We start from the raw sequence: 144179 nt of genomic DNA on the forward strand, positions 1-144179 counted from the left end.
GTCAGAAAGTGCAGCAGGTGAGGCAGAAAGGATTGTCCAGCAAGAACATCCAGGAGGCAGCAGAGGAATGATACAGAAATATTCTGATAAGTATTCCTTCTTATTCTTTTACTTAATTCCATATTCGGCACCCTGCTACCCTGCTGCAATCTGCTGTTACAAACTCCCAATGTCTCTGTAATTTTATGAATTCAATCTTTAATGCAGATAGAATTTTATCACATGTTTTATATTATGCTGAGCAACTTTCCCCTAAGGAATAAAAGCACCTAATAGAGTCTTACACCTATAACCTAACAGTACAGTTGGGATTCAGTGCAGAAGTTATTTAAATGCACACTTCTAGTTTAAGGCCAAAAAATGAGTACTTAGGGATTTATTATTATACTCTAGTCGCTGCAGCCTTCAGGAAAACAGCATAGAATTAGGCCCAATTCAGGCAAGTTAGAAACAAGTCCCATCCCCCCTCCCCCTAATTATATTACTGAGGGCTTGTTTACATGGCATATACAATACCTTTACCTACCCCTCCCACCAGGCAGGGCATACAATGGAGTCAGCAGGCTGCCTAGCAATGATAAACAAATGCAGAATTCGGGCAATAATATGAAATGTGTGATTATAGATGAGCATTGGTAGAGCTGAGTTGTTTCTTATCATATGTACTAGGGGAATTACATACAGTTTTCGGTAACATAATACAATATTGCATAAAGTGTTATTAGGATATGACAAAGCATATGTTTAGATAGGCAGAATGCAAATATGGGAATGCATGTTTTTTTTTTTATTATTATTTATTTTTATTTAAAGTTAATATAATGCAGGAAAATTCATTATATAGTGCAATTTTCAGCGTGTAAGGCATCATAGGGGTATTAATAGACAGTATTATAAGTATGTTGCTGAATGGGGGAATGATATATTGTATCAGGTTAGATTAAGCTGCAGTCAGTAATATAATATGGTGTCACATACAAATTAGTATGTACAATAATAATAGTATACAGGATATCAATAATTGAATTTATTACGTTTGTGCATGATAAGCATTTTACTGCATATTAGACTGTTATACTTTGGCTAGGCCAGAGCAACCTTACGTTACTTCCTGAAAAGCGCTGGGTTAATCTGCTGCTTTATACAAAATCCTGTGATGTTAGAATTCTGTTAAGTCAATTCATGCAATTGTATAAGAAGTAATGAATATAATTAGGGCACAGGGGCTAGAATGTGCTGGAAATTTGGAAATGGAATAAACAAAGCAGAATAATCACAGCAAAATCTAAGGCATTTTGTGTAACATGGGTGGAAAACAGTCATAGGCGCAATAGCATGAGCAGGGTGTAGATCACATTATGTATAGGAATCAGAAGGGTGCAAGGAGAACTATGTGCAGTGCACCTGCCAGCAATGTGGTGGCAACATATTATAACCTTTATGCTAATACAAGGGATAACAGCCCCTTCTTTGGAAGCTTAGTACAAGTTCTCTGTCATGGTCATTTAGAACAAAGGTAATGCACTATTTACTGAACAAGCTTAGTGAAAATTCTAATGCCAACGGGGCTTAATGGAACACTACAAATTTCCATGGGGGTAGCTATTCAGGCACTTGTATATGGATAGAGGCAGGGTAGGAAATATAAAAAAAAAAAAAAAAAAAAGGAGAATGCAGGGAGGTGGCATTATAGGATTATTGCTCATGTTTTGGGAGGCTGCATGGTGCAACGTATTTACACACAGTACAAACTAACATGCTTTATGTCACCTCGCAGTGCAACCCTTCCTCTTCCACCTGCAGATGCCTAAGGATCGGGGGGTATGGCCAGGCTCATGACCTGGACGGACGCTGAGCTACGGCAATGCCGAAAGCGTAGTATGCAAATGTACTCTTTATTGACAAGAATGAGTTCTACGTTGTGTTAGTATGCGCATAAAGTAGCAAGAGCCTTACAGTCGCCATAGTGAAGAAAGCATTAGTGACAGCGGCACGGAGAAGCTGCAGGTCAGCCGGAGATGTGTTAGTGCAGAGAGTGCAAAGCGCATGCCAAACGGCCAGGTCACGGGAAATTCAGGCTCAGGCTCAGCCATCACATGTCTTACCCAGCAGGAAAATCAGTGAATGACGCCTTAGAAAAGCAACAGTGCAGCGTCGCTTACCAGTCTTTTAAAGATGCGCTCAGAATAGTGCGCAGCTGCGGGGTAGGGGCCCAATTGGGGAAGATAGATATCGAATCAGCATTTAGGCTCCTCCCCCTTCACCTACATAGTCACGGATTCATGGGACTAAAGTTCAAAGCAAGTTACTATGTGGCTCTATGCTTACCCATGGGTTGCGCCATTTCATGTGCATTCTTAAAAAAAAAATATATATATATATATATATTTCAGCACGTTCCTGCACTGGTGCGTTGAGGCAGGGACGGGCTGCAGGACAATTGCGCACTATGTGGATGGCTTTCTAATGGTCAGCCAGGTGAACACTGATACATGCGAGCGGCTGTTAAAATCCACGCAGGCGCTGTTCCACAATTTTGGTGTTCCCATAGCAATGGAAAAAACAGAGGGGCCTATGAACAAACTGACGTATCTGGGAATTGAAATAGATACCACCAGCAGGCTGCGTAGATTACCAGAGGACAAGGTTGCTGGCATTATGAGGCAGATTGGGGAGCATGCCAGAGCAGACAAGATTACACTAAAACAGCTCCAATCGTTGTGGGGGACACTGAATTTCACATGCAGGGTTATCCCTATGGGCTGGAAAGGGCCACAGCAGGGGTAAGTAAGCCGCATCATCTGATTAAGCTGACAACAGAAATCAGAGAAGACATGTTGATGTGGGAGACAATTCTAAGGGAATTCAAGGGTATTCGCATCTTGCCGGCACCGCCTGTGTCGAGCAAGAGGCTGCAGCTGTACACCGACACAGCAAGGTTTTTGGGGATTCGGGGCATATCTCGAGGGAGAATGGTGCGCATCGCAGTGGCCGCAGAGCTGGGTCGGAGCAGGGCTGACAAGGAACATGCTGCTGCTAGAGCTGTTCCCGATCACAGTAGCGGTGGAGTTGTGGAGTAGCTGGTTAGCCAACAAGGAAATATCCTTCTGGTGTGACAACCTGGGGGTGGTCCAGGCGGTCAACAGGAAGAGTGCCTCCTCCCCACCAGCGATCAATCTGATCAGGTATTTGGTATTGGTTTGCCTGCGGCACAACATTAACTTTCGCGCCAAGCACGTCCCAGGGGTAGATAACATTATAGCGGATGCCCTCTCAAGGGGAAAATGGGAAGCGGCACCTCATGCGCAGCTGCAAGGTTTAACATGTCCACCTCATTTATGGCAGGTTGTCAAGATGGCGTGAACAAGCTGGTGAAAGACTTGATAGCGCCTGTGACATGGAGAAGCTACAGGGTAGCTTGGGAGGAATGGGGGAAACATAAGAAAATAGCAGCGAAGGAGGGTAAGTGGGAAAGCGAAGTGCAAAAAGAATTCCTGTGGGGAAGGTACAAAGACGAGAAGTCTAGGGCGCAAGCGAGCGTAGCGCTGGCAGCCATTGCTTTCTTTACAAAAGTAGCAGGGGAGGAGGACATTACAAAGAGCTTTACCATCAGCTGAATGATGAAAGGTTGGGGCAGGCGGAGCCCAACGGAACCTGATTCTAGCCGGCCCATTACAGAGACAATGCTGGGGCAGCTCATGGCGGCAGCAAAAGACATGTGCAAAGGTGGTGTTTGAAACAGCATTGCTCATGGCAGCATTCGCAATGGCATTCCATGGGGCATTTAGGGTTAGCAAGCTGGTGGCTGCATCAAAAGCTTGCAAGGGGTCAGGCATGTTGGCGGACAATGTATCAGTGAGTGGAACGGTGGTGGCCTGCAAGATACACAGGTCTAAGACAGACCAACAAGGCAAAGGAAAATGGGTGGCATTGCGGGAAGGAAGCAACCCAGAGACCTGCCCCGTTAAGTTGGTAAAATAATACTTGGCGCTCAGAGCCAACGAGGGTAACGGAGGGTCTGAGGCCTTCTTGGCGCACACGGATGAGTCCCCACTCACGGTATACCAATTTAAAATCCTGCTTAAGTGATGTGTGAAGGCTAACGGTTGGCAGGAAAAGGAGTATGGTACGCACTCGTTTAGAATTGGTGCAGCCACCACAGCGTTCAAAGCAGGGTGTTCGGATAAAGAGATAAATGCATCGGGAGGTGGTGCTCAGCTAGCTACAAGAAGCACATCAGGTTTGGGAGAAAGGAATTGATGCATAGCTAACACCCTGCCTGAGCGGAGGGTCTCCTGTGGTTGGTAATTTTATGTAATTTGTGTGCAGAGGGTCGTTATGAAGGTTTAAGTCATAGGGTGAGGGAAGGTCATGGTAAGGTGGCAGGCTACGGTTCTGAGAACCTAGCGTTGGCGAAAGTACCTGCGGGCCAGCCAAAGTGTGGCGCCAGGAAGCGGAGGCACCCAATAAAGGGGGTGCAGATCTCCAAAGGCCTGGCGTCGGGGTGGGGGCAAGTTGGGGACCCAGGTCGGTTACCGGTTTTAGTTGCGAGAAAGGGTCCATGGGCCCCCCCCCCACGGTCGGCTTGATTCAGTTACATTCGAGGGCTGGTGGACCGCAGTGCTTTCTTTGCCACCTAAGTGATTAAGATTATATTGGTAATCACTTGGCGCTCAGAGCCAACGAGGGTAAGGGAGGGTCTGAGGCCTTCTTGGCGCACGCGGACGAGTCCCCACTCACGGTATACCAATTTAAAACCCTGTTTAAGCGATGTGTAGGAATTGATGCATAGCTAACGCCCTACCCGAGCAGAGGGTCTCCTGTGGTTTCAAAATTTTATGTGAATTGTGTGCAGTGGGTTGTTATTGAATATTTGAGTCATAGGGTGAGGGAAGGTCACGGTAAGGTGGCGGGCTGCGGTTCTTGGAACCTAGCGTTGGCGGAAGTACCTGCGGGCCAGCCAAAGTGTGGCGCCAGGAAGCGGAGGCACCCAAAAAGGGGGTGCAGATCTCCAAAGGCCTGGCGTCGGGGGGGGGCAAGTTGGGGACCCAGGTCGGTTACCGGTTTCAGTTGCGAGAAAGGGTCCATGGGCAACCCCCCACGGTCGGCTTGATTCAGTTACGTTCGAGGGCTGGTGGACCGCAGTGCTTTCTTTGCCACATAAGCGATTACGATTATATTGTAATCTGATTAATAAATGTGACCTTTAATTCGCCATAAACAAATGACTCTGTTTTGGTTATTTCAGGAGAAAGGGGAGCAGAGGGAAAGGGAAGGGGTGGGAGGGAGGATGTTTAAAGGGGTGGGGTTTCTTAGTCTCTTTAAGGGTAAAAGTATGGCGGGAGCATCAGACGCTCAGAGGTTTAATAGGAGCGAGAGGCGACTAGCCGGGAGAGACCGTAAACTATTAGGCTGTGCTCCCAAAGCCAGGAGGTGTGCCCTATCATATTGCTGGGGTTAGATAGGAGGCAAGTAGATAGTAAGGAAGAGATAGGAGGAGGAAAGAAGGGGGAAGGTAGGAGAGGGCTATAGGGTGCAGGCCCCTCCCCAGGGGGCGTATACCCATACTTAAGCACAGGACAGGTAAAGGGGGAGGGTCAGAAAGTGCAGCAGGTGAGGCAGAAAGGATTGTCCCACCCACCCACCCTTGGACGAAGAAGGAGGAACATCCAAGAAGGATCTGTTTACAGCAAACTTCGTTTTAACAGGGCGCGGAAGTACCTGCGGGCCAGCCAAAGTGTGGCGCCAGGAAGCGGAGGCACCCAAAAAGGGGGTGCAGATCTCCAAAGGCCTGGCGTCGGGGGGGGGCAAGTTGGGGACCCAGGTCGGTTACCGGTTTCAGTTGCGAGAAAGGGTCCATGGGCAACCCCCCACGGTCGGCTTGATTCAGTTACGTTCGAGGGCTGGTGGACCGCAGTGCTTTCTTTGCCACATAAGCGATTACGATTATATTGTAATCTGATTAATAAATGTGACCTTTAATTCGCCATAAACAAATGACTCTGTTTTGGTTATTTCAGGAGAAAGGGGAGCAGAGGGAAAGGGAAGGGGTGGGAGGGAGGATGTTTAAAGGGGTGGGGTTTCTTAGTCTCTTTAAGGGTAAAAGTATGGCGGGAGCATCAGACGCTCAGAGGTTTACAGGTTCAGCATGAGCTTTTATGCTGTCAGTGAGATGCTCATGCTGAGCCTGCTGCCAACACAGCACATGCTGTAAGTGTTTGCTGCTGCTGCTGCTGCATGGGGGGGACGGAGGGGGAAGGGGGGGTCAGACCAGGGCCCATCCAGCAAGACCAGGCCTGGGTATTTAGTAGCCACCCCACCTCTCTCGGCAACCCTTCAGCTGCTACCTCTGCTACTGGAGCAAAGACAAATGCCAGCCCCAGGCACGGATCCAGCACAATGGATCTGTCAATTGCCAGGACTGTTGCATGTGCAGTCACCGCGGTGCGACTGTGCATGCCCAAAACTCCAGCTTCAATGACTGCACCGACTGCTGCCCATAGAAGAGCGATAAGGCAGGGAGGACTTCCTACAACAGTCCGGCTCTCTACCCATCATGGCTCAGACTGGCAGTCCCAGGGTAAGGTAACACTTCTCCATGGGACTGCCCTGTGTGCCTGTGACTGACAAGTAGGACTTCCAATAGGAAGCCACTGCCAGAAACAGTGAAACTGGACAAGCACTGCATCTGGCTTCTCCAGTACTGATCTGAGTGGCAGATTTGTAAGATAATGTCAAGGATTTCAATGGTTATAATAAACTAAGCACTACTATTTGTTATCCTTAGTTCCCATATGACAATAAACAACGTATAGTAAGACCTATAATAAGTAATAATTCCTCAAATGTTGAACAATATAATGGCCCTAAAACTAATGGACATACATTTTGCCCTGGTGGCAAGGTTTTCTGGCATTGCCCTGCATGAGATTAGCACATGCACAATGATGCCCACTTTGCTCACTGCTGGCGATGCTCCTCGGCACCCTTCTGCTGTCCTTACCAGGCTCAGCCAGTCCTGGTGATACACATGTTCAGTGATACTATTCTTACATAGCAGAAGGGTCCCAGTGAACAATCAACACACATTAAACAAAGGCATGGCTTCCTAAGCATATAGATGCATGTAAATTGTGCACTACATGAAATGGGATTCATTAACTGTTCACAAACAGGGAGTCTTAATTATTCCGCTTCAGGGCAGACTGAAAATGTGGTCATACTGGCCAAACAGGATCACATGGTGCTCATTTAGAGTGTTACATTACCTTGGTCTCCATCTCCAAGCTGCTCTGCAATCTTAGAGTAATCGGAGCCACCCACCACTCCAATCTTTACCCTCTGCCGCAGCTCCTGTAAAAACATGTCCACTTCTGGGTCCACTTTCTGTGAGAGAGAAAAGACAGGGAGATTTGAAAAATTGCACAATTGTACCTCTCATGCCTACCAATTGGTAAAATCAGTCTCACATATCCAATATTCTGAAATATGGAATTTTTTGAGCTAGACTGAGATAGTGACATTTGTTTTCTGATTGTGCAATGTACACAAACCTTGCTTAATTCACAAGCTTGTTTACAATGACCTTCAGGCTGTGTACATATGGTGTATATGAAACATGAATGCATTATTGCTTATATCTTTGTCCCATCCCCAACCTATCCCATTATAAGAGGCAAATGAACCAAAATATCTGATATCCCAAAAAACTCTGGTCCAAGGCATTGTGGATACGTGACACTCATCCTGTATACCCAGTTAATGACAATATGATTTACCAAGGACAGCAAATAACAATTCTGTTGTCTTCCAGGAGAAGATATTATATCCTGTTATTAAATCTATCTACCCACATATTGTTTCCATTTTAACCTACATTCCACAAAAAAAAAAGAATAGTTGCCAAACTTCAAATAAATATTACCATTCATTCTACAAAACACACACATTCTACCATCCCACAATGCATTTATTTTATTACCAGTTATTTATATAGAGCATACATATTCCGCAGCTCTTTACAGATAATATTTGAGCATTCACATCAGTTCCTGCCCCAGTGGAGCTTACAATCTATATTCCCTACCACATGTACACGCACACACATTCATTCTAGGGTTAATTTGTTGGGAGCCAATTAGCCTACCTGTATATTTACCTGTATACCTGTATATTTTTGGATTGTGGGAGGAAACCAATGCAATGCCCCATGTAATGCACCATCCAGGCATTCCATCACTACTGTAGTCCTCAAGCCACACACAAGTCTACAAACCATCCAAACCATATTATCCTATAACATACCATTAGCACCCGCACAATCACATTTCTGACAAGTATTACTGTTGCTTATGAAGATGTCGGTCGGTGCGGGAGATTTAAAGCAGTCTCATTTTCTGTTCTTAGCAATTTCTTCATAGCAAATTATTGTAATTTAATAGTACTGAGTATGTCAATTATGTGGTTTAGTAATTTCTGCCTTTCTACATAAAGGGCCTGAGTCTGAGATCAGAGAAAAGAAAAACAATTCCCCTGATGTTATGTGTGAGGAAAAAAAGACTATTTAATTGTGTAGCAGTCATTATTGGGATAACCTGCCCCAAGCCTTGCTATAAGCCAATGAAGTGCAACGTGGATCCTGCAAGGTCTTCTTATGTATAATGCATTTTAGACCACCAGCAAAAATAAATTGGCCAAAATGCTGCAGGCCCCAAAGTGATTCTGGCAATTTAGCCCAATAGCAAAATTTAAAGCGGCAATATATAAAACCAGATGATTGGCATTTGAAATGATTAGTTTACTGTTTTAAATATAGTGGCTAAATTGCATAAACTGGCCCATTGTGTTTGTGATGAGCCTTTCATGCTCAATGTTGGTCTCTGCAATGTTTTACTAATGATAAATGCAATAAAATAGAATAATTTAACTATGAAAACTGCAATGCGACCAGAATGTGAATACACGTCATATTTGGTCATAGTGACCTGCCAGAATTAAAGGTTCCTGTAGTCAGATTTGTTATCTGTATTTTTCTTAGAGCTAGAAACTATTTGAACGATAATGTTGATGGAGTGAAAATAGTATTAGAGTAGGAAAGTTTTGGGTACTCTTTACCTAGAACAGCGCCCATCGCGACCATCGCATGCACTAAAAAACGGGTGCGATGCGATGCCCGCGATGGCCGCGATTTCCCATAGGGATCAATGTTAAAAGTGTGATTGGACGCGATTTTAGTGTTCAATGGCTCAATGGCCGCGATTTTTCCATAGGAAACAATGTTAAATGGGCCACAGAGCCCAAATAGTCACCCTAAAGTCAGAAATGGCCCCCACAATTGTTAACGCCACCCCACGATCAACGTCAACCCGAAGCGTGGCGAGCGAAGCGAGCCCGCGAGGGGCGGCGGTACGCGTCCTCCGACCTTTTCATACCCCCACTATCCACGTCGGCGTGGAGTTGAGAATAGAATAGTGTGGCGAGCGCAGCGAGCCACCGAGCCCGAAGCGTGGCGAGCGCAGCGAGCCCCGCGAGGGGACACGGATACCTTCACAGGTAAACGCGTCCCTTCGCGGGCTTCACAGGTATCCGCGTCCCCTCGCCACGCTTCGGGCTCGGTGGCTCGCTGCGCTCGCCACACTATTCTATTCTCAACTCCACGCCGACGTGGATAGTGGGGGTATGAAAAGGTCGGAGGACGCGTACCGCTGCGCTCGCCACGCTTCGGGTTCACGTTGATCGTGGGGTGGCGTTAAAAATTGTGGGGGCCATTTAAGACTTCAGGGGGACTATTAGGGCTCTGTGGCCCATTTAACATTGTTTCCTATGGAAAAATCGTGGGCAATGAGGCATTTAACACTAAAATCGCGTCCAATCACACTTTTAACATTGATCCCTATGGGAAAATCGCGGGCATCGCGTCGCACCCGTTTTTTTAATGCATGCGATTTTTTACCCCCGATGACCGCGATGGACATCGTGGGCGCCGTTCTAGGTAAAGAGTACCAAGTTTTGTACATACTGTATGTTACTAGAGTCATAAAAAAATAAGAAAATCAGTAGATAGCATAAAAAGAGAATGACAGTATAAAAACGGGAACAAAGGTTAACAGGACAAACATGGTATCATTTAGTTCAGTTATGTTTCCAGGGTTTGACTACACTAATCTTATGTACTCTTGTCAATTCTATGGTGCTGAACATGTTGTACTTCTACTTGTGTAAGTGTTGTGAACGTAATGAAAAACATTGGGTGAGATTTAATAGGATGAGAGATTCAGAAAGTGAGAGATTTGGTAAGAAACCTCCAGTTTTTTTTTTAAAGCGGCAATCATTTACACTGCTAAACCAGTTTGATTTTGCAGTGTAAATGATTGCCGTTATTAAAATACCCTGGAGATTTCTTACTAAATCTTTCACTTTCTGAATCTCCCATCCTATTAAATTTCACCAATAGTGTCTATTTCACGAAGGAATAAAGGCAATGGCACTGATGCAGAGTTGTCCACAATATAAGCAAAGCATTGGCAAGCACAAATAGGGCATTTCCACTTACCTACAGAGCTGGAGATTGGTAACATATGTGCACCACCTTTTTTCTTTAAATCAGTTATTTTATGAGCAACAAACACTTGTTATTAGCAATCAATAAAAAAGTGTATTTATCTGTAAAATAGCAGAGACAACTTGTGTACAAAGAAGAATAAAAGTTATAGTATCATCTATATATGCAAGTGAACCCACATCTAGTTCTCGCTCACACATTAGCTACCTTACTAGCTTTTGAAGCATTTGCTTCAAGCAGGCTCACTAGTAGTATATATTTTGAAAACACACACAAAAAGTATATTGCCATGAATAATAAGCAACAATAAATGTCAGCGGAATACTAACAGTCAATCACAGGCTGTTTCATAGCATCCAAATCATTCTAGTGTCTGTGAGTCTCCAAAACACTGCCATCTGCTGGCAGAGAGTGAAACTACATCTCATTCTCACACATGCACAAACACAGAACGTAGCAGACTAGCTTTCGGAGATTTTGCTTTGAGTGGGCTTGCTAGTATATATTTATATAAGAAAGATGCCTATATGTATCTCTTTGCATTTACTCTGTTCAGCTACTATTAGAATGCCCATGTACATCTCCCAAATGCGTAAGTGGCAGAATTATTATATATTATATAATAATGTTTGTACACAATGGCCAATGTTTATGCAATGGAATCAATATCAGCAAACTGGGGTGTGCTGTGATCGCAATGCGCATGTATGTGGGTGTGGCTGCAATCCAGCTTGCACTTAGCACTTGGTGCAGAGTGACAGGAAGTGGCCATTTGGAGGTGGTAACTAGGAGTTTAAGGGGAGTTATTGGAAAAACACAGACATGTAATGGGCATTTTCATAGGGTTTATATGTGTGATCATATGTGGAATTACACGTGTTGGAGTCGCTACTGCTGTGGCCAGTCTGCATAGCCATTGACCATCCATAGCTCCAATGTTCCTCATGTTCGAATTTAGGCAATTAATCTGTGCCCAATTGCGATTGACTGTGCTATCGCTCCAGTGGACAACTCATTCCATTCCTGGGCAGCAGCTACACTTGCTAACATTAACAGCTCCATAGCGGTTGTGCCGGGCCTCCGCACCACACCTCCGCCCTGGTTTAGGAATGAGGGGGCAAGCTGCCCCCCTCTGTTCCAAAACCCCTGATTGCCACTACCTTTCTGCACTACCTACCCAACCCCTAAATACTCACCACTACCTCTCTGCACTACCTGCCTATTACCTTCATACTCCACTATCTCTCCAAATCACTTTTCTCGCCTGTCACCCACTGCCTTCCCCCTTGTGTCACACTTTCTCCCCATCACCAATTCCCTAGCATCCCTGTCTTCCCTGTCATTCATTCACTGGTGTCACCACTACCTCTCACTGTCACCCACTGCCTCTCCCCTGTGTCACTATCTCCGCATCACCATCTCTCTTTTGTCACCCTCTGCCTCTTCAAGGCATCACAGTCTCCTCGCTATAATATGGCATTTACTTTGCGGCCATGCCACATGTTGTGAGACCACACCCACTATTCCCTGACATGGCACCCGACCCTGTTATTTTGCTCTGAATCCGCACCTGCATATTGTGGATCATTTTATTGTTTCAGATATTCAAATATAATAACCTGAGCAGGAAACACAAAATAAAGTTTAGAAATGATCATTTAGTTTATTGGAGGAAAAATTGCTATCGAATACATATATCACCCATGTAAAAAAATGTATTTCTCCCCTAATCTTAGTAACTGGTTGGGCCGCCTTTGGCAACAACAAACACTTCTGATAACTGGAGTACAGTCTTTCACATTGCTGTGAAACTCTTCTTTGCAGAATTGCTTTCATTCCACATTGGATGCTTTTCTAGTATCTACTCCACGTTTAACATCCTGCTAAAGCATCCCAACTGGATTCAAGTCAGAAATCCAATGAAGAAAATAAAACTTAAATTTGTTTCTTTTGAATCCAATTATTAATTTGATTTGGTTTATTAGTTGAATAAGTAACCTAGGGGTAACAACTATTGCATATATCCTTTAAAAATTTTAATTTGACTCATGTTGTTTTAATTTTAGATAAAAAAAAAAAATTCAGTGTTTATAAAAATTTTGAGATAATTAACAGATTTAGATTCAATTTTATTTGATGACCTGAACAATTAAGGGTGACATATATGGAAGTCGAGTTACACACACGCCATTTTAGGATAGTATGGCCGCCATTTTGGTTCGCAGAGTTGCGCAAATAAAGTTTCCATACCCGAGTATGCGTGGCAAAGTGGACCAGAAGAGTAGCCATACTATCACACATAAATTCATAAATACATACTGACACCAAGTAAAATATAGTTAAAGGTTTAGAACGCCACACATAGCCTAGTTAGCCCTGCATACATCTGCCTGTATCATGTTTAGTACCGTTCCGTTCCGTTTCTTATGCGTAGTATTCCGGTCATTGCGAATATTTCGCAATATACACGACTCAATAGTTATGGACATAATCCATAATCCAGGGACAGTTTCTGTTAAAAGAATGTAACAAAGAAATCCAGATGAAACCAGTTCTTATCACTGCTGACGCCGAAACCACCGAACAAAGGACTCTTAAAGTTCACTCCCCTGGACCTAGCCAAACCAGGTGTATCAGCTTACCCCCCAATCACAGCTGACCTGACATTCGACCCCTGACCAATGAGAACGGCCTTTGACCTCCCCTTTCTGACCCTATAAGATAGGCGACCCAGAGCAGCAAAGTCTCTTCGGCACATCTACCTTTCCCTGACCTGACCACCGGACTATAGTTCATCCCTGAACGATAGTGAGCTCTGACCGGACTACACTTCGCATATTTGATGAGAACGGTAACGGTTGCATTAACGGTATTTATCCTTATTGTATTGATTGGCTGATTGTGTCTTGTATCTGTTTTCTTTCCCCTTAGCAGAGTCTGTTAGTATTCATTGTTAGTATATTGTATTACTTGTTATACCTGTTTATTCTTATTTCTGTAACCCCCTTTTGTCCATTAGGGACTCAAATACAACCTTTTTACGGAGCTCTTATCTCCATATTTCTATACAGTGGTCGTTGTCTGTTTATTCGCATAATAGCGATAAGGTATATTCGCAGATTAGAGACAAAGTACTGCGAAGGAATCTCTGATTAAGGTATTGGTTCTTGGTATACATAATACAATTAAAGGTACGCTACGCTGCGCTACGCTTTGTTCGCACGTAGTTAGGTATAAAGGGTACGTTGGTTGCGGACTTATTACGTAACCAACGCTTTTCACTTATTGTCACTCTGGTTATATTTTAATCACCATTAACAATTGGGGGCATTGTCCGTCCGCTCCACATTCCAGAACTCAGTACCAGGCGTGCGACCCGACCTATACCAGCAAAAGGGTGGAAGTATTTATTTGTTTCCATTGCTGGATAGGCCGAGTCCGCGGCGGTGCGGGGTTCGGGAAGTGCTAGCGCTGAACCCGGAGTACAATAAGTGAAAGCCACGTGTTTTAAAGCATATCATACCTAAGTGTTTAGTAAACTGTACTTCTGCCTGCCACAAGTAGTTTAACGGGGTATAGTGTCTTGGGTTGCTTGTTTATTATAGTATATGTACCACGAGCGATAAGGTTCGCACACGTGGAGTCTGTGTTTATTATAGTACATAGAGGATCCCCTCTGTGCAAAACTATAACCTTTATTGTTAGTTACTGCAAAACCAGAGACTCCGCCACGTGGCGACAAGCCCTGGGCCTTTTTGCAGTAACGTAAAGCGTCTATTGTGTATTACGCAAGGTGCGCGCGCACGTGCCCATATCGGGAAATTTTCGCATCTTTGTACGTGATTTACGGATTAAGTGCGGGATTTATTTCGCATTTTGATACGTAACTTTCGGACGGAGTTAAGGGACTTATTCCACATTTAAGCGCAATTACTGCTTATAGCGAAACCCGAGTGCAACCTTGCAAATACACTATAGAACACGTGGGTGGCCGATTCACCGGCGGCCTGTGAACAGCGCATGTACACACGTAGCTGTTCATTGGTACTGCACATGCAGCACACATAGGAACTCAAAGGTGAACAGTATTGAACCACTAGCTTTATTTAAACAGTATAGCAATATACTGTGGATGGGGCGGTGATTTAATAAAGAGAAAATAAGCTTTTTTCTTTTGTTCATTTTTTTCTTTTTTCATAAGCAAGCAACTCAAGCATTATTTTAATAGATTCCTATAGCGTATTATAAGGGATTTATACCTGCATAAGTATCTAGTGAAAAGCTATCAGCCTGGGAAGATTTTCTGTACAGAAATATTTCAAATATATGCATAAGACCAAGGTGTAACCAGCGCCCAGTGTGAAACATAACTGAGGCGAACGGGTGTGTGACGACACGACTCAAGCGCAGTGTAGTCCAGTGTAGGACAGTCCAGGTAGGACAAGGTTAGGGTTCACGTGACGACGTGCCCATAGGAACTGCCCCTTCAGTGGAATTGATTCCGCTAGGAGGGTACAAGAAGATACATCGGAACACGCTTGTTTCCGATTAGCTACTTTAGAAATCCAATTTTTGGGGGTATAGGAAAACAAGTTTGTTATACCCTGGAAAAATTGTGCCGCATCAAGCAAGTTGGCTAGAAGTTCGCTGCTAGTTGAAAGACTTGGTGATTGAGTATCATACCTCGTATCCTTCGCACCTGCTTGACTGTGGGATGTTCTAGGAAGCTGTAGAAGTGAGTGTTTGGGGAGCTCTCAGATAAGTAATAACCCACCGATATCTATTAAGCTGTGAACGTTTATTCCTGTAACTATGGGTAATAACGGGTCACGCTGTGATAACGTGCATGTTAGGGAGGAAGCAAGCCGGCCAAAAGGATCGGCTGCTTTTATTATGTGCAGGAAGCACGGTGAACTCGCAGTTGTTTACCAAAATAAATGGAGAAAAATGACACAAGGCAGCAAGTTAGAATTTCCCAGTGTTGGTAGCTTCGATCCGGAAATCTTATCAGCAGTAAAAGATGAAATATGCCTACTCTCCAGTCGTAAGGAGAGAGTGAAGCATATCAATATTCTTAAATTGTGGCAGAAGGAAGGACAGGAACAATGGGGAAGCAGAGGTCTGGCAATACCTGACGCAATCAGCCACAATATAAATGCAACCGCTGCCACAATAGAATCAGCTCCCCCACCCCCATATGTGCCGAAGGGGATAATGACTCATAAGAAAAGTATAAGTAATAATGTATCCGTTGCTAACCTGTACCCTGTCTTATCCCCTTACAAGGAAACCCGAGAGGAAAACGAGCAGCTGTTGGCACTGGCCGTCTCTCATGCAATTAATATGATTGAGGGAAAAGCTCAACCCGCTGTTGAGGCCCCAGCACAGGAGGAGGAGACGGCTGATGCCAACAGCATAGTATTGGACTCAGGTAATGATGCACCACACAGCACAGACACAAATGACTCCCAAGCAGGTCCCAGTAATGCGAATGTGGTACAAACATACCCTGTACGCACACTGGAGGTTCCCTATGGTAAGGCAGACAGAGAGGGTGTGATACCTACCAGAAAGATGACCATGCTAAACCCATGGACACGGTTAGAGCTGCGGTCCATCATTACAGATTTCCCTGACCCAAGGAAAGATCTGGCATTGTGCCGGAAATTTGTAAGGGATCTAGGAAACTCTGATGAGCCCACCAACAAGGATTGGAGAATCATGTTGAGGGCCTGTCTCCCCACTCACATTGACATCCCGAAATTCATTCAGGATAGTGGATTGAAAGTGGACAAGGAGATAAATGATGAGATCAACCAGGAGAATATACGCCTGATTAACTTACAGTTGGGAGTATATTTTCCTGCGGCAGTAGAATATAGCAAGATTTTCACCATCAAACAGAAAGATGGCGAAACTGCTGCTGATTATTTTACAAAGGCCTTACTGGAGGTATCAAAGTACACTGGTGTCTCCGAGCCTAAGGACGACCCCCACCTGAGGGAGATGATTGTCTCTGTGCTGGTGGAAGGGCTTAGGGAAAACCTGAGAGCCAGAGTCCAAACCTCTTTTCCAAATTGGCGTGGAATGACAGTGGATGCCCTACGGGAATCTGCTGTGGACCACGACCGCAACATTAAGAAGCACAGGGAACTGCAAACTGACAAACTGATGATGGTTAGCATCCAAGCCCTTACTAATGCCCCAAACAAAGCTGCATACCAACAACCACGAAACACCAGGGACACAGGTAGAAAACCAATTATCTGTTACAACTGCAATAGGGAAGGTCATTACTCAGCTCATTGTAGGGCAGGAAACCCCAGGAGTTACCAAACACATAAGCGAGAATGGGAATCTCACAAAGGTGAGACACGGAGATACCCAGCCCCTAGACAATGGGAGGAGACAGACAGGTCACGCAACATGCCTCCTCCCCATCTGATGGCTGACACTGTGCTAAGGGCAACCCAGGTCAGACAATAGGAAACAGGTCATACCTGTATCCTACAGCCAGTTAGATTAACTCAACACCTTAGAGAGGAACCTCAGGTGAAGGTTGATATAGCTGGAGTAAGGCAAACCTTCTTGGTTGATACAGGGGCGGCCAGATCTGTTCTCAACACTCCTCTTCACTTGGGTTTCACTAACCAATCAGTAGCGGCAATTGGGGTAACAGGAAAAATACAACATTACCCACTGACGAAACCAGCGGAGGTTACAATCGGGCCTCTGCATACCAAACACTCTTTTCTGTTGGCTGCAGCGGCTCCGACTAACCTCCTGGGTAGAGATTTACTATGTAAAATGGGATGTGTCATCTATTGCACTCCCGATGGGGTATTCCTAGATACTCCTAAAAATCTTACACAAGAAGTGCAAGATATGCTGGACAGTCCTCAGAGGCTAATGTTGTATTCCACTGTGGTAGAATCAAATCCATCTAGGGTAGCTGAAATTACAGCACAAATACCGAGTTCCCTTTGGACTAAAGATGGACAGGACGCTGGGCTAATGGCAAATGTAGCTCCAGTAGAAATCCGCTTAAAAGAAGGCAGAATAGCCCCAAAAATACCGCAATACCCTTTAAAACCTGAAGTTGAGCTAGGAATATTCCCAGTGATCCAACGATTGCTCCAACAGGAAATCCTAGTTAGAACTTCCAGCACGGCCAATAGTCCCATCTTTCCTGTGAAAAAGAGCGGGGGGAGGGGCTACAGACTAGTGCAGGATTTAAGAGGGGTAAACAAAGTAGTTGAGAGCCAATTCCCCGTAGTGCCAAACCCAGCTGTCATCCTAATGCAAATCCCACCTCACTGTACTCATTTCACAGTCATTGATTTGTGTTCAGCGTTCTTCTCCGTCCCTTTGCACCCCGACAGCCAGTATCTGTTCGCCTTTACATACAGAGGAGTACAGTATACCTGGACACGACTCCCCCAGGGATTCATAGACAGCCCCAGCATCTTCTCCCAGGCCTTGCATGATTGTTTACAATCTTTTCAACCCATGAGTGGTTCGATACTGATACAATATGTTGATGACTTATTGTTGTGTTCTGAGTCACTGGAGTCATCAGTGGATGACACTAGACAGCTACTGATGCATCTCTCAGAGACAGGACATAAAGTATCAAAGGATAAGCTGCAATTATGCCAGACCAGGGTTAAGTATCTGGGACACTGCCTTACCCAAGGGCTGAGACACCTCACCGACGACAGAATCCAAGCGATTCAGAACATGGTACTGCCACAGACCCAGCATCAGATCCGTACGTTCCTAGGCATGTGTGGATACTGTCGCAATTGGATCCCAGGTTTCTCTATTCTGGCATTACCACTACAAGAGATGGTTTCCTCAACTAAGCCGGATCGGGTCTCTCATACTGAGGAATCTGAGCTGGCTTTTGAGGAACTAAAGGTGAGCCTAACAAAGGCCCCAGCACTGGGAATGCCAGATTATGGGAAACCCTTTGAACTGTACGGAACTGAATCAGGTGGGTGTGCGGCAGGAGTACTTGTACAAAAGCATGGTGATGCCAACCGACCAATAGCGTACTACAGTGGCCAGCTGGACACAGTAGCACGCTCACTCCCAACTTGCTTACGAAGTGTGGCTGCAATAGCACAACTAGTAAGTAAGAGTGAGGACGTAGTGTTGGGACACGATTTAACTGTTCATGCTCCCCATGCTGTCTCTGCCCTCCTAAATTCTGCCCAAACACGTCATGTGTCCTCAGCACGGTTCACTAAGTGGGAACTGGCGCTGATGGCCCCAGTAAATATTACCATCAAAAGATGCAACACACTAAACCCAGCCACATTCCTTCCTCATGTGCCCTCCAAGGCACAAAGGGTGGAGGGTGATGGGAATGTTGCTGAATATGGTAAAGCAGAGTTTAGTGAGGGTGAGGATAAACATGATTGCATGACCTACCTGAATCAGACCTTCACAGCACGTCCTGACATAAGCGACAGCCCATTAAGTGAGGTAGACATAACCTTATTCACAGATGGTAGCTGTCATAGACAGACGGACACGGGAGAGCTGTGCACAGGCTACGCAGTAGTAGATGGAGAAGGTATTGTGGAAGCTGAACCCTTAGGACCACCTCACTCAGCACAAGTAGCGGAACTGGTGGCACTGACCAGAGCATGTGAACTGGCCCAAGGAAAATCAGTCAACATATATACTGACTCCAGATATGCTTTCGGAGTAGTCCATGATTTTGGAGCCCTATGGCGCCTCCGAAATTTCATGACGGCGGCTGGCACACCAGTGGCGCATGCGACATATATTAGGAGACTTCTGGGAGCTATCCAGCTTCCAGACAGAGTGGCTGTTATCAAGTGCAAAGCTCACACATCAGAGAAGGACCCGGTGTCACTTGGTAACAGCCGCGCTGATGAGGCAGCGAAAAGGGCCGCATGCCCTGTAAATATTTTCACCCATCCCACCAACCTTTGTACACTGAACATGGTATCCACAGCCAAACTGATAGACATGCAGAATTTGTGTTCCCCACAGGAAAGAGCAGTATGGAAGTCGAAGGGATGTGGCCAAGAGTCCACCGGACTTTGGAGAGATGGACACGGGAAACCAGTGGCCCCCAGAGCATACCTTCCTAGTCTAGCCGAGGCGGCCCATGGGCTGACACATCTTGGGAAGGAAGGTATGTGCAAGCTGGTAAAAGCCTACTGGTGTGCACCAGGGTTCGCTTCTCAAGCAGGTAGAGTGGCAATGTCATGCCTCACCTGTTTGAGGAAGAACGTTGGAAAAGCCATCCCAACAGAGCCATCCCACATCCCTCCTACAGAAGGCCCTTTCCAGGTAATACAAATCGACTTCATACAGTTACCACCCTGTAGGAATTTGAAATATGTATTAGTTTGTGTTGACATGTTTTCCAGCTGGGTGGAGGCTTTCCCCGCTGCCTCCAACACTGCTACCTTTACAGCAAAGAAAATATGTCAGGAGTTTGTCTGTAGGTATGGTATCCCAAAGGTCATTGAGAGTGACAGAGGCACTCATTTCACAGGAGAGGTCTTCCAAATCATGTGTAAACTCCTGGGGATTAATAGTAAACTTCATACTCCATATCGTCCCCAGGCGAGCGCCAAAGTTGAGAGAATGAATGGGACTATTAAGAACAAATTGGGTAAAGTTATGGCTGAAACAGGGTTGTTATGGCCAGGGGCATTGCCTATTGTGCTGTATAGCATTAGGACCACTCCCAGGACTCCGCTCAACTTGTCCCCCTTCGAGATATTGTTTGGTCGGCAGCCACACATCATGATAGACCCACAGGATGATCTCAAATGTAACAATGAGCTAACTGTACAGTATATCCTAAAGCTAAACAAACAGCTAAGGGAGCAACAAAAGCAGCTGAAGTTACTGAACCCTGATATGCCTACCGAGAATTGTCATAATCTTAAACCAGGAGACTTTGTTATGATCCGAAATTTTTTACGCTCAGGTTGTTTGATAGACCGTTGGGAAGGACCGTACCAAGTTTTGTTGACCAGCACTACATCAATTAAAGTCGCAGAGAGAGAGACTTGGATACATTCGTCCCACTGCAAGAAAGCCAGTAACCCAGAGTCCCAGTGTGCAGAGAGCGAGAGAGAAGAAGTGTCGCTAGAAGCATTGTTTCGGGAACACTGAGAAGCAGCCAAGGTCGAGCAACCTGAGCGAACAAAGGTCTAAGAGCAGAGCAAAATAAAAGTCCCCTGGTAGAGATGATGGAAGGACTCCAAGCAAAAGGTTCACAGTTATGCATATATGTCTTTGTTTTCTTTCTGTGTTCTTTTATTCACCCAAAGATACTCGGTGGCTGCCACATTCTAGAGCAATCGGAGCGGAGTTCTGACAGTGTAATAATGGACCCAGATATGGGTGAGGTAGAATCCCTAAACCAGCTTGACACTTTGCCCATGACAGGAGAAGGTAAAAGGTATGAGGGAAACGTAGTTCAAGGGCTATGTGATGAGTTATTGTCTGGTGAGTACTGTGTCTGTAGATATTGTCAACCTAAAATGGAAGAAGAATGCATCCAGCGATGTCAGTCGACAAGTAAGGCAACTACAGGCCGACATCCTTTGAGTGATTACCACTCACTAGTGGGTAAGGTCTTAAACCAAACAGAATGCTGGGTGTGTTCACAAGTGTTACATAAAAGGAGTAGTGTAGGCCTAGTCCCATACCCGCTTAATATTTCAGAGATAAGCGTATTAAATAAGGGGAGGCCATTGGATAAGAGATACCTGTATACCAGGTCCCCTAGTCTTAGATTACACCCATACCAAGTGGATAAATCCCTGGTATGTATGAACTTCTCGAGTTCCAGAGCGATTGGTACTTGGGAAGTGACATGGCATAACCAGACAATAACTTACTCCCAGCGTCCAGATGGAGAGCCTATTGATAAAGAATTGTTGTTAAAAATCCGAACCAGTGGGAGACACTATAAATATGTCTACACGGTGAAGAGAAGTAAAATGATGGCCGGCAGAGTATCAGCCGGCTACTGTAATGTAACCCTACAGCCAGAAATCTGTGAGGAACAAGTCAGGGAACAGGGGACGGGGATGTTCTTATGGATAATGTGTGACAAGATCATGAAATACTCTGTCCCTTATTTTCTCCCTGACGATGTTTATTATATTTGTGGTAGGAGGGCGTACAAATGGCTCTCCATGAACTACGTTGGTATTTGTTATCTAGGCAGAGTATTACCGGAAGTGATGACCCTCACACATGATGAGATGATGAACATACACAGAGGTATTTCTCCTCCTTACACTCATACCCATTATGACCAAATCCATAAAAGGGATTTAACCATCAGGAAAGAACCCCTAGCTTCCGAAATGATACACGAGTCGTTCGGTATCCAACTCCTCATTGCTTTAGATATCACCCATACCGCCAGAGGAGTCATAAATTTTAAATATATACAAGCATTAGCCAGCTTGGTAGATAACATCACTGAGATTTATGATGACACCTTTAGATACACTGGGAAGGAGTTGCAAGCGTATAAAAGAGAGCTAGTCCAACATCGAATGGTGTTGAACTATCTGACAGCTATGACAGGAGGATATTGTGTCACCCTTTCTACACAGTTTGGGGTGAAATGTTGTACATATATCACCAACAATACTGAAGACCCAGAAGAAATCGTCGATCACCGGATGGATGAGATTCTTCAGCTTAAATGGGAATTTAGAAGGGAACATAATATCAGCCTGGCAGAAATAGGTAACAAAGTTAGTGAATGGACCTCCTGGTTGAATCCAATGCACTGGTTCTCTGGTTTAGGAGAATGGGCGCAGGGGATCATAGCTAACATAGGAAAACTCCTCCTCTGTATCGGTGGTGCCATCATAGTCTTTGTGCTATTGTTCAAATGTTTAAAGGTGGTGACCCGGGGAAAGACAAAACGTACCGAAATCATGAGTGTAAGAACGAGAGATACAGAGGAAGACCAGGGTTTGGTATATGACCCTAAAATCGAAACCACCTCCCTTTAAAGAAACCATATTTGTGAACGTGTATATGTTGTAACCACCCCTGTTTTTATTTTTATCCCAAAATTGTACATTATCCTTCGTGACCCTGAGTAGGTTGTTCGATAAATGCGGCCCATCGTTTATCCATGATCCTGGATCGGCCGAGAGCAGATGGTTTACTCCCCTTATATGTTTAATTCATGTATCCCAATTTCTCTGTTAGGATTATGAATTTCTGTATTGTCGTGTGAAATGTTTTGTATTGTAACAGTTTTATAATTACTGTTAAAGGGTGGACTATGGAAGTCGAGTTACACACACGCCATTTTAGGATAGTATGGCCGCCATTTTGGTTCGCAGAGTTGCGCAAATAAAGTTTCCATACCCGAGTATGCGTGGCAAAGTGGACCAGAAGAGTAGCCATACTATCACACATAAATTCATAAATACATACTGACACCAAGTAAAATATAGTTAAAGGTTTAGAACGCCACACATAGCCTAGTTAGCCCTGCATACATCTGCCTGTATCATGTTTAGTACCGTTCCGTTCCGTTTCTTATGCGTAGTATTCCGGTCATTGCGAATATTTCGCAATATACACGACTCAATAGTTATGGACATAATCCATAATCCAGGGACAGTTTCTGTTAAAAGAATGTAACAAAGAAATCCAGATGAAACCAGTTCTTATCACTGCTGACGCCGAAACCACCGAACAAAGGACTCTTAAAGTTCACTCCCCTGGACCTAGCCAAACCAGGTGTATCAGCTTACCCCCCAATCACAGCTGACCTGACATTCGACCCCTGACCAATGAGAACGGCCTTTGACCTCCCCTTTCTGACCCTATAAGATAGGCGACCCAGAGCAGCAAAGTCTCTTCGGCACATCTACCTTTCCCTGACCTGACCACCGGACTATAGTTCATCCCTGAACGATAGTGAGCTCTGACCGGACTACACTTCGCATATTTGATGAGAACGGTAACGGTTGCATTAACGGTATTTATCCTTATTGTATTGATTGGCTGATTGTGTCTTGTATCTGTTTTCTTTCCCCTTAGCAGAGTCTGTTAGTATTCATTGTTAGTATATTGTATTACTTGTTATACCTGTTTATTCTTATTTCTGTAACCCCCTTTTGTCCATTAGGGACTCAAATACAACCTTTTTACGGAGCTCTTATCTCCATATTTCTATACAGTGGTCGTTGTCTGTTTATTCGCATAATAGCGATAAGGTATATTCGCAGATTAGAGACAAAGTACTGCGAAGGAATCTCTGATTAAGGTATTGGTTCTTGGTATACATAATACAATTAAAGGTACGCTACGCTGCGCTACGCTTTGTTCGCACGTAGTTAGGTATAAAGGGTACGTTGGTTGCGGACTTATTACGTAACCAACGCTTTTCACTTATTGTCACTCTGGTTATATTTTAATCACCATTAACACATATGAGAAAAAAGAAGAAAACAGGAAGGGGTCAAATACTTGTACAACACGGTTAACATATTACTAAACATTAAACATGGGAAATTACTTAAGCAAAAGTTTTATTTTAAATTAGTAATTATATAAAACATGTTAAAGTATAAAACCAGATTCATGGTAATATTAATGGCCATACTTCCCTTTTATACTAAGGGGACATTTAATAAAATGGAAGTTCAATTTCAGATGAGATGTTGCTATGGAAAACCAATCAGATACAGGCCCTTATTCTGGTTCACTCACAAAGGCAAAATCCTTCTCAAATAGACAGAAATATGTGCACTGCTGGTGGGACAGATGTAACATGTGCAGAGAGAATTAGATTTGGGTGGGTTTTTATTTCAAAGTGAGATCTATATTGCAGTGTAAAAATAAAGCAGTCAGTATTTTCCCTGCACAGAAACAAAATAACTCACCCAAATCTAATTATCTCGGCACATGTTACATCTGCCCCACCTGCAGTGCACATGGATCTGTCCATTTGAGAAGGAATTTGCCTTTGTGAGTGAACCAGAATAAGGGCCACTATCTATTATCTTCTAGAAGATGCTAAATAAAAAAGTAGATTCCGATTGGTTGCTCCTAGCAACATCCCATGTGACATAGAACTCCCATCATAAATTTCCGCCTAAATGTAAAAATAGAGAAGTCAATTTGTTTAAGTGTATATATGCACATTAGCAGTAAAAAACATACTTTGTTGCCAGTGCTATTTTTCAGCAGGAACCAGCAGGAACTGAGTTCCTGAACCTCTAATTAAATATGACATCATCAGGAACTGAAAATGTACTTTCCATAAGATAAGTTTTATTTTAAAGTCATCTGTGAGTGCCTTTGTTTCTTAATACAATATATACATCTATCTCTCCCTCCCTCTCTCTGTTGTATGTATATTTTTTTATTTAATTATTCCACAGCCAGACCTGGAGTTCCTGGACCTATTTTTCCAGAAAAATAGTACTGTTTGTTGCAGAAAAGGTGGTTAGCTCTGTGTTTATTTATGTGTAGTGCCTAATTACCTGCAATAGGTATGTTAGCGTACATCGTCATAAGATAACTTGAAATAACAAAAACAAGGCAAAGGTTAGCTGTTCCTGTAGTAAACAAATCAGACCAGTCAGGTGAGTCAGCGATGTCCTGTGTCACGTGCAAATCAGGAGCAATAGTATTCAGTATGACATATAGAATATGCACTTCTTACTATATTGCTATCAATTCCAACCCATTTTAGAGGCATTCTTCAGCTAGAAGCCACAGCATGAGATTAATTAATGAAACACCAGACTACGAGTTGTAAAGGTGCCCATACACGGAGCGATAACTCAGTGCGTTTGAACTGGATTGCATTGCATCTAATTCAAAAAGCACAGGCAGCACATACTTTATGTGCTGTGCGATGGGATGTGCGTGGAAGAGAGCATCTCATCACACACGCCCTGTCACTCGGTGTGTGGGCACCTTATCTATGGCTCTGCATATATGCTAGCCTTATATCTATGTGAAATGGCTGATGTGCTGGCTGGTTCAGCGGCTTAATCTCAGCTGTCAATCAGCCCTCTGCACAGTCCAGGCCCGCATCCAATTATTAATACACACATGGGACTCAAAGCCATTGTAAATTGTGAAAATGTGTGGCTTTTGCTGGGCATTGGGGGTGGATGGCATGACAGACCTGCCCACAATCTTTAATACATCTAGACCAAGCCTAGCCAACCTGTAGTTCTCCAGCATGCCTTGCCACAGTTTTGTTAATAGGGAATGCTAAGACTGCTGCAGAGCATGTTGGTATGTGTAGTTTCATCAGTGGCTTTACTATAAATTTTGCTCCCCCAAGCCAAAAGTTTGTACAGCAATTGCCCAATGTTCTTTACACCTTGGTACATCTATACGTACACTGCACACACACACACACACACACACACACACACACACACACACACACACACACACACACACACTGCATAAATACATATACAGTATACATGTGCCATCAAGGACAATGCATGGATCTCCCTCCACATAATATACACAGGTCAGTGAGGTCCATCTCCCCTTGGGAAAATATACACAGTCACGCTGCCTGTGCAGCACTCTCACCCTCTCACTTTCACCCTCCCATGGAACTGCTACAGCCTGTTCAAGGATGCCAGACCCTTCCTCCAGTAATCGGGCTCCGCTATGCTGGGAGCTCTGCTGTGTTGCAGGAAGCTAGTGGCTTTGGGAGTGGGGATGACATCCTCCCGCACCTCAGCACTCAAGCTCCCCAAGCCACCACGGGACCTGCCACACCATAGTTACCCAACTGAGTTTTACGACAGCTGTAGAGCCGCAGGCTTGATCTAAACTCATGCTGCAAAACCCTGGATCAAACGGCTTCAGTAATTTTCACACTCCCCGAACCATTCGCTCTGCACAGGGCGGTTCGGGGGTGGGCATGGGAACGCCCGGCGTTTTATGGGTGTCCCTATAAAAACGCTTGCCATTCCCCTGGGAACACAGGTTTGTCGAAGGAGAGAGAAATCTGATATTTCTCCTGTTCGGCCACATGCTAGCAATGGGATTCAGGTGCCGGGGAGAGGTGGAGGATCGGCCGGGCAGCGTTTACTTATTTGCTAGGCTGCGAACATATGCGGCCTAGCGAATAGGTCTGGACCAGTCCCTAAATTACTAGAAACATAACATAACATAGCATCTTAGGAGGCATCAGAGGATCACCCAAGAATGCAGGAGGTGTCCATTTACACATGGAAGCCTCCTGATGCTTTTGTATATATTTTATATTTGTATATGACAGCTGCGTCCAAAAGAAGGCCCTAAGCTACACTGATTTGACAATGCTTATACCAAAATATTTTAGATCAAAAGTTATTTATCCAAGTAAGATTGATAGGGTTATTAAGTTTTATAGACATGAGAAATGTACTAGTGCATTCGTTGTCATCTACAGTATATCAGGCGTAAGCAACCTGTACCACTCCAGCTGCTGTAGAACTGCACATACCGGCATGCAATGCCATAGTTCTAATGTTAGGACATGCTAGAACTGTGTCAGGGCATGCTGGGACTTATCAAGAAAAAGAAAAGGGACTGGCACTCTCACCAATGGGAACAGCATGGACTTTCCAAATAGTAGTAACCACGGAGAGACGGACGGCACTCAGTTGCAAAATACTCACAAGATGACACAAGATCTGAGAGTCTCTCCGTGGTTATTATGGGTGTGGTATAGCTCACAGACAACGTCTAGTCAGACAGTCAATAGATCAACACCAAAAAAAGTAGCGACACAAGTAAAATGTTGACATGGAAAATCAATGTGTGTACATGGACACAGTATAAGTGTACAGTTTTCCCATCGAATGGCTCGCTGCGCTCGGCAAACTATTCTATTCTTCCTCTATGCCGAGTGGAATGGTAAAGTCGGTTTGAAAAAAATAGTCAGTTGTCGGGCTATTGAGTACATTGGTATGTCGAACTTATGCATGTTTAACTTTTGTTAATGTCTAATTAATGCATGTCTCATGGTGTGTACACACGGTGAGATTCCCTTGCTATTCGACTTAAGATTCGATTGCTATGCAATCTTTGCTCATTTACATACAATCTACATTTGATTTGCACTATATAGTCATTGCTGCCCTGTCTATCTGGGTTTCAATTTGTGCTGTCACGGGAGCTCGCATCGGGATCACAAGGTAAAAAACCTGTGCGATCTGCATGCGATTTTTAATATACTGTATAGTCAAAATCTAATGTCAAATCTCACTGGGTGTACACAGCATAACTTTTGTTGTAGACCTATTGACTGTCTGACTAGATCTTCAAAACATGTGTAAATTCTGATTCAGATGGATGTGGTTGGATTTGCTATCAGTTCTGCTTCTTTGGAATGCAGCAGGATGTGCCTATTGCAAGCAGACAGCTTGTGCTGTAGCAGTGATCTAAGGATCGCCAAAAACAAGCCATCCTCGCTGCTTAACCCCCTCACCGGCCGTTTGCTCTATGCTATGTTCCCGAGGAATCCTCGCCATCAGAGGAAGCAAGCCCGCTGCAAATAGCCACAAGCCTCGCCATTTTGGCGCCCGCACATGCTGTTTCCACCTCGCTTTTTCGAAATAGCGAGGTGGAAGCAGTGAGTGCAGGGGGTCAGTTGAATACTGAGGGCGGGCTATGACAGCGAGCAATAGGCACTGCTCACCATCATAGCTCACCTGATCAGCATTGAATATACCCCCCCCCCCCCCAGTGTTAACAAAACCCCAAAACATATTTTTATAGCACAGCTGTGCCCGAAGTGTCACAACAATCTGTTAATTTATAACGAGTTATGTATTTGTTTCTCTCATTATAATGCAGCAGCTTTAACTCTTTCAGTGATTGCCAGAGGTCCCTGCTATATGTCATAGAAGATCCCCTCCAAAGTAATGGTATTGGAAGAGGATGTATTTAGTTCAAGTGGAAAAGCCCATTTTATATTTCAAAAATATGCATTGATAGATCAGATTGTTTTCAACATATGTATACAAGAAAATAATAGTCATCGTCAGTTTTAAAAACAACAGTCATCGTCAGTTTTAAAAACAACACTCAGAATTATATTATAAAAGTCTACTGAACACATAAAATGCATGTCCGCTATTAAGACAGTCGAAACATGCAGCAGAGTGGTTTCATACCTTTCGTGCTGGGGTTAATGTCCCATCCACATCAAAAAGACAGAGTGTGTCTCTCTGTTTTTGGATCTCTGTCTCTGCCATTGCATCTCCATCTGCAGAGGCCGTTGCCTGTGCAATGAATGGAAGTAGGGTGGGTAGGGGGCTGGTTCAGGTCAATGGGAGGTGTGACAGCTTTGCTGGCCAATTAAGGAGCAGACACATAGTCAGCTGGTTGTGATAAACAAGAGACTGATCACGTACCACAGACTTCTTCCTGCAGCATGTTACAACAACACTAAAGCCAAGTGGGTTAAAGGTCGCCGAGGAGAAAGGACTTTGACCTTATACCTACTGCATGTAACCAGAGAGATCAGCAAGAGAAAGTTAATGCAAAGAGCAGTCCTAATTCAGAGTGCTGGTGCACAATAGTAAGCACTGAGAAAAATCTGTAAGATAAATGAAGAGCTACAAGATTTACAAAAATGATCACAATAAACTTTTTTCTTGTTGCAAGTAAAATCCTTATATTTACAAAATAGCTACTTAATGACTCATTACCCAACCAGACTGAAGAGTACAGACTAATCAGTTGTACTAAGAATCTGAACTGTAACATGATAAACCCACAATTTTTAACATTACCCCCCAAAATTAAAATACTTCAAAATAATTCATATTTCTGATCAGTGTTTAGAATAAGTAATACAAACAGAATTTGAAGGTATATGAGAACCACTTGGCCCATCTTGTCTGCCTTTTTTTGTAACTTAGCCCTTTTTGATCCAAAGTTGTGTGTAAGAATATCCGTATGCCTATGCATGTTTAAATTGTGGTACCTCCTTTGACCACTACCCTTTCTGTGAAGTATTTTTTTTATGATCTAATTTTTCCTTAAATTTCCTTTTAAACCAGCTCTGTCCAGTTTCAGCTCATATGCTTTGAAGTATGTCTACCTCCTGTACCATGTGAAAATGCTTGATATACAGTGCTGTGCAAAATTATTAGACAAGTTTAGACAGAGAATTTAGCATGGTAAACACTTATCAGCTTGCTGGGCGTGGGTGCTGGGTTCCAGCATGATGTTGCTCTGCCACTCTCTAAGATGTCGGTGATGTCTCTCTCGTGTGCTCCTGCCAGTCTTCTGCTCTAGCATTCACATGTGGGGATCCTGCCAGCTCTGGTCTCGGCTATCTTGGTCCCGGTCAGCAGAATGGACAAACCAATTGGACGGTGCTATCAGATAAGCTTAGCACGTCCAATGAGGGACAAGTTTGGGGAATATAAGGCAACTTTTGAGGTCCATAAGGTGCCATAGCAACATCCAGTCCCCCTGTGTACCAGCCTTGCTGCTTACCTATCATATTATGCTTGCACCAAGCGGTTATGCTAAGCTATTTTGGTTCCAGCTTGGATTTATCTGCTAAGCTATTCCAACTGCAGCCAGGATTCATGTGAAAAAGCTAAGCCATTCCGTTTCCAGTCCAGATTCCTGGAATTTGGAACCAACGCAAGTGGATTTACATTTTTCTGTTATGTGGATTCTCCCTTTTTACAGCTGATTGGATGTGCAAGTGGTCTCCAGGTTAGATTGTATTGCGCTCATGAAGATGGTTTTGTTGACACAATGAATGCACTTATTCTGTACCATTCCCAAATTACTTTCTCTTTTGTTGTTTTGAGAAGTTTTCTATGCTTTTTTTTCTTTTTTTTACCAAATATTGTTTGGAGGGCTAAAAGATCTACATTGTCTAGATTGAACAGGGGGTTGGCATTCAGAGTGCCAGATGCACTAAGCTTTCAAAGTGCCTGACATTTTTCCGTATAGGGAGCCTGCAGTTCTAAGACACCAGAGAGTGTCTTCTACTCCTTTCACATTGCAACTAATTACCGGGTACAAGCCAGATTCTTGCCCACTCGACCTGGTAATTAGTGCGATGTGAAAGGGGTTACTGGGTGCCGCAAATGGGTAGCAACATGGCAATAAGAACCAGTAAGAAAGCAGAGTTCTTACCGGTTCATTGCTTTGTTGCTGTGCGGTGTGAACGGGTTAAACAGGTCAAGTGACCCGTTTCCCATTCACATTATGGAGGATGAAGTGCTTGGAACAGCGCCAGCTCCAAGCGCTGCCTCCTCCTTTGCCCACAATGACGCACCGGCGCTCTGCCGCACCAACACATGACGTCAGTGAAACGGCAATATTGTCACAGAAGTGTGAACAGACCGCACATGCAGGGTCGCACTGGGACTGAACCGGTTAAAAGTCCCGGTGCGGCCCTTCAGTTGTGATCTGAAAGGAGTATTAGATTTGCGTGCACCTTAGAAATCATTCGCTGCTCGGTGACCATCGAATGATTTCCTCCCCACATGCAAGCTGCGAATTAATGTTTATGCTAAACATCCATTCGCACTCGTGCGGGGGATCTCAGTGTGCGAGGAGGGGTGGCATTTAAACCACACGCAAAGCTGACAATTTTGCGGCTCTGTGGTTGAACCTGAGTAACCTCCAGGATTCACCCTTTGCCACTTTCTGATTTATTGCGGTTACTGCTGTCCATTAAATCTGTACTACTCCCTCTCACCATGGCTATATTGGCATCTGTAATAGCGTGGAACAGGGAAGTTTGTTGGTTGGATGAACCTATAACAACATTCATTTCTGACACGCAGTTTAAAACCTGGTTGTTCTTGGGGACAATCACTCCCATTTGCTACTATACGGGAGCTATTTCAGGTATCCCCTAGACCACGGGTGTCAAACACAAGGCCCGCGGGCCAAATACGGCCCGCCAGACCTCGTCCTGTGGCCCGCGCGAGGAGATAGCATGCAGGGGCAGTGTGTCTAAAACAGGAGTGCTGCGGGCCGCGTCCACGTCCGTGGCCGCCTTACCTGTTCCTCCACTGTCGGCGGCCATGTTCCTGTAGGCACATATGTATGCGGCTACAGAAACATATGTGGAGGAGGGCCCGGCCGCCTGTTCCCTCTGATGCTCGGCAGTGACAGACACTGGGTGGGGACGTCATGACGATGACGCCGCCCGCCCATGCATCTGTAGAGAAGTAGGAGCAGGCAGGGAAGCTGGACCGGGAGTCAGGGACAGTGTGGCCGCAGCAAGCAGTGAAGAAAAGCTGGAAGCCGCAGCAGCTGCAGGACAAACGGAGAAACAGTAAGTGAGGATGAGGATCACACTCACAATAAAAAAATCTCTTATATATTTGGCTACATCTGTCACTCAAAGTGTGTCTGGAGATATAACGCCGGGTGGAGCCTCTGACTCACATGACTGACTCACATGACAGAGAACCAGCCCAGTGAGCCCACAGACAGTGCCAGACACCCTCTGCCTCTCCATGTTACACAGCAAAGACACAGCTACTCACCAGACACACCAGGTGAGCGCCCCACACCTCCATACCTCCCAACATGACCCTCTCCAGGAGGGACAGAATGCTCTGTTTGTGGACTTCCATCTTAATTTATGATTGTCATCACCTGTCATTTTAAACAGGGTAATTGATAAGAAAGGTGTTTAAGCACAGGTGATGGTAATCCATAAATTAAGAAGAAAGTCCAGAAACAGAGCAATGTGTCCCTCCTGGAGAGGGTCACGTTGGGTATGCACCTCCCTCCACCCCCCCCCCCCCCCCCATTCACGGCATCCCCACAATTAAATGGCACATGCAAAACACTGACATGGCTATGGTCGACAATGAAAAAGGTTGACAAGATTTATTTTTCACTTTTTCAATGTTTTCATATTCATTCTCATGTGTCGACATGGACACCAATGAAGTGCCACACTTATGTCAACATTTACCTTTCTGTGTTGATTTTTTTCTTGTGGCGATTAGCGGCACCCCCCGCGACCCCCCTCCCGCGATTTGCAGCACACCCCCCGCAATTCGCGGTACCCCCGGTGACTCCCGCGATTCGCGGCCCCACCCCGTGACACCCCCCCCTCCCACGATTCGCGCCAACCCCCCGGGCCCCCCCTCCCGTGGTTCACGGTGCCCCCCACGACCCCCCCTACCGCGATTCCCCACCCCTGACCCCCCCCTCCTGTCATTGCGGCAACCCCCCGCCCCCGCGACCCACCCTCCCGCAATTCACTGCAACCCCCCGCGCCCCCCCCATCCCACGATTCGCGGCACCCACACCCCCACCCCCGCGACCCCCCCTCCCGCAATTCACGGCATCCACCCACGACTCCTCCTCCCGTGATTCGCGGACACCCCTCACCTCCCCCCCACCCCCGCGCGTGATTCACGGCAACCCCAGGATTAAATGGCACATGCAAAACACTGGCACGGCTATGGTCGACAATGAAAAAGGTTGACATGAGTTTTTGAAGATTTATTTTTCTGTGTTGATTTTTTCTTGTAGCAATTTTTTTCCAGTGACAACTATGAACTATGTGCACGTCAACCTAGACATCATCAACCAATTCTTTGTATAATATATAACACCTGTTCTGTTTTACTGTAGGTGTTTTAAGTCAGACCTTTTACTGCTACTATTACTGTTTATGTAAATGCATTCTGAATGACAGCAACATCCTACCATCCTTCTACAAGAATATATAACCAACTAGGTGATTCATCGCGCCCTGTGCCCCCCCCCCCCCCGCAATTCACGGACCCCCCGTGCACCCCCCTCCCGCGATTCGCAACCCCCCCCTCGAGCAATTTACGCCCCCTCCCACGCTTTGCGGACCCCCGCCCTCTCCCGCGATTCGCCGACACCTGCGCCCCCTCCCTCCCTTGATTCACGGCACCCCCGCAATTCACGGCACCCCTAACCCCCTCTTTAGTCCCTTGTATACTCACACACCCCTATCACTACCCAGCTTCCTGCTCTCCTGAACCGTAACTTCCACCACTGGGGAGTCGCTGACGCTGTTTTGCCCACATGCCCCTATCATGCCTCATAGCCCAGCCTCCTGCTCTCATGCACCCGAACTCCCACCCAGTAGGAGGAGACACTAACTAAGGGCCACCATCCTGTACTGCCACGCTGGACCCTCACCCACTGGCAGAAGCAGCACAGTATCTCCCACCCTCCTCTTTAGTCCCCCTTATGCCCACACACCCCTATCACTACCCAGCCTCCTGTTTTCCTGTGTCGTGACCTCCACCAGTGGGGAGCCGCTGACTCAGAAACACCCTACTATACTATTGCACACACACACACCTAAACAACATGCACACACAGCCCCCCCCCCACACCCAGGGCAGCCGAGAGGAATGCCGGGCCCCGGTAAAATGTTGGGGGCGTGGCCTAAGTGTGTGTGTTGTGGGAACCTCCCACACTTAGGCCACGCCCCCAATATGTTTAGAGGAGGGTGAAAGAAAACTCTAAAAACTGTAATCTCAGAAGCAGCACACACCTACAGCATGTGCTGTGCTGACTGCAGGCTCAGCATGACCTCTCACACTGTCAGTGAGACACTCATGCTGAGCCTGCTGTCAGCACAGCACATGCTGTAGAAGTGTGTGCTACTGTTGCTACCCAGGAGGGATGAGGGGAAAGGGAGGGGTCAGACCAGGGCCCCTGCGGGGCCCCTTCAGCAAGCCTGGGCCCGGGTAATTAGTACCCTCTCCCCCCCTCTCTCGGCTCCCCTGCCCACACCCACAAATGTCACTGTATCATCCACACTATCAATGTACATCTTACTCTGTAACCGCTTTTTAATTAAACAAAACAATACACATCCCCTTCCACACCGCTCTCTATTTAACACATTTCACCTAAAACTCAAGTTGCAATACAGGCCATACATACAATTCTAACCATATTTCTCATATACAAATGTTCACAAATTAAGGGGGCGCAGCCCCTTACGACGGTGTGAAGAGCGCCCGTAGGGCGCGATGAATCACCTAGTATATATATATCTGCTGTTTCCTGAGGTGTCCCCGTGTATAATAATAATAATGCCATGACACCACAGGCTGCTCCTCCTGTATAATCATTTATGTGTCATGGCATTACTTTTATTATATTATACAGGGGGAGCAGCCTGTGGTGTCATGGCATTATAATTATACAGGGGGAGCAGCCTGTGGTGTCATGGCATTCATTTTATATTATACAGGGGGAGCAGCCTGTGGTGTCATGGCATTATAATTATACAGGGGGACCTACAGATACAACCGGCCCTTTGAGGGTGACCAAACTGCTGATGCGGCCCCCGATGAATTTGAGTTTGACACCCCTGCCCTAGACATTTCTAGTATACTTATAACTCTGGCACTGGCGCTTTATTTATGTCCTCAAATTTTCAATGCTCTTCCAAAGTATGATTTTATATAGGCTTTCCTTGTCTGGACCTAAGAAGGGTATTGCATGCTGGTAATATATTAATAGGTACATCCAAACCAGGTCAATATCAGCTCTCCAAAAATGGGAACTGGATTTGTTTAGGTCTTTTTTGGAGCAAAAGTTTCACTTTTTTATAAATGCTTTTTCTATACTGGACGGATGTCCAAACTTATTCACTGGTTGCATTTACCCTGACCAGCTACATAAAATATGTCCTTCTGTATCAAATCAATGTTGGTACAATTCTGGCCATCTTGGCGTCTGTCTTAAGATTTATCATCTGTGGCTCTAGGTTATTGGTTTGTTAATTTCCAAAAAAACAGGGATCATAGTATTGCCAGATCCCCATATAGCAATATATCATTATTTTTTTTTTAACAGGAATGTTGCCTCAGGGGATAGACATGTGATAGAACATATCCTAATAGCCACAAAGCCCTTATAGCTCACCACTGGCACTCATACATGGTGTTTTGAAATGGTATTAACTAAGGATCAGTCCCATTGTGACTTTGAAACAGCATGGATCCTTTACTCCTCTTCTTCCAACAATCCGTTGATGACGTGCAGTGATTACTGGACTTACATCATTTTAAAATTCTTTTCTTTTTTTATTTTTCTATTGAATATCACCACATGATTATTAAACCTACATATTTTATCTGAGCTCCCTGTCACAACAGGTTGTTGTGGATTCACCTTTGATGGCTGTTCCGGTATGGGTTGACTAGGCAGAGTAATTGTAGTGGGTCAAAGATATTGCCTTTGCATATGTGGGTACCTTAGGGATGTTGACTGGACTCCCGAATGGAGGTGCAGAGTCTAACTAGGCAGTGGTGTTTACCAGGGATTCCCAAAAGGGAATTTGGACTTGGCTGCGTTTTCCCAGCAAGTAGCGGCCCTCCGAAGTCAGTACCCCTGAGATCATGGACATCCGAAGATGGCAGGAGACAGCAACTAATCAGGACACTTTCTTGGCTTCTATAACGGATAAATCAAAGGATAACTGAAGAATAACTGAAGAATAACCTCACCAGCCACTTAGGAAGCCATCTTGGCTTGTATAGGGATAATCAAAGGATAACTGAAGAATTGCACCGGCAACTTGGGATGGGCCAAGAAAACAACATAACGGGATGTGCGCTAAAGGGTAGCGAGGAATCTGCAAGAAGCTGACTTTTTTTTTTAGGAGTATCAGGTATACTTGGAACTGTAGCAGGAGATGTAATACTGTGGACCGGTCCGGCGTTCTCAGGAGCAGACAATTTTTTTTGTGGTTAACACATTGATTCAGACAGTGTCCTCTGCAGATATAGGCAACATTGTAATATCACATCATTCACCTATCACATTATCTATTAGACTATTGGACCCCTACATAGTATTTAGCGGTTTCCTTATTTATTTCAATCTGATGATTTCAAACAATTTCTCAATCATCACTGGGCAAATTCTGTTGACAATAATATAGAACATTAGAATGACCCTTTCTTATTTTGGGAAACCTCTAGAACTGTGATGCGAGGTCACATTATGGAGGTTATTCTGGTTGGTGCGTACTTTCCCGAATTCTTACGGAGCGGTCCGCACGCCACGCTGTGCGGACATTGTCCGTAGAAACGCCCAGCGAGCCTCCGCATTTGGACGGACTCACTCTTTAATAACAGGGCGTGTGTACGGACGACATACAAACCTTGCGTGTGCGGTGGACACGCACAGATTCTGCACGGTCTTACAGCGTAAGCACGGTCTTACCGCTTTAGAACGGACGGGAACCTGGCCGTACGCACCGATGCGGTGTATTTACGCACAAATCACCACTCTTATCAGAACACCCAAGTCTGTAACATGACCCACTTATGCAATTAGGCAACCTCATTCAAAACATTAACCCTTTCATCTTGATAAGTTCACAACATTCTTTGTATGCATATTACATCATCAATTATTCTTCACCCGCAAACACACACATACAAATCAACACACTATGTACATCTTTACATTATCCTTCACTTGCAGCCACTTTTATGCACTAAACCCATCTATATATACTGTATCTCCCTTTTGCACCTTACATAAATAAACACCACTATTTATACTTATATACTTATGCTGTAAAATTATACAATAACACACAGACCACTTATAACTTTAACTGGAAAAATGTATTTACAGAGTACAAAATTTAAAAAAAAAGGCTTCACACCAGGAGGTCGCAGACATGCTTCACCTCTTCTGTCATAAGCACAAGGTGCTGGTGAAGTCTGAGGAGGGCCCCTCGCAACCCCTCGCCTTCTAGCCTCTGGTCATCTGTTAAAGGGGGATAAACATAAATTATGCTAATCAGGCAGACCTTGTACTGTCAATCCTAAATACCTACAGCATGCAAAATCATACATACAAACAATTACATAGCCAATACTGTTTGTAATGGTAAAAAAAAAAAATGGGCCCACATACACACACACTGGCTTACACTACTGAATATGTGACTGATAAAAATCTCCTGCCTTACCAATAACCAATCTACTAGAAAGCTACATCCAATACAACATGCCACATTTTGCCATACATATTTACCTGCATGTCACTGCTTAATAGCTAAACTGCATGATAGATAGATACATAGATGGATACATAGATGGATGGATGGATGGATGGATGGTTACATGGATGGATGGATACATGGATGGATGGATACCACATTTAAAGGCTAGCCTAGTCCCTCTACCCCTTACTTCCGGATTCATAGTCACATTGCCAGATAGGTGAAACTGCTGCACTAATCCGCTTCCTTACACCAAACAAATAGAAAGGCCCTTCATAAACAAAAACGCATCACCTACCTGAGGCTCCAGATTCTACGTTTGCAGCTTGTGCCTATAACCCCTAAGTGTGTCTGTTGTAAGCCACTTTTGTTTATTTATTAATAATAGAGTAAAACTCACTAGATTCACCAGTGGTACCTAACAAATAGTACTACCACCAATTATTAATGATGCCTTATGTTTACCTACCAATTCCTTCTTCCTCCAGCACCTCACATGCCTCCTCCTCTTCAACAACCTCCTCGGCCACCTCCTCGTGGCCCATAAACTCCTCGGCCACCTCCTCCTCAGCCACTTCTGTGGCCTCCTCCTCCACCACTTCTGTGGCCTCCTCCTCCGCCACGTCTTCAGGGGGGGCCTCCTCCTCCTGGCCCTGTTCACGGGCCCGTCTTGCACGGTCACGTGCTGTAAGGAAAATAAAAATGCAGAGTGTTAAATAAGTCACATGATTTGTTCATTCATCATGCATCCCAAAAAATGACATATTACACACACATTACAGCATGTCAAACATGAGGTACCACACAGATAGAGTATGTCATGGTTAACTCATGATGAACCAGGTTACCTTATTGGAAAAAAAAAGGTCATGGAAGCATTAATGTACAATTGCCCATTTAGGGCAGTATTCAATGAGAAAAATTCTCCGTGTTTTATGGAGAATTTTTGTTTTTTTCGCCCTGGACGGAGCATTTTGCTCTCCAAAAGTGAACCACCCTATTCAATGTGAAATATTCGCCGTCTTTCTAAGTGATTTTTGCCGTCTCTCTCCGTGTAGAAATTCTCCATCTTTTGATGGAGAGCTGTAATGTGAACTTTTAATCTAAAAGGTTTTTTTTTTTAATTTTGGTGTAAAAAAATCAGGGTTTTTTTTCTGTGAAGGGGCATGTTATTTTTATTCATGTGCTTATAGCACATGAATATATATTTAATAAAAAAAAAAAATATTTTTTTTAATTTTTTTTTTTTACACAGTGCAGCCAGCCGGAGCGCTCGAGCCGCTCATTAGATATTCATATATTCACTGCACCCCATGCACGTTCGGGTGCAGTGAATACTGGGTCCCCCGCTGGCTATAGGGGGGGGGGGCAGCCTGTGCTGCCTGGGTCCCGGGGGGGGCCCCCTACCCTCCACATATGTTCTGGGGCATCCAGGGAGACTTTAATCTCCCTGGATGCCACTGTCCCACGGCTCCCTGCCAGCTCCCTGCCGCGGACGCCCGTCCGCTGCAGGGGTTAAGACTCGCCGCGAGTGGCGGCGAGTCTTAAATACGTTGAATAGTGGGAGCAGGAGGCTCCGGAACACGGCGAGTGCATGGCGAGAGAAAAAAACTCTCACCATGCACAGAGAATTTTCTACATTGAATACTGCCCTTAATGTGTAAACACTTACATCGTGCAATGCTGGCCCTTATTTGCTGGAGCTTTTCGGGCTCCCGGCGCCTCAGATCAGACCATCGCCGCTCCAGCTGGGCGATGGTCCTGCGCACCTGGGTGCGCGCGAATATGCGCCTGCGGGCAGCGGCATACGCTTGGCGCTTCTGGTGGTTGGTAATGAAGGGCCCCGCACGCCCCAGCCTGGTCTCCATAACAGAGACCAGTGCCCTCAGCTCCGCGGCAGAGAAAGGTGCTGCTCTGCCATAGGCCGCCATCTTAGCAATGGCACAATTCAAGCAATCATGTCCTGTAATTGGTTGTTCAGAGTGATATTTGGTATTAACTTTATTGTTCATTTTGACATTAACAGCGTGTATGCGCCACAACAGACGGCTAACCCATTGCATCGCTAAACTGCACTTGCTGTACCTTTGCATAGTTGAGCAGACCATGCCATTACTTAGGATCTCCTAAACATACAGGGTGAAAGAAGATTGCAACCCAGTATATATATATAATCTATTACATTCACCAAACATGGGTGAAAACAACAGGTGAAATAGTCTGCATCACTGGCCAGTTACACCTAACTCTACAAGGTACTAAACAGCTTCATTATAGTGAAAGCTATACAGCAGAAACATAGCAAATAGTGCCAGACCTTTTCCCAATATTAGGCCATGGTGCCATGTGTACACTTACCTTCTACTGGCCCACACTAGAGATGTGGAATGCAATGTAGCTAGCATCAAGCTAGAATTTAGAGACCTTTCACATGTGATTTGGATGATAGCACTGATTACTATTGCCTAAGTGGTGGACTGGATTTACATATGGAATGGTTAGTGTCATTTTTACTACATACCAAACAAGTGCTCAGTACAGATGTACATTCACATATACATTTCATGGCTGAACACATTTTTAGTTGATCATTGCAGTACCAATCTGCAATTAGCTACTAAATCAGACTTACTTATTTTGGCAGGTTTTTTTTTTCCGCAGGTAGGGGCGTGGCCTATGCGCCGCACGGTCTACGCTGCCGTACGGAACGCAGGGTGTCGCTGATTTACGCCAATTACAGAAATAGGATAAAAAGGTGTGTTAGAAAACGGCAATGTTGTTGCAAACATGGCTGGATCTCTATCTGAGGAAGAGCAGGAGTGCCAGGACCTGTTTGCCCGCATGGACTCCAGCACCTCCTATGTCCCCCTCAACACAGACCAGCCAGTGGGAGAAGAGCAGCCAGATGGGCCATCCACATCAGGCCAATCGGCAGCTGGCCCATCTTCAGCCTCAGCAGAATCATTGGGAACACAACAGGTAGCTTCCCAACAGAGTAGCCAAGCCAGCACTTCAAGTACAGCGACAGCTGGCCGTGGCCGAAATAGGGCAACAGAGGAACCAAGCAGCAGAAACATGGCATTCGAAGCGCAGGAGCTTGCCATCCTGGTGCCCCGTGCACGGGATTGGATCGAGTGTCCACAGGACAGGTTGACACACACAAGGAGATGGAAGATCTGGGAGGACATAACGGCGGAGATTAATGCGGTGGCTCCACAAGTTCGTGAGACGGAGAACGTTAAGAAGAGGCAAGTTCATGTGTGTTACATTTGAGCAGTACAAGACCACTAATATTTTCATTAGATGTTAGATGGTGTTGGTCAATGGCCGGTCACGTTGCTTGGAGCCACAGACATGTTTGCCATGTCATTTAATCGATAGTTATTGTAGGGTGAGTGTGAATGTATCTTCTAAGGGTTGTTTTTATATTTTCAGTGAATGTAAGTTGTGTGTAATGAAGCACATGTTGTCATCTGTTGCAGATCGTAATGTGTGCTACAGCAAACATGAGGAGTGACATGTAGTAATATGTACACTTTGATTGCAGGTGGCACGACTTCAAAACCAACCTCAAGAAGAAATTGACCCAGCGGTGGGAACACAGCCACACCTCTGGGGCTGGCCCCATGCCATCAAAGCTGAAGCTCACCCCCCTGGAGGAGATGGCACAGTGCTGCATTGCAGTAGAGGAGGTCCGGGGGGTGAGCAACGTCGACAGCTAAGCCCCCGCGGAAGTCATGGCTTCTTTTCTTGAAGGTAATTATTTGCCATGCCATAAGTAGCTGCTCCTAATTTTGCATGGAATGTGTTGTAATTGTAATGTTCTCTTTCACCAGCATCCCCACCGCTTGGGCCAGAATCTCTTGAGGTTGAGGAGTCTGTGCCACCTGCCACCAGTACCAGGCCCGTGCAGCAGCCACTGTCCGAGGCTGAATTGGGCAGGTGGGTGCAGGTGCTTTCCCATATTCAGCAGCAGGGAGAGTCGGCATCAGAGCGGGTGCGTAGGACCGAGGAGGTCTTGCAGGGTTTGGTCAGCAGCCAGCAGACTATCGCTGGGAGCCTGCAGGCTATGGCTGCCACCCAGCAATCAATTGCTGCTAGCCTGCAGGTGCTGGCTGATCAAGCCCTGCGGCAAAATGACCTCCTCCTCCACCATAATGAGCTTATGGTGGAGCTAGTTGCCAGCAATAGGGTCCTACTGTCATCCGTTTCTGGTGCATTCCCACCATCAGCACTCCCTGCTGGCAGAGGGGGAACAGCATCCCCCCCCTCACCAGCATCTGCTCCACCTGGGCCATCATCTGACCGTGGCCGAAGAGCTGCTGCACGTGGCAAGGAGCCTGCCAGGGGCAAACGTGCCCGCAGATGAACTTGTGTCCGCATTAATCTCCACCCTTATGTCTTCCCAAATCTTTCATTGAGCTGTGTGTGTAAGCTTCCTGTGTCCAATTCCGTGCAGAGGGTACCCACATTTGCCCTCGTTTCGAATGTCATGTTTGGTTCCCCTGTTGGCCTCTTTCGGCTACCATTACGGTGTGCTGTACTTGAAGTGTTGGTGCTATACTTTTGTTGTGAAGCCACCTGATGTGTTCCTAATGATTCTGCTGTGGCTATGTATGTTAAGAATACATGTATTTATGAGATATTATTAAATTTTATTCCTGCAATGGTACCTTTTAATTTGTGACGGTTTCTATTTTATTTTATAAGTTCACGTAATAAATGTTTTTTTGTTTCACCCAAATGTGTGGTTTAATTGATACATGTAGAAGTGACATGTGTATTTGTATTATTAATATTAAGTTGTGTCCATTATTTGCAGTGTAAAAGTGTGTGTAAAGTGCAGCATATATGTGTGTGTTTAGTAATGTTCCATTTAAGCTGCAATGGTTCCAATTGAAGCAATGACAAGCGTGTAATTAATGTGTAATGAGTAAAGGAGTGGATTGTATTGTGTTCAGCTGACATTGGTTGTAGTGATTAGGCGTAGCGATTGCCTAGCGCATGAACAAGTGGTGTCCGCAAAGCAATACTTGCTTATGGACACCGCATATTTCTTGCCTTTTTGTTCGCGTGCATTCGGTGTGCTATCCGAATGCACGCCTACCAAAATAAGTGCACTCCCCCATGTCCGCCCATGTTTCCGCCCAGTTTAGCCCACTTTGAAAGTACGCCCCTGTGTATTTCTGAATGACGCCCATAATACGCCCATATTTCCCGAGTGATTGCGGTGCACATTTCTGTACGGGATTATTGCGAACAAGTACGTAGACCATGCGTGGCACATGCGCATAGCGTTCCCCACGCATGCGCAGACGGCTAAAAAACGCCATCCGAAAGTATTCGGAAATATACGCACCAACCAAAATAAGGCCCAATATCTCATGATGCCAATCGTAATAAGATCTTAAAAAACAATATACTTTTCTGTCTGAAGTGTTAAAATCTTGCTCTTCTGAATAGGTTTCTGATTCTACTGCAAATAATTGTATGCTTTATAAACAAGCTAAGGCATTACTTGAAGACTTTTTGCTTTCAAAAGCCCAGTTGTGTGTAGATTACACTATAATCCGCAATCGTACTGTCCGCTTATTGGCTTCACCAACAAATATTTGGCCCCGTAGCAACCACATAGTATCGGTCCGTGCAAGTGACGATCTCCTGATCATGGCAAAAACACCTGAAATCTCTTCGGCATTTCACACCTTTTTTTCTGAATTATATTTTTCCCCGCCCTCAGATCCATTATTAATTGATTCTTTACTTGAGAAAACAGACCTGTCATATTGTTCTTCTGAATGGGAGATCTTAGACTTGGACATTACAGAACATGAAATTAATGTGATGATTACCTCCCTTCGTACTTGTAAAACTCCTGGACCTGACGGTATTTCAGGTGAATATTTCAAAATACTACAAACCAATATCAGCCCCACATTATTGGACTATACTTACAAAATTCCCACAATTTCCGTCTTTTAAATGAAGCTTTTACTACAATAAATTCCAAAACCAGGATGTGGCCCAATAATTCTAGACTATTACCATCCAATGACCTTATTAAATGTAGATTTAAAAATTATAGGTACATTCTTACAATCTTTCTTCTCTTCTAGAATTACTACCCACCAGTTAGGTTTTATTAATGGTCGCCATTCTGTAAAAGGAATTTGCACTGCTATAGCATCAATAGTTGCCGCACACCTCTCCCCCAATAGTAGCATCAAGCTTAGATGCTCACAAAGCATTCAACACTGTATCATGGCCCTTTTACTATCAAAGCTCTTACTACTTATTCCTTTGGAACAGATTTTATTAATTTAATAACACTTTGATACACTTCCCCTGTAAACTAACTCTTAATTAATGGCACTAGAAGCGACCCAGGGAACCCATCAGGGTTGTCCTTATCTACCATCTTATTTAATTTTACACCAGTTCTCTTACTTTGAATGATTACCCCATGACCAATCATACAAAGTATTAACATAGGAAATAGAGATAAATAATCACTGCTTTTGCAGATGATGTCTTAATTTACATTTGTAATCCAAAATCATCTCTACGGCTTCTTATAGATTTGCTAAAAACTTTCAGTCCCGTTTCTGAATTTACCATAACATTTTTAAAATCTCCTGCTATTTATCTAATAAAAGGATTTACTCAACCAAAATGGGCAGCGCTTCTTCCTTTCATATGGGTCAATGGTGAAATTTCACAGATGGTGTAATGGTTAGCATTACTCCTTCACAGCACTTAGGTCATGGCCCAAACTGTGCAAAGTTTGTATATTCTCACCGTACTTGCATGGGTTTACTCCAGATTCTTCCCACAATATAAAAATATACTGGTAGGGCAATTGGCTCCCAACAAAATTAACTCTAGAAATAAATGTATGCGCGTGTACATGTGGTAGAGAACATAGATTATAAGCTCCACTGGGGCAGGGCCACATGTGAATGTTTAAAAATTCTTGGTACAGCTGTGCGGAATATGTGTGCACTATATAAATAACTAGTAATATATAAATAATAATAAATACTTGGGGATTACTCTACCCAAAAATAATCACTCATCTATATAAACGTAATATAAGCAACATAGTGTCCACACTGGCTGTGGACTTTGGGAAATCTTCAGCTTTCATACTTAGAAAGAGCAAATCTACTGTGAACAATCTATTTTCTTAAACTCTTGTACCCTTTTCAAATACTCCAGATTGACATATCCCAAAAAGACGTTCTAACAATCACTCAATTATTTAGGAATTTCATTTGGAATAATAATGGGGCCGGCATCCATTTGACACATATTCTAATGTATAATTATGCAGCACAACGTTAATACTTTATATGAGGACTGGTTGACTGCTCACCATGTCTATTCCAATACATTATTGGAACAGAATTGTATACGCCGAATATCACCAACAGCTTTCTTACATATGATCGGTAATGAGGATTCCACCCGAAGTCTTAGAAAATGTATGACTGACAAAAAACTTTGGCTCCTTCTACAATACAAATATAAAATTTAATTTATACTCATCCATTCATTTACCTTTTATTCATAATCCAAACTTTCAAAATAGAGAGGCAGCACAAATCTTTAAGAACTGGGCCACTGAGGAATTATCCAAGGTGGGCCAATTGATAGCCTCCTTTGGTCGAGTGACTGGGGCAATCTCTTGGACAACTTTTTAATAATACCCCCTTAACTAAAACAAACAAAAAAAAGGAATATCAGATAGGAATTCTAGAGAGTCATATTTGTCTTAAATGCTTCCACGAAAAAGCAGACCTATTCCATTGTTTTTCCGACTTGTCAACATATCAAACAATTCTGGAAACAAATTAACACATTTTCTGTGGCACATTTGGTTAATTTTGCCCCAATAGCTCTTGAATGGGCACTTTTTGGAATATTATACACAGATATTAGGAGTAAGGAAACTGGTATTAGCAGCCACAGGTAAGATTATTTTACAGCTGTGTACTAATTCTACAAAACCTTATTTTACTATATTCAGAGAAAAACAATTTTTCATGTTTTATAAAAGGAAGCCACCCATCAAAAGGAATCCTGCAATAAAAAAACTTTGATACATGGGAAAGTTATATTGAGATTCTACCACATACCATGAAAGACTCAGTTCGAAAATGCTTTCAAATTACTCTATGGTATGAGACACGTGTAGCCATAGCGGATACCCCGGTTATTATAACACCATGAATATTTATTTGATTCATAATTACCATTTTGTAATCATTGTGATGTAAACTTTTGAAAATGTGAATTATGCAATACTTCGTTATTAATGAAGATGATACTATCTTTGTAATTCATTGCACTTATAATTGTATTATTACATGTTAAAGAAGCTCCAATATATAAAGAAATTGCCCCCCCCCCCCCCCACACACACACACACACACATTTCATGTATCACCACCTACTTAAAATACACCTTTTTGTTTTCTTTTAGTGTAAAATGCCAACTGCTACTCCTGTGGGTACTGCACTGCTTCCAGGCCAACAGATTTTGTGGGTTGTGCACATTATATTATTGGCTAAAGTAGCATGCTTATAATGGTATATTGCATTATGATATGTAAGAATATAGAAACCAACGTCTGAAAACTCCAAAGCCTAGGAGTTGAATTACAGAAAGGCAGTACACCCAGGTAACAATACAGATCCAGCATCATTAGTAATTATTAAAAGTATAAATCTGTCTATTAATATGTGTTCAATATGATAATGAAATTCTAAATATATTAAAAAGGTACTAAGATGCAGAAATGCAGTGATTCCAGAGGCTAACTGGCTGCAAAACCTTAAGTGTACCGGCAATCATTGCAGTCACATTGTAAATTACTGGAAGTAAATAAGGTTGAGAGGTGGCTGAGATCTAGTACAGGTTGAATATCCCTTATCCAAAGATCGGTTATCCAAATTATTCCGAAAACCATAGTGTCTAGAATGTACTTTTTTTTTTGCTAAAACCCTACTGGGTACATCTGGAACTGCCACTACTGGGGAAATAATATGTAAATGGTACTAAATATGTGCCAGAAAATGATTTGCTTTAAAACGGAGGGGCAGATTTATTAAGCTTGGAGAAGAGATAAACTGGAGATAAAGCGGAGAAAAGGTAAAAGGAGATAAAGCACCAGCCAATCAACTCCCAACTGTCTTTTTCAAACACAGCTGATTGGCTGTGCTTTATCTCCTTTTATCTTTTCTCCATTTTATCTCCAGTTTATCTCTTCTCCAAGCTTAATAATACCCCTTTTAGACCAAAACGCCGGGTCGCACCCGGCTTTTTGGACCCTGGTTGAAGCCGGGTGCGACCCAGAGTTTAGCGTTCCCATTTACACCGCCCTCTACCCAGGTCCCAGCCGTGTTCTACCCAGGTCAGGACCTGTGTAGAAGTCCCGTGTAAAGGGACACGGCGTTAGGGATTTACACCGCCGAAGATCCGGGTCTGAACCGCCGCTGACCCGGATTTTTCGGCGGTGTAAAATGGGTATAAATCTGCCCCTGAGTGCCTGAGATAGTACACAAACTTTTTTTTTTTGAAAACCTTGTTTCATGCACAAATAAAATATATTTGTATGCATTTCTTGTGTTCGAAATCTAAAAAGATTCCAAAATACAGAATAATCCATTATACAAAATGCTTCTGGTCTCAAGCATTTTGGATAAGGAATACTCAACCTGTAATGTGCGAATCATTCAACTGGACCCCATAAGACATCAGCATCTGTCTAACAAACTAGCTGGAATATGTGAACTTCACATATGTATATACAGTAAATATATTTGTAATGGTATTAATAGGTCAAAAATACATTTTTCTTGGCATAGAGGTTTAATATAGGTTTGACAGTTTTGAATGTGTACCTAATAGATAACAAAATATCAGAATAATTTAACATATATATTTTATTATACATTCAATTCCTATATTTTTGATAGGAACAGGATACAGGGAAGGAATCAATAACACATACAAAAAGAAAAAAACAAATGATGTTAAAGTATGTACAAAACGATTACTACACCATGTAAGATGTATTAAATCAACAGTTATATTGCAAGACTACAATAAATAGAATTATTTTCTCATACATACATACCTTAAACTTTACGGCATGAATACTTAACATGTATGTAGAGCTACTGTATTAAAAAGAACACAGCTGTGTTCAGAAGCGATCATATGTCAGTTGGCCATGGAGTCGGCTGCATTTAGCCAATCCTAACTCTGCTTTGAACTTTATACTTAATATTAAACAGGTATATTTGGAAAGACAACACAATTGGAAAAAATATATATATATATATATTTCGATTTTACCTCCTGATCTGTAGAAACGTTACTTTTCCAATATAACAGCTCACACCTTAAGGGTGGATATATGATATTCTTGAAGTTTTCATGCATGTAGCATTCATGGGGGCAGATGTTTTAAGCCTGGTGAAGAGATAAAGTGGAGATGAACTATAAGGAGATAACAGAACAGCCAATCAGCTGTGTTTTAAATAGGACAGTTGGGAGTTAATTGGCTGGTGCCTTCCACTTTATCTCTAGTTTTTCTCCATTTCATCTCTTCGTCAGGCTCAATACATCTGCCCCATGGTCTGAAAAGTGTTTGGGAAATGGTCAGTATATACTTACAGTCCTAATCCCTATAAAGTTCAAAGTTATTTTAATCATCTGTGCTAAGCTGCAGGGCTATAAGTGAAACTGAACTGAACATTAGTAAATAAAGGACTGGGTGTATCCGCCATTAGAATAAAATCAAGGCTTTCCATGCTGAAACACTTATAATACAGTATACTGGAAGTACACTACAATTTCTATGGACAATTGAGATCTCAGAAAAACAGCTAAGGGCACTGTGAAAATGCATTTTACAACACTTCTATTATCTGATGAGGGGACTACAGCAAAGTGGTTTCACAGTGAAACTCCGGCAAGTGGTCTTTTCAATGTGAAATCGCTTTGCTTTGAAGGTAAATTAGCTTTTTCTTCGCACGTCTATATAAAGCTGAATGAGCACATTTATCTCTATACACCTCTAATAACAGTAAGTCAGAAGTAAAGAAAGAACATTGGTTAAAAATTAACTTGCAGAAAAACAAAGCCCATGTGGATTTGGAGAAAAACATGGTGAAGTACTATTCAGTGTACTTTGGCCCTTCTTTGTTGAATAAAGACAATGAGAGATCAAACACTCAATTCAGTTGAACGCAAGTGCATTTTGTGGACGGATCTTAAGAATCTCAGCACTGCGGATACTCCGAAGCCGAGCATTTACAGCTTTCACGAATATGGCATCTCATTGTGCGGTTTAAATGGTGTAACTGTTCTAAGGGATTTGGGTGCAATGCAAATAGACACCTATCTAGAGATCCATAAAATAATAATAATAATAATATTAGAATAAAAATAAAAATTAGATTTATACAGTTCAGTAGTTCTACTGCTGTCTATGACATGGATAGTCATTTTACAGAAAAAAACGGATATGTATTTACCCAGCAACCTCGTCATCAAGGTCTCGGTGGGGAGTCAAACACGAACACACTTGCCAAGTTCGGCAGAGATGAGCGTCAGTGTGCGTGGGAGGTGTTATTGGTGAGTGGGGCCATACTGCATCGCTAGTGACTTTCCCTGATTGAGCTGCATGTACAGATGATGGGTAAGGTTGCCAAAGACCCACAGGAAAGAGCATCAATAGCACACAATAGATGAAGACGATTTTAAGAATTTGTTGTGACGACATGTTCGCTTCAGTCTGCAAATGTAAAACCGTGCTTACAACAATTTCATCCGATTTAAATGCAGGTGAAATTAATGCTTAATAATGTGCAATAAGAATAAACCCCTTTATTTACCACTTCCTGAGCAGGTAAAAATGTTTGGTTCAGAAACACTGGGGCACTCTACCTAATGATTAACTAGCCACTTGGAATTGTAGAATTATATTAAGTTGGCCAATAAATGTCATTTTTGGGGTACAATGTGCAAATACAGGAAAATGGATGAAGTGAGGTGGGACAGGTAATAAGAGGGTGCTGTATCAATGGGACAGGAGTTTGTAGGATTGAAGATGGGTGTAAGAGGTATTTTTTTTAAAGATTACATAAAGGCATTTTTATGAAGCCCTAATTTGAGTAGAGCATTTATTTTGCAACAAAAAATTCCAGGACGGTGGACCAACCCTGGTAGAATATATATATATTAATTTCTTTGAATTTACATTTCTGTTATATTAGAATGATACATATATTTTTTTGGGTAGCGTACAAATGAAACCTGTACTTTCTGTTGAACCCACCAATGTGTCATAATATATATTGTGTGAAAGAAACACAGCTGATTAAATGTTGAAGATTAATGGAGTTGATCTTTCCTCTCAGAATTTTTTTTTGTCATTTGGTGCTGGCTTATTACACATGTAAAAAACAGTTAAATAGATATGCATTTTTCCAAACGATGATATTTAGCGGTGTGTTCTCCTTTAATGCAACACCACCAGTTATTGGTGGAAGTGCTGCTTGTTTGCAACACACCTGCACTAAAGCCACACTCCTGCACATTCAGGTGCATAAGACCATTCAGAGAATTGCATCTACAGTTGTAGAATTCGATTTATACAAAGTAGAAAATAAGATATAGGAGTACATCATTTTACCATTAGACCCATCAGGACATTAGTGGTTCCAGGAAATGGAGTGCAGCAGGTTAAGCGATTGGTTTTTGTAAAAACTTTGTACCCCACCCAAAAAGCAGCTTACATAGATTTTTATTGGTATGCGGTTATTAGGATGACAGTCAAAAGGTTGACCCCTATTGGTTAACGGGCAAAAGGTCGACACCTGAAAAACGACTTGTTCATACTTTACTATGCCAGTGGGTATAGAGGGATAATATAATAGTGTGCCAAGCGCTGCAAGCCAAGTGAGGGATGCGGTACACTAATACGATTACCTATGTCGGCTAAGACACCAAACAAATTGTAAAAAGTCATTTTGACCTTTAACTTGTCTCGACCCAATACAGGTCACCATTTTTTCATGTGTCAACCTTAGGCCTGTTGACCAATAGTGGTGGGGTGATTGACTAGCGATCTAGACACTGTTAACCTAATGATCCACACCCATATTTTATTTGGTGTCATGACAAAGACAAACCATCACAATATGTTATAAAGGTCTTGGTGTAAATGGAAAGAAACAAAGAACACTTATGGTCAGAAACAGATACTAAAAGTGTTAAGTTAAAAAGCGGAGGCACAGCCCACGCTGGAAACCAACACATCCTGGTTAACTTGGTCCACTCTGCCTGTTAAAACTGTTTCCCCCAGGAGGTTGAATTTGCACAGAGTCCAGGAAAGGACGGAGGGCTTGTCCAAAAGGTCTGAAAGAACAAACAAACATTTATGGTTAAGAAATGAGAAGTCCTTTGTGAATACTGAAATAAAGAGTCAAGAACAGCCTGGTGACACTGAAGGTTTGAGCACATTAACCCCACTGTAGTCACTATTAACCTGATCCTCCTGTGGCTTTAAATGGGCTGCTTGTGGGCAGGATACTCTGTATTACTGCATTCCATCGGGGACCTTTAGTTCCTGGGATTCCTCTCAGCCTTGTTCTACTTCGTGTGCACTGCGCCCCCTACTTTCATATAGCCAAGTGTCCGCACCATCGCTGGCCAGCACTCACAGATAAGGCTGCGGGAGTCAAGGGAGGTCCCGAAAAATGCAGTGTCACAATGCTCCCAAGAGAACATCTCCTCTGTTTCTCTCTCCATGCTCCCCCCCCCCTCCATCCCAGCTATACAGAGTAAAGCGCTGATTAATTGTATCTATTACCCACAATATACACATATATGTTGTTTGAAACACGTTAAATGTTGTATTAGATAGAGAATTCTAAAATAACATTGACTTTACTAATACTTTCTTTGATTTAAAAATATTTTAAATTGGAAACTATATTCTAAATAAACGCTTAGGAATTTTTATATGTCTAGCCATCATTCTTTGAAACACTTTTGATGTATATAGATATATGGATAGTGTTAACAAAAAGTAACTGAATTATTATTCTGTACATATGCCCTGGTAACAATCCACCCCCCCCCCCCCCCCCTTTTTCAGCACAAAAAACCTTTAATGGGTAGTAGGTAGTCTACCCCCCATTTACTTTTCTAGCTGCAACAGACAGAAAAGAACCCCTTAAGACCATTGAGTGCGGAGCTGACAACCTCCATCCACATACTACATACGCTGTTGCTCTTATTTACATATACATACACTGACATTCTTCATACATGCACTGCCGCTATCATTCATGCATTGACGCTCTCATTCATTCATACATACACTGACGCTCTTATTCATACATACACGGACGCTCTTATACATACATACATACATACATACATGCACTGATTCTCTTATACATGCAAACATACATGCATTGACGCTCTCATTCTTTCATACATACACTGACACTCTTATTCATACATACATGCACTGACACGCTTATTCATACATACATACACTGACACTCTTATTTATACATACATTCACTGACATTCTTATTCATAAATACATACATACATACACTGACACTCTTATTCATACATACATTCACTGACATTCTTATTCATACATACATACATACACACACTGACGCTCTCATTCACACACACATACATACATACATGCACTGATGCTCTTATACATACATACATACAAACATACATACATGCTCTCATTCATATATACATACATAGCCACTCTTATAAATACATAAATGCACTGACACTCTCATTTATTCGTTCATACATACACTGACACACTCATTCATACATACATGCACTGACACTCTCATACATACATACATACACTGACACTCCCTTTGGGTTGGTTAGTTGTCAGCATTCACCATGTTGTCAGTGATAAAATACGGACATGGTTATGTTGACAAAACCATTCCCCTCTTCTGCCTTATCCATAGTAGGATGGGTAGTATGCTGAGGAAGAGGTTTAGTCAGAGTACGCTACCCCTATCCCTCCCATAGTGCTTAAGCCTAACCATTCACCTCGCCAGTCTACTCTAATGTTGTCACAGTGCAGAATGTCGACACTGTGGTGGACATAAGAGAACAAGATGAGTTTAAAGGAGGTGTGAAAAAATATATACAATCAAATAAAATGCTTAAATTATTTTACAGCTCAGTGATCAGTTCAGTTGTGGATAAATGGAAGGAGATAGGTGAACTGCTATAGGGTGAGTGCTTAGCACAAGTGCGGCAGTTTAGAAATGGAAAATGAAAACATTTTGAACTACAAATCATGCAAATATTTGACAATGTCAAGTTGGTACACAGTGGGGGAAATGTACTAAGATGTGTATTCTACTTCACATGTGATGTTGTTATGGGCAACCAATCAGAATCTACTTCCTATTTATTTAGCACCCTCAGAAGATAGTAGACAGGATCTGATTGGTTGCCCATAGCAACATCACATGTCATGGAGAATACACATCTTAGTAAATTTCCCCCAGTATGTTTTACTCTTTTGGTTTCCATGCCAATAGCTGCATGAAGGTTTCAGAAAACTACTACATATAGGACCTTATTCTGGTCCACGTTGTGAATGTGCTGGGGAGCGCCGAAATCAGAATCACCCCCATAAGGTGGAGACCCTCATTAACTTAGGGAATCAACTCACGTGGACAGGACCTCGGATGGCAGTTCTGTGATGTATGAAGGGATTTTCCTCCCTGTTAGGAACTGAGCCACTTCATTGGAAAAAGTATTACAGTTGTGATCAAACAAATGGTAGGACTCCCCACTGTGAAACAAAGCAGAGCAGTAATTAAGAAACTTTCCATTGCCTGACAGAATTTATTAGAGTAAAACTGGTTTTACATTTAAAATAAAAAATAAAAACAATGGCAACAGAGAAGCCATGTCTTCTTAGGTCACCTCTGTCTTTTACAGCTCAATAAAATGAATGAGGATGTGATGAGGTTACTAGACCCTTCTGGATAAAAAAAAGCAAACCATGCAAATACTGATCTACTTATTGTAGCATTATATACATATGTACACTTTAATATAATAAAGATTACAAGTATGTTTAAAATAAAAAAGTGATCAAAAGACTTAAGGGGCATTCACACAGGGAGATTGTCAGCACATTTCTAAGAGATCTGACTAGATCGCTTAGAAATGAAGCACTGGTCGCTCCGAGTGAATCGCCTCGGGTGATGGCGAAGCGCAGTCCCATGAGCCGCTTACGCCCGCAGAAATAGAGACAGTGCTTGCAATAGACAAACAATAGGCAAAGCCCTGCTCTGCACAGATCGCTCAGCACACATCCTGGTGTGCATCACGGGTGTGCTGAGTGACGTGCTTAAGGTTAAACACAAAAACCATTCCTAAAATGAACACGTTTGTAACAATTTTTTTTTTTTAGAATATGTCACTATATTTTGCAGTGATGCTGAGGTGTAGTAGTAGAACACCTAATGCATGATTATATACAAACATACACTCAAAATAAATGCCTATTTTTGTAAGCAGCAGCCATATACAAAAACATAATACAGGTTGAGTATCCCTTATCCAAAATGCTCGGGACCAGGAGAATTTTGGATAACGGATTATTCCGTATTTCGGAATATTTTAATATTTCAATGATGTATTTTGAAGTATCTTGCATTTATGCTGTATAAACACATAATATACACACAAATATATTTTATTACCACATAAAATACACAAATATATTTTAATTGTTCAAAAAACAAGGTTTCAAAACGTGAAACAAAATGTGTGTACTATCTCAGCACTGAATTTGAATGCCAAGCAATCATTGTCTTGCACATATATAGTGCCAGTTACATATCATGTCCCCAGTGATGCTATTACAAATGTCCCCAGTGAGTTTTTAGCAAAAAAAAAAAAAAATTTCACTTTCTGGAATGTCCGTATTTCGGAATAATTCGGATAACGGATATTCGGATACGGGATACTCGACCTGTACTGTAAAAACCACAGAGGAGCATTATTTCCATCATGATATACTTCATTATGCAGCAACGGTGGCATGAAGATAGTCAAATCGATCACAGCATCACCTGATAGCTGTTTGGGTGCATAAGCACCTTTGTTATGGTGTAGCATATTTCCTACTGGAAGCCTAGAGCAGGGGTAGCCAACACCAGTCCTCGAGAGCTACCAACATTTTCCAGGTCTCCTCACAGAATCACAAGTTAAGTAATTATCTCTACCTGTGGTTTTTTTGTAATTTGGCAGTGAGCAAAGAGTCCACCTGCGAGGTGGTTTGGAAAACATGAACTGTTGGTAGCTCTCGAGGACTGGAGTTGGCTACCCCTGGCCTAGAGCATACCAAAAGCTTTTGTTGGCCTTCAGTACAGATATTAAAAGGAAATTCTACATGAGTGGCTACACGTAAGGGAAAGGAGAACCCTACCACCACAAGCATTATATACTGTGACGAGGAAAACAAATATAGAAAAGAAGAGTGTAAAATGAGGACGTTCAGACTCCAACCAATGGCAGGAGATAAAAGGATCTGACGTAGGAATATAAACTCCACTCGGAGACACTGGATACTATGGCGCCATAAAGCAGTTATTAATGACAGTACACTCAGAAGCTGCCGTGCACAGCACTAAGGGGGTTATTTTGGTTCACTCTTTCTGACAAATTCCTTCTTAGATGGACAAAACCATGTGCACTGCAGGTGGGGCAGATGTTATTTGTGCAGAGAGAGTTAGATTTGGGTGGGGTTTTACTTCAAAGTAAAATCTATATTGCAGTGTAAAAAGAAAGCAATCTGTACTTTCCCTGCACAGAAACAAAATAACTCACCCAAATCTAATTCTCTCTGCACATTTTACATCTGCCCCCCCCCCCCCGCAGTGCACATGGTTTTGTCCATCTAAGAAGGAATTTGTCAGAAAGAGTGAACCAAATGAAACCCCCTTTGTGTCAGAAACAGCAATCTTTTGAAGAAAGTATTTTTAAAGTTGCTTAGACCTGCCAGTATACTCCTTCACAGTTTTAAGGTCCGGATGTCCTACACTTATTTAAGACTGGCTAATTATTATGGGCCATCGTCTTTTTATAAGCTGGCAGTCTGCACAAGTCCCGGGTCCTATAGACATTGATTGTAAATATTGTTATGATTTTTAGAGAAAGATGAGCATTCTTCTTTTTGGAGACCTATTATGGTCGAATACTAGGATCACAATGACCTTCTAAAATGCAGGAGAACAGGGATTATACCGCTTCCTGTACCAAGAAGATCTTTTAGTCGATAAAGTATACCCTCTGCTGATGTGTGTAATAGAACGTCCAGGAAAAGCAACTATTGGGAACATGACAGCCGGGATTCTTCAAATTGTGAAACAAAACATGAGATTCCAAGATCTACAGAACATAAGCCAGAAGCAAGGCTGGGGAGTTTGTATTGATGGGCAGATCATATATGCATGGGATGACAATCATCCCAATGGACCTTAGAAGGGAAACCATCACTGCAATCATCTTTGCTGAACAACCCTGGCACTGGGGCTAGGCTGATGGGCAGGGCCCAAAATGGAAGAGAACAGGATTTAAGCACCTCAGTGGGAACTTCAAGAGATGATGCATTTTTAACTTTAGATGCCTGTCTTCTTCCTGTTAGAATTCTCAACAGCACATGAGGAAACCTCAGTGTCAAGGCTTTACAACACCTTGCTTTCCTACTGGGCGGAAAAGTCAGTACCGGAACTCCTTGGAACCAATGTTTCTGTGGGCTGGAAGTGGTAGCAGTGGAAGTAGGCATAAAACAAGGCAAGGAAGCAGATACCTGAAGTAGACAATGCACAAAGTATACAGCTAGAGACCAAAGTGTCCTTGTCAGTGACCCAATAGGCTGCAATGTACTGTGGCTCTCTTGACATGGAAAGGACATAGGAAAAAATATCAGCCCTACTCCATTAGTTGAGAAATGTAGTCCAGTGGCAGTGACCACTGAAACTCAGATGCAAACCTATGGCAGAAGCTGTGAATAATCAGGAGGAGGTGTTGAGTGTATGATGTCTGAAGCTTGCTCCAGGTATCCCAAACTGAGTGTGAGGAGCTTCAGCTTGTGCCTGTAAATATACAGTGCCCAAGCTCTTGTTACTCTACCCACAGTATTCAGTGTCTCAGAACAACAAAGGCCTGAAGAGAGTCAAAAGTTGAAAATTAGCACAAGAGGCACACAATGTATCTCAGTGTGAAAGAAACCATTGTTTGGCATGGATAAAGTAACAGCTGCATAATTACAGAATATTTTATATTGGAAGAAACCAGCAGCACTTGCATACCCTCCAACATCTTATTCCTAAAAACGGCATAAACTGGGGAAGTGGGCATGACCACGGGTTAAGGGGTGTGTAGCCATGCCCCATTTCCTATGTTTTCACTGGATCAATATACAAGGAGGCAGCAGTCATGGTGACTGCTTTGTGGGGGAAATGATGCAGTGTGGGGGAAATTATGCGGTGCTATTAGGGCCATGCACTGCTGGTGGCGGGCATATTGTAGGGAGTGGGACAGGGCCCCAGTCACTGTGTTGGGAGCAGCTGGTGTGTGTCCCCTCGACTTTGCGTTCCACTCTGTTTCCGGGGTCAGCAGATAGTGAACACCGGTACTGTACATTGGTTTTAGCCGTTACAGACCATAAAAATAAAAACAGTACTGTACTGGCTAAAACGGTACAGTTGGATGGAATGCACTTGCAGACTTCTTCCAAAGGCTTTCTGCACAACGGGAATAGTTTTATAGTAAAACATTTGTCCATGGTATCAATGTTCTAGCTTTAGCAATAACATAATAAGATGGGGGTATTTGGTCCAGTGTAAATGCAAAGGTGTAGTGTTAATGCATTACAAAGATGTGTCCCATTACACCTATCCTAAAACTCTCATCAAATACACTTTTTTGTCTGGTACTATTAAAGCAACTATTTCAAGTCATGTATCTTTATGCAGACTCTTTTACTCTTTGTAATTTTTTTTTACAGCTATTCAATAAAAGCACAAGGTACACTTACCTATACAATAGTGTACGAGTGCTATAACTTTTCAAAAAAAGATGCTGATCTGAGGAAAAAGGCAAGAGAATGGGGACCAATATGACTGAGTCACGCCATGCTTCCCACTTCGCAGCATCGTGTGAATTTACACAGGCACAATTGCAAGATAACTGCACTACAAGTCTGCTGATATGCAGCCATGTTGTGATACATACCCTAAAATGGTAAAGTACAAAACTAACTATGCATGGCACAGAATATAACATGCACCAAACGTCTCATGCCATAGCACAAAAAAGCTATGTATTCGAGGACACATCTGTGGTCACTACAGGATACACAGTGACAGATATAGTTTGTAAACTTTATAAATAAGGGATTGCAAATGCAGCATGATATGTATCGGTGTTAACTTATTGATTTATTTTAAGAAGCAGACATTTACAGATTACTGCTAATTAGTACAAAGCATACCTGAAGCCAGATTCCCCCAGGGAAGACAGGTACTCAAGGAAGATCTCTTCTGTCACCTCAGTGCTCCCGAGATCCACCACGGTATCTGGGTCACCCAAAAGTGTGCCGCCCTAACACAAAGAGGGTAGCATCACTGTTAATCAAATGGTTATATGCACTTTAATACTTTCCAGTATTAATTAATTTTTGCATGTAAATGTAGAAGATTAAAAGATAGTCACAAATTAACTATAATTACCATTGACACCAAAATTTATAATCCCAATACACAAACCATTTTTATTTAGAAAGTTCCCAGAATAGGTTGACACGGATGTCCCTGTACCCTCATTACATTACAACAGGCATTCCCAACCACGGTCCTCAAGGCACACCAACAGTACAGGTTTTGTAGATATCCAGGCTTGAGCACAGTAATTAATTAGTATCTGAGGGATTCTTATTAAACCATCTGTGCTGAAGCCTGGATATCACTAAAACCTGCACTGTTGGTGTGCCTTGAGGACCGTGGTTGGGAATGCCTGCATTACAATATTCATTGTGTGGAAAACAGTAATCCCATGGAAATATTGTGAAGAAAACAGATTCAGAAATTGATTGTTGTAAAGAACACTAAACTTAAATATTGTAGCTCTACAATCCCATGGACAATAAAAGGTCATTAGTTATCAAGGCAATCCCAAATGCTTACAACTGTAAAGGTCCATACACACTGGGTGACTATGCCCAGCGGGTATGGACAGCAATTATCACGTTCATCGCTGGGGGGAAAGCTGCTCAGTGCATACACACTGAGCAGCTTTCCCCCTGCCCGGCACCGACGGCGGGGGAAGGACGGATTTGCATATGGCAAAGCCGTCCTAAAATCCGCTAATCTGATGAGCGGCTTTCCCGGCAATGATGCGGGAGCGCACAGCAGCGTTCATTGCCGGGCTGTACACACTGGGAGGCTTTGAGCTGAAAGCCGCTCAAACCTGCTGTTTTGAGTGACTTTCAGCTCAAAGTCACCCAGGGTGTATGGGCTTTAAATGTTACCAGCAGCCTTTTGATATATAGCCTTTTTCCTCCAGTTTTTCTACAATTCAGGGTAAAACTATTTTTATTGCTATATACAATAAAGAAAAACTATATATTTGTGTGTCTTTATGCATTTCGTATGTAAGACTGCCTTAAGACTGCCTTTTATATTTATTACCATTAAAAGTTATGTTTTATACAGATGACCGGTTTCTTAAGGTAGACTTAAGGAGAGTACCTTTCTTTAGTTTTCCTTACTGCAAACTTGTTCTACTCTTTTGGTTGCACCTTCACATTTCATGTTCACCATTTCTCATTTGGGCCCTTATTCTGATCGGTGCGGATATTCCCGCATGCGGACGGACCGCCGATGTTGATCGTCTGCGCATGTGCAGAGGTCACTCTGCGCATGTGCAGGCGATTTCGCCGCACGGATTCTTTATACGCCGCACAGGGGGCGTAGAGGGGCGTGAGGGGCTACTTAGCCTCATTACCCTATGCATACGCCCCCCGTTTCATGGGCGTTCCCATGCAAACGCGGGGCGTATGCATGGTAATGAGGCCGTGACGCGTGGGTACGGGGCGGGCATCTGACATCGCCGGATGTCAGCTGCCCGCCCCCATACATGATTTCACACGGACAAGTGTCCGTGTGGTCTTGTGTTGCGGGACCTGGTGGAGTGTGCGGCCCTGCATTCGATGGTCGGCGACCATCGAATGCAGGGGCTGCTCCCAAGACGGAGGAGGCGTATCCCCGTCCAATTTCATGCGGATCGCCACATATCCGCGTACGGACGGCAGGTGGCGATCCGTATGGAAGGCGGGGATTCGCCTGCACGGTCGCGGCCGCATATTCTGATCGGGCCGCACCGATCAGAATAAGGCCCTTAGGGCTGAATTGTATCTCCAATTACTGTGGAATATGCTTACCATCCGTATTGATTCTTTGGGGCAAATTTACTAAGATGGAAGTTCTATTGAAGATGGGATGTTGCCCATAGCAACCAATTCAATCTATTTTTCTTCTACGATCCCATGGCAGCCTTAACATTGGGATTTCATCCCTCCTCCTCGTAATTAGACAGGTTACTTTTTTCCCAGGGACCTCCCCTTCCTGTATAAATCCCTGCTCCTCCCAGACCCTGGTGTCTTTTTTTCCTGTCTCCTTGTGTAGTTAGAGGCAGGAGTGGTTACTTTTATTTTGGCTCACTTCATAGATACAGGGGGTCACTAGGGGAAGAGCAACATGGAAGCGTGGCTCTATGAGTACTGTCCATGTAAAGAGGTCAGGAGCGGATGGGTAAGTCTCCTAAAGAAGGCATATATGTATATCACCTGAAACTGCTAACCAGCATGGTACTGCTACAGAGGGATGCGGCGTCCAGGACAGCGTGTGCGACTACAAGCACCAGGATTCACAGCGCCGGAGGCTACTTCCGCCGACGCCAGGCTTTGAGAGTGGCGGTGACGCGCTTCCTCTGCGGCAGGACTACAACGTCCACAATGCATTGCGGTACACCGTTTCCGGCGATAGCACGCTCAGGCGCGCTCTGCACAGTTAAAAGCCGCTGTACTAGCGGCACTATGGCAGCTTGGATGGAAGCAGAGGGAGCTCTCAGCAAGCGGTGGTGCAGCATTACTGAGAGGCCAGTGGCAGTGACTTTATTAAGCTGGTTTAAGGTAGGACACGTCCTTTCTATTCAGATACCTCAGATGCTTTAAGGATATCTCTTATGGGAATATGTTCATTCAGATTCTGACAGCATGGAGCAGCAGATACTGCCTTCCCCCACTAGAGAAGAGAGTGCCCCTGTGAGGTGAGCCTTGTTATTTTTTTATGCTAATAAGAATAGGGTTTTTGTTATAGCATAGTGACAGGCTTTCTTTCTCCATAGTGTGCCGGAGAATGAGGTACAGACTGGAGCTAGAAAGAAAACAATTAAGAAGAAGCATAGAGAAACATGCTGCATGAACTGTGACAGAAAGTTTGAATTTGTACAAGGCAAAACTCTATGTGAACAGTGTGAAGTGCAACCTAAGCGGGACTCAGGAGCAAGTAGTGATAGTCATACTAAGATGCTTAAGGATTTGATGGACTGGATGAGAGACTCTTTCGTTTCTAAAGCAGAGTATATGGAACAGCAGGGCTCTAAGAGGTCCAGGGATCAAGCAGGTCTGGCATATGATGATCCCAATACGTCTGATGAGCCTGACGAGGCACAGGTGGCCGAGGATGAGCCTGGTGAAATTAAGGAGGACACTAGAATATTCAATTTTGAGACAGTTGAAATTATTCTAAAGAATATATATAAAACCATGAATTATGAAGATCCGGTAACACCCGTGGAGGGGGCGGATGTATTATTTGAGGATAGGTCGAAAAAGACAAGATCCTTTCCTGTACACAGTGTAATCAAGGAGGTCATTAATAAAGAATGGACAAATGTGGAGAAAAAACAGGGCAAGTTGTTCCGAGTCGATGTATCCCATTAAAGATGATGAGTTTATTAAATGGTGTGGATTGCCAAGAATTGATGCAGCGGTGGCGGAGGTCACATCTCGCACTACCTTACCGTTGGAGGACGGGGCCTCCTTCAAGGATCCAATGGATCGAAGAATGGAGAACTCATTAAGGAAACTACACTTCTCCACGGCTGTATCTTTGAAGGCTGGTGTATCTATGGCATCAGTAGCCAGGGCCCTTAGGGTATGGTGTACCACTCTTCATAATGACATTGAGGAGAAGATCTCCAGACAATATCTATTAAAGAATTTAGATGTGATCCAAAGATCGGTGGAGTTCTTATGCGAGGCCTCATTGGATGTGACAACATTTGCAGCCAGGGCTATGTCAGCGGGAGTAGCCACAAGAAGAGCTCTATGGCTAAGACCCTGGGCTGCTGACTCCAATTCAAAGAACCGTCTAGTATCATTACCTTTTGAAGGAACATTTCTATTTGGGACCAAATTGGATGCGCTAATTCATAGGCTCACGGGAGGTAAATCCTTGAAATTACCTCAAGCTAGGAAAACTCGTTTCCAATACCCTTCAGGCTCTAGACAAGCGTTCAGAGAAGCCAAGTCTTATAGACCGGGTAGGCCATACAGTCAAAGAGGGGCTTTTGCCTCTTCTCGCCAGTCCTTTCGTCAAAACTTCCGAAGAGGTGGCAGGCAATGACAGTCAGCAGTTTCCCCCGGTAGGAGCCCGGCTGTTACTATTTGCCAGCATTTGGGGGAATTCAGTTCAGGACATTTGGGTTCGGAACATAGTGTCCGAAGGTTATCTGCTGGAGTTTGCTCAGACACCGATCAAGAATTATTTTATGGAGTCGAGAGATCCAAAATCAAGGTTGGAAGAAAGAGAATTGAAGAAAATCATAGTCAATCTGTTACTAATAAGGGCGATAGAACCGGTTCCATCAGAACAAAGGATGGAGGGGTTTACTCCAATCTTTTCCTGGTAAGGAAAAATACAGGGGGTTTCAGAACTATAATAGACCTGAGGCGTCTGAATCAATACCTGGAGGTAAGGAAATTCCAGATGGAAACTATGAAGACGATCACAGCAGGAGTAAGAAGAGGAGACTTTATGGTGTCCCTAGACTTGAAGGACGCCTACTATCATGTTCCGATCCACAACAGTCACAGGAAATTTCTCAGATTTTCAATCAAAGGGAAACACTATCAGTTCACGTGCCTCCCCTTCGGGCTAGCCTCATCCCCGAGGGTATTCACGAAAGTGCTAATAACAGTTATAGCGAATCTCAGAAAGAAGGGGATTCTGTTATGGCCCTATTTGGACGATATTTTGATAGCTGCTCCCTCCAAGAAGATTCTAATGGGACAGCTCAAGATAGTCATGGAGTACTTACAGTCACACGGATGGCTAGTGAACGTAGAAAAGAGCCAGCACAAAGAATAAAGTTTCTTGGAGTGATGATAGATTCCCTGAGGTTCAATATTTCCCTGTCAGAGGAAAGATGTATGAAGATAAGAGATCTAACAGTCGCCTTGACAGAAAGAAGGGTTGTAGTTCTCAGAGATTGGGTGAGGCTTCTGGGAATGATGTCATCCACGATCGGGATAGTTCCATGGGCTCAATGGAATATGAGAGAATTACAGTGGGCAGTGTTGCCATACCTAAAGAGAAGATGGGCAAAAACAGAGAAGGTGTCAATTCCAGACAAAGCGAGAAAATCTCTGTCATGGTGGAGCAAGCCAACCCTGAGGGACAAGGTGACGTCGTTGCGGGTGCCCAAGTTTGTAGTCATTACAACCGAGGCGAGCCAGTCGGGCTGGGGAGCCCATTCCGAAGGAGAGACAGTACAAGGGCTATGGACAAAAGGAGAAAGTCTGAATTCATCCAATTGGCGAGAGGCCGAGGCGGTATGGAGAGCAATCGAGTTCTTTTCTCCAAGAATCAGGAAGTCAGATTTGAGAATCTTCTCGGACAATACCTCAGTCGTGGCCTACCTAAATCATCAGGGGGGTACGAAGAGCAAGTCCCTAATGAATGTAGTTGCGAAGATAGTGTCATGGGCAGAAGAGAATCTGAATTCCCTAACAGCCTTATTCATGCCCGGGAAACAGAATGTACTGGCAGACTTTCTCAGTCGAAAGCAGATCCTCCCAGGCGAGTGGGAGTTGAATGGAGAGACCTTCAGGGAACTGACCAGCCGGTTCGGAGTTCCAGAAGTAGACCTCATGGCAACACATTTGAACAAAAAGGTAGAGAAATTCTTCTCCAGATATTGGCTACCCCAAACATCAGCAGCAGATGCCTTATCAGTCCAGTGGACGTTCCGGCTAGGGTATGTGTTCCCACCAATTCCATTAATTCACAAAGTGCTAAAGAAAATAATGGAGGATCAGGTAGAGGTGATAATAATCCTTCCTTTCTGGCCTCGGAGATCCTGGTTTGCAACAGTACAGAGATTGGCGATTCTAGGTCCATGGACCCTCCCTCTCAGACAAGATTTGTTAAGACAGGATCAAGTGCTTCACCCGGATCCAGCTACTCTAGCTTTGACGGCTTGGAGATTGAGAGGAACTCCTTGAAGCAGAAAGGTCTCTCAGATCAAGTGGTGGCGATCCTGCTACAAGCAAGGAAGAAAGTTTCTTCGAATATCTACTATAGGGTATGGCGTACCTTTATCAACTGGAGAGGGGTAACTTTACCAATCCAAGAGACATCCACAGCAGAGGTTCTACAGTTCCTGTGTAGAGGGTTCTCCGAGGGTCTGGCCAACTCTACATTAAAAGTGCAGATCTCAGCCTTGAGCGTTCTGGTGGAGAGGAGGTTAGCAGAAGAACAGTTGATTATAAGATTCTGTAACGCAATTAAAAGGATGAGACCTCCAATTAGAGCGCTAGTAGCATCATGGGATCTGAATTTAGTTCTGACGACCTTAATGAAACCTCCATTTGAACCCTTGTCCGAGACTTCATTGAGATATTTAACATGGAAGACAGTATTCCTAGTTGCCATAACATCGGCAAGAAGAGTCAGTGAACTACAAGCCCTTTGGGCTGAAGAACCTTATTTAAAGATACTTCCAGGAAGAATTGTTTTAAAGACAAATCCACATTTCGTTCCAAAGGTGATTTCTGAATTTCACCTCAATAAGGAAATCTCACTACCTTCATTCTATCCTGACCCACAGAGTGAAGAAGAAGAATTGTTACACAAACTGGACGTGGTAAGATGTATTACCATTTACCTACAAAGAATGGAGGAAGTTAGGCAATCAAGAAGCCTGTTCATCATCCCAGAGGGAGCCAGAAAGGGGCTTACACCTACCAAGCAGACCATCGCTAGATGGTTGAGAGAAGTTATCTCATTTGCATATAAATTGGAAGGAAGAGAAGTTCCGGCAATCATTTCGGCACACTCCACGAGGGCTACGGCGACGTCCTGGGCTCTGAAGGCGAATGCATCAGTCAAGGATCTGTGCGACGCTGCTACTTGGTCCTCAGTTCATACCTTTTCAAGGCATTATGAGCTAGATGTATCAAGAACTCAATTTGGGGGTCAAGTTTTGCAGAGTGTGTTTAAAAAGTAAAAATCTATAGAACATGCTATTGTGTCCCTCCCTTTCTTATTGGCTTTGGTATTTTCCCAATGTTAAGGCTGCCATGGGATCGTAGAAGAAAATGTTGGATTATACTCACCGATAATTCCTTTTCTTCTTAGAGACCATGGCAGCCATGGTTTGCCCTCCCTTTGTGTTCTTTTTTCCCAGGAATGGAAGGAGACACTCGAAAAGACACCAGGGTCTGGGAGGAGCAGGGATTTATACAGGAAGGGGAGGTCCCTGGGAAAAAAGTAACCTGTCTAATTACGAGGAGGAGGGATGAAATCCCAATGTTAAGGCTGCCATGGTCTCTAAGAAGAAAAGGAATTATCGGTGAGTATAATCCGACATTATTATCTTCTAAAAGGTGCTAAATAAATAAGAAGTAGAATCTGATTGGTTGCTGGTCCCATCTTCAATAGAAATCCCATCTTAGTAAATTTAACAATTCGAGTGTTCATACCAGTGCTCCAGTCTTGTCTTCACTTCCCCCTACATACAGTATATACAAGCCAGCAAATATATTGCTTATAATTCAGGCTTTTAAAGTTAATCTAAATACAATATAGTCGATCTTACAACTCAATTAAAATAGGCATAATTATTGTCAACATTGATGTATACAGCACTAGCATACTCCACAGTAGTTTGTAATTTGAACTATGGCAACAAAAACAGACTGTCAATTACCAAAGAGATAAGAGGGCCCCCTGCTGGCAAGCTTATAAGAATGTGTACATTCACAAAGGGCTGAATTCCATCAGCCACGGTTGATTACCACGGGCTAATTGATATGCTAACGCTCTTAAATTATACAATTTAAGGTGGAAAAGACTTTACTATTGAAATGCGATTGTGTGACAAGGGAATCTCCAGGACATACGGTAAGGTCAGCCGAATTCGACTGTACGAATGCATTCACCATCGATAACACGGCCGTATATGGCCATAGTGTTGCAAATTTACAATCATTCGTACGAATGACAAGTAGACCATGTTTTTGCAGCATATTTGCCTGAAGCCTGCACAGATCTGCAAGATAAATAAGAAAATCATTAAAAAATAAATGGAGTGCCAGGCTTGGTCATTGAGCCGGCCCTGAAATACAGGGGGGGGGGGGGGGGGGAGGGAGCCCCTGTATTTCTATAACCAGCACAAGGCTCATGGTCCAGTCCTGGTTCTCAAAAATCCTGTCTTCCAAATGACCACGGCCGTCCGGTTTCAATACCTTGCGGTATCTTTTTCAAGAAAAAGATACCGCAAGGTATTGAAACCGGTCGGCCGTGGTCATTTGGAAGATATCGCAAGGTATTGAAACTGGTCGGCCGTGGTCATTTGGAAGAACAGTGAAAGGGACCAGACGGATTCTCCACTCTAAATCCATTATCCAGGGATGCCTGTTTTGGAATAACAACACATGCTTTTTTTGGCTGTAATCACCTGTAGACATAATTGAATGGATCCTGAGATCCTAAACACTATCTATTTTTATCTGTGTTTTATTAAAAAAAGTGTGTTTTATTGCACCATGATGTTTTTCTTATCTGTTTGAGACACAATTCTTATCCAAGAAGGAGAGTGAGAGGAGCATTGGTTCCATAGTGACGAGCACCGTCCCTCCCTTCATGCGCTGTTGTCTACCACATATGTAGACCTCACTAGTGGGTACGAGTTAACGCCATCATTATTTAAGTCATTTCTATTGTTGAAACAATATCACACTATTGTGGCTTTTTGTTTTTCTCTTTTGGGTCTCATCTTGAATTTTTTATAAGCGCCTTTAACACCTGCCAATCCTGTATGGTATTATAGTCTCAGCCTGCCACCATGTTGTACGTTACTTATGCCAGACAATCATGGGGTAATGTATGCAGAGCTTAGCCCACTCTTATGGAGCTAAGCTTGGCATTTCCTGGGGCTAAATGAGCGTCTTCATAGCATAATTACAGTACAACATGGTGGCGGGTTGAGACTATCGGCCACAATGGAGCCCACCCTTATGGAGCTACAGTAAGCTCTGCATACTGTACACTGGTAAAGTGGAAGCAAAGGTGGACAGTAAATGGCAATGGCGCTTCACATATCCATCCATGGCACTGTACTGTAGTTTTCATTATTGGAGCGATCGCCAACCAGCTGCGAAGCATTGTAATCACAAGAATTTGTAACCGTACGCCATAACGGGTCATTTCTCATGTCCTGACAATGAAGCCAGGATGGTGGGTCAACAGTATAGATGAGTCTGGCTACATCAGTATGGCCATTTCTATCAGTCCCTGCCCCAGTAGAGCTTACAATCTATATTCCCTACCACATGTACATGCACACATTCACTACCTGGGGGTGTGTAGGCAAGGCGGATTAAGAGTGCGATTCAGGAATTTGGTGCTTGCAGAAAAGAGGACTTTTCTGGGAGCGCCTCAGTGACTGGAGGGTAGAAGAAAGGCTTGTTGACTGAGTGAGGCAATTCCATAGAATGGATGCAGACAGAAGAAAGTGCAGTATCTGGTAAATTTTGGATGGGTGCAGAATATTTTCTCGGCATTCATAATGATGACATGTTTATTTTGCCAAAATTGACCATGTCAACATCGAAGTGAAGTCTACATTGTCGACATGTTGACAAAGTCTATTGACTGTAATTATGGGGTAGATTTATTAACAGACGATCAGGGGAATATGCGCTATCCCCGTGCGTTATTGCAGGGGATAGCGCTTCCCCTGATCTAGGAAACCGCCAAGCGGGTGTCTGTCGTGCGGCGGTGTGGGGCAGGTGGCATAGCGCAGCTACGATATTTAGTAGTGCGCACCTGCCTCCTGCCTAATTTATGAACAGTCAGCATCGTTGACCGTTCCGCCGCCTGCAGCTATCGACTTCAACAGCTGCAGGCGGCGATGCCCTATGCCCACAGCAGGGACAGCGCTGTCCCTGCTGCTGGCTCTGAGTTGCGCTGGTGATCTCGCGAGAGTAGCATGCGCAGTGCGCAGGCCGGGGGGAAGGAGACAGCGCATCAGTATTAACTGATACGCTGTCTCCAGGAGGGGACATCGCCAGAGGGGGGAATTGACACTCCCCCGCTTCGGCCAGCAAGATATTGATATATCTTGTCGGTGTCCCCTCCTGCTTCGCCTTGCTAATGAGGCGAAGCAGGAACTGTTATAGCGGCGCGTTTAGCACCGCTATAATAAATCTACCCCTATATCCCTAACCTTAATCCAAATGTAAAGGTTGACTGTGACTGTCGACATCTTGATCAGAGATATACCTACAGTGAACCTGTTGGATGGGTCAGAAAGGTTTTGCATTCACTGATAAACTCAATTTTTTGTAGGACATCTTTATCCAGGGATATTCTATAAAAAAAATAGGTAAAGGATGCCCTGATCAAATGAGCCCAGAAAGTGTAGTTTATATATTTTAAAATTACTGACCCAATACAGACTTCATTACATTGGAACACAGTATAATTACAGTTGCGTTATGCTCATAGTCATTAAAAGGGATGTACAAATCTGAGAAATCATCCCATAGCAACATCGGGGACACTGCAATCATGTTCTTACCGGCACACAGCTAGTGATGCCCCCTCCGCCATAGAAGAATTCCTCCTCAAAGACAATGATGGAAGTGTGCCTGGGAATTAAAACAAATAATAATTAGTGGCATCAGGTGATTAGTGAGATTGCTCTACAGTCACAGGACTATTAGCTGGGATACATGAAAATCACATATTTGGACAGAATTATTTATGTTTCATGGGGCCTTATAGTCATATATTTAATACCATCATAAAGTACCCTGCACCTGTCACAACATGTCCGGTTCCTATTTCCTGGTTGGGATGTCACTGGTGCTTCTAGCACACTCTATTATGTATCTGAGCAAAGAGATACAGACCAGTGTAAAAGAAGCACCAGAGCAGAGAGCGACACCCCAGGCAGGAAAGAAGAACTGCAGGCGTTATGACAGGTGCAGGGTGCGAGCATGGCCACGAAAATTAATAAATAATAGGAATAAAAAGTCATCATGGCCATCCAAACAACATTGTAGATGTATGGAAAAATAAAAAAAAAATATTTATAACTTTAAATATTCTCAAAACAATCAACAATTATGTGAATTAAACAAAAACACATTACGCCAAGTGATTTTTAAATGAAGACTTAACACAGAATTATGGAACTACAAGAAGCAGCAAAATATTACTGCCTCTTTAGTTCTGATGAGCTGTCATTTTTCAACCGCTTTTTTTATAGTAACTGCTTGGCATAGGCATGTAGGTATTCCACTACACTGTGTAAAAGTAAAATAAATAGATTAATAAATAATAGTCCATACACACTGGGCGACTTTGAGCTGAAGTTTTGTATTTTGAGCTGATAACCACGAGTGTGTATGGGGCAGCAATGAGCGGTGAGTGCTGATGCGTGCTCCTGCATCATCGCTGGCCCTGTCTCTCATCTGCTGGTTTTACCAGCAGATGAACGACAGGTGGACGGCTTTTTCAGCCAAGCGTTTTTCACCCTCATCGGTCTGCAAAATCGTCCAGTGTGTGTGGACCTTAAAAAACACCTTGCATCACACGCTTTATAAAAGACTTTGGGGCACGTTTATTAAGCTCAATGAAATTATAAATTGGCTGGTTACAGACTGGGTTTGAAAAATGAGTTAGGAGCTGTTTGCTCGGTGATAAAGTACCAGCCACTTTATCCCTTCACAGAGCTTAATAAATATGCCCCTTTAATTTTTGATTGTGAGAAAGCGTCAATACTTTCTCATTGTTACTTAGATATTTATTCCACTATCAGACATGCGACCTGGGAATTACCCAGCAGTTTGAGTGCCAGGTCATTTTACCGGGTGCACTTTCACCCTGAGCAGCAAATTACAGGGTTAAAAATGGTACTTGTGTATTATCACGGCGCCCGGCTATGCTACGTTTTCAGTGTAGGTAAGCTACATTGTCAGCGTTGCCCAACAGCTGCCTAGGGCAGTCAGCATAGCGACTCCGTGGCAGCCCTGTGTAGTCAGCGTAGTGTCCCCGTCAGGCAGCTAGTCACCGTACTGTCCCCGGGAGCTTCAGCTCTGTCCCCGGCAAGCCTGCAGATGCCGGCGGAGAGGGGATCATGCGGGCGCTGGCGGAGAGGCGCTACGCTCCTGCATCTCAGTAAGTATTGCGGCAGGGTACGGCAACCCTGCCAACAGGGTTAGGGGATCGGTAGCACGTGCGTCTCCTGCACAAAGTTGGGGTGCGGCCGCAAGTGTGTCTCATGCACAATAAAGGAGGCATTTGCCAATACAAATGCCTCCATTTGAAACCCCCACTATCGACGCCAGCCTGAAGCTTGGAGAGTGCAGCGAGCCCCATAAGGGGATGCATTACGCGTCCTCCCGACCTGTTCATACCCCCACTATCCACGTCGGTGTGAATTTGATTTTATAAAGTGTGGCAAGCGTAACGAGCCCCACGAGGGGATGTGGATTACTTTACATGTATTCCGTGTCCGCTCGCCACGCTTTATAAAATCAACTCTACGCCGACGTGGATAGTGGGGGTATGAAAAAAAAAAATCATAACTGAACATAAACTATCCTGATCTTTTCTGTTACATACTCTATAGTAAGTTTGAGTTAAACAGGATTCGTTTTTTTATATCTTGGAGAAATAAATGAGACTGATCTATAAAAACCAGGACACACGGGAGCCTTAGCATTACTACAAGGCAAAGGGATGTTACAAGGGATAGGATAGTTGCTGGCATGGCACTTGTGTGTGTGACAGGACTGCTTATTCCCAAGTACAGCTAAAGTGCACAAAATACATTTTCCTGAGCATAATTATTATACAGTATTAAAAAAACCCTAATAAAGTAAAACCAGACACTCACCAGATCCCTTCTAGCTGTTTCCCTGAGGAGAACAAAGACAGAATATGAAAATGTCAGTATGCATATAATACATTGGGTGACAGCACCATATGACACACATACACCCCCACACATGTGGAAATGGTTGGGTGCTTTCTAACAAATCTCTGACTATAGAACTGGGTAGGTTTCTGGGACCTCCTCCCACCTGATGGCTATGCCAGTGACAGGCAGTGGGTACTGCAGGTGGCTCCTTTGGGGCATAACATCCTACTAGCACTGTCCATTAAGCCATAGTCACGGCGGCATGCACATACATACATACATACATACATACATTCATACACATCTAAGAGACGTAGTTACCCAGCATGACAGGGCTGAGGCGGCGTGCCAGGCCCCGGGAGAGGTCGTACACGTACAGACGGACGGGAGTCGGTACTGGAGCTTGCTCCATAGCAGCAACCTTCTGTATCACACCCACAGCACAACACACCGAAAGCAGCAACAGAGTCTCTGTGAATGACAGCCCGGCAGCAGTGGGCGGGCACACACGTTACTGGGCACGCCCACTGCGGGGAGTCCGGCCATTCAGAGCCAGATCACCCTGTTGACGAACGTCCGCCTACCGGTCGGAGGCCGCACATTACGTTGGGGAGAAGGTCACGCCCATTTGCCATGTCATTACTAATAAGGGCGCTGCTGTGTCACTGAGAGAACATGCTGATACATCATACCACGCCCCCCCGGCTGTGGCGCTGGATGATGACGTGTGGAGCATGGCGTCACTGAAGTGACCCGAAACTGTGGAACGCAAATTGAAATTACGTGAGACTTTCGTGTATCGGCGGCGGCGGGAAGTGTAGCATACTTCCTGGGAAGGATTGTTGCGATAAACACAAGGTGATTTACCCGTGGCTGTCCAGCTGTTGTTGTGGTACTAAACGCGCCAGCATTCTGCCAGGGATTATTGGAAGATACAGTTCTAAAACTGGCCGGACATGTTGCTTTATACTGGTCAGGTGTAGCCGAGGTGGTGCTGTGCAAAAAGAGTGAAATAGCCCAGTGTTCCGCAGTTGCTCTCACTTTCCAAAAGTTTTCTAATTGTATATGCTGTGCCAGTCATCTTCCCTTGTTGTAATGGCTTCGTCGAATTGCTGTGCTCAAGCCTAATGATGAGGCCGACTTACCGACACCCCGTCCTGTTGCCCAACCAAGTAACTGAGTCTGAGATGAGACCACGTACTTTGGGCAATTTAAATCCTATAAATCACAACCAAAACACTTTCTGTGCTCCAGGCTAAACGCCGCATGCTGTAGTTGGTGTGAAAGTTGCATCAGCCCAATGCAGAGTTGTGTCTGGACGTGTCCTGGTTGCTCTGGTGTTCCAGAAAAAACAATTGTGGGCAACACTAAAAGCAGTATAAATACACCTGTATCATGTCATGCAGGACTATTGCTGCTGTATGATAATTTCGGCATTTAATAGTGTATTGGGGCAGTACGGATGGTGTAATGCTTAGCATTATTGCCTCACAGCATGGGTTTGATTCCCACCATGGCTCTAACTGTGTGGAGTTTGTATATTCTCCCCGTGTTTGCGTGGGTTTCCTCTGGGTACTCCAGTTTCCTCCCACAATCCCAAAATATACTGATAGGCTAATTGGCTCCCCAAAAATTAACCCTAGAATGTCTGTGTGTGGGTGGACATGTGGTAGGGAATATAGATTGTAAGCTCCACTGGGGCAGGGACTGATGTGAATGTTCAACTATACTCTGTAAAGCGCTGCGGAATATGTATGCGCTATATAAGAAACTGATGATGATAAGTTAGAATGGGTATGGATCATTTGGTCGGCAGAATGAAGTTTGACATACATTGGGTTAACCACTGAAGTGTGACAGGCCTTAGGTTGACACAGACAAAAGGTTGACAGGGCCATATTGTCGACACATGCATTAGGTTGACATGGGTTTTTTTTGTCCCAAATGTTGGCATGGGCACTGTATTGGTGCATTTGGTATGCTAGGCACTCTATTCTATTCCTCCTCATGCCCTAGAGGATGGTAGAGCATCAAATAACCTACATCGACCTTCCCAATGTCAGCCTAATGCATATTTTGACCTTAGGCATGTTGACCTTTTTCCTGTGTTGACCTTCAGTGGTCGTCTCAATGTTTGTTGACCTTCATGGTCCTAAGGACAAGTCGGACCTGATTCCCCCCTGCAGCTCCCCGGGAGGGGGACACACGATTTGGCACTTGATGTGCCAAGTTTTGCAAATGATACATCGCATGCGATGTATCATTTGCAACTCCAGGGGAGCTGCAATGTGAAGTGAGCAGGGGGCAGGGGGACATTGAGGCGGCTGGGGGACATTGAGGCGGCTGGGGGGACGGACGCTGCGGGGGACACAGAGGCGGCAATTACTTACAGCTGAGCCGGGAGCTGTCTGTACCGAAGAAAAAAAAAAGCCCATACAATGAATGGGCAGCCTGTGATTGGCTGCTGAGCGCTCTCTCAGCCAATTGCTGACTGGCTGAGAGAGCGCTCAGCCAATCACAGGCTGCCCATTCATTGTATGGGCTTTTTTTTTTTTTTCCTTCCGTACTGACAGCTCCCGCCGGCTCTATGCCGCCTGTGTCCCCCGCAGCGTCCCCAGCCCCCCCTGCTCCCTCTACCGCCGCCCCACTAGGTCCCAAGTCGGGTGGTCGGACGTGCAGCAGGTCCGACCACCCGACGCAGATCCGATGCGCACGGGACCGCGCATCGGATCTGAGGGGACATCAAAACTAGCCGATTTTGGTCCGATTTCGGCCAGATCCGACTGATCTGGCTGAAATCTGACCAAAATCTGCTAGTGTATGGGGGCCTTAAGTACATTTTAGATTTAATCTGTTTATGCCACTTCTGTTTGATAATATTACACATACAATGCATGCAGGTGTGCCCTCATATATTGTGCTGAAGTTGCGGCAAATACCCATCTTGGCACGCCGTGTCCTTGGCGATTTGGCTGCACAGAGCTACTTTCTTTGTCAAAATATGAAACCTTTGCAAAACTACATTGCTGGCGTGCACTGATCAATGTGATGTGCAACATATGTGTGCCATGTAGGAATCTGTAACCAGGACTGTGGTGCAGTGGCAGTGGTTTTGTCCAACCCAACTTCATTGTGCATCATCTGTGTCTTTCTACCTAATTCAAATTCCTGTGTGGGTCAAGTCCGTAGCCCAATGTCTTTAGTACACAGTGAGTAATGTTTTGCTGCATTACATGCCTTTCACATGCTGTATAGATGCATGAGGACATATTTGCATGTGTTGGCTCTGGCATTAGTACTGGCAGTTTAAAATATACTGGAAAGCTCTTGTAGCATAATCATGGTGTGGCCTCATAACTGGTAGTAATAAGCAAATCTTGTTTCAGTTGTACAGTTAAAGGCCTAGGGCAGATTTACTGACTAGCAGACTGTACATCCACTCATGTCAGCAGTATAAACCAGCCATTGTGCTGGCTTGTACAGCCATGCCCACCTATATGAAAAGGTTTACATCCTTAATTTGCATATCTTGCAAATTGTTGGCTTAAAATTATTATTTTTTTTTGCATTTTGTCCAGTCCTTTAACTTTGTAATGTCAATCCATGGTGTAACTTTTTTTCTTTACTTTGTGTAATTTTGTTGATTCACTTATGTAGTCCACATTTTATATTCCTTCCAGACATCTATAAACATGCCAGAGTGGGGTTCCTACTATGCTAATGAGGAGGGGGAAGAAGATGAAGAAGCGGAAGATGGAGAAGCAGGACATAGCGGTAAGATAACTTGGGTGTTATTTCTGAGGTCACAGAAGTAGGTGTACACAGTGCTTACATTTGTATGTAAAAAACAAACCCTTTTTTAACCCCTTCCCGACATTTGACGTATATATACGTCATGGCCGGGAAGTACTTCCCGACACATGACGTATATATACGTCATGACTTCAAACTGTCACTGCGTCTAGAGACGCAGTGACAGAGGGACGATGTCTGCTGTCCCTGACAGCAGACATGTCCCTGCATGCCCAGGGGGGGCTGCGATGCCGCCCCCCCGTCGGCGATCGCTGTGATTGGCTGTTCAATGTGAACAGCCATTCACAGCGTTTTCTGTGTCACCGGCGAATAACGTTCGCCGGTGACACGGGATCGGAGGTGATTGGTGCTGTAAAGTACAGCACCAATCACCGCGGGGTGTAAGGGTGACACTGGTGTCACCCCGCCCGCCCCCAAAGGCCGTGATTGGTTCGTCGGACCGACGGACCAATCACAGCCATGGAGGGGGGTTTAAACTAATACCCCTTTTACACCAAAAACCCTGGTCGGACCCTGGTCTTTGAATGCTGGAGTATCCAGGGTCTGACCCTGCTTTATACCCCATTTACACAGCACTTTGACCTGGGTCGGACCTGGGTCTGCACCATTTACACTGAACCTGGGTCAGCCCTGCCTTAAATAATATTTTATATATATATTTATAGAAAAAAAAAAAATATATATATATATATATATATATATATATATATATATATATATATATATATATATATATATATATATATATATATATATAGAAATATATAATATATAGAAATATAATATATATATATCAGGGCTGACCCAGGTTAAGTGGTTTTTTTTTTTTTTTTAAGGTGCTGGGGGTGCCGGAGGGTACCTGTCCTGCCTGCTGTGCTTGGTGTACCTGGGGGTACCGGGGTGCTGGGGGGTGCAAGGGGTGCTGAAGGTACCTGTCCTGTCTGCGGTCGGATCTCAGCGGAGAAGATGATGTGCGCCGTTGCTGTACCACCCCCCCCCCCCCCCCCCCCCCCCCTCCCCGGCAGACGGTCCGTGCGGCGTATGGAGTGTCAGTGGCGGGGGTCCCTCTGGCGCATGGGAACTAGTACTAGTTCCTATGCGCTGGAGGGACCGCCGATACTGACACTCCATACGCCGCAGGGACCGGCTGCCGGATGCGGGGGGGGGGGGTGATACAGCAGCGGCGCACATCATCTTCTCCGCTGAGATCCGACCGCAGGCAGGACAGGTACCCCCAGCACCCCCGTACCCCCAGCACAGCAGGCTGACAGGTACCCCCCTCTCCTCAGCAGCCGCAGGGACCCCCCTCCTCCCGCAGCAGCTGGGAACATCTTCCCCAGCGCTGCACGCTGTGGACCCGCTGCGGGTGCCTGCACCCGCAGCGGGACCATTTACACCGACATTTACACGGGTCCTATCCGTGTTCTACCCAGGTCAGGACCTGGGTAGAGGACCCGTGTAAATGGAAACGGATACCCCCCATTTACACCGCCGCGGATCCGGGTCTGACCCGCCGCTGACCCGGATTTTTCGGCGGTGTAAAAGGGGTATAACGGTGACTGCACTGCAGACGCCATTCCGGTCTGGAATTGCGTGCAGTGCGGTCACGGTGCCCAGCTGCCGCCATATACTGACCAGAACCTTGCTAAATACTTACCTGATCACTGCCTGGATATTGCTTCTTCTTGTGACATCCTGTGCTGTGTTGTGCTGTGTTGTGCTGCTGCGAGTTATTAGAGATAGAGAGAGATAGAGAGAGATAGAGAGAGATAGAGAGAGAGAGATTGTGCTATATATTTTTTATATAACTGACTGCTGCCCCCCCTTTTGTGCTGATCAGTATAAATTAACTGATCAGCAACTTTTTTGGGGGCGCAGGTTTTTTTTAATATATATATATATATATATATATATATATATATATATATATATATATATATATATATATATATATATATATATATATATATATATATATATATATATATATATATATATATATATATATATATATATATATATATATATATATATATATATATATATATATATATATATATATATATATATATATATACCTGTCAGTGCTGCAGTGTCATAGGGCAGTATTCAATGAGAAAAATTCGCTGTGATTTCTGGAGAGTTTGTGCTTTTCACGCGGTGGAGAGAGGTTTTTTTTCTCCAAAGGCGAGCCACCCTATTCAATGTGAAATATTCTCCGTCTTTCTAAGTGATTCTCGCCGTCTCTCTCCGTGTAGAAATTCTCCATCTTTTGATGGAGAGCAGGAATGTGAACTTTTAAACTAAAAGGGTGTTTTTTTTTAATTTTGGTGTAAAAAAATCAGGTTTTTTTTTCTGTGAAGGGCCATGTTATTTTTATTCATGTGCCTATAGCACATGAATATATATTTATTTTTAAAAAAAAATATTTTTTTACATTTTTTTTTTTTTTTTTTTTTTACACAGTGCAGCCAGCAGGGGGCCGGAGCGCTCGAGCCGCTCATTAGATATTCATATATTCACTGCACCCGATGCACGTTCGGGTACAGTGAATACTGGGTCCCCCGCTGGCTATAGGGGGGGCAGCCTGTGCTGCCTGGGTCCAGGGGAGCCCTGCTCCCTTCCCCATATCCCCTGCAGCAGCCAAGAGAGACTTTAATCTCTCTTGGCTGCTACGTCCCCCGGCTCCCTGACAGCTCCCTGCCGCGGACGCTCGTCCGCTGCAGGGGTTAAGACTCGCCGCGAGTGGCGGCGAGTCTTTAACACGTTGAATAGGGGGAGCAGGAGTGGCAGCGAGCCCTCCGGAACACGGAGAGTGCACGGCGAGCAAAAAAAAATGCTCGCCGTGCACGGAGAATATTTTCATTGAATACTGCCCATAGAGTGATAGATAGTGAGAGATAGAGAGATACAGAGAGATAGTGACAGAGAGTGATAGAGACTGCTATATTTTGTGTCTGCTGCCCCCCTTTTGTGCACCCCCAGCAACTTTTTGAGGGTGCAGGGGTTATTTTTCATATATATAACTGGCAGTGCTGCTGCTGCAGTGTCATAGAGTGATAGATAGAGAGAGAGAGAGAGATAGTGACAGAGAGTGCTACATTTTGTGTCTGCTGCCCCCGCCTTTTGTGCTGATCACTATATCTGAGGTGATCAGCAACTTTTTGGGGGTGCAGAGGTTTTTTTTTTTATATATACCTGTCAGTTGCTGCCAGTTGCACTGTCAGTTGCACCAAAGGTTGTGCACCTGCTGCCCCTCACTGGTAATCAGTGTCGCATCACTGATCACCTTTTTTTTTTTTTGTGGGTGCTGTGGGGTCTTTTTTAATTTTTTTTTTACACACACTGTGATTTTGTGGGTGTCCTGTGGCCACTGTGCGCTGATCAGTGACGTACATCACTGATCAGCTTTTTCGGCACAGGGTTGATCTATTTTTTTTTTTTTTTTTTTTGATCAAATTCCTGTTGCCTTTGAGCGCTGTTCAGTGACGGACGTTACTGACCAACATCTGTGCTCAATTTTTGCCGCAGGACCTTTTTTTTTTTTTTTTTTTTTTTTTTTTTTTTACCCCTTCAATTTTTTTTTTTTTTTTTATAAAGTATTTTTTTTTCTGCACTACATACACACTACACACTACATACCCCCCGGGTTGAAATAAAGTTTGTACCCCCCCCCCCCCTACACTATACACGTGTTGAAACATTTCACTACCAGTAACACAAAAATAAAAATGGCATCCCAAATGTCATCCCAAATGTCATCCCAGTCATCCAGAAGAATGTATTCAGCGGAGGAGGCATATGCCATGCTTGCCTCTGACTCTGACACAGCCAGTGATGCAAGCGGGGAATTTGAAGGATTCGCCTTAAGCTCCTCTTCCTCCTCTGGTGATGAGGGACCCCCTCAAAGACGCCCCCGTAGAGCAGCTGAGACCCCCCCCCCCCAATAATTGATCTCGTATGGACCCCACCACCAGACAATTTTGAGCCCCAGGTTCCTGAGTTTTTGGCCATGCCAGGAATCCAATTTGATTCCACAGGTCTCAGAGAAATTTACTTTTTCAAATTATTTTTCTCTGATGATTTTATAAATTTAATGGTGGACCAAACTAATTTATATGCCCAGCAGTTTATTGCTCAAAACCCCACGTCATCATTTGCTAGGTGGACCCCTGTAGATGCAGTAGAGATGATGACGTTTTGGGGTCTGGTGTTACATATGGGCATAGTAAAAAAGCCAGAAATTAGGCAATATTGGAGTACAGATGTTCTGTACAGCACCCCATTTTACCGTATGGCCATGCCCCGGGCTCGATTTGAGACGATCCTTAAATTTTTGCATTACAACGATAATGCACAGTGCCCACCCAGAGATGATCCCACCTTTGACCGGCTATTCAAAGTCAGGCCGGTCATTGATCATTTCAGTGCCAAATTTGAAGAGATGTACATCCCAGATAAATTAATTTGCATAGACGAGTCCCTTATACATTTTAAAGGAAGGGTTAAATTCCGCCAGTACCTTCCCAGTAAGAGGGCAAGGTATGGCATAAAAATGTATAAGCTGTGTGAAAGCACCTCAGGGTACACTCACAGGTTTAGGGTATATGAAGGGAAGGATTCAAGAATTGAACCGCCAGAATGCCCCCCCTCCCTCGTAGGTGTTAGTGGAAAAATTGTCTGGGATTTAGTGCACCCCTTCCTGGATAAAGGTTATCACCTCTATGTGGATAACTTTTACACTAGCATCCCCCTGTTTAAGGCCCTTGGTTCAAGAGGTACAGCAGCTTGCGGTACTGTGCGCAAGAACCAAAGAGGCCTCCCAAAAACGCACATTGCCCAAGTAATGAGAAGGGGTGAAAGCAGGGGAATATGCACCGAAAATATGTTGTTGGTCAAATATAAGGACAAGAGGGATGTCCTTATACTGACAACAATTCACGGAGACAGTACCACCTCCGTCCCTGTACGAGGTACCAGTACCCACACCTCAAAACCTAATTGTATCCTGGATTACAATAGGTACATGGGCGGAGTGGATCTTTCAGATCAGGTACTGAAGCCGTACAGTGCCCTGCGGAAAACAAAAATCTGGTACAAGAAGCTGGCCGTGTATATCATCCAGATGGCACTGTATAACGCTTACGTGCTATTCCGTTCTACCGGCCAGAGGGGGACATTTATGCACTTTCAAGAGGAAGTCATAAAGGGCCTAATATTTGGGAACCAGCAGGCAGAGGGCCCCAGTACTTCTAGTACTGGCCCCCGTATTGTACCAGGGCAGCATTTTCCGAACGAAATCCCCTCCACTGCAAGAAAGGGCAGGACACAAAAAAGGTGCAAAGTTTGCTATAAAAAGGTAATAAGAAAGGAAACTATTTTCCACTGTGAAACTTGCCCCGACAAACCCGGCCTATGTATAAAGGAGTGTTTTAAAATATACCACACATCTATGGATTATTAGGTTCATCATTTCACCGTGCTTCGGGGGTCTTGCTAATGCCACATAGCACCCACCAACATTCCACCAGAATCTGAGCTGCAAAATCCAAAAATCACTCCTTCCCTTCTGAGTCCTGCCATGCACCCAACTGGTATTTTTTGGTCACATATGAGGCATTGCCATACTCGGGAGAAATTGGGGCACAGATTTTGGGGTGCTTTTTCTCCTTCATACCTTCTGAAAATGAAAAATTTTGAGCCAGAACTGCATTTTTGTGTAAAAAAAAATGTAATTTTTCATTTTCACTGCCCAGTTGTATCAAAATTGGTGAAACCCCTGGGGGTTTGAAATGTACACTATACCCCTAGATGAATTCCCTGAGGGGTGTAGTTTGCAAAATGGGGTCACTTGTGGGGGGGTTCCACTGTATTGGTGCTTTGGGGGTCTTGCTAATGCGACATAGCACCCACCAACATTCCACCAGAATTTGTGCTGCAAAATCCAAATATCACTCCTTCCCTTCTGAGTCCTGCCACTTTTTGGTCACACATGAGGCATTGCCGTACTCGGGAGAAATTGGGGCACAGATTTTGGGGTGCTTTTTCTCCTTCATACCTTCTGAAAATGAAAAATTTTGAGCCAGAACTGCATTTTTGTGTAAAAAAAAATGTAATTTTTCATTTTCACTGCCCAGTTGTATCAAAATTGGTGAAACCCCTGGGGGTTTGAAATGTACACTATACCCCTAGATGAATTCCCTGAGGGGTGTAGTTTGCAAAATGGGGTCACTTGTGGGGGGGTTCCACTGTATTGGTGCTTGGGGGGTCTTGGTAATGCGACATAGCACCCACCAAAATTCCACCAGAATCTGAGCTGCAAAATCCAAAAATCACTCCTTCCCTTCTGAGTCCTGCCATGCACCCAAATGGTATTTTTTGGTCACATGTGAGGCATTGCCGTACTCGGGAGAAATTGGGGTGCTTTGTCTCCTTCATTCCTTGTGAAAATGAAAAATTTTGAGCCAGAACTGCATTTTTGTGTAAAAAATTTAATTTTTCATTTTCACTGCCCAGTTGTACCACAATTGGTGAAACCCCTGGGGGTTTGAAATGTACACTATACCCCTAGATGAATTCCCTGAGGGGTGTAGTTTGCAAAATGGGGTCACTTGTGGGGGGGTTCCTAAATTTTAGCATCTTATGGTGCCTAGAAACCTACATGGTGCCTAAAAAATAATCTCATAAAAAGGAGGCTTCAAAATCAAGTAGGTGCTCCTTCTATTATGAAGCCTGTGGTTTGGTCAACGTGCACACTAGGGCCACATATAGGATATTTATGAAAACAAAAGAATTGGGGGAATCAATTTTTAGTCACATTTCTCTAGTAAAATGTACTGTGTTCCTTAGAAAAATGTATTAAAATTGCAAATCTGCAAAAAAAATGAAATTTTGAAATTTCACCTACACTTTGTTTTAATTCCTGTAAACACCTAAAGGGTTAACAAACTTCCAAAATGCTGTTTTGAATACTGTGAGGGGTGCAGTTTTTGAAATGGTATCATTTATGGGGGTGTCTCACATACAAGTCCCTCAAAGTCACATCAGAACTGAACTGGTCCCTAAAAAAAATCAGTGTTTGAAATTTTCTTGAAAATTTGAGAATTTGCTATTCATATTGTAAGCCTCCTAGTGTCCAAAAAAATTAAAAGGAAGTTGAAATAATGATGGAAACATAAAGTAGACATATGGTCTATGTTAGTTATTAGAGTGGTATGATTATTTGTCTCACAAGCAGAAAATTTAACATTTTGCAGATTGCTAAATTTTCCATTTTTTTACGACATTTTGGTATTTTTCACAAAAAAACACAGACTGTATCGACCCAAATGTACCACTAATTTGAAGTACAATGTGTCACGAGAAAACAATCTCAAAATCACTGGGATAAGTAAAAGCAAAAAAAAGTTATCCCCACTTAAGTGATACATGTCAGATTTGGAAAAAAAGGGCTCTGTCAGGAACGCAAAAACTGGCTCTGTCAGGAAGGGGTTAATTTAAAAAATAAAACAATTGCATGGTGTTTCCTGGCATGGTTTATACAACATTGCCAATTCTAGTTTCTCTAGAGTCAGAAGGAACACCAGTGGTTGGGGGGTTCTCCCTCCATGGGTACAGCCAAACCAATTGGCAAAAAAAAAATGGAGTATGCAAATAATGCCTGCCTGAGTCTTGCTCATGGGTATAACTAGTCCTGGTGCTGTCTGATACATTGTGGTTATGGGAACAAAAGTCCCCCCCCATATTTTTTTTTTTTTTTTTTTTAATATTTTGGAGAACAAATGCTGGCTAGCACCAGTGCCAACTTGACCCTGTATTTCGTATTGACTATTTCATTTATAAATATTGTGATTATTTCTGTGATTTTAGAGATAGATTAACTATAGACTCTAAATCAGGGATGGGTAATCTTCAGCCCTTCCAGCATGCCCTGCTACAGTTTTGCTTATTGACCATGCTAAAACTGTTGCAGGACATGCTGAGATGTGTACTTCAACAGCAGCTGGTGGGCCAAAGGTTCCCCACCCCTGTTCAAGTGGTGGTGTTGCCCATATCAATCAAATTCTGTCTAGAATTTAATAGAGAAATTCTAGCTAGAATCTTGATTGCTATAGGCAACACCACCACTTGTCTGTTTTAGAAGCTTCAGTTACTCTACCCCTTAATGTTTTTCTCAGTTGGTGCAAGTTATCCCGTTGTTATTCATTTTATCTATACTGTTTTAGAGTTCCGTTACGGGGGGAGAGACAGCCTAATCTTCCTTGTAGATGCCTCAAAACAAATGTTTAATAGCCTGGATGATGATGATGCATCAACGCCATTTGACATAGCTCTGCAGGTAATACCCATTTTCACTGATACATTTTTCGGTACTTGTTTCCTAGCACGGCCACAATCGTGAGTAATCGTGTCCCTTACTTAAGGGACACGATTACCCACGATGGACCTGATTTCTTTTGAAATCAGGTCCATTTTGCCGGCTAGGATAAAATATCGGGGGCATCGCGTCGGTCGTGACCATTAACATTGGTCCCGACGCGACCGACGCGATGCCCCCGATATTTCATTAACATTGGTCCCGACGCGACCGACGCGATGCCCCCGATATTTCCATAGACTTCAATGTTAAAAAATATTTTAACATTGAAATCTTGTCGGGAAAGGTAAAATATCGGGGGCATCGCGTCGGTCGGGACCATTAACATTGGTCCCGACGCGATGCCCCCGATTTTTGCATAGGATTCAATGTTAAAAAAATTTTTAACATTGAAATGGTGTAAAAATGTCAAAAAATGTGAAATGGGTCCATATGACCCATTTCACATTATAGATGTCCCCGTCGTCGCCCCACGATAGACGCCAACCCGAAGCGTGGCGAGCGCAGCGAGCCCGCGAGGGGCGTCGGTACGCGTCCTCCGACCTTTTCATGCCCTACTATCCACTAGGGCGTGGAGTGAGAATAGAATAGTGTGGCGAGCGCAGCGAGCCACCGAGCCCGAAGCGTGGCATGCGGATACCTTCACAGTTATACGCGTCCCCTTGCGGGCTTCACAGGTGTCCGTGGCGACGCGGACACCTGTGAAGCCCGCGAAGGGACGCGTTTACCTGTGAAGGTATCCGCGTCCCCTCGCGGGGCTCGCTGCGCTCGCCACGCTTCGGGCTCGGTGGCTCGCTGCGCTCGCCACACTATTCTATTCTCACTCCACGCCCTAGTGGATAGTAGGGCATGAAAAGGTCGGAGGACGCGTACCGCCGCCCCTCGCGGGCTCGCTGCGCTCGCCACGCTTCGGGTATGCGTCTATCGTGGGCTGCTGTTTACGCGCTTCAATTTGGGGGGGTTGGGAATTTTTTTCATTGAATACAATGTAAAATTGGGTCCCAGGGACCCAATTTACATTGGATTCAATGAAAAAAATCGGGTCAAAAATCGGTTGGTCGCGTCGATCGCATCGCATGCGACCAAATCGCATGCGATGCGATCGACCCGATTTTTTTCAGCACGACCACCCCGATCTTAATCGGTGTGGCCGTGCTAGGAAACAAGTACCCATTTTTCTACTTGAACCTTTGGATTGGACCTGTAATAACATCATATTGTAATTTTCTATAAATCATCTTAAAGTGAACTGCATCCATATATAGTTGCCAGCTAAATATCTAGATCTATAATACAGGTTGAGTATCCCTTATCCGAAATGCTCGGGACCATGAGCATTTTGGATAAGGGATTTTTTTTTTCTTCAGATTTTGTTCTACTTACATTTTTTCATACTTACCTGGTCCCCTGGTGGTGCCCTGATGGTCCCCCCCGGTGTTCACGGCGGCCTTCAGTATCCTTTTCAGTGACATCTCAGGGGAACTGTCACCGGCGCGACTGCGCAGTCGCGCAATTCCCCTTTGGGACCGGAGATGCCTCTGAAGAGGATCCCGGAGGCCGTCAAAATATTCTGAAAAACCACAGTTTTTGGAATATTTCAGTTCTTGGATTACACAGATAAGGGAGAACCGACCTGTACAATAAGGCATGAGTATATTATGGATAATGAGTCTCTCTCATCGAAATCGAGTGTTACTGTATAGGTATTTGATTTGTTTTCTGTGATGCAGGAGGACAGTGCCTTCTACAGAATATTGTTACATGAGATTCCAGAAAAACAAGGAATTGAAGGCGCTTGACTGGGATGTCCAGGTGTGTAGATTATTTTCTCGGTTATGGGAAACAAAACATAAACAAAGAATGTGTATCGGTGACACAATCAAAAATAATTTATCAAAGTTATCATGGGTCCCAGAGACAAATATCGTACCGGAACTCACAGTGCAGTGTTGTGCTTAACACATATAACGGTATCTTTTTAGGGGTACACCGCTGGTGATCAACTGACGTACAGATATCAAAAAGTGAGTAAGTACTACAATGTGCGTACCATACTCACTGGTGAAAATAGAAGATGAAACATAAATAAAGGTTTCTTTGACACTCAATCTATAACAGGCATGCGAAGGTAGATGGCAATGGTCTCAATGCTGCATACCGTACTCACTGCGTGTGCAGGTAGGATCCACTTATAAAGGTATCTTTATGAAGATGGTCCCCTTAAATCAATCCACTCTCAAATGTCCCCGTATAGTAGGCCGGAAACAAAGAGGAGGACCAGTCTCAGTAAAAAATATTATTTATTATAAAAATAGTGGTATGGCCTGCTGACCAATAACACTAATGAATAAAACAAAAAGAACTCACTTATCTTCCCGACATGTTTTGGCGGTCCCAGCCGCCTTTCTCAAGGATCCTTGAGAAAGGCGGCTGGGACCGCCGAAACATGTCGGGAAGATAAGTGAGTTCTTTTTGTTTTATTCATTAGTGTTATTGGTCAGCAGGCCATACCACTATTTTTATAATAAATAATATTTTTTACTGAGACTGGTCCTCCTCTTTGTTTCCGGCCTACTATACGGGGACATTTGAGAGTGGATTGATTTAAGGGGACCATCTTCATAAAGATACCTTTATAAGTGGATCCTACCTGCACACGCAGTGAGTACGGTATGCAGCATTGAGACCATTGCCATCTACCTTCGCATGCCTGTTATAGATTGAGTGTCAAAGAAACCTTTATTTATGTTTCATCTTCTATTTTCACCAGTGAGTATGGTACGCACATTGGAGTACTTACTCACTTATTGATATCTGTACTTCAGTTGATCACCAGCGGTGTACCCCTAAAAAGATACCATTATATGTGTTAAGCACAACACTGCACTGTGAGTTCCGGTACGATATTTGTCTCTGGGACCCATGATAACTTTAATAAATTATTTTTGATTGTGTCACTGATACACATTCTTTGTTTATGTTTTGTTTCCCGTAACCGAGAAAATAATCTACACACCTGGACATCCCAGTCAAGCGCCTTCAATTCCTTGTTTTTCTGGAATCTCTTGTACCGAGGATTGTCAAGTGGTCCTCCTTTGGGAATTGAGGCTGCAGGGACTTTTTAGCGCCTTGGGACTTTTCTACACTTTTTTATTTTTCAGAATATTGTTACATGTTGATGTAGGGTGTACAAAATTAATTGGTACTTGTGTAGTTTCACGGTGGCAGTTACGTAGTAAGCGTAGCGTCCCTGTCAGAATCTGCGTAGTGTTCCCGTGGGCATCGTTGCCAGTGTCCCTGCAAGAATCAGCGTAGTGTTGCCGCAGCTGTTGGGCTATGCTAACAGCGTAGCTTAAGCTGCTGCCGCGAAACTACACAAGGCGTCCCTGTTAGTATCAAAGTCATATTTGCGGCCAGCCGAAGCTTACTTAGTCAGTCAGCGTTACGCAGTTAGTATAGTCAGTCAGCGCTTATTACATTGTGTGGGAACCATTGACCATTTAACCTGCCTGACATGACAGGTGTGACTGTGTTCCTGAAACATCCCCACTATCCACACCAGCCCGAAGCGTGGCGAGGGGATGCGTTACGCGTCCTCCCGACCTGTTCATACCCCCACTATCCATGTTGGCGTGGAGTTGATTTTGTAAAGTGTGGCGAGCGCAGCGAGCCACTGAACCCAAAGCGTGGTGAGTGGACGCAGAATACGTGTGAAGTAATCTGTGTCCCCTCGCGGGGCTCGCCACACTTTATAAAATCAACTCCACGTCAACTTGGATAGTAGTTGTATGAACAGGTCGGGAGGACGCTTAACGTGTCCCCTCGGGGGGCTTGCTGCGCTCACCAAGCTTCGGGCTGGCTTGGATAGTGGAGGTTTGAAATGGAGGCATTTGCCAGTATGTAACATGGAGCACTGGCAAATGCCTCCTTTATTGTGCATGAGACGCACTTGCGGCACACCCCCCCCCCCCCCTTTGTGCAGGAGATGCATGCGCTACCGAACCCCTAACCCTGTTGGCAGGGTTCCGTACCCTGCCGCAATACTTACTGAGACGCTCCTGCATCTCCGACAGATGGAGTGCCTTTCCGCCGGTGCCCGCATGATCCCCTCTCCGGCATCTGCCAGCGGAGAGGGGATCATGCAGGCTCTGGCGCCGTGTGAGAGGTGCTCAGTAGGCTTGCCAGGGATGCTGGGGACAGAGCTGCAGCTCCCGGGGACAGTATGGTGACTACGCTTACTACGGTAGGCAGCTGTTGGGCAACATAGCATAGGCTGCCGCCATGAAACTACACATGTAAGGCAGCCATGTCCAAAGTCAGGCCTGGGGGCCAATTGCTGCCCGTGCTATAATTTCAAGCGGCCCGCAGCCTCCAGCTGGAAGCGGGCAGTGCATCAGTTGTGGGAAGAACGGGACACTAAAGGTGGGGCCCTGGCGAGCGCGCCTTAACCTTGCTGTCTGCTGCAGTGAGGAGGTGCCAGCCGCCACAGTCAGATGTGTTTGGCGTCCTACCCCTGCTGCTGCAATCGTATATCACCCTACTCCACAATCACAGTGACAGCAGTGTTTGAGGAGGGGGGCAGCAAGGGGGAAGCTTGCTTCCGTAACATGCAGAGCGGAGGAAGGCAGCAGCGGGAGCCCAAGCATCTCCTGTCCTTGTAGTGCCTGCTTTTCCTCTCCTTCCTCTGGCTCGCACAAGGGGCTGGAAATATACAGAGAAGGGAGGGGGCAGAGTGGGGGACATACAGTGAAGGAGGGTCAGGCTGGGGGACATACAGTGAATGGAGGCAGTGATGGCAATTCAGAGAAGGGGGACAGAGTTAATGGGTGCAGGCTGGTGAACACACCGTGAAGGAGGAGCAGGCTGGGGGACATACAGTGAATGGGGGCAGAGTGGGGGACCATTCTGATGTGATTAATAATTCAAAGAATGTCAGGCTGAATGGTCGGCCCCCACACATTTACACTTCACCAAATCTGGCCCTCGTCGCAAAAAGTTTGGACACCCCTTCGCTACGCTAATAATGTAGCTTCAAAGGTAGCGTAAGCTACCACTGTGAAACTACACAATTACCATTTAATTTACTGCGATACAGGAGCGCAGTAACTTCTACAGGCTACAGTAGCACACCGATGCAGGGTGTGCACATTTACAGTCAAGATTAGTTGTGCATGGTTATGTCATTTTTGTTTTGTGACCTGTTTTTTATTTTAGTGCATCCGCAGTGTCTACACCAGTAAGATTATCAGCAGTGACCGTGATCTCTTGTCTGTGGTATTTTTTGGTACCAGAGAAAGTAAAGATCCGCTCTCTATAAAACACACTTATGTTCTTCATGATTTGGATACACCAGGTAAGAGTTTCTTGTAATTTTGTTTCATCCAATGATTGTTATTGCAAGTGTTTTTAAAATACAGCATTGTAAAGTAGCCTTATAGTGGACCCACTGATTCTGGACTCCTTCGCCACTGTTTTATTTGTTTGGATTACTGTAAAGCCGTAACTTTTAACAGAGTAGAAGGTTCATAGCCTTGTCTCTTACTAACCAAGAACTACTCCATAGTCTCTGGCTACTATCTGGCATTGGTCATACAGACAAATGTCCTTGTCTTTAAAAGGGAAGCTTTCACTTATGTTCTGATTTGGCCAGAAAGGCTGCCAAACTACAGTTAGACACATCATTTTCAACAAGCAGGTAGAACACACTTTTTGGTCCAGATGTTTCAAGCTTCAAAAGTGATCAAATGGAGAGCAATAAACAACCAGCTCCTATCTGTCGTTTTTCAAACCCAGCCTGTAACATAAAAGTTAGAAGCTGATTGGCTGGCTGTTAATCACTCTCCATTTTATCACTTTTTGAAGCTTGATACATTTGGCTCTAAGTCTTTCAAATACATGGCTTTTCTAGGCTTGACTAGTTTGTAGCACACTGCTCCTTTTGCTACAACAGAAGTTACAGAAAAGTACCTTGATTTTATTTCAAATGTTAGTTATATCTAAATACATGTTATATATTTCCAGTCTAGTAGAATGATTCAGTGGCTGGTGATGTTTGGCTGTGAATATGTCCAGTATATACGAAACCCCCTTGAGTGCCAATTGGTGTGGAAATTGCCAAGCAAACATTTTTATTCATCATAATGACCTGGAATAATTACCTTTTTTTATATAAGAAATATAATCCTTTTTTTAATAAAGTAATTTTTATTAAACATTCAGCGTCTTGTAAACCAGCACTACAAATATCCAAAATAAACTTGATACAGTTTTTGTGGAACACAATTGTTCTAAGATTACCTGTTGGTCAGTATACTGTTCTTTCTGTGTATAGGTGCAAAGAGAATTCTGGACCTGGACAAGTACAGAGAGGCGAAAGGAAGGTTGCACTTCTCTGAAACCATAGGCCATTCAGAAGACTTCTCCCTGGGGGATGCTCTTTGGCAATGCTCAAACCTCTTTAGTAAAGTAAAATTACAAATGAGTCACAAGCGCATAATGCTGTTCACTAATGAAGACAATCCGCATTCCAATGATGCTGCCAAAACAATGCAGGCCACAGTCAAGGCAAAAGACCTGCGAGAGACTGGTAAGGGTCACCTTGTATTGTTTACCAATGTGACAATTGTCCCATAGTGTGGTAATGCATTGAATGTCTGAATCTGTGTGTTTGGAGCAGGGTATGGGCATGTGGACATTTATAGCCAATGAATGAAGCATGGGCATGTGAACCTTATAAGTGGAGTAGTGTTTGAATCATCCAAGATGTTGAAGCTGATTACTTACTATCTCTTTAACTGATGTCCTACAATGTTTGGGTAGCGGTGGACAATCTAGCTTTCATACAGAGTAATAAACTGCTTAACTGAGCTTGACTTAAGTTGTTTGTGGCATTTTTAGGGATCTTCTTGGATCTCATGAATCTTGAGAAAGCTGGTGGTTTTGACACCTCTTTATTTTATCGTGATATTGTTAACACTGATGAGGATGAGGAGCTTGGTGCGCAGAATAAAGCTTCCAGCAAGGTAGAGGACCTCATGAGAAGGGTGCGGGCCAAGGAGAACAAGAAGCGAGCCCAGTGCAGGTAATGGCCAGCATATCTCATCTGTCAGTCCATGAGTTATGTGTATTACTATTATTATTAATCATGGTAATATTGTGATTTAATATAGCACTTTTCTCCCAATTGGACTCCAAGTGCTTTCCGATATTCTATTTGAAAGGAAAATGATCTACATTTATATACAGGCTTTTCCCCCAGCTTTTATTTTTGTATTTATTTTTTATATAGAATTAATAGAAACCCAAACTTGTAAACCCCGACCAGTGTTTCTGGAATGTAACAAACTGATATGGAATATCCTTCTATATACCTTTTTACATTAAAATAGTTTTGTAATGTATAAAACAAAGCAGCAGTTGTGTTTTTTTTTTCCCCCTCACTGGATCTTTGGAAGAGTTAATGCTTTATTGAAAGATACTATTAAGTTCTGTGCAGGAACATTTGTATAGACCCTAAGGGGTTAATTTACTAAGATGGCCATTCTATTGAAGATAGGATGTTTTCCCATAGTAAACAATTAGATTCTACTTCTTATTTAGCACCTTCTAGAAAGAAATAGACATAATCTGATTGGTTGCATGGGCAACATCCCATCATCAAGAGAACTCACATCTTATTACATTTACCCCTAAGGGGGTATTCAATGTGGGGGTCATGGCACTGGAGCTTGTTCGACCGCCGTGACCCAGTCCCGTTCTCGGTCAGCTCGACCGAGAAAATGCAGATGGGATTCAATGTCTAGCCTGCAGCGGGATGAGAAGGGGGCGTGGCCGCGAGTTGCAGCCGGGAAGAGGCGAGCTGCAGCTCGTCACTTTCCGGCCATTCTCGGCAGAACGAGCCTGACACCTTGTGATGTCGGGCACGTTCTGCCAAGATACCCTGCTCAATGCTGTCGGGGAAGACAGCATTGAATAGGGCCCGGCGGGCATTTTCCCCGACGAGAGATGCTCGCCGATGATTGAATATCCCCCTAAGTCTCTGTGTTTCTTTGTAAATGTTATATTAGTTTTATTCTTTATTTTCAAAGATGGTTGGTGGTAACTCCATACGGTGTCAGAACAAGACATTCACTGACTGTCTAAGGCAGTTTTTCTCAAACTCTGTCCTCATGGCCCATATGTGTGCTTTCAAGGCAACCTTTAGTGTTCCATAGGGGCTGCGTTGGAAAAAATGTAGTCTGAAGGTTTGGTGGGATGGTCACTTAATCTTAATTCATTATACAATGTTCGATCTAAATTCTGTGTTCTGAAAAACAGGAGTGCTTCATTGTGATCTGTATAAATTACCAGAATTGTTCCTTGGTGATTTATATGAGAGATTCTGATCACTAGTACCACTTTCAAACTAGCTTTGCCATTCAATGACAAAATAATTAGGACACTAAGGCTATATTGTGGTCAAAACTCAGAAATTTGCCGATATGTATCTATTAAACTATGAGAAGCAAAACTTTCTGGAGCTTGTACCTCATAAGCACTTCCATTTATAGATGGCAATGCCTGTGGGCTTCTCACTGCAAAATTCTCCTGAGAGGGATTTGAAGGATCCCTCTCTGACCCCCATGTGACTTGCACATGCGCAGTCTGGCTCCCATACCATCAACCTGGAAGTCCTCTAAACAACAAAGGACGGGGGGAGTGGCCTAGCCGGAGACCAGGTCGGAAGCACCTAGCCTGGGCTCCAGCAAATCCTACCTGGATAACCGCTTTCCTCCCACCCCTGTCGCCCCCTGCCCCACTGATCAGCAGCAGGGAGCCTCCCGGGACCGCTGCTACAGCCCGCATGACCCGCTGCTTCGTCTGCCCGCTGAGGCCTACATTGCGGCCGGAGCCGCGGCCTCAATTTTCCGGCAGCCGCACTCGCACCCTCCTTCCGCTCACCCAGATGGTTATAGCCAGAAACCCGGGCACTCTTCTGCCCCCCCCCCCCCCCCCCTCCGGGTCCCCGCTGAGCCGCGGATCACTGCCCACGGAGCAGTGGGCCTCTCTGTGGTCCTCAGCAAGTCGCGGCCTGGATTTGAGCTGCAGGCAGCGCGGAGCCCTGCATCTGCACCCCACTCAGAGGGGAACCCCTGCTGACGCTCTCAGGGAGTTTCTGAAGCACTCCCCACATCATAAAGCCTCCTCCTCCACCTGGTGAGCCTGGTCACAGTACCATCAAGGAGAGAATCCCTCCCTCCCTGGGTCAGGAGCCATCTTAGGATCTCACTGCTGCCTGGGTAAGGTAACACTGCTATATAGTGACTCTCTCTGGACTCTGTCTGTGCTTCCCCCCCTGCTTCATGCCCTCACTGGGGCTTGGAGAGCTTGCTCCTGCTGACATGAGGATTCTGTAGCCTCTAGCATGCTGCTTTAACCTCCTTACCTGTGATTCCCCACCACCACAGCTGATACACATCAACCCGTCTCGATCACCTCTTGTCCCTGCCCATCTCTGCCTCAGGCAGTGCTTTCCGCTACCCTGATGCCTCCTAAACGGCCTAAACCCCCTACGGCAGTTCAAGCTTGTTCAAGACTGCATCTAAATCTCCTAGTATGGCAGGCCGCCCTGGTCAACCCTCTCAGCGACATCCTATTACCCCAGTTACCGCCTCAACCCCTCCTACATCTTCGGTGGACACCTCCCTAGATGAGCCCATCACTGTCCGCAAGATGCTACAACTACTAGGCGACCTTAAGAAGGACATTACGGCTGACATAACGTCATCTATCCGTGAGCTGAAATAGGTCGTACATGAGTTAGGTGACCGTACAGACCATCTTGAGGTGAAGATGGGAGAGATGGTGACTTCCCATAACGATCTGATATCAGCCCATGATGCGACACAATCTGAACTATCCATGCTTCGAGATATAAACTGGCAGATATCAAAGACAGGGACAGGCATAATAACATAAAGATCCGTGGGATCCCAGAAACGATTTGCCCCTCTGAGCTTGAGAACTTTGCCAGGGACCTGTTCCAAAGGTTGCTCCCGGACCTTCCATCCTCCCAACTCCTAATTGATCGCATACATTGTTTGCCCAAACCCTGCAACGCCCCGGAAGACTCCCAGAGAGAGACCCCATCTTAAGGCTTCACTACTTTCAGACCAAGGAATGCCTTCTAAGAGCCTCACATGACCCTGATCTACTTTCCTCGGTCTTGGACCCCTTGCAGCTGTATGGAGATCTCTCCTCAACCACCCTGCAAAAACGCAGATCTTTCTTGGCCCTCAGTACAGCCCTGTGGCAAGCCTCCATTCCATACAAGTGGGGCTTTCCTTTCAAGCTAAATAACAAAGGACAGCTGTTGTCTGGAATAGTTGTCCTTTGAGTTTTTATTTACACTTATTTATGCAAACTGTAAATAGACAATGCTATGCATGCAGTAAAGGTGCCCATACACGTTACAATTATTGTATACAATTTGGACGAGATCCCATCGCATGTTATGCAATGAATGCAATCTAGTACAAAAAGTATGTGCAGCACATACTTTTTGAGCTATGGGATTTGCGTGCGCGAGCGGGCATATATTTGCACCTGGCTATTGCACCGTGTATGGGCCCCTTAAGGGGCAGGATGTATCACATGCAATATGCGAAGCACGAAACATCCCCTAATTTGAATTTGCACAATCCATTTTAGAACAAAGCATTTCTTATGATATTACAGTGTATATGTGACAACTTTCAAGGCACTTTTTGTAGCAGTAGTGCATACTATCCACAAATAGAATTATCATCAAACGATTTATATTTTTTTATTTTATTACAGAATTCCCCTGAAGCTGAGTGACGACCTGTGTATCACAGTGGGTGTGTATAATTTGGTTGTGAAAGCTGTGAAGCCTTACCCTGTAAAGCTGTACCGCGAGACCAATGAGCCCATAAAAACCAAGACACGTTCTTTCAACAAGGAGACGGGCAGCCTGCTGCTTCCCAGTGACACAAAGAAAGCTCAGGTACATAGTGTGTAAAAGGATGCACCGCAATCCAAGATGGCTAACACTTTGGTTAATTATTAAAACTTCCAGTTTAACCATGAAATAAATTTCTACTCTAAACAGAAGTGTATCAATATATATGATTTGAACACCTACTGTGACAAATATCCTAGATGCAGAACATACAGTAAGGCCACAAACATGTATTCTGCCCTTGCAGCACTGATTTACTGTGTATTCATACTGTACAATAGGAAACATAGATAAATTATCACAAGAACGAGTGTAAATGTATCAGAATATACTGTAGTTTGTGTCTAATAATAGTTCTGTAGATAAATCTTTACCAGCAATTATATATCTTTTAGTTCTCAAAGTTTTGACTTTCTTTTACTGGAAAGTGTTTAGGAACAGTCCTATTGGCCGTGAGTAAGTGCAGCCATTTGCGGCACTTATGGTACCACCAAATCCACAGATGTCTGTTTGCAGCCTCATGGGGTTGTGCACAAAAATCCACGAATCTGAGGAAACATAGGGCTGTGAGGGTAGTCGAGTTCCAATGTTGTTGCTGGCATTAGTTGCCTTTCCTTTGGCAAGTAATTTGGATTGGCTACTTTTGAGCTCTGATAAATGCAATAAGTGCAGGAATATCCTATTTCTTCTATGAACCCCCCTGGCAGCCAAGAATTTGGGATTTCATCCCTCTCCCCTTTAGTTAGACAGGTTGTTTTTTTCTTAGGACCTCCCCCTTCTGGTATAAATCCCTGCTCCTCCCTTTCTCCCTTGACTTTTTCCCTGTCTCCTAGTTTTTAGTTAGAGCTAGGCTGAGCAGGTTGTTTGATTTGTAGCAGAGCTTACCTTACTATACAGAGATCACTCTGGGGGAAGATGCAGCATGGGAGCGTGACCTTTGGAAGGTTCTTGCCCATAATGATTACACCTGGGAGTGTGGCCTCTGTTGAATCCTGTCCGTGGTTAAAAGAGAGGAGTTCCGTGTATGGATAAATCTCCGGTTCTCTGCGGCAGCATGGTACGGCTGTCCCATTTGTCAGTACTTCAGTCACCGACGGAGCATGTTTTCGGACTTCTGGAACTACAATCCCCAGATGGCTTTGCACCTAACAGCAGGGACAATGTGATTGCTGTGTTCACTGGCGGGTGCGGACTACAAGCACCAGAATCCTTTGCGGCCGGACATAACTTCCAGTGCGACGGCACGCAGAAGCAGCAAACAGCGTGGTGGCTGGCTATTTCATTCTCCACAGAGCTGCAGCAAGTAGTGAAGACGTTTTGTTCTGTGGAATGACCGCTGCACTTGCCTAAGAGTCCTGAGACAAAGGTATGGTTTTATGGTTTACTTCTGGGCTGGCGATTTTTTTCTTGTCATGGAGAAAAATATAAGGCAATCTAAAAGTGTACAAAATACTCTGATGATCTTTCTTTGTCATGGTGTTCTCTGCCTAAAGTTGATGCTGCGGTAGCAGAGATAACCTCAAGAACCACATTACCACTTGAGGATGGTGCTTCTTTTAAAGACCCTATGGATAGGAGGATGGAAGGGGCTTTAAGAAAACGTCATTTTTCCTCGGCAGTTTCCCTAAAGGCAGGTGTATCGGTTGCATCAGTATCCAGAGCACTGAGGCTCTGGGGAACAAATCTTCTCACTAATAAAGAAGAAAAGATCTCTAAACAGTACTTATTAAAAAGCCTAGAAACCAGAATTTATTTGTGAAGCCTCTCTTGATATAGGGCTGTATTCAATGAGAAATATTCTCCGTGCATGGCGAGCGATTTTTTTTCTCTCGCCATGAACTCGCCCTGTTCCGGAGGGCTCGCTGCCACTCCTGCTCCCAGTATTCAATTTGGTTAAGACTCGCCGCCACTCAAGGCGAGTCTTAACCCCCTGCAGCGGACGAGCGTCCGCGGCAGGGAGCTGGCAGGGAGCCGGGGGACGGTGGCAGCCAGGGAGATTAAAGTCTCCCTGGCTGCCCCAGAACATATCTGGAGGGGAGGAGGGCTCCCCGGGACCCAGGCAGCACAAGCTGCCCCCCCCTATAGCCAGCGGGGGACCCAGTATTCACTGCACCCGATCGTGCATATGTAATGATCGGGTGCAGTGAATATATGAATATCTAATGAGCGTCTCGAGAGCTCCAGCCCCCTGCTGGCTGCTCTGTGTAAAAAAAAAAAAAAAAAAAAAAAAAAAAAAAAATATATATATTTTTTAATTAAATATATATTCATGTGCTATAAGCACATTAATAAAAATAGCATGCCCCTTCACAGAAAGAAAATCCTGATTTTTTTTTTTTTTTTTTTTTTTTTTTTTTTTTTTACACCAAAATTAAAAAAAAAAACCTTTTAGTTTAAAAGTTCACATTCCAGTTCTCCATGAAAAGATGGAGAATTGCTACACGGAGAGACACGGCGAAAATCACTTAGAAAGACGGCGAAAATATCACATTGAATAGGGTGGTTCACTTTTAAAGAGCAAAATGCTCCTTCCAACGCGAAAATAGCACAAACTCGCCATAAAACACGGCAAATTTTTCTCATTGAATACTGCCCATAGTCTCCTTCGCTGCGAAATCAATGGCTGCAGGGGTTTCTGCTAGAAGGGCTCTATGGCTAAGGTCATTAATAAATGACATTATGTCATTTAATGGTATACTACTACATTAAATGCCATTATAACAGTTAAAATCTTCGGGATGACGTGGATAAGGGGGGGGGGGGCTAAATAGATGACATTATGTCATTTAATGGTATAGCACAATAAATGGTATTATTATAGGTCCAATCAGCACTGATATCGCATCGCATGCCATACAATAATGGCATGCAATGTGATGGGATGCAATTTTTTATCGCACCCCATCGCATCGCACCCTATTTTTTTAATGTATTCACTGACACACAGCAGTGAATACATTATATAGGAAAATCGCATCGCATGCCATACAATAATGTCATGCGATGCGATTTCACTACCCTGAATAGCCCACTACGCAAATGCCATAGTGGGCGCCGTGATAATACACAGAATCTGTTTTTGGTAAGAAAGAGTACAGGGGGTTATCGTACTATTCTGGACCTGAAGAAATTAAATGGATTTATGGAAATAAAAAAATTCAGAATGGAAACACTGAAGACTATCCTGGTGGGGATAAAGAAGGGAGACTACATGGTCTCACTGGATCTCCGTGACGCATACTACCATGTCCCGGTAAGATGCCAAGACAGAAAGTTTCTGAGGTTTTGCATAATGAAGAAACACTTCCAATTCACGTGCCTGCCCTTTGGGTTAATCACATCTCCTCGAGTATTCACAAAAATATTGGTCACTCTGATTGCAGTCTTATTATTCGTATTCGGCTGTACCTGGACATGTTAATAGCAGCTTCATCAAAAGAAAAAGAAAGAGGTTTTTAAGGAGCGCTAACAGTGGAGGACACTTAACTATACCCGACTTGGAAGCTACAGACCAGCACTGGAATTACTCTTCGCAACACTGGTTGAGGTTTAAGATTGGTCCTGCTCCAACATCCTTCAGGACCGATCCCTCCAGCGATATCCCGGACAATCCTTCCTTGGACTGTATTCCATCGGGACTCATTTCTACGGATCAGTGCAGGTTATATACTTTGGTCCCCCTCACCACTTGGTCCTACCAACACTTGCCCCATTGTCCCAATTATCATGTGGATATGCTTTTATCGATTTCTAATTGTGTAATAAATTGTTATTTTTAAACATTAAGTGTCCTCCACTGTTAGCGCTGCTTAAAAACCTCTTTCTTTGCATATTTTAAGGGTTGACTTCCCCTTATTCAAGCAGCTGCTTTTAAGAAAACAACTTGGGTAACAGCGCTCTATCTTTCAACTTAGGTTGAACTTTTCTGTTTCATCAAAAGAAAAAGTCTTAAAAGACTTGAAGGTGGTGGATCTGCCTCAAGGTCATGGATGGGTGATACATTTTCATAAGAGTCATTTAACACCAGAATAAGCCGCAGTGGAACGCAAACAGGAAGCGTTCTGAAATGCAAAACGTCATATCCGGTGATGTAACTTCCGGTCCGGACGATGTGAGAACCTGCGCGCTCAGCTCTAAGTGCTTATGCCTGCAGTGTCCGCATCTGAGCGGAACTACACTGCGGGGGAACATTATTCTATGCGCACAAACAGGAGGAAAATCCCAAGTGCACTAAAAAACGTCACTTCCGGTAAAACGGAGGTGTGGAATTCAGGTGATTTTGATAATCTAATCACCTAGGGTATAAAAACCCTTACCTTCAGTGTGTTGGCATCCACATCTGAAGAAGGAACCAGATTCCGAAACATGTTATGAGGATGCCAACGCTCTGACGGGAGGACTGCTATATCCTTGTATCCCCATCCAAAGCCTGTGCGGTGGTGCTTCCATTCCTGCTACCCGGGACCCACCATCTATAGCACCTAGCCCACCGCACCTCCCTGGAATGGTAAGATAAAAGCATCAGATTGCCCCGTCATGTCCATTGTACATGCACTTTGAAATATTTATGCATTGTCACTTTGGAATTGTAAATATTGTACTGCTGCTGCACTTACACTTTGTACTCTCTGTTTTTGCATTTGCACTTTTAATTGTGAATTTTATGTGAAATAAATCTTTGTTCTGGTAAAAATTCCCCACTGTGGGTCCAGATTATTCACATATCCACTTTGGAATATTTGCGCCTAGCCTGTTGACCTTATCTCCCAAGTTACAAGCTTAGTTTGAAAAATGACAGGTAAGAGCTGATTGGCCGGTGAAAAAATCCAGACACTTTATCACTTCACTGAGCTTAATAAATCTACCCCTCAGACCTTCAGTGAGATCTTTGGTAGCCCCTTGGGACCTAAACTTGCTGTTGCATACCCTGATGAAAGAACCATTTGAGCCATTGACAGACATTACTCTAAGGCATCTAACTTGGAAAATGGTCTTCTTAGTCGCTGTTACTTCCGCAAGGAGAATTCGTGAAATTCAGGCCCTGTATATAGAGAAACCTTATATGAAGATTTTTTTTTTATGATCAAATTGATCTTCGAACTCATCCTGATTTTCTTCCGAAAGTGGTCAGCTCATTTCATCGCAATCAGGAAATTACGTTACCCGCCTTATATTCAAATCCAGAGGACGAGAAGAAAGAAGAATGGCATAAGTTAGGTTTAGTGAGAGGTATCACTATCTGCTTGGACAGTGTTAAAGAGATCAGAAGAGCTAAAAATCTGTTTATTGTGCCGGAAGGTGTGAGAAAGGGATTTGCTCCCTCCAAACAAACGATGGCTAGATGGATTCGAGAGTTGATTGTATTAGCATACAAGCAAGATGGAAAGGAGGTACCAAGAATTGTAAAGGCACACTCCACTCGGGCTATGGCAACTTCATGGGCTGGGACGGCTCAAGCCTCGATCAAGGACATATGTGGTGCATCCACCTGGTCTTCCATGCACACATTCTCAAAACGTTATGCTCTGACTGTTTTAAATTCCTGTTTTGGGGATCATGTCCTCCAAGGTGTTCTTGCAGATTAAAAAAAAAAAGTTTCTTGTAGCATATGTTCCCTCCCTCTTCTTGCTTTGGTATTTATCCCAAGGTCTTGGCTGCCATAAGGATTATAGAAGAAAACTGTGGATTATACTCACCGATAATTCCTTTTATTCCTTGATCCCATGGGGCAGCCATTAGTTTTTCCTTGCCCTTGTGTTTTTTTACCAGGCCAGAGAGAAAAGGTAGCACTCAAAAAGACAAGGGAGAAAGGGAGGAGCAGGAATTTATACCAGAAGGGGGAGGTCCTAAGAAAAAAACAACCTAACGTAATGGGAGAGGGATGAATTCCCAAGGTCTTGGCTGCCATGGGATCTCTAGGAAGAAAAGGAATGATCTGTGAGCATAATCCACATTTTTTTCAGAAGAGTAGGAAGTATGGTAAATTTTGTATTAACAGTATGGACCTGTTCATCATCTGCTCTACATCCCTACTGGAGTATCTGGACCTGTTCACCATCTACTCCACATCCCTACTGGAGTATCTGGACCTGTTCACCATCTGCTCCACATCCCTACTGGAGTATCTGGTCCTGTTCACCATCTGCTCCACATCCCTACTGGAGTATCTATCTTAAAACCTAATAAAACATGACCGAACATAGTTTTGTAAATATTCAATTTGTTGCAGGTTTAAACATAGGTATCAGGGTAATAGGGTCACTTAGAAGTGTCCTTATTTTTGAAAGAAAAGCAATGTTTTTTTTCAATGAAGATAACAACATTTAAATTTATCAGAAATAAACTTTATACATTGTTAATGTGCTAAATGACTGCTACCAGCTGCAAACATCTGGTTTTTAAAGGAATATCTACATAGGTGTATAGAGGCCCATTTCCAGCAACAATCACTTCAGTGTTCTAATGGTACATTGTGTTTTCTATAATCGCGTTAGAAGAGTAATTGATGACTAGAAAACTCTTAAACCCTTGTGCAGTTATGTTAGCACAGCTGAAAATGGGTTTGCTCATTAGAGAAGCCATAAAACTGGCCTTCCTTTTAACTAGTTCAGTATATGGAGCATTTGTGGGTCCGATTTATACTCTTGTACTTCGAAATGAAGGCTATTCCATGTGGGAAATTGCTCCCTACTACCCCTTCAGAGAACAACACAAACAGGCTCTAACCAGAGTACAAAGAGAAGTGGGAGGCCCCGGTGCACAACTGAGCAAGAAGACCAATACTTTAGAGTCTCTAGTTTGAGAAATAGACGGGTCCTCAACTGGCAGCTTTATACCAGTGTCAAGATCTAAAGTGAAGAGACGATTCCTGGATGCTCGCCTTCTAGGCAGAGTGGCAAAGAAAAAGCCATATCTGAGACTGGCTAATAAAGATTAATATGGGCAAAAGAAAACCGACATTGGACAGAGGAAGATGGGGGGGGAAAAAGTGTTATGGACAGAAAAATCCAAGTTTAAGGTGTTTGGATCAGACAGAAGAACATTTGTGAGATGCAGAACAAGTGAAAAGATGCTGGAAGAGTGTCTGACGCCACCTGTCAAGCATTGTGGTTGTAATGGTAGATTTGTACAAGCTAAAAGGGATTTTTTTTTTTTTTTTTACAGAATGATTTTTAGTAGGTTTTCAAAACAAAGGGAAGGGGATACAGAAAAAAAAGAGAAAGGAGGGGTGGTATTTATACTACATCAGGGTTAATTTACTAAAGCAATGGGTTATAAATTTTGGTACTTCCAATCGTGTTTACATCAAAAATTTAAAAGCGCAATGATTTTCTATGACAACATGACTAGTTAAAACAAGTGCACTTTTAAGTGTTGGTCATAAACACTATCGAAAGTGCTTGGTTTTAGAACCAAGTAAGGTATCCAATAATTAGATCTACAGTGTCTAGTCAACAGTGAAAAGGTCGACAACTATTGGCCCACATGGTCACAAAGGTTGTCATTCATTTTTCATGATTTTTCTTTGTTTAAAACAGACTAGTTCATTCTTTACGGTACTGTGCCAGAAGTATAGCGATGTTCGCAGCTTACTAAGCAAACCAGAATCCGGCCCAAAGTCAAAAAAAAAAAAAAAAAAAATTTGATAATAATCCATTTATACATTTTCATAATAGTCCTCCCTCACCCCTTTTTGCTGCCATAGTCTGCTAAAGAATTACACTTCTTAATGCTATTCTGAATCCTCTATCATTTAATGCAATCTATTGGGCAGTGCTGTGGAATGGAAGTGTCTCAGTCTATTTTAAATTGAGATACTAGAGCCATGGGTCCTCAAACTGCGGCCCTCCAGATGTTGTGAAACTACAAATCCCAGCATGCCTTGCCACAGATTAAACACTACAAAGCAAAAAGATGTGGATAGGCAAGAATAGCGCTCAGTATTAGCTATGAAGCAGAGTGTTTAAAAAACACTACAAATGATACAAAACCAAATTGAAGCTTTGCAGGTAATATCACATGGATGACCAGATTCCAACAAGAACCACTGGTTTGTAGTAGCTGCTCCCCTATTATGCATACAGGGGAGACAGAATGATAGGCAACATAGTGCAGGTCAATACAATATAAAAAGCTTTAATCTAAAAAATGCACTTACAATAAAGTGACTTTGTTAAAAGCATGAACGAATTTGAACCAGGCAAAACAGCATACAATAGATGGTGTGGTGTCCTCCTATGGTCTGGGTCCCTCGTCCCGGAAACAAGGGGGGCTCAGTCCTGGGGTCGACGATACTGCAGCTGTTCAGGCCAGTCCAAAGCGTCAAGCTGAGTGGTAATTACGCTTGAACGCGTTTTCGGATAGTGTCCTTCGTCAGAAGCGTAAAGTAAAGTCCAAGTAGCGGGCATATATATACCCCTTCCTGTTATGTTAAATAACAAACAGATGCCGCTAATCGGCGTGCAGCGTCCGGCCTCCTTGTCCCTCAGCCGGCGTTTGCGTTCCATACGCCGGAAATACGTCGGCGTCTGCGTGTCACCCACCGGAAGTGACGTCGCGCATGCTGGAAGTGTATAGATGCGTTCCATGCTGATGCCGCTTGCGTGTCAGGCTTGAACAGCGGGTAGCTATGGGGATAACGGGGAGCTCGGACGCTGTTAACAAGGACTTCATACTGTAAAACAAATACATATTAAAATCCAATAAAATGAAAGTACAACCCAGCACCATAAACGATAAAAAAGATATGAAATAGTGAAAAGTGGGAAGTAAACCACTACACAGATTAAACACTCCCTTATAGCAAAACTGTGGCAAGGCATGCTGGGATTTTTAGTTTCACAACATCTGGAGGGCCGTAGTTTGAGGACCCATGTTTAACTAGACCATGAATACATCTTTAGTGTTTCCTCATTTCTCTTTGTGCAGACTTATAGCAACCGGCAGATTATTTTGGAGAAGGAAGAGACAGAAGAGCTGAAGAAGTTTGATGATCCCAGCTTGGTATTAATTGGGTTTAAACCAATCAGCCTGCTTAAGAAACACCATTTTATCAAACCTGCACAATTTATTTACCCGGAGGAGTCTCAGATCAGTGGTAAGTCAGAACGAATTTGTAAGTGGCAGAAAAGCTTTAACTTCCCACTTAATAATCTCTTATGTAGGTGTATTGAGAATTTATTTTTACCCAAATGACAAGAACATACAGTACCATTTGAAAGCTTCAGAACGGTATGCATTTAGACACTGTTGAACCGATTTGGAGGAAATTAACACGAGGTGGCTTTCTTATGTTCACGGCCACTCCGTGGGGGTCCTGGGGGCCCAAAAAAGGGGTCCAGACACTACACAAAGTGGGTCAAGGCAGTAAGATATGGCAAAGTTGCATAACATAGAGGATATGGGGTTAAAGAAACCAAATTGTGGTCACACTCGGGAGCCAACTATATGTTGGGCGAGGGGAGCATGTTCAGGGCCTTTCGCTGGATGGATTTGGATGAGAACTTCAGATGACACTAGACAGCCACCTCCTGGGTCTGTTGGAAGAGCTGTCACTTTATTTTTTTTTTTTTATTTTTTTTTTAACTGTGTGGCAAACCTCATGGTAGCAAGGACTTCATCCATTGTTACTGTTGCAGCTTATGAATTTATTTTTAGTGGTTTTTTTTGTCGTGCTCTTTAGGTAGCAGCACTTTATTTCAGGCCTTGCTCATCAAATGCCTAGAACGAGAGGTTATGGCCATTTGCAGATATACACCCCGGAGAAATACGCCACCACGTTTTGTTGCATTGGTACCACAGGAGGAAAAACTGGATGAGGAAAATGTACAGGTTAAACCCCCAGGTGAGCAGAATTTGAAGTAAACTGAACAGTTAACTGTCAGTGACCAGGGCATTGATGTGTCAAGCAGTTAATGAGTGGTGCCTATAGCAATTCATCTGATTCGATTAAACATTTATCAAACACATTCTGTAAAATGATAGGTAGATTCTGAATGGTTGGCAACTATGGGCATCTTTTTCAGTGGTCCACATTTTTCATTGCTTGATACACTAAACCGCTCATTTGAAAGTACAAGTGACTATCTGCTGCATCTATACCACTGGGAATAAAGATAATAAAAAAAAAACACCCACTGAGGGCATTTTTGGCATGTCGTATTAGGCAATTATTGTAGTCACTCTAATGTGTTTTACATTTTTGTTTAAATAAAAATAGAATATAATGTTGTTGAAAGTTATTTAATAGGTTTTACTGTTTAAAAATAAAGTCGAACAATGTGTGGCCTAAAAACTGAAACATAGATGCAATACAGACAAAGTAAACATTGGGTATAATGATTCTGGAAACCAGAAATGCGTATACATAAGCAGGAGGAGGTATGAGCCCGTCAGCTGGGCACACACTGGACGACATCCTTAATGATTTTGCCTATTCTGACTGGTCCGTGCGTCATACTCAGAATGTCGTCCAATGTGTACATTGTCGCTGACTATACACACTTCCACATGTCATCAGTGACATCCTCTGTCTTTGTAAATGCAGGATGACAAAGGACATAGCTAGAAAGTGCTGGGTAGTGCCTTGTGGAGAAGTTTAAATGTTATGCCTTATGGTTTCAGAATTCACGATTTGTTACAGTAATAGACGAATTTGTTTATTTTTTCTTTTTATCTGGATACAGGTTTCAATGTTATTTTCATTCCATTTGCTGATGACATTCGTAAAATTGAATACCCAGAAACTATACCTACAAATGACGAACAAGTGGATAAGATGAAGGAGATTTTGCATAAGCTCAGATTTAAATATAGGTGTGTTGCTTTATAAATGTGCAAATCAGTGTTAAATGTAATCAAGGCTAATATGGTATTATAGATAAATGTGTGCACGCAAAGTAAAAATATCTCTTAATGGGGCAGATCTATTTATCTGCCTATTACATTTTTAAATAACGAGTCCCCCTTCTCCAGCATAACATGGAGAAGCGGGCACACGTTACAGGCAGATGTATTAACCCCCCCAAGCCGATAAGGAGAGCCGCTATGCCCAGCGTTAACGGCTCTATTTATCGGCTCCCCCAGCGTCCTGTGCATGCGCAATGTGCTTCCAAAACCCCCCCCTGGGAATGCGCGAGATCTTGCTAAAACCGTGAGATCTCCAGCGCAGCCCAAGCCAGAAGCAGGGCTAGGGTTGTCCCCACAGTGGGGGATAGGACAAGGCTAGCGCTGAGCTGACGAAGCAGCCGGGGTGAATTAATGCCTGCGCGACTATTAATACATCGCCCCGCTAAACACTGGGGGGAATTGCAGGGGACAGCCCCCGCCGCTGTCACTAGCGCACGTTAGGTGGGCTAGTAATACATTAGGTAACTCGTATTCCCCCCCCCCCCCATTTCTGCGCTTAACGCTGGTTCATACATCTGCCCCAATGTGTCAATAACCAAACGTTCAGCCAATTGGTGATCAGTGTAATTCCAGGTGATTGGAGAATGAGGAGTGTAGACCTTTGGTAGCAGGAGGAGAGTCATAGGGTTCATCTCCAGTACTGTGAACCGTTCTGGTAGCTTGGTCTCCAAAAGAGTTTAATAAAATAGAAAAGAAAAAAACAGAGCATTACTACTAACATGGAGAATACCAGAGCCAAGGACTTAATCAGCAACAAGAATTTATTGTAGGTACAAGTGGTACATCCGACGTAAGGTGACGTTTCGGTCTAGTATAGACCATCATAAGGAATATGTACAGCAAGTAAAGTCAATCTCATGATCAGCCCAGGCAACCTGGTATCCATCCTCCAGAGAGGATACAATTGTATAGCCTCACCGGGCCAGTTTATATACCTAAGACCCGGAAGTGATGTCATCACTTCCTGGTTGAACACCACTATACGTAAATGCAGCACAAAAATGTATTTAGAGAACTCAAATATATTGCATATAATGCACAGGAAAGACCCTTTTGCACATCAGTAACTGGACCCAGAGAACGGTCTTGCAGCGGTTATGTTGGGCACCTATACCATAAAAGAATGAAACGATGCATTTGACAAACTAGATCAGGGATGGGACAACAGGTGGCCTTCACACGCAGCCCCTGCTTTTCTATAGTTCTTTCATATAGGAGGGGATGCTCGTTTAAAATGTTTGATTATATTTTAGTACAGATTAAATATATTACTTTAATTTACTACTGAGTTTAATAGAGGGTACACACGGTGGGATATGTACTATTTTTCTTTTCGATTTTTCTTATAGAAGCAAAATTGAATAGAAATCCTATCAAATTTGAATGCTTTTTAGCAGCATTCGAGGCAGATTCAATCCCAATGCATGTTCACGTATAGTGGAAATTGAAAAGAAAAATAGTCTTGCCAGGCAAGACTGTATTGTAGAAATCGAATTGCATATTGAATTGAAATCGAATGCCAGTGTAACAGTGTGTACGCACCTTTAGGGTGAAGGTGCGTACACATGGTTAGATCTGGCTTTCAATTCGATATGCCGTTCACTTTCTACTATATAGTCTTGCCTTCTTTTTAATTTCCACTATATATGAACAAGCATTGGGATCAAATCTGTATCAAATGCTGCTAAAAGCATTCAATTTGGATTCCATTTTTATTCGATTTTTGCTTCTATAAGCAAAATTGAATAGAAAAATTGTGCATATCTTAGTGTGTACCCTTTCAGCCGATTTAAATGTTTGTGAGGTGCCTAATGTGACTTCATAAATGTGTCATATTGCTAAAATGGAGAGTGATAAACAACCAACCAATCAGCTCCTGCCTGACATTTTTCAAACACAGTCTGTGACATGGCAGGTATGAGCTGATTGGATGGCTATTTATCACTCTCCATTTTATCACTTTTGAAGCTTAGTGCATCTGGCTCCATATCTCTAAGATCCATTGTCCTTGGTTCCCCACCCAGGAGTGATGCCTTTGAGAATCCCGTTCTCCAGCAGCACTTTCGGAACTTGGAAGCCCTTGCTCTTAATTTGACGGAGCCTGAACCCATTGAAGATCTGACATGTAAGTCTTTATAACGCACCTTTTTCACCTTTTAAGACTATGAAACCTTCTGTACGTACTATTCATATTTTAACTGTCATACAGTTATTTCTTGTCTTTTCATACATATTCCCATTAAAAGGTATTGTCCCTATCTCTGGACTATATTAATCATCTAATCCAAATGGTGGTGGTATTTTAAAAATGAGATTTACCAAAAACTTAAACTCCACAGTGATGGAGACTGACATAAAACAGAAATAAATGAAACAACCAATAGTCATTAACAAAGGTTTGGCTCCTATTGGTGTTTGGTATTGTTCAACCCTTGTAATGATTAACACAGGTTTATTAATATATTTAAGTTGGCAAGAGCAGAACCAGAACTAATTTAAAGGGACAGGTAGATTGTGAGATTATATACAGATGGGCTCTGAGTTATGAACACAACAAAGCAATTAAGTGTGAGCGTTCTAACAACAGAGTAGTCAGTCCCGGATAGGAAATCTAAATTAGGCTGCTGTACAATATACTGTAAGGTGAAAACTAGAAATGGTAGAGTTCGCATGGCAGAAGTGATGATCAGCAGATTATGCAAATATTAACTGGGCACAAAATAAATACTGTGGTCTATTAACGAACTTGGGACTACAGTCACATGGAACTAGTTCCCTTAGATTTGTCTCTTAATATTTTCAGACATAATTGACCATCATTAAATCCTAAAATGGCATGAATTTAATCTCAATGTAAACCAGAAATGGTATGATAGGTCAGTGGGTAGAATGTCAACAAATAGAAAGTCATCCAGTCATGCTGACCGCATAATGCCAGCATGGTACTAATGGTGATTAAAGCAATGTTGCCATTATACTGTAGCTTTAAGCGTGATGGTAAAGCATCACACATTGTAACTTTTTGAGGACTAGATTGGTAATAACAGCGGGTTGTAAATACATTAACAGATTGGATAAATATTTATGAGTTTTGAAAAGTTACTTTAATGGTTCACAAAAATACTCTGAACAGAATCTGTATGCATCACTTACAAGACAGACTCCTCTTACTACTCTGGTTGTCACTTTGGTACTTATGTAGTATCTGGGCTGCCGATTTTTTTTGATTGTATGCCTTAAGTTAAGGCATACAATCAGATGCGATGCGATATCGCATCGCATCGCATACGATGCGATGCGATGCGATGACCCGATTTTTCCATAGGATTCAATGTTAAAATGGACAGAGTCCATTTTAACATGGAATTCAATGGGAAAAAGGGGTCCTTTTCATACCCCTACTATCCAAGTGGGCATGGAGTTGGATATAAACCTGTGGCGAGCGTAGCGAGCCACCGAGCCCGAAGCGTGGCGAGCGTAGCGAGCCACCGAGCCCGAAGCGTGGCGAGCGAAGCGAGCCCCGCGAGGGGACGGTATTCTGCGTCCCCTCGCAGGGCTCGCCACGCTTCGGGCTCGGTGGCTCGCTACGCTCGCCACAGGTTTATATCCAACTCCATGCCCACTTGGATAGTAGGGGTATGAAAAGGACCCCTTTTTCCCATTGAATTCCATGTTAAAATGGACTCAGTCCATTTTAACATTGAATCCTATGGAAAAATCGGGTCCATCGCATCGCATCGCATGCGATATGGTCGGGTGCGATGCGATGCGATGGACCCGATTTCAAAATCGGCAGCCCAGTTACTACATAAGTACCGTCACTTTATCCTGCCTGATGGGTAAAACACAGGTTAGAACATGGTGTTGGGTTTTCTTTTCCAATTCACTGTATGTAACTCAATAAGCAGACAGGGCTTGGTTAGAACTCATTAAAGTTTTCACTTGATGGTAAAAAGACAGTCAGCATGGAAGGACCATAAACAGTGCAAGCAGAACATCACAGCATTTGTTCTAAGGCCAGATACATATTGTAACAATGTGTAGCTGGCCAATATACCGGCTGACGTGTCTTTATAGGTGGTACACACCTGAATGACCGAACGATCCCTCGCTGCATCCTTTACTACACTGCACCAGGTCACAAGCAATATCTTTATAGATGGCTTTATAGCACTGCCAACCAGAAGATATGGCATGTGCATTTGGGTATACACCTATCCCAATATGCATGATATGTCGCTCCGATTCAGCCAGATATAACCCCTCGTGCTGATATTGGCCAGGAGTTTACACACCCTAATAGCCTAGTCAGTGGTTTTGAGGATTTATTTTTCTTTTCTAAACCGATTTTTCATTTTTTTTGATAAGGCATAAGAAAGTACTGAAGTTATATATCCATATACAAGCCGTAAATTACAAAAGTAGAAAACCGAGGTATATTAAAATAACGTGTAAATGAGGGGATTACATAACGCATCACAAACCATTTAGAATTATAAAAGGTCTCAAAGCTTCAGATAGAAATTGGCTTTTATTGTAAGTACGTGAGTTTGGTGCCATACATTGGTACTGAAGCAATGATGTATGTGTTCTCTAGTAAAATAAGGGACAATTTCATTACACTTTCCCACATAGTAATAGAAATGTTTGTACATGTCTCCTTTTAGAGAGATTGCTACAAATCAGTCTATATGAAATAAAAAGAAAAGTTTTTCCTTAAATAACTCTAGAGAAGGTAGAGCACTCTGGGTGCATACTGTAGGTAGTATTTCGGCATATTTGGCAGCAGACAGAGTGGTCATAGAGTAAGATGACATTTAGAGGAGATCATCTGCTGACAACAGGTATTGCTCAATTGGAGCATTTTCCCTTATTTGTCTTATGTGCCGATCCAGAGAGATCCCAGTCACCAGCCAGTATTGATCTCAAAACCTTGCTAACATGATATTGGGCTTGAAGGAAGAAAAGGCCAAACACTCCAGTAAATGGAAATCTAGTGATACCATCAGAGTAGCAAAGTGTATTTATTTTTTATTGGTCACTGGCTGTGCTGCAGGGCCAACACAATGGGGTATATTCAATGCCACATGGCGAGCTATGACGGCGAGCAGTGCCGATAGCTCGCGGGTCACTATTCAACTGACCCTCCCTTCATTTGCCATAGCTGGTTCTTTTCAGCGAGGTGGGAACAGCGAGTGTGGCCGTCAAAATGGCATAGCTTGCCATTATATGCAGCAAACTTTTTGCACTAGTGGCAAACCTTGCTATTCGGGGGAATCCTTGCCGTCCTCTGACGGTGAGGATTTCCCCGGAAAATAGAATAGGGCTAGCGGCCGGCAAGGGTGTTAGACGGCGAGGATGGCTTGTTTTCGGCAATATTTTGTGTGGGTTGGCACAGCTGTTTTGCCATAAGGTGGAGTTTTATGCATTTATTATTGTCTCAATATTGTAAGTGCAATGTGTAATTGAACTTCTGTGTTACACCAATTACTTTCTTAGTTATCTCCATATATCTCCATTAGCTGGAGTTTTGGAGTCTATGGGGTCGATCCTATTATCGCCCAAGGGTGCGAGTTGCCATTCGGGTACCATTTTAACACTGAAAACTGCACCGGAATTAAGCCTAACTCGCACCCTTTGCAGGGCCGAATTAGCTTAAAATGGTTCGCACCCCTATGGGTTCTCACCAAATAGGCGTTTACGGTGTTAAGGAAGCGTTGTGTGTTGCACAATAATTTTCATTTATTGTTGTATGTTGGTGATTGCCAAAATACCAATATTGTTGCGACTATAGCTGTATCTTGCGCTAGAATTTAAGAGATTTTTTTGTGATTCATTTTACTTTCAGTGCCAAAGGTCGAGATGATTGATAAACGTTTAGGCAGTCTTGGGGAAGAGTTTAAAGAGCTGGTTTATCCATCTGGCTACAACCCGGAGGGCAAAGCCGTGAAAAGAAAACAAGGTAATGTAAAACACAAGCTACTTCCACACACTTTCTGGGAGGTTTCACTCATTCATTAGCTTTCATACAGTCTCTCGTCTGGGCAATATCTCATAACCAAACTGGCACCATGTTGTAATATCTTCAGTATTAAACTTCTCATACACAAAATGTACCACTTTGTGAAGGGACATCTTGCTGGATAAAACATACCCTTGCTGCAGTACTGCCTTATGTTAGTTATTTTATGGTCATTTTTATTTTTTTTTGGCAAGCAATCTACAATTATTCAGGTTTGTCATTTAGACACTACAGCAAGAGCCTCAATAATACTTCTAAGCAGTTAAGAAACGATCAGTGGTCTGCACATGCTTCACTACCACAATGCGTGCGTGCAGTGATTCAATTGTGATTACAGTTGCAGTCAGGATTCAATCAAATGATCGACAGAGAATGTCCATCTGGTGGTAATGGGGAATGGTTAGAAAAATGCAGGGGTGTCTGGACTATTTTCGAGGTGTGTATCTTCCACAAACCGCGATCCTGTGTGCAGAAGTGGCTTCTCAGTTGTGGCAGGCATTCTGAATATCCAGACTTACTCAGGAGTTCGATGTTTGCCCGATTTTGTATTGATGCTGCAAATATGTACGCATTTGAAAGCAGCTGCGGAGCTGTGGTCGGTATCTTGTTACGAATCCCAGTGGTTGTTACATTGGCACATTTTCACACTCCTCTGATTCCAAAATCACATGTGGTGGCTTTGGTGTACAACAGTGACTCGGGGCCCCAAATGTGGAAAAACAGATCTATCCTCCTAGTTGTGAAATGCAGAGTGTCTTTTTAAGCAATTTTTTCCATTAAAATGTGTCTCATTTACAAAGTGATGAGAATAGGACACACAAGCAGCTTATGCTGATTTAAAGTATTGTGTGGCATACCTATGTGCGACTGCAGCTGTATTTGTGTACGCAGATACACCAAGTGGTTAAAGTCTTAACTTACCAACGTCCCAGGCTCCTTTTCACCTATAAACCACCCCCAGCCTGGCAAGGCAAGTTAGCAAGCCCAGAAATATACCGGAGTCCTAACAAACTTCTGCAAGCCAGATGTGTCTGGGTGGGCGCCCTGTGTCTCTTTTCAATCTCAAACAAAAGGATTTAACCAGGTTCTTACATAAAACTCCTTTTCTTCAAAACTTCATAGCGGACATGCTGGGACATCTAAAAGCAATGTCCCTAATGAAGGAAATTCTTCTGAGCTGCACAGAAACTCTTCTGCCTGAAAGGTGTTGAGACTAAGGTGCCCAAAGAATAGAATTGAAGAAACATGTGGCTGAGGACCATGTGGCGGCCTTTCCAAGCTGCTCTGCAGTGCCACCCAAGAAGAACTAAACACCTGAGTGGACTGAGCAGTCACTACTGCTGGGGCAGGATGATCAGCCGCAGTATGTGCATGGAATGGAGTCATCTGGCCAAGGCCTGCTTCGTAGCACACCAGCCCACACTTGTAAAAACCATTGTGAAGATACAGGGTTCTTCAATCACTCAGACACCGAGCAGATGAAACCAAAATATGGTTTATTTTTATCACAGCACACGAAAGTAGATGAAGACAGGAACAAGAGGCAAATGTAGCATATAAACGTTCGGGTAGCAAAGTCCAAACAGACAGTCCTTGTATAGTCACAGTCCCAGATCAGTTCCACAGGGCAAACTATCACTTAATCCCCACAGCAGTGATAGCATATAAGTCCACACGATACCTAGACAGAGCATAACCTCTTAGTCCAGGACAGTCCATCAAATCTCCCTCCTGGCTTGTGTGCAAGTCATTTTAAAAACTTCTCAAATTCCCACGGTGATCGCATCATCTGTGGGGTTGCCCAAGTTCCTGATTGGTGGATTCAAGCATAAGGTATATCCCACCTTCAATCCACAGTTGTCCAACTGCTGCTCTCAACCCCTGCTGGGTCGGTTCCAGTAAGTCTGGAAGTGGCCAGGGATATGCAGAGCAAGATACAATACAACACAGGATTACGTTATGGGCTGATCACCCCCTGTGGTGCCGGGTTCCACTAAGTCTGGTATTGACACAAAGGAGCTGAAGGTAGAGACACAATCATAGTCTGATTACATTATGTCCTGATTACCCCCTGTGAACATTTCCTGTTGGTAGCAGGGGAATTGGATCACCCCCTGTGAAGATTGTCCCTCAGCTAACACCCTCCTGTGATAGCAGGAACAAAAGTATGGTAATGGGACATAACCTTTTGGTGAATTATTTCCTGGGTATTTCCTGGCAGACCATATTAGGGCAAGAGCGATCTGATCTGGAAATACACACAGATTTGGGGGATAGAAACATCTATGGAGAATAAGAGGGTACCGACAGACTAAAATAGTACATTAATTACTACACCTAATAAAATATAGTAATTACAGATTTACAGTGAGTGTGATAACCTCACATTCCTTCCCCTACTATTGTAGTCCCGGTACCAAGCTGTTCTGGAACCAATAACAACCTGGAATAGCGGGATGCAGAGCAGAGAATCTGGGGTTTGGATTTACCACCTGAGTCCCACAGGGTGACATCATACCAAACCCATCTTGTAAAAGGCGGCTGGTTTGCAGAACCAGCAAGGGCATGATTACAGTCTAAGTCATACATTGGAACTAACAAGGGATGTAGCGATTCCTCTTCTTCGGATTCTGGGTACCCCCCCTCTGCAACATTGTAACCTACTAATACTTTTGCCTCGGGCACAATGGGGCAGGGACCACTTTCCACCTCCCCCTCTTGCCCAAGGAACAGGGGCCAAACAGCAGGCCAATATAGGGGCTCTGGCCCTGGCACTTCCACCACCCCGTCCTGTCCTTCCTCCCCCAAACCCAAACTAGGGGCATGGCAAATTTCAGTCCAGCATTTGGTCTCAATGTCCAGGGCTGAGGAGGGACCCTCCATCACAAACAATTCCGCTGGTGGCTGCAGGACAGGCTGTGTCAGCTCTGTCCCCTTAAAAGCCAGATGCTCACCTGCAGCTACTTCTGCGCACACCTCCTTCTCCGCGATAGCCTCCTTCCCCAGCTGAGTATGCTGGGCAGCCCGAAACACGACATCATCTGCGACTGGTGGGCTGGTGGCCTGGATGTTGTTGGATACTCCTCTAACCACGGTGATCTCCTCCTGGGCGCAGTCCTCATAGATCCCCTGGCAGCAGGTTAATAATTCTGCATCTCCCACCTCAGCAAAAGGGAAGCAGTAGTGCAGCTCCTCCCGGGGTGCCTGGCTCAGAGGCCTCACTTCCTTCACGTTGGGGATAACCTCCCCCTGCAGAGAACACTGAGCAGCTTCCTCCCTAGGATGGGGGAGAAGCAGTTGCAAACGGTGCCTTTCATCACGCCCCCTGCGACACTGATCTTGCCATGCTGGGGTATCCAGGAGCCCGCGATCAATCGCCTCTTCCTCTGCCACCACGAAGCACTCCTCCAGACACTGCAATTGTTCCCACACACTCAGCTGTGCACCGAAATGGAGGATCCATGCCCGATAATCAGCAAATGCATTTGTAGGATCTCCCTGATCGTGAAGGATCTGCTGAAGGATTTCCCCGCGAGTGCAGGATTGAACTGGTATACCCCGCAGCTGACATTCTGCTATCAGCTCCTCCATACTCATTTCTTCAAGGGCAGTTAGGGGCCCCCCTGACAACGACCCTTCTCTTGCAGTAACAATTAATTCTGTGGCAGACCCCTCGGTTGTCTGCCCAGATTGCAGTAGCCCCCTTCTAGACCTTTCCTCTGGTTCTATCTGGGGCATCAATTTATTCTGGACTTGTCCTTCAGCCTCAGAATATTGTCCTCTTTGTAGCATCTGGGTAACTGTAGCAATCACTTCCTCTGTAAATTCTACAAACTCTGGCTCTCCCAGCAGATTCCACGAGGTGGCCTCACCTTTACAGTGCAGGAATGCATCCCCCAGGTAACACAACTTGTCCTGTATGCTGGATACTCTCCACCCGCTGACCATCTGCTGAGCTTCTTGCCAGTACTCCCAGATATAATGCATCTTTCTGACAATAAATAACAGATCCGGCTTCCCAGCCTGCCGATACACTGAAGAACCTCCATCCCTGAGCTCCTCTGCTCCTTCCCTTGGAAACATTTTCTCTTTCACAGGACTGACACCTGCTCACTTGCTGAACATCACCTTATTGCATTTTCCGTTTCCTTACATATGGTCTGATCCTCTGTTCTCTGTGCTTTCTGTGCTCGATGGTTGGTGTCTGAATGATCCCACTGTCGCTGCCGCCAAATGTGAAGATACAGGGTTCTTCAATCACTCAGACACCGAGCAGATGAAACCAAAATATGGTTTATTTTTATCACAGCACACGAAAGTAGATGAAGACAGGAACAAGAGGCAAATGTAGCATATAAACGTTCGGGTAGCAAAGTCCAAACAGACAGTCCTTGTATAGTCACAGTCCCAGATCAGTTCCACAGGGCAAACTATCACTTAATCCCCACAGCAGTGATAGCATATAAGTCCACACGATACCTAGACAGAGCATAACCTCTTAGTCCAGGACAGTCCATCAAATCTCCCTCCTGGCTTGTGTGCAAGTCATTTTAAAAACTTCTCAAATTCCCACGGTGATCGCATCATCTGTGGGGTTGCCCAAGTTCCTGATTGGTGGATTCAAGCATAAGGTATATCCCACCTTCAATCCACAGTTGTCCAACTGCTGCTCTCAACCCCTGCTGGGTCGGTTCCAGTAAGTCTGGAAGTGGCCAGGGATATGCAGAGCAAGATACAATACAACACAGGATTACGTTATGGGCTGATCACCCCCTGTGGTGCCGGGTTCCACTAAGTCTGGTATTGACACAAAGGAGCTGAAGGTAGAGACACAATCATAGTCTGATTACATTATGTCCTGATTACCCCCTGTGAACATTTCCTGTTGGTAGCAGGGGAATTGGATCACCCCCTGTGAAGATTGTCCCTCAGCTAACACCCTCCTGTGATAGCAGGAACAAAAGTATGGTAATGGGACATAACCTTTTGGTGAATTATTTCCTGGGTATTTCCTGGCAGACCATATTAGGGCAAGAGCGATCTGATCTGGAAATACACACAGATTTGGGGGATAGAAACATCTATGGAGAATAAGAGGGTACCGACGGACTAAAATAGTACATTAATTACTACACCTAATAAAATATAGTAATTACAGATTTACAGTGAGTGTGATAACCTCACAACCATAATGTACAAAAAGGGAATCAGACTTATGGGCATACACACAGGCAGATTTTTGTCAATTTTCCAAGCGATCTGTCTAGCCATCAGTTGCATAATTGGACCTTGTACAATATATAGCTTTTCAGACTACCAATGCCAGCATTCTGGGGTCCAAATACTGCTTAATGTTGTGACATGTAGCCCTGTATGATTGTTTTGCAATAGTACTTTTCTTTTTAAATGTTTATTTGGTTAATTTACAGGTGTTGGGGATGGCCAAGCTGAGAAGAAGCCCAAGACTGACACTGCTCTCTCTGAAGCAGAACTTAGAGCCTATGTGAAGAATGGGACCCTGGGGAAATTAACTGTACCAGTGCTTAAGGAATCCTGTCGGGTTTATGGGCTGAAAGGTGGGAAAAAGCAGGAATTGCTGGATGCTCTTGTAGGTTACTTTAAGAAAAATTAAACTATTAATTCTTATTGTGCTTGGGCTTCAAAAGACCTACAATAAGCATAACAATATACATTGTTTATCTGAAACCAAATTGCTTGCACAGGGAGTAGTATGTTGTGATTTTCAAATTTGCCTGCTCACAATGGAGTGCGTTCTAAAAATTATTCAAATTGCATTAAAGTGTGCAGACTGCTATTTTCTGGCCTGAACAATTGTTTGTGAGAAATGTAGTAGATTGTCTGCTTAATATAGAGACTAAATTGTTGCCCCTACTACAGACGTATGCTGTGTACACACGGGGGGGCGATAGGGGCTATAATCGCTGGAAATATGGTCGCTGGCGACCATATTGCCAGTGATTGGAGTGCGCACCAGCGATAAATCGCCGGGTGCGCGCTCCCGTTTTCTGCCCCATTGTAATCGCTGGTCGCAGGAGCTTGCTCCTGCGACCAGCTAATTACCTCTGCAGCTCCCCCAGCAGAGGTCCTTTTCATCAGCGACCATCTCTGGTCGCTGATGTAAAGGAGACACTGGGCAATATATTGCTCAGGAATATATTGCTAGGCAATAAATTTTCCCACCCCGTGTGTACGGGGCTTTAGTCGCTCTCATCAGCATGACTGAGGTGTGAGACGCTCATGCCCCATTTGCGCTAATGTAGTCTCATCACGCCTGCGCTACCAATAACCGTGGCTCTATTTGTATGTGTAAATTATATAACAGTAATTATATTAACTGTGCTTTCAGCAAGAGCTATACGTTTTGAGAGATTCTTTTGAGAGTGTGAGGAACTTAAAACAAGCACTTATATTTTTTTTTTATATAGTCTGCAAGCAGTTTTCCACTTGCACTTTGGCAATTTAATTGAACTTATTACAAGAATGTGGATTCATGTTAATATGTTTTCTGTAATGCATTCTGTTAATAAAGACAAAAACTTTCTTAGAATTTTTCTAAAGGTGTGTACACATGGTGCAATTCTGTCTTATGAACGATTTTTACAGAATTATTGCTTTGTCTCTACTCAGTAGGAACACTTCCAGCATACTTGAATGTGCTCCCCACTTTTTCGCACCCTCCTGTGCTTCTCCCATGGGACCCAGGGCATTTATAACTTCAAAATAATGATTCATAAATTTTCCCTGTTGTTGGTGTCCCTGCAAAGGGGCTCCTCCCCCAACGCCCCCCCCCCCCCCCCCAAAGGGGATTTTTGTAAGAACATACCGTTCGAACCCCGTTCTATGAGTCCAGCCCGGTGACACCGCTCCATCTTGGGATGTAGGTGCCAAGGCACCTATAGCTGAAACTTTTCCTCTGGCTGCAGGCCCCTCCCCTTCTGCATCCCATCATGCTCCAGTTCAATCACACTAGGATACACAACTCAGTACAATGCCCGACATCTTATAAGCACAATCATCTTACCATAACATGACACATGCACGGCATGACTTACTGAGCGTAGGGGAGGGATCGCTGTGTCACCGGACTGGACTCAGAGAAAGGGGTTTGAACGGTAAGTTCTTACAAAAATCCACTTTTCTCTTTCGTCCAGTCCGGTGACACAGCTTCACCTTGGGACGTTCACGAGCCGGTATTAGGGTAGGGTTCGCCCAGACTGCCAGTTCTCATCACTGCCCGTCCAAATGAAGCATCATCCGACGGTCCTCTGTTCACACCTTTACCAAATTTTACAGATTCCATGAGTTCGCAAGTGGCAGCCCTGTACAACTGCTCCGCTGTAGTCCCATGACGCACAGCCAAAGAGGAAGCTACTGACCTGGTGGTATGTGCATTAATCCGAGAAGGAACCGGTTTACCCACCTTGGTATAAGCAAAGGCAATCACTGACCTAAACCACCTGGCAATGGTCTGCTTAGAAGCAGGCCAAACTCTCTTATGCACATCCATAGAGAACCAACAACAGATCCGTTTTGCGGATATCCTTTACCCTGCCCACATAAATTCGCAAGGTGCGAACTACGTCCAACTTTCTTAATTTGTCCCTTCAGGAGGAAAAAATAATGGGAGCACAATCTCCTGGTTGAGATGAAAGGAGGAAACTACTTGCGGCAAAAACTTAGGTACTGTTCGAAGCACAGCCCTATCCTCATGAAAAATTAAATGCAGAGATTTACAGGACAACGCTCCTAACTCCGAAACCCGTCTAACCGAAGCAATGGCTAACAAAACCTTAAGTTTACAAGACACATACTTAAGGTCAGCTGACCTTAACGGTTCAAAAGAGGGACTCTGAAGTACAGACAGAACCAAAGAGAAGTCCAACGGCGCCACCGGCTGCCTACAAGGTGGTTTCAACCTTGTAACACCCTGTAAGAAGGTCTAAAGCTATCCTTTTCTGGAAGAAGATGGATAAAGCAGAAAGCTGTACTTTAAACCCAGTCCCGAGGAAAAACCATCCTGTAAGAACTCCAATAATCTGGATACCTTGAATCTAGAGGTGTGTACTTTCTGATGCTCACACTACCTGATGTAAATCTTCCATACCCAGTGATAATTTGCCGCAGATACTGGCTTACGAGCCCCAAGCATAGTCTGAATCACCGCATCAGAGACCCTTCTTTTTCAATAAGGTGATCTCCTAAGCCAGGCCGTCAAACTGACCGAGCAAGGTCCTGGTGAAGAAACGGCCCTTGTCTTAACAGGTCCTGATGAAGAGGAAGAGGCCAAGACTCCACTGATAACCTCAGAATGTCCGAATACCACGACCTCCTGGGCCAGTTTGGTGCTATCAGAATGGTTTGCACCTGTTGAGACCTCACTCATTTCAACACCATCAGTATCATTGGGAATGGAGGGAAGACATATGCCAGGTGAAACTGCCACTGAACCGTCAAGGCATCCACCGCCCAGGCGGTTGGGTCCCTGTTCCTGGAACAGAACTTCAGAACCTGACCATTGTTCCTGGAGGCCATTAGATCCACCTCTGGGAGCTCCCAGCGACTCACAATTTCCTGGAATACCTCCGGATGCAAGCACCATTCCCCCTCCAGCAGATCCTCCCTGCTGAGGAAATCCGCCGCTACATTCCGGATTCCCGGAATGAAGACAGCAGACAGAACCGGAATGTTGTTTTCTGCCCAGGTAAGGATCCGTGAGAGTTCCTGCATTGCCATCCTGCTGCGAGACCCGCACTGATGATTCAGGTAAGCCACAGCTGTGGCATTGTCTGACTGCACTCTGATTGGAAGGCCTTTCAAAACATCCTCGGCCTGCTGAAGAATCTTCCATACTGCATGAAGCTCCAATATATTTATTGGAAGTCTGGATTCCTGCTTGAACCAGAGACCCTACAACCGATGGTGAAGGGCAACTGCCCCCCAACCCCTGAGACTGGCGTCGGTCGTTATCACCACCTAGTCCCAAGAGCGAAGCGACCGCCCCAGCTGCAACGTCTCTATGTCCGTCCACCAAAGTAAGGACTCCTTTGTCTCCTGAGAGAGAAGTAAACTTTCCTGTTTCATGGTCTTTGCATCTCCTGACCAGCAAGACAGAATGTTCCATTGAAAAATTCTGTAAAGAAACCTGGCAAATTTGAAGCGTCTCGAAAGTCGCCACCATTTTGCCCAGGAGTTTCACTCCCTGCCAAACTGTAGCCTGCAGTAACAGTAGGACTAAAGGTGCCCATACACGTACTGATTACCAGGTACTTTTTGTGCTAAGATAGCATTGCATCGTATGCACAACGATGCTATTTTAGCACAAAAAGTACCGGGTAATGGTTACGTGTATGTGCACCTTAGTAGACGGATATCCTTTGCTTTGGAATCTGGTAGGAAAACTCTGTGTAAATGGGTGCTCAGTATTACCCCTAGAAAAAGTAATCTCTGAGATGGAATTAAGTGGGATTTGGACATGTTTAGAACCCATCCCATGTCCTGCAAAAACTGTTACTATGGACAGGTTTTCCACCAACTTGTTCTCTGACTCTGCTTTGAATAGCAGGTCGTCTAAGTATGGGATGATCACAATCCCCCTGAGTCTCAGTGACGCAGCCATTGCTGCCATCACCTTTGTGAATACCCTTGGAACTGTGCCCAGACCAAAGGGTAGGGCCTGGAGCTGTAAATGAGTCTCGCCTATCGCAAAGTGAAGAAGAGACTGATGTTCCTTACATATTTGTATACGTAGATATGCATCCTGGATGTCCACGGATGCTGAAAATTCCCCTGGCTCTATGCTGCCAAGCACTGAGCGGAGAGACTCCATTCTAAAATGAGCCCCCCATAGGTGTTGATTTAGGGATTTCAGATTTAAAATGGGTCCGACTGACCTGTCTGGTTTGGGTACCAAGAAGAGTATCAAATAAAAACCCTTCCTGTGTTCCTCCTGAGGAACTGGGACCACAACGCCTTTCTACCTGAGAGCCGAGGCCGCTTCCAAAAGAACCGTGCATGCCCTGGCGTCTCGTGGTAAAGGGGTTGGCAGAAATCACTTTGGAGGATTCTCCCTGAGATTTATCCGATAACCCAGGGCTGGGCAATTGCGGCCCTCCAGATGTTGAGGAACTACACATCCCAGCATGCCTTGCATCCGTTTCAGCATGGCCACATAGCAAAACTAATGCAAAGCATCCTGGGATGTGTAGTTCCTTAACTTCTGGAGGGTTGCAATTGCCCAGCACTGCAAAAACCTGTTGAGACAATGGACAGAACCCAATAGGCGGTTGTTGGAAGGTTCCACTTGTTCCGATAATGCAGGAGGGTCCCCCCACTCTGAGACCAGAACGGGGAGCCTGTACTCCGTCATGCAGAGGATTTATCCTCTCCTTTTGAGCCTTGCTTCTTACTGAAGGCCCCAAATCTCTTCCCACCTGTCCTCTGTTGGAAACAGCGCCATGAAAGGAGGAGTGAAAAGCAGGTTTAAATGCTCCCGCCTTAGACCCTGGGGCATAAGCGGTGGTAGGCAAGAAGGTACCCCCCCCCCCCCCATCCCCCGTGGCCTGTTTAATAATGGCATCCAGTTCGGAGCCAAAAAGCAATTCCCTCTTTAAACTCTAGCGTTTCCAGGGCTTTCTTAGATTCACTGTCCAGACCTTCAGCCAAAGGGCTCCCCTTGCTGACACAAAAATGGCAGAAACCTTGGATGCCATCTTGGCACCTTCCTCCCCAGCCTCAGTGATGTACTCTGCAGCACAGCTGAGTTTCTCTGCCAGGAAAAATGCCTCAGAATCAGGCCGCAACTGATCAGCTAAAGCCTCAGACCACTGAATCATAGCCTTCGCTACCCAAGATGAGGTAATAATGGGGCGGAGTGTAAATCCCACTCCCTCAAAAACAGCTTTTAGGCATCCTTCCACTTTCTTATCCACCGGATCTTTAAAGGCTGCACTACCTTGGACTGGTAATGCTGTGGCCTTGGACAGTCTAGCAACCGGTGCATCCACCAACCGGACTTTCTCCCACATTTTAACATGCTCTTCGGGCATGGGCTACATATTTGCATATCTCTTGGACGTAGACACTTTTTTGTCAGGTACTTTCCAAGCCTCACCTAACAATGAGACCATACCAGGGTCTGAAGGAAAAGTAACAGCTCTGCGCATTCTCTTAAAAATGCACTGAGCCTGAATCCTATCTTCCTCTGACAAGTCCAACAGCCAGGATAAGATCTTCAATGCCCGGAACAGATGCCTCAGCCTCTTCCCTATGGTCACCAGACAAATCGTCTGCACACACACACCATCATCTGAATCAGCTGCTAACAGAGGAGGTGTAACTGAAGGTCCTCTAGAGGAATTAGGACTATCAGCAAACTTTTCCATGAGTGCATTCATTTTTTATGCACCCCCTGCGCAGTGTCCTGAATGACCTGCAATAATATGGGGTTCCCTTGTGCGGGAGCAATGGATCCCAGAGTTTTGGGAGGAAAAACTGGGGCCAGAAGACCTGATTTAATTGTCCCTCTGTCTATTTAGTGCCTCAACCAGGGCATTCATAGACCTCCCCAAGGCTGCAGCCCAAGCTGGCTCTCGTTCAGACCCCTGGGCATGTGTATTTCCAGGCCGTCTTACAAGCAGGGCAAGGTTCCCCTTGGTCCATCTGTTTACATGAATATTAAACCCCGCAAAAACTGCAGTCTAAAAACATATCCTGTGCTCTAAGGCAGTGGTTCCCAACCTTTTTTCTCTCCCGTACCCCTTGATTAGGCTTTTCATTGATAAGTACCCCCTCCTCATTTAGAAATATGGACAGTACTTAGCTGTATGCGGATCCTATGCATGTCCTTATATCAAGGAGGAGTGGAGGAGTAGCATACAGCAAGGAATCCTGCCCTTCTGTGTCTAGACACTGGTTGTGTATTATCTCCAAGATTCCCGCTAACACCTGTAGGATTAATGCCGCTGCTTCCTCCACTTTTGTCAGTGCTGGGCAGATGACTGCTGATGTCTGAGGGCAGCATGGGAAGCTCCCAGTGGATTGCTGGTCAGGCATATGACACAACATGGTTTGTCTCCATGGCAATTGGCCTTCTTCAGCCATCAAAAGACCTTTTCATCGTCCGCCATTACCAATATAAATTTCAAGTACCCCCAACTGGTCTGCAGAGTACCCCCAGGGGTACTAGTACCCCAGGTTGGGAACCACTGCTCTAAGGGATTTATTTTATGGCCGTGTAACATGTTGCAGCAAGGGAGACCTGTGTTGCAGGCAGGGAGTGAGATGTAGAGATTTGCCCTGGTTTAAGGAGATAGACTGCAAGGAGGCAATCACACTCTGGGCAATACCATTGATAATCCAGAGCACACTGCTGGGGTGCTAGATTGGTGGTGTATATGTAAAAAGTATTTAAAATTGAGAGCATTGAGCCATTTATCCCCGGTGTTTTTTTTTTTTTTTTAGGGAGTGCTCCCTAAAAAAAAAAAAACCACCACCTGATCCGGGCAGCCCTGCTGAACTGTGTATCAGCCACTACCCTGTCCCCCAGCAAGACATCTGTGCACCGTCATAAACTGTCACACAGCCAGGGGGAGACGGGAAGGGGACACGCCGCCGGGCAGTGCTGAAGCGGAGTTCAGCTATCAGCACTGCTCGGCTCTAACCAGCAGCATTCCCGAGAATTTTCCAGGCTTGCCAGTCTGGGCATTAAGGCATAGCCCTGAAAATTCTCAGGACTACCACGCAAGGGGTTAAATCAGTTTTTATACTGTATTTATTTTAAAAGGTAGCGCTTTCTCTTACAATACAGGTGAACATTTTTCCAAGTGACAGATGCATTACTACCCAAATAACATTTGTTATGTTCCCCATCCCTGTGCTAGAGGGATAAAGATCTGTTGCCACTGGGTGCGCCAGCCATGGAATCGCCAGCCTCTGCAAAGATGTAGCCTGCTACATCTGTATGTAAACTGGCATGAATAAGTTAATGGAGACAAAAAAAAAAGTGGGTTGTATCAATCATTTGAATATGTCAACCTAAACCATGGTAACCTTTTCCTGTCACCCCTAAAGCTTTTGACTGCATACCAGGACATGGGGGCCCAAGTATAATGTACTGCAGGTGTAAGCAACATCTAGTACTTTATTACTGTTGGTTCAGTATAGTGGTTTGCTGGCAGGGTATGTTGGTATATATAATTCAACAATATTTGGAAGTGTTGTACATGGCCACCATTACTGCACCTGGCTGGCGATTTGCTAGGTAATGAAAAAGTAGAACCACTTCTTTGGATTTCATATAACCAGATACAGGAAATTAGTGATGTCAGCAGCCAGTCCCTTACCAGTATTAACTTTCTGACAATAGTGCAAAATCCCACCAGTCATCCTCCAACCCCCCTCCAGATTGTTTAAATCATACTAGGACAAACTAATTGTACAGTTACAAGTACAGATTTAGGGCCAGATTCTCTAAGCTTCAAAAGTGATAAAATGGAGTTATAAACGTCCAGCCAATCAGCTCCTGTCTGACATTTTTCAAACACAGTCTGTGACATGGCAGGTAGGAGCTGATTGGCTGGCTGTTTATCACTCTCCATTTTATCACTTTTGAAGCCTAGAGAATCTGGCCCAGAGTCCTACACTGAAATACCTAGAACTTAAATATAGGAGTTGAAAGAACAAAAAATTAAATGATTTAGTCATGTGGAAATGTATAAATGAAGTGCAATACAAAGAAAAGAAAACCTCACTCGTGTATACATAAAGGGCACATTAGTGGTTAGAAAGTATATTTTTATGGGATTGTGAATATTCAAATATTTTCTTCAGTGTTTGGTATTATATATGCAGTGCAAATTCTATAATGTCACAATAATTCACATAAGCAGGTACTGACTAAAGAAGCTGAAATGGACACATGAGGTTTTGACTTTTTTTATTTAAAAATACATATAGTACAACATAACATAATGAACATAAGTTTCCAATATCAGTAGGCTTTTAGGTTCATTAAAAAAAAAAAAAAAAAGGCTTACAGTTAAACAACTGAAAACCAGAAGAGGGATGTTTGCGGAGCACTTGGAAACAGACACCATTTTGAGTTATACAGGCTAAAAATTCTGGACAGATTATTTTCTACCCTTGTTTTATAGAAAATTAAAGTTTGGGTGTCTGTCTTCACTTAAAGACACAATTACACCAATAGTCTCTCAATGGCTTGCTGAACAGACTGAATCTGCGGCTTCAGTTGGGAACCTTCCTTGATAGTGACTGCACAAGCAATTACTGGTCTGGAGACCCCACAGGCTCTCCCCAAAGCTTGCTTGGAACGCACAAAGACGTAAGGGACATTCTTGTCTTCACACAGAAGAGGAAGGTGAAGAATGATCTCCAAGGGTTCAGCATCAGCTGCCATTACAATAAACTCTGCAATTCCTCTGTTAAGGGTTTTTGTAGCTGTGGAAAAAAAAAAAAAAAGTTTAATGTCATGTTTTTCCCCTTTGGGCACAATTGAAACAGTTTCCATAAGATGGCTTTGTTACCAGATGACTGCTTCTGCTTGCAGTCCGAAGCCATGTACACATGACGTGATTTAAGCAATTATCGCTGAGCGACCATATCCCCAGTGTTTGTTTTGTGGGAGATAAATTACGTAGAGCACACTCCAGCAGCCAGCCCTTAATGGCTGCTCCTGCGATAATGGCTAAAAATTGCTGGTGCAGACAGAATGGCTTGCAATTTTCAGACAAAATTGATGGTGAAAAGTGACACTGAGCAATACATTGCTGAGATATTAAGCTAAAATTGCTCAGTGACCATATTGCACAGTGTTTACACACCTTAAAGCAGTGTACACTGACCCCCAAGCAGAAGTGTCAGCTGCAGCACAATATACTACCTACAGTAGGTACACATTGAGGGCCTTATTCTGATCGGTGCGGTCAGAACCGAATATGCGGCCAGGACCGTGCGTGCGGAACCCCGCCTTCCATACGGATCGCCAACTCCGTCTGTACGCGGTAAGAAGCTGGCCGAACGGACCGCACGTATATTTTTCATAGAATACGCCTCCTCCATCTCAGGGAACCTCCCCCATCATTCGATGGTCGCAGACCATCGATGCAGAACCGAGTGGTCCACCAGCTCCCGCAACCTCAGACCACATGGACATTTTTCCGTGCAAAAGCAGGGATCTGGGCGGGCAGCTGACTTCCGGCGATGTCATATGTCCGCCCCCTACACGTGTGTCACGACTGCATTACCATACGTACGCCCAGCGTTTGCATGGGAACGCCCATGAAACGCGGGGCGTATGCATATGGCAATGAGCCCAAATAGCCCTTCACGCCCCTCTCCACCCCCTGTTCGGAGTGTTCACATTTCATGCGGGATTTGGCCATACGCCCCGCTCGCACATGCGCAGAGACGCCTCTGCACATGCGCAGACACAAAACATCGGCGGCACGAACGCACGCGGATATTACCGCACCAACCAGAATAAAGGCCTGAATGAGGAAATTGTTTGAGTATCATAAAATGTAACTACATACAAGAACCACTTAGTCCAGTGGTTCCCAACCTTTGAGTCACGGTGCCCGAGTATCAGAATCTTTTCACTAGGGCAAAGTTTCTCATTGATAGTCAAAAAATATTAAAGTAAATTGTGTTTATATCAGGGTTGCCGACTTTCTTATTCTCCTCTCCGGGAGAAGCCCGGAGAGGAGATATTCAGTAGCCGCTCAGGGGGCAGGGCTTAAGCGTGACATCACTAAGCCCCACCCCCATGCTGGTAAACCAGCGAATTCAGGGATCTCCGTGGAGGTGGCGGGGCTAAAATGACGCGATTGTGTCATTTTAGCTCCGCCCCCTCCTCTGAGACCCAAGGATTGCAGCATTTTAATGCCGCGATCCGGGGGACAGCGGGGGTCCCCCCTGAATCCGGGAGGGTTGCCCACCCTTCCTGGGGGCTGGGAGGGGCCCCCTATTTTCGGGAGACTCCCGGAAATTTCGGGAGGGTCGGCAACCCTGGTTTATCTCATCCTCAGTGTTAGGTGATAATGGACAGGATTAACATCTTTGTCCACATTTTGCCTATTACATCGGTAGAAAAATGTATCCATGGACAACCAATCCAGGGCACCCCTGCAAGTTCCCCAGGGTGCCACAGCACACAGTTTGTGAACCACTGACTTAGCCCATTAACACACACTAGGGTTTGTTTTGCTGGAAGCAAATTAAAGTTACCAGTATATTTTTTTGACTATAGGAGGAAACTGGAATACGTAGAAAAAAAACTAATGTTAGTATGTAGAGAACATACCCACTATGTCCCTAATTGTGGGGATGTACTAAAAGGATGATTGCAGAAAGGGATGATCGGGATGATTGAGTGCAGTTCACCTCCAATACACTAGATGTCACAATTTTTACTGATTTCAACCTTAACGAACTAAAAAAAAAGGTGTAAACATCAAATTATATGTAATTCAGACCATCTAAGTGTCTTTTGTCCTTATAATTTGCAGTAAAAAGTGCATTATCCCATTTTTATTGTATATTAAACTACACATACCTATATTGTTTATTTTTAGTGGAATGATGCTATATATTTTCTATTTAAATGGGATGATCATGTTTTTTTTCACAGGTAATTATACCTGGGACTGTTTTCTATGTGTTAGCAGTGGGATGATGGCTATATCTTTTCTATTTACGTGGGATGATCAGGTTTTTATCGCAGATAATTAAACCTGGGACAGTTATCTATGCGTTTCCAGGGGGAGGATGGCTATATCTTTTCTATTTACGTGGGATGATCACATTTTCATCGCAGATAATTACACCTGGGACAGTTTTCTTTGCGTTTCCAGGGTGATGATGGCTATTTATTTTATATTTACGTGGGATGATCACGTTTTTATCGCAGATAATTATACCTGGGACCGTTTTATATGCGTTTCCATGGGGATTATAGCTATATCTTTTCTATTTACGTAGGATGATCACAATTTCATCGCAGATAATTACACCAGGGACCGTTTTCTTTGCGTTTCCAGGGGGATGATGGCTATATCTTTTCTATTTACGTGGGTTGATCACGTTTTTATCGCAGATAATTACACCTGGGACAGTTTTCAGTGCGTTTCCAGGGGGATGATGGCTATATCTTTTCGATTTACGTGGGATGATCACGTTTTTATCGCAGATAATTACACCTGGGACAGTTTTCAATGCGTTTCCATGGGGATTATGGCTATATCTTTTCTATTTACTTGGGATGATCACAATTTCATCACAGATAATTACACCTGGGACAGTTTTCTTTGCGTTTCCAGGTGGAGGATGGCTATATCTTTTCTATTTACGTGGGATGATCAGCTTTTTATCGCAGATAATTATACCTTGGATGGTTTTGAATGTGTTTCCAGGGGGATGATGGCTATATCTTTTCTATTTACGTGGGATGATCACCTTTTTATCGCAGATAATTACACCTGGGACAGTTTTCAATGCGTTTCCATGGGGATTATGGCTATATCTTTTCTATTTACGTGGGATGATCACAATTTCATCGCAGATAATTACACCTGGGACAGTTTTCTTTGCGTTTCCAGGGGGAGGATGGCTATATCTTTTCTATTTACGTGGGATGATCACCTTTTTATCGCAGATAATTACACCTGGGACAGTTTTCAATGCGTTTCCATGGGGATTATGGCTATATCTTTTCTATTTACTTGGGATGATCACAATTTCATCACAGATAATTACACCTGGGACAGTTTTCTTTGCGTTTCCAGGTGGAGGATGGCTATATCTTTTCTATTTACGTGGGATGATCAGCTTTTTATCGCAGATAATTATACCTTGGATGGTTTTGAATGTGTTTCCAGGGGGATGGTGGATATATCTTTTCTATTTACGTGGGATGATCACGTTTTTATCGCAGATAATTACACCTGGGACAGTTTTCAATGCGTTTCCAGGGCGAGGATGGCTATATCTTTTCTATTTACGTGGGATGATCACCTTTTTATCGCAGATAATTACACCTGGGACAGTTTTCAATGCGTTTCCATGGGGATTATAGCTATATCTTTTCTATTTACGTGGGATGATCACAATTTCATCGCAGATAATTACACCTGGGACAGTTATCTATGCGTTTCCAGGGGGATGATGGCTATATCTTTTCTATTTACGTGGGATGATCAGCTTTTTATCGCTGATAATTATACCTGGGACAGTTTTCAATGCGTTTCCAGGGGGATGGTGGCTATATCTTTTCTATTTACGTGGGATGATCACATTTTTATCGCAGATAATTACACCTGGGACAGTTTTCAATGCGTTTCCAGGGGGAGGATGGCTATATCTTTTCTATTTACGTGGGATGATCACCTTTTTATCGCAGATAATTATACCTGGGATGGTTGTGAATGTGTTTCCAGGGGGATGGTGGCTATATCTTTTCTATTTACGTGGGATGATCACCTTTTTATCGCAGATAATTATACCTGGGACAGTTATCTATGCGTTTCCAGGGGGATGGTGGCTATATCTTTTCTATTTACGTGGGATGATCACCTTTTCATCGCAGATAATTACACCTGGGACAGTTTTCTTTGCGTTTCCAGGGGGAGGATGGCTATATCTTTTCTATTTACGTGGGATGATCACCTTTTTATCGCTGATAATTATACCTGGGACAGTTTTCAATGCGTTTCCAGGGGGATGATGGCTATATCTTTTCTATTTACGTGGGATGATCACGTTTTTATCGCAGATAATTACACCTGGGACAGTTATCTATGCGTTTCCATGGGGATTATGGCTATATCTTTTCTATTTACGTGGGATGATCACGTTTTTATCGCAGATAATTACACCTGGGACAGTTTTCAATGCGTTTCCATGGGGATTATGGCTATATCTTTTCTATTTACGTGGGATGATCACAATTTCATCGCAGATAATTACACCTGGGACAGTTTTCTTTGCGTTTCCAGGGGGAGGATGGCTATATCTTTTCTATTTACGTGGGATGATCACGTTTTTATTGCAGATAATTACACCTGGGACAGTTTTCATTGCGTTTCCAGGGGGATGATGGCTATATCTTTTCTATTTACGTGGGATGATCAGCTTTTTATCGCAGATAATTACACCTGGGACAGTTTTCAATGCGTTTCCAGGGGGATGATGGCTATATCTTTTCTATTTACATGGGATGATCACAATTTCATCGCAGATAATTACACCTGGGACAGTTTTCTTTGCGTTTCCAGGGGGATGATGGCTATTTATTTTATATTTACGTGGGATGATCACGTCTTTATCGCAGATAATTATACCTGGGACTAACCCTTGAGTGGTGGGTTTTGCTGGGGCAGGACAAACCTATCAGGGCAGGTTTGTCCTGCCCCAGAAGTACCCACCACATAAAGTTGCAAGCCCCCCTCCCTCACCTCCGCTCCGGCGATAGTACGCCAGCGCTTCCCTGCAGTGCTGCCGCTGTCCCCTCTGCCTAAGACGCCTGTCACATTCAGCAGTGAAGTCGGCGGCAAGCTGGGGGATGTTCGCGGCGGCTCGGGAGGAGTCTGGTGCCTGAGCACTCCCGAGTTCCCTCGAGCCGCGCCGACCACACCCGAGCCTGCCGCCTGCGGGCGGCTGGCTGGCGGGTCTCCGGAGGTCCAGGGTATTGATTGACGGAGCGAAGGTGACGGGGGGACTGGAAGGGTGTGGGAGAGGGCTCTAGAGGTGCTGCACCAGTGTTGCACACCTGGACACCACTGGTGCACACCTATTCTGCATTAGTGATATGACCGGAAATATTCCGGGACAGCCCGCTGCGGCAGCGCAGCTGAGCCAGGAATATCTCCGGGCATACCACTCAAGGGGTTAAGGGCCTTGTTCTAGTTCACTCCTTTTGGCAAATTCCTTCTTAGATGGATAAAACCATGTGCACTGCAGGTGTAAATGTCCAGAGAGAATTAGATTTGGGTGAGTTATTTGGCTTCTGTGCAGGGCAAATACTGACTGCTTTATTTTTACACTGCAATATAGATCTCACTATGAAGTAAAACCCCACTCAAATCTAACTCTCTCTGCACATGTCACATCTACCCCACCTGCAGTGCACATGGATTTGTCCAACTAAGAAGGAATTTGGCAGAAGGAGTGAATCAGAATAAGGCCCATAAAACGTGATCATCCCTTGTAAATAAAAAAAAACATATAGCCATCATCTCCATAAAAGCACATAGAAAATGGTCCCAGGTATACATATCTGCGATAAAAACCTGATCATCCCACGTAAATAAAAATGTTATAGCCTTCACCTCCTTGGAAACGCATATAAAAAACAGTCCCAGGTATACATACTGGCAATAAAAACCTGATCATCCCACATGGCTATAACTTTTATATTTATCATCCCCCTGGAAACGGATTGAAAACTATCCCAGGTGTAATTATCTGCGATAAAAACGTGATCATCCCACGTAAATAGAAAAGATATAGCCATCATCCCACTGGAAACACATTCAAAACCGTCCCAGGTATAATTATCTGCGATAAAGACGTGATCATCCCACGTAAATATAAAATAAATAGCCATCATCCCCCTGGAAACGCATTGAAAACTGTCCCAGGTGTAATTATCTGCGATAAAAAGGTGATCATCCCACGTAAATAGAAAAGATATAGCCATCCTCCCCCTGGAAACGCAAAGAAAACTGTCCCAGGTGTAATTATCTGCGATGAAATTGTGATCATCCCACGTAAATAGAAAAGATATAGCCATAATCCCCATGGAAACGCATTGAAAACTGTCCCAGGTATAATTATCAGCGATAAAAAGCTGATCATCCCACGTAAATAGAAAAGATATAGCCATCCTCCCCCTGGAAACGCAAAGAAAACTGTCCCAGGTGTAATTATCCGCGATAAAAAGCTGATCATCCCACGTAAATAGAAAAGATATAGCCAACATCCCCCTGGAAACGCATTCAAAACTGTCCCAGGTGTAATTATCTGCGATAAAAAGGTGATCATCCCACGTAAATAGAAAAGATATAGCCATCCTCCCCCTGGAAACGCAAAGAAAACTGTCCCAGGTGTAATTATCTGCGATGAAATTGTGATCATCCCACGTAAATAGAAAAGATATAGCCATAATCCCCATGGAAACGCATTGAAAACTGTCCCAGGTGTAATTATCTGCGATAAAAAGGTGATCATCCCACGTAAATAGAAAAGATATAGCCATCATCCCCCTGGAAACGCATTGAAAACTGTCCCAGGTATAATTATCAGCGATAAAAAGGTGATCATCCCACGTAAATAGAAAAGATATAGCCATCCTCCCCCTGGAAACGCAAAGAAAACTGTCCCAGGTGTAATTATCTGCGATAAAAAGGTGATCATCCCACGTAAATAGAAAAGATATAGCCATCATCCCCCTGGAAACGCATTCAAAACTGTCCCAGGTGTAATTATCTGCGATGAAATTGTGATCATCCCACGTAAATAGAAAAGATATAGCCATAATCCCCATGGAAACGCATTGAAAACTGTCCCAGGTGTAATTTTCTGCGATAAAAAGGTGATCATCCCACGTAAATAGAAAAGATATAGCCATCCTCCCCCTGGAAACGCAAAGAAAACTGTCCCAGGTGTAATTATCTGCGATGAAATTGTGATCATCCCACGTAAATAGAAAAGATATAGCCATAATCCCCATGGAAACGCATTGAAAACTGTCCCAGGTGTAATTATCTGCGATAAAAAGGTGATCATCCCACGTAAATAGAAAAGATATAGCCATCATCCCCCTGGAAACGCATTGAAAACTGTCCCAGGTATAATTATCAGCGATAAAAAGGTGATCATCCCACGTAAATAGAAAAGATATAGCCATCCTCCCCCTGGAAACGCAAAGAAAACTGTCCCAGGTGTAATTATCTGCGATGAAATTGTGATCATCCCACGTAAATAGAAAAGATATAGCCATCATCCCCCTGGAAACGCATTGAAAACTGTCCCAGGTATAATTATCAGCGATAAAAAGGTGATCATCCCACGTAAATAGAAAAGATATAGCCATCCTCCCCCTGGAAACGCAAAGAAAACTGTCCCAGGTGTAATTATCTGCGATGAAATTGTGATCATCCCACGTAAATAGAAAAGATATAGCCATCCTCCCCCTGGAAACGCAAAGAAAACTGTCCCAGGTGTAATTATCTGCGATAAAAAGGTGATCATCCCACGTAAATAGAAAAGATATAGCCATCATCCCCCTGGAAACGCATAGATAACTGTCCCAGGTGTAATTATCTGCGATAAAAAGGTGATCATCCCACGTAAATAGTAAAGATATAGCCACCATCCCCCTGGAAACGCATTGAAAACTGTCCCAGGTATAATTATCTGCGATAAAAAGCTGATCATCCCACGTAAATAGAAAAGATATAGCCATCATCCCCCTGGAAACGCATAGATAACTGTCCCAGGTATAATTATCTGCGATGAAATTGTGATCATCCCACGTAAATAGAAAAGATATAGCCATCATCCCCCTGGAAACGCATAGATAACTGTCCCAGGTGTAATTATCTGCGATAAAAAGGTGATCATCCCACGTAAATAGTAAAGATATAGCCACCATCCCCCTGGAAACGCATTGAAAACTGTCCCAGGTATAATTATCTGCGATAAAAAGCTGATCATCCCACGTAAATAGAAAAGATATAGCCATCATCCCCCTGGAAACGCATAGATAACTGTCCCAGGTATAATTATCTGCGATGAAATTGTGATCATCACACGTAAATAGAAAAGATATAGCCATAATCCCCATGGAAACGCAAAGAAAACTGTCCCAGGTGTAATTATCTGCGATGAAATTGTGATCATCCCACGTAAATAGAAAAGATATAGCCATAATCCCCATGGAAACGCATTGAAAACTGTCCCAGGTGTAATTATCTGCGATAAAAAGGTGATCATCCCACGTAAATAGAAAAGATATAGCCATCCTCCCCCTGGAAACGCAAAGAAAACTGTCCCAGGTGTAATTATCTGCGATGAAATTGTGATCATCCCACGTAAATAGAAAAGATATAGCCATCCTCCCCCTGGAAACGCAAAGAAAACTGTCCCAGGTGTAATTATCTGCGATGAAATTGTGATCATCCCACGTAAATAGAAAAGATATAGCCATAATCCCCATGGAAACGCATTGAAAACTGTCCCAGGTGTAATTATCTGCGATAAAAACGTGATCATCCCATGTAAATAGAAAAGATGCTACATAAATCCTGTAACTTTTTTTAACTATAAATATCATTGAAAAGCTTAATGTGATTTCTGTATTTACTATATTCTGTTAAAGTAAAAAAAAAAAAAATAGTGACATCTAGAGGTGTGAACTGGAACTGCAGGCAATCATCCTGATCATCCCTTTTTGTGATCATCCTTTTAGTATATCCCCTAATTGTGGGGTTTGTTACAAACTCATGATCTCAGTACGGAGAGGCAGTAATGTATCCATAATGGCTCCATGGTTCCTTAATTTCACATGCAAAAATAATTAGCTTTATCTTGGAGCTTGATGTGCAACACATCAAAACCTAGCACCCAAACATCACACACCCCAACATCGCGCAATTTGTACTGAGCTTAAGGCAAATGCCTAGTAAAAAGGAACAAGCAGCTTTCAATGTTTAGTCATCATGATAACTAGGACAGTATTTTTGAAGAATATGGGCAGCCGATTTATTGCCTACTCTGAGCTTTTTGGTATCTAGTCATTCAGCAGTTATTTTGTGGTTGAGGCCTAATGCTATTTGGGAGTTTAAAAGTCAATGCAGTATAAACAAAGTTAACCGTAAACCAATTATCGGTTGACCAACCCTGCATGAGATTACCTTCATTAGCCCCTTTACGGAGTTGCTTGTAATTGGAGCCTTGCTGCACGAGGTCCAGGAGAGTTTTGGTCAGCTGGGCATCTGCCAGTGGGTAGGCTTTCGGATTCACCTCTGGTTCAGTCTGGAATATAAATGCATCATTACAACATGCGGGATGCCATGAAACAATATACAGGGCAGGCTGCTCAGATCTCCATTTATTCTAACGCCCCAGCACATGGCAGCGGGAAACAGCGTGGCTGGTCAGCAGAAGCGGGAGAACCTAGAAGTATAGGGGCTTATACCCTCCTACCAGCCCTGTGCAAAGAGGCGCCATGTACCTGCGGCAAAAGCCCGGCCTCCTCTCGCATCCCTTACCATGTCTGTGCCGTTCAAGTCCTAGCGGGTTCCTCTCTGCCCGGAAGCTTCACGGAGGAGAGTGATACTGGAGAAAGCTCAGCTGCAGCAGCACGACACCAACGTGTGGATAACGTCCGGCTAAAGACACCGGATGAGGCGGTTTTTAGTTAGTTACACTCCCCTTTTAATGGTCATCGTTCCAAGCCAGCAAGCGCTCCTGTCTCCAGTACAGTTGCCATTTGTAGCTCCGAGACTCAATGCACTTCTATACATTTTGGTCTCCAACAAGATGGCCGCCGCATTAAATCCGATAACGGGACTGGAGACATAATTTCTCCGATGTGATCTCCTGAAAGCGCTGTGCCGTGTGCGCGAGATTAGCCTGAAAGGCTAAAATCAATTGAATGGTGATGGCCGCCGCCAGCTTGCACATGTGCTTGCAGAGCAGTTTCTCTGCAAGGGTTTCCACGCTGTTGCAGGAAGGTTTATTAAACCTTCTATATAAGATAAGTGGTGATGTTGCAGATAGCACTCATATTCTATCATTCAGTTTATTAGATACAAAATTATCCGCTCCTAGCCTAGACTTAACTCTTAATAGGCATGATGTACTAGAAATGATACAATGGAGATTGATAAACCACCAACTAGTCAGCCTGTCATTTTTTCCAAACAGCCTGTAATGTGGCAGTGAGGAGCTGATTGGCTGGTGGTTTATCACTCTCCATTTATCATTTTTCAACATACTTGCCTACCCTCCACACTGGCCGGTTTCACACACTCCGGCTCCTGCCGGACGGTGAAATCCCGCACGGCCAGGGAGCCGTGCCGCACACACTAGTTGTGAATGGACACTATTGTGTCCATTCACACGGGACGGCCAGGACCCGGCCGCACGGTTGCAGCCGCATCCCGCCACTGGAAGGGACGGCTGCCGGGCTGTGGCCATCCCCTCCATGATAAACTTGTGTGCGCGGCACGGCTCCCTGGCCGTGCGGGATTTCACCGTCCGGCAGGAGCCGGAGTGTGTGAAACCGGCCTTAGTCTCCTGCATTATCGGTACAGCCCCTGCTCCTCCCTTCCCCACAGTATAAAATAGGGTAGGGATGGCCATCGACCATCGATGATTTGAAATCATCGATGGTTCATGGCCGTTGTCTAATACTTTTGCCATCGATGGGGGAGAACAAGATGGTTTCTCTCCATCGATGGTGTTTTTTTTTTTTTCCAAAGTGCCGGGAGTTGGGACACGGAGCATAGCTCCGGCACCCGTGAAGCCACGTTCCTGTGTTTTGATTGGCCCACAGGCAATCAATCAAATACAATTGCTGACCATGTAAAAATATTGATGGTTAGCCATTGCATAGTTTAGCACTATCGATGGCCAGTTGCAGAATTGCCATCGATGGCAATTGCAACGATGGCCATCCCTAAAATAGGGATGGCCATTGACCATCGATGATTTGAAATCATTGATGGTTCATGGCTGATGTTGAATACTTTTGCAATCGGTGGGGAAAACTCTGTTTTGCGTTTTTGTTTTTTCAAGTTCCGTGACACTGAGCATAACCTTGCCCCCCGTGTTTTGATTGGCCCACAGATGGCCATCCCTAGTATAAAATGCTGAATTCCGCGGGGAGGGGGCTAGAATGACGTGAATAGCCCCTCCCCCCATCCACACACCCACAAATGAATGCGGCTGCCTGTCTCGGCAAGGGCTTGGTGACTTCAGCCTCGCCCGCCCCCCCCCTTTCACTCCTCTTCGGGCTTCGCCAGGAGAGGAGTTTTTGAAAGTCGGCATGTATGCTTTTCAAGCTTAAGGTGCCCACAGACGCTACAATTGTACTGTGCTATGCGTTTTTGACTGTACAATGGTTCTATACAATTTTTCTTCCAGCTTGCTATGAGATGTGCACTTGGATGCATGCGATGCGATGTGATGAACCCATGTTTGTAATGTTAAATTTCAGATGTAGTCTAAAAAGTACGTGCAGCACGTACTTTTTTAGATATACAATATCGGGCTCCCGGGAACGCGCATCGCATCGCACAAGCCCATAAACACCATCCAATAATTGTACATAACATGCAATTTGTGCTTAAAAAGTACAAAACGCATTCAATAATTGTAGCGTCTGTGGGCACCTTAAGTACATCTGGCCCAATGTATGATTGCCATCACCTGTGGTTAAACACTTTTCTCATCAATGAACTAGTTCAACACAGGTGATGGCAATCATACATTCAGAGGCAAGTCCAGGAGTAGAGCATTTTGCGGAATGGGTCATGTTGGAGGATATGAGTTACTTCTAGAATCTTGTTGCTATTAGCAACGCCTTACCGGTCTTTAGAAGGTTTGATAAATGCACTTTCATTTTGGGACTTCATTGTAAATTTGAATGGATAACCAAATACAGCAATCTATATTAAATTATGTATATTAAATTGTCATTCCTTTTATGAATATAAAAACTATGTAAAGTCAATCCAATGTATTTGTGATTTTTAACAGCGCTGCACACTCTTTCCCTATTTTTGGTTTTCTTGTCCGAGGTTTGACATACCTGGTATTTTGCAGCTGCTATTCAGTCAAGCAGCTCCTGCATACTGCACCCCTTTCATATACTTGGTTCAGGTAGAAAGGATACCCTTTAATTTTTTTCCCTTCCTTCCTCCATGTCTGTGTTGTTACCCAGTTTGTTCTGTTATGTCTACAATTATAATGTGCAACGACATCTGCTGCGCTATATAAGAAACTATAAATAAATATATAGAAATAGCGCAAAACATACTTAAATCAAGTTACATTAACATTTTAATATAGCAGACTATGAACAGGTAAAATAGATATATTGGACACTTCTCTTCAGCGCAATGTGCTGCCAATGCCTAGTTGCACACATTTCAGCCATGTACAGTAGTTACAACAAAGCAAGCAAACTTGCAAAGACAGGGAGCGCAATTTGCCATTCTGAATCAGCAATCTCCCAGCCCCCTGGAAAGGGGGACAACTCTCCCGCATAACCCCCCATCTCCCGTGAACCGCCCCTCGGCGGGGGGGTCCGAGGGTAAAATGACATGATTGCATAATTTTAGCCCTGCCCTGCGCAGTGCAATGCTGTAAGTACCGCCATTGCACGGCGGGGGCGTGGCTAAAATGACCCAATCACTCTAGGCATGCCCCCCAACAAGGCAGCCCGTCTGGCTCTTTCCTGAACCGCCTCTTTTTTACACCCCCGGCCTAACAGGGTCCTGGCTGTCCTCTCCCTAAGGGGGCAGCTCCAAAGTCGGCAAGTATGGGCAGGGTGTTCTCCATAAATACTGCCTGATCCCTTGTGACTTATATCACGATGATCCCTTGTGACTTATATCACGACTGGGAAGGCACATGCCCAGATGAGCTGTCAAATACTGCCAGCTCCTGTTGTGAGTGTACGGGCGGTCAGCGGATCACCGTTACACTGACCACAATTGCCCTTATTCTGGTTCACTCGCAAATGCAAATTCCTTCTCAAATGGAGAAAACTGCACTGCAGGTGGGGCAGATTTAACTTGTGCAGAGAGAATTAGATTTGGGTGGGGGTTTACTTCAAAGAGATCTATATTGCAGTGTAAAAATATGCAGTATTTCCCCTGCACAGAAACAAAATAACTCACCCAAATCTAAATCTCTCTGCACATTTTACATCTGCCCCCTGCAGTGCACATGGTTTTGTCCATTTGAGAAGGAATTTGCCTTTGCGAGTGAACCAGAATAAGGGCAAATATGTCGATATGCATAAGAGTTTGGCAATCATGGTAATCAGGGCACTATTAGAGTCTTCTTTATTGCTGGCAGCACCCTGATTACTATGGCACCTTTCTGTGCACTGGGGACAGGTGGGCAGAAAGCGGTGACTAGTAAAGCAGGCTCGCTAATGGCCTGGCAGCCAATCAAGCAGTGGTTACTCCTGATTGGCTGCAAAACTTTGAGCTCTGATTGTCTCGCGACCTTGCGAGATATTTAAAATGGTTGCAGACCTGCTCAGACTACAACTCTCTTCCTGGCTGTCATCGCTATGCAATGAGCATGTAATTCCCAGTGGCAATGAGCATTTAACTCCCCATAGCAACGAGCATTTAACTACCCTTTGGCAATGAGCATGTAATCCCCTGTGCAATGAGCATGTAATCCCACATAGCAACAAGCATTTAACTCCCCCTGGCATCGAGCATGAAACCCCTAGCAATGAGCATGTAACCCCTGGTATTGAGCAAGAAACCCCCAGCAATGAGCATGTACAGTAGGTAAGCAGCACTTATGTGGCTTAATATGTAATAGGCATTATGGTGTGTGATATAATATGTAATGAGCATTATGGTATGTGGTATAATATGTGATGGGCATCACGGTGTGTGACATAATGTGTAATAGGCATTATTGTGTGCGTAATCCTGGCACAGTTTGTCTAAGTGGCAATACTGGTGTGAGTTGGTAGTATTTTATGGCCATGCCCCTTCCCCACAAAATCACGCCCTAAATTTTTGACATGCGATTTGGGGCGCACTCTCCCTGTTTTTTGTTGTTTTGTCGGTCCCAGTCAGACACCACCCTTTCGCACAGAAAAGCAAATTTCTCTTTCATCCATCCTGGTGACACAGCTCAACCATGGGATGTAGGAGGGTCCAAAGAAGTGTCCAAAGGAGCCAGGCACCTATGCTATAGCTTTGAGAGGCAGGCTCCTCCCTTCTGCATCCCAGCATTCCACAGTTCGTTTTAGGTGCCCACCAGAGTGGGTGCTGTGCTGAAGGGCTGCTGCTGCTGCAGCCATATGATTGAGCAGCAAGGGTGTTTTTTTTTTTAATTAATATTACATCTTAGTTAGTGCAGGCACAGTGTGAGGCTTCCAGGGGAAGTTTCCTCACACTGACAGCGCAGCAGGGGCTGACAGAAGCGTGTCCTGTCAGCTCCCTGTGTACTAAGAGATGCTGTCTGGTCTCTCAGCACAGCGCTCAAACCTCCATAAAAGAGGTTTCCTGGACCCTGGAGCCGACTCCCTGCATAGGGATCATGGGTGACGGGCACCCTGCGATGGCGGCCGCCATTTTGGAAGGGTTTACAGGCTGATCTCTGCGGAGATCGCAGCCAGTTACAGGAGCTCAGTGTAGCTGGGCGATTCCAAGTGATCCCCATTCAAGGGGAGACACAGGAAACCAAATAAACATTCTATAGGAGTGGCTCACATGGGGAAAAAAGGCGCAAAAGAGCCTCACACCCCGCTGTAGCAGGGACTTTGGTCTCTTCCTTCACTCTGCCTTGGCATCCTTTCATCCCACACTGTGCGGAGCTGGAAGGAGATTCTTTACTGCTGACAGAGTGGTGATCTGCAGTGAGATTGAAGGCTAGATAGTATTATCTCACAGATCTTGTGCAGTCTATTGGCGCCCTCTTGTGGTCAGACTTTAATAATTACCAATATTCCCATTTATTATGGGGCACATTTAATTCCCATAAATGGGTTTAGTAAGATTGCTGTGGGAGCCTTCTAAAGGTCTTATTGCACTATCTCACTGATATCTGATATGCTGGACACTTTGCTACCAAACTTTCATAGGGTGTAGTTTAATACTACTCCTTTAGTAAATAGTTAGTCTCTATCTAGCAAAACATTTCAAATAAATTCAGATCAGGCTAACAGACATTTCTGGGACAGGCAATGTGCCAACGCAACGCAACGTTTCCCTGTTTACCAGCTTTGTCAAGGCCTTGACAAAGCTGGTAAACAGCGAAACGTTGCGTTGCGTTGGCACATTGCCTGTCCCAGGGCCTTGACAAAGCTGGTAAACAGCGAAACGTTGCGTTGCGTTGGCACATTGCCTGTCCCAGAAATGTCTGTTAGCCTGATCTGAATGTATTTGAAATGTTTTTCTAGATAGTGACTAACTATTTACTAAAGGAGTAGTATTAAACTACACCCTATGAAAGTTTGGTAGCAAAGTGTCCAGCATATCAGATATCAGTGAGATAGTGCAATAAGACCTTTAGAAGGCTCCCACAGCAATCTTACTAAACCCATTTATGGGAATTAAATGTGCCCCATAATAAATGGGAATATAGGTAATTATTAAAGTCTGACCACAAGAGGGCGCCAATAGACTGCACAAGATCTGTGAGATAATACTATCTAGCCTTCAATCTCACTGCAGATCACTGCTAAAAACTTCTACCATTGTGCCCTGTGTCCAAACAGTATATTATATATAAAAAACTGTCACATAGTGACATCAGGATGCACAAATTAGTCCTTTATGAAATTTTCCAATAGCAAAATCATCTCCTCTCAGGGCTTTATAGAACAGACATTTTTCTGGGACAGTCATCTGTGTGAATTTTTAAACAAACATTCTTTCTTTCTAAAACACACTATATGTATCTGTGTATGTACCGTATGTCATTTTAACCTCTTAAATTTCAGCTGTTTATGAATTTTTCCCTCGAAATTGTGAGATAGGGAATATTAAAGTAAAATCATTAAAAGTTACATTTTAAAACATTTTGTCAGTGCGTTCCCCCAGACAGCCTTTTTTCTTCTTCTGCCTTGAAACATATACCCATTGCTGTAGGGAACAGCACCCCCATACCTTATAATAATTTGGGGTCTACCTAACCTGTTTAAACCAGGGAATTAATTGAATTAATAGGTTGTGCGAGCATGCACCAACTCCACATGGAGTAAACCCCCTTCTCTGCTGACAGAGTGACAAGTTTCTTCTGAGGCGACGCCATCCCCGGTGACCACAGAGGGTCATGCAGCAGACAGATAAGTACACTAATATATATTGGCTTTGTACAAATGCCTGACTTAGTGCACTGTGATTTAACCACAACAAAGGTGTAATGCTGTGTTGGGGGAGGGAGCATCAGCCATGTTAATTGACTGCAAATTTTGCGGGCTTAACAGATGGACCAGGGGGATATATGCCCTACATGTGATTCTGTTCCCAGAGGGCTGAGCAACCAAAGCCTGCGTGGGCAGCTGCTCTGGGAAAGTCTGTGTCTGCTTTAGTACAAGCTTGAAACAGGCAGAGAGATGATTTGGTGAGATCTCCCAGGCCTTTTCATCCTCTCAACATTTGGTTGGCTCCATTACCCCCTCTCAGGGGGACCCTGCTTTTTTACAGATGATGCAGGACACTGCTCAGGGTATGCGTAAAATTAATACTTTTATGGAGCAGTTTACTAAGGAGTCTAAGGTTTCTCCCAGACATCCTTTATCCACCCCTCCTATCCCTAATATAGACTCTGAGGAGGATGGGGAGTGTGTGGAAGACATGTCAAGGATCATAGAGAAGAAATTGAAGCCTCTGTCCCTGGTGTTGATGATTTTATTATTGCTGTTAAGCAGGCATTCAATTTATCGGAGGTGAATAAGGCTCCACAGCAGGATGTGTTTAAAAGACAGCGCAGAGATGCATTCACTTTTCCTTCTGATGAAGGATGGTTGAGAGGGGTGTGGAAAATGCGTGATAAGAGACTACTTATGCCCAAAAGGTTTTTGACTCTGTACCCTATGCCAGAAGAGCCAGTAAAATTGTGGGAGAGATTCCCACTGGTAGATGCCCCGGTCGCTAGGCTGTCAAAAGCAACTGCTTTGCCTATGCAAGGGGTTGTTTAAAGCAGTTTTTGAGGGTGTTGGTTTTACACTGAGACCTATTATTGCTTCAGCTTGGGTCTCCATGTCCATGAAGGCTTGGGCAAATACCTTGTGTTCACTGCTTCAGCCAGATTCAGAAGCGGTTGCCTTGGCAGAGAAATTAAAGGCGGCAGCTGAATACACCTGTGAGGCTGGTGAAGAGGGAGTCAAAATGGCTTACAAGGTGTCGGCCATTTCAGTGACTGCCAGAAGGGCCTTGTGGCTTAGGGCATGGGATGCCGACAATGAATCCAAGAAGTCTCTGGAAGCTTTGGCTTTTAAAGGGGAGTTACTTTTTGGTTCTGAATTGGAATCCCTCATTAAACAGGCAACAGGGGGAAAGAGTAAATTTCTTCCTACGCCTGCAGCAAAACAAGGATCTTCCAGGTTTGCGGCTTTTCGGCTGTCCTTTCGTTCCTCCTTTAGAGGCGGTGCATCCTCCAGAGGACAGTCTGGCAGAGGAAGATTTGTTGCTGGGAAAGGTAAAGCTTCCAAGTCCTGTTTTGGTGCCTTTGCAAAAAATCAGGCTTCCAAGGGCGAGGAGAAGCCCTCCACATGACGTGCCGGAGGCTCCCCAGTCTGGATGCAGAGTGGGGGGTCGCCCCTTGCAGTACCAGGATGCTTGGGCCCTATCCGGCCAGGATCCCTGGGTTCTCAATGTGGTTTCCCATTGATATAGGATCAACCTGAGGGGAGTCCCTCCAAGGAGGTTTCTTCCTACACCTTTACCCTGGGAGGCACGCTTAAGAAAGACCCTTTTGGGGGCGGCAACGTCTCTCCTGGAAAAGGGTGTGGTGGTTCCAGTACCACGGGAGGAAACTAAGTAGCGGTTTTACTTCATTCTTTTCTTGTTACCCAAACCGGGCAGCTCGTTCAGACCGATTCTGAACTTGAAGTCTCTGAATCTGCACTTGTGGGTGGATCACTTCAGAATGGAATCCTTGAG

The 144179-nt window shown here is 44.0% G+C and overlaps 4 protein-coding genes across 4 annotated transcripts in view; 1 reads left to right on the forward strand and 3 right to left on the reverse strand.

Annotated features, from left to right (window-relative positions):
* PMM1 (phosphomannomutase 1) overlaps positions 1 to 28899 on the reverse strand; it is a 66085-nt gene extending 37186 nt beyond the window's left edge. The window contains exons 1-2 of the mRNA XM_083156554.1: positions 28747 to 28899; positions 7269 to 7386 (exon numbers count right to left, since the gene is read on the reverse strand). Coding sequence (XP_083012680.1) covers positions 7269 to 7386; positions 28747 to 28827 — 199 coding nt within the window. The 5' untranslated portion in view covers positions 28828 to 28899. The remainder of the gene's footprint in view (positions 1 to 7268; positions 7387 to 28746) is intronic.
* Positions 28900 to 47522: 18623 nt separating this feature from the next.
* Positions 47523 to 71815, reverse strand: DESI1 (desumoylating isopeptidase 1). The gene is made up of 6 exons (XM_083156556.1): positions 71515 to 71815; positions 71170 to 71191; positions 68845 to 68914; positions 58190 to 58299; positions 53351 to 53473; positions 47523 to 51024 (listed from the first exon to the last, which is right to left on the reverse strand). The coding sequence occupies exons 1-6, from the start codon at positions 71603 to 71605 to the stop codon at positions 50931 to 50933; spliced, it is 510 nt and encodes a 169-aa protein (XP_083012682.1). The 5' UTR covers positions 71606 to 71815; the 3' UTR covers positions 47523 to 50930.
* Positions 71816 to 71880: 65 nt separating this feature from the next.
* On the forward strand, positions 71881 to 117841 carry XRCC6 (X-ray repair cross complementing 6). The gene is made up of 13 exons (XM_083156555.1): positions 71881 to 72051; positions 74874 to 74967; positions 83232 to 83344; positions 88598 to 88736; positions 89715 to 89969; positions 90281 to 90464; positions 94202 to 94388; positions 103272 to 103440; positions 104026 to 104187; positions 105029 to 105158; positions 107276 to 107376; positions 111100 to 111213; positions 116703 to 117841. Exons 2-13 carry the CDS (start codon positions 74886 to 74888, stop codon positions 116903 to 116905), a joined length of 1839 nt encoding a protein of 612 aa, XP_083012681.1. The 5' UTR covers positions 71881 to 72051; positions 74874 to 74885; the 3' UTR covers positions 116906 to 117841.
* A 7369-nt stretch (positions 117842 to 125210) lies between these two features.
* Positions 125211 to 135737, reverse strand: SNU13 (small nuclear ribonucleoprotein 13). Its single transcript, XM_083156558.1, has 3 exons — positions 135579 to 135737; positions 135222 to 135342; positions 125211 to 125748 (listed from the first exon to the last, which is right to left on the reverse strand). The coding sequence occupies exons 1-3, from the start codon at positions 135579 to 135581 to the stop codon at positions 125486 to 125488; spliced, it is 387 nt and encodes a 128-aa protein (XP_083012684.1). The 5' UTR covers positions 135582 to 135737; the 3' UTR covers positions 125211 to 125485.
* Positions 135738 to 144179: the final 8442 nt, after the last annotated feature.

This window comes from Crinia signifera, chromosome 8, assembly GCF_055691185.1.
Source record: "Crinia signifera chromosome 8, ASM5569118v1, whole genome shotgun sequence".
NCBI classification, from domain to species: domain Eukaryota; kingdom Metazoa; phylum Chordata; class Amphibia; order Anura; family Myobatrachidae; genus Crinia; species Crinia signifera.

What these genes read in the sequence shown, in the direction of transcription:
- XRCC6 (XM_083156555.1), top strand. Translation starts at nt 74,886, where the DNA reads ATGCCAGAGTGGGGTTCCTACTATGCTAATGAGGAGGGGGAAGAAGAT. An exon ending in TGTACAGGTTAAACCCCCAG is followed by an intron (nt 104,188 to 105,028) that starts GTGAGCAGAATT and finishes ATCTGGATACAG; the next exon opens with GTTTCAATGTTATTTTCATT. An exon ending in ACCCATTGAAGATCTGACAT is followed by an intron (nt 107,377 to 111,099) that starts GTAAGTCTTTAT and finishes TTTTACTTTCAG; the next exon opens with TGCCAAAGGTCGAGATGATT.
- SNU13 (XM_083156558.1), bottom strand. An exon ending in CCGTAAAGGGGCTAATGAAG is followed by an intron (nt 125,749 to 135,221) that starts GTAATCTCATGC and finishes TTTTTTCCACAG; the next exon opens with CTACAAAAACCCTTAACAGA.
- DESI1 (XM_083156556.1), bottom strand. Translation starts at nt 71,605, where the DNA reads ATGGAGCAAGCTCCAGTACCGACTCCCGTCCGTCTGTACGTGTACGAC. An exon ending in CCTCAGCCCTGTCATGCTGG is followed by an intron (nt 71,192 to 71,514) that starts GTAACTACGTCT and finishes TGTTCTCCTCAG; the next exon opens with GGAAACAGCTAGAAGGGATC. An exon ending in AAACAGCTAGAAGGGATCTG is followed by an intron (nt 68,915 to 71,169) that starts GTGAGTGTCTGG and finishes TTTAATTCCCAG; the next exon opens with GCACACTTCCATCATTGTCT.